The sequence below is a fragment of the Grampus griseus genome (genome assembly GCF_964374135.1).
Source record: "Grampus griseus genome assembly, chromosome: 14".
NCBI classification, from domain to species: Eukaryota; Metazoa; Chordata; class Mammalia; order Artiodactyla; family Delphinidae; genus Grampus; species Grampus griseus.
In genome coordinates, this window is record NC_139008.1 from 23273223 (window position 1) to 23417401 (window position 144179).

Genomic DNA, 144179 nt, shown 5'->3' on the forward strand with positions numbered 1-144179 from the left:
TGCTAGATATTTACACAAAATATTTACACATATGTATATTACACCTTTTGTTTATAACTTCCGCATTAATTTCCTCATTTACTCCCACAAGACAGCCCTGGAGGAAAGGCAGGGCAGAGATTTTATGCCATTTTTACTGATGAAAAGACAGAGGCAGTGGGAGATTTAAAAAGCGGGTAAACTGGTGATGGGCAACTGGAGGTGACTGGCAACTGGAGATGGCTGGGTATTTTAAAAGCAGAACCAGCGAAGGGCAGTGTTCCACTTCATATCCCTCAGTGGAGACCCAGCCTCAGCTCTGTGGCCTTGGGGTGGGAGGACGGGCTTGGGGGAGGCCTCCAGGCCCAGACCGTCCCAGCCACGAGGGCTGGCAGGCTGGCGGTGGACACGCCCGGGGGCGCACGCTCGCTGGCGCGGAGCTTCAAGCGGGCAGAGACGCAGGACGCTGGGCGCGACGCTGGGTGGCGCTGCTGGGCCGTCCCGCGCCAGACCTGTTGCGCCCAGGGCGCAAGTCCGGCAGCTTTAGGGTAAAGGGACGCGCCGATCTCTCCGCGCGCCCCTGCCACCCTGGCCGCGGTATCTCCCTCGGGGAGCCCAAGGCCCCACCTTAACTTGAGGCTCCCATTCATTTGGCCTTTGCGTTCCTCACCGCAACAGTTCTAGGCGCGTCGGGGGGGGGGCGGGAATAAAGTTTTTCCAACCTGGTCTGGGAGACGGCTGGATGGGGAGGACTCTCCCAGCTCCAGACTACAAGGTGGGCTGGACCGTGCCCCTTCGGCTTCACGGCCGCCTCGGAGGCCCCGCTCTTTGTAGGTGCCAGCAACGGTGCCGACCGGATGGGCTGACCCGCGCACCGCCCCCTCCCACCCCGTTCCCCTTCGCGGTCCCCTCCCCCGCCTCTGGCGCGCACTGGCCCCAGCGTCTCCGGCCCCGCCCGCGCCGGGGTCGCTGCAGTCTCCGTGGTTGCCCCGGGCTCCCTCCCCAGGCGTCCCGGCCTTAATGTAGCCTGGGGAGCGCCTCGGGGGAAGCGCGGGACAGCGAGGGAGGCCGAGGCGGAGGCCCTGGGCGCCCGCCCTGGGCGCCCGAGCTCTCCCAACCTGGGAGGCGGCCCCGACTCCGGGAGCCGGAACGCAGGGGAAGGCAAGGACGGGGCGGCCGACGGAGGGGCGGGAGCCGCTCATCAGCCACGCCAGTCACGTCTGGGGCCACCCGGCTGCCTTTTTCTTTCTTTCCCCCTTTGCTTTCTCCCCTCTCTCGGGCTGGCGAGGGCAAAGTGGCCGTGGCGGCGCCATGCCCGGGCCGGAGTGAGTGCGCGCGGGCGAAAATGGCGTACATTCAGGTAGGGCTGAGGCCGGGGGGCCAGGTCCGCGGTGTGGGTGAGGGGTGCCGCGCCCCCTGCGACTGTGAGCGCGCGGGAGGGAGGGCAGACGGCTGCGCTGCCACAAACTTGCCTGGAGAAAAAGGGTGTCTGAGCGCAGGCTACCTGTGCAGCAGTGGGGGGTGCGCCCCAGGAGAAGAGGCTGGGGACCCCCGCACCCCGTGACGAAAGGCCCTAAGCGGACTCTTCACGCGCGCCCTCACCTCCTGGGGAAGGAATGGGGGTGGGGCGGACTTTTCTTCTCCCTTCCCCCACCTCCTCCCTCGTGCACCACTCCCCAGGGGAGGGGCCGCGGGCAGGGCGGCCCGGGGCGCGCCAGCCGCCCTGCCCGCCAGCTGCCGTTGCCTTGGTGACGGCTCCGGCTAATTGGCCGGCGGAGGGAGCCTGTTCCGGCCAGGAGGGACAAGGACGTCGTCTTTCCCGGGCACTGGGTGTTGAGCGGTGGGGGACACACCAGAGGCGCGCTGGTGGTGTTGGGGGGCAGCCGATTACTTTGGGCCATTGCATTGGGGTCTGGGAGTTGTGGATCACCATCATCTTGGGGACACCCCCCAAGAATCCTTAGGCTGAAATAATTTACAAGCACCTTCTTTAGGGGGCGGTGAGGGGGCGCTGCTTGACTGAAAGACCTTTCTTCTCGATACATGGGGGGGAAGTGGCGACGGGTCAGCGCCAAGGTCATGCAGTCAGACCCGCTGAGCTGCTTGCTTCTGGGGTTGGCTCCTCAGCCTGGCAGAGAAGCCTCCAGGCTCCCACAGTCAGGGTGCATCCGGGCTCACGTCTCCCCTCGGCTACAGCTGGGGTTGCTGCTGGTCCCCTCGTGCCCCTTTGGCTCACGCATCCCCTCGTCATGTCTTTAGACTTTTCCACCTGCCAGCAACTCTGCTCTGCCACCTAGGCCATAGCCTTCACATCCCTCTCCTTAGGTTCGCTCCATTGACTTCTCTTTTATGGAATCCCTAGGTCATCTTTTCAAGTTCAATGAAGGTCACATTTACTGTTCACCTACTGTGTGGATGTTGTCGGGCGGGGCGCTGTGCGACAGTTGCTCAGGAGACACTTGGCTAATCACCTACTATGTATGGGCAGTGGGGACACAGCTGAGAAAGCAGCAGGTCCCTGCCCCTCAGAATGCACAGTGCAGTGAGAAAGGAACAACGCTTCTGCGGGTCTTAATGACTGCCTTCAAGCACAAAGTAATTAAGGGACCTGCCCAAGGCCATACAGGTGCTTAGGGGTCGTGGTGAGGCCTAAAAGGGGGGCTGGTGGGGATCGGTGGGGGATTTGTTAAGCATCTGGTATGAGGATGGCCCGGTGATGTTGACTTTCCTCCTAGAACAAGGTGTTAAACTTTTTCTGTAAAGGGCTAGATAGCAAATACTTCTTTTTTCTTGGAGGGCTTCATGGTCTGTGTCACAGCCTCTTGACTCTGGCACTAAACAGCCATAGACAGTAGTAAATTATTGGGCATGGCTGTGTCTAAATAAAAGTCTGTGGACACTGAAACTGAATTTCATATACTTGGTATGAGTCAGGAAGTATTAATCTTTAAATTTCTTTTTCAACCAAATAAAAATATACAAACCATTCTTAGCTGGAGGGCCATGGAAAAACAGGCTGCAGGCCGGATTTGGTCTGCTAGCCATAGCTTGCACCCCCTGTTCTAGAATATCTGGGTTCTCCTCCTTCCTCCTTTTTTTCCTGGCTCGAATCAGTTCTCCTCCATTGGGTCAAACACATGAAACCGAGCCTCAAAGACTTGGCATTCGTGGGAGCCTCAGAGCATCTTCCCTTTCCTCTTTCTTCATTTTCCTTGGTTTCTCTTTGCTGCCCTGACAGTCACCTTGCACCTGGGCCTTGAGAAAGCTGCGTGGTTGTACCTCATTGGGGCCCCTGAGGTGGCCTTGCTTCTGCTCATCATGGTTTTAGAAATGGTTCTCTTTGGATCACTACATACCCAAGGAACACTTCCCTGTGAGCCTGGCTTGTTGTGAAGAAGCATCACTGTATCCTTGCACTTGACCGTAAGCATTTTAAAGCACTTTCTCATGTGAGCCCCACGAGGGCATAGCTTTTTCTGCATTGTTCACCTCACCGCTGTATTGGCCAGGACAGTCCCCGGTGCCTAGCAGGTTCCAACTAGACTTGACAAACTGTCTGGTTCTCATAAGCCACAGAAGGGGTTCAGATATTGTGCAGCTGGGCAGGACAAAGCATTTTCATAGTGTCCTAGCTTAGCCCTTCCACTAAAGAGAAGAGGTTAACTGAGGCTCAGAGTGCGCCCCCCCCCCCGCCACCCCTACTTGCCCAAGTCACATGATTGGCCACTGGTGAGGCCAGGACTAGCGCTTCTTCACTCAGTTTCATACCCTTCTCCTCACCCGCCTCGGTGTGGTTAGTGCCCGAGACTTCGTTTCCCAAGCTGCAGTAAATCGCTTATCACTTCAAGGATTTTGAGTTTTTCATGAGCTGCGAACCACCTGTGCTGTTATTCACTTAATTTTTTTTCTATAAATGGACTTGCACTTTATTTTAACTTTAAAAAATAGTATGAAAAGGAAACTTTATGTCATTACCATAATAGAAAACCAGGGTCACGTGATATAAACAGAAGGCAACAGGAAAAATAAACACCATGAGAATAATGCCACATTCTTGGATTCTAGATGGGTAGGCTGTCTCCAAGGCTCTGAGCTGGGGTCTGCTCTCAGTTTAAAAAGGAAGGCGGGGATGGGATTTGCAACTGTTAGAAAAATGTCACATACAATGGTACCAAATTAAGACTTTCTCCTCCTTGCAAGAGAATTGAAAAAGACAGTTAACTTTCTCCCTCTTGACTCAAAGTTCTGAGTTCTGTGGGAGACTCCTCCTAACCTACCTGGTTTACTTGGCCCGTTTGGAAAGCCATTAAGACTCTCTCCCGGAAGGGGGTGGCGGGAGACTCTGCCTTGGGAACCGGAGAGAAGAAACTGGGGTGGAGGTGGGGCTGAAGAAGGGAGAGGCTCCCTCCCTTCTTCCCGAGGACCAGACTATGGCTTTCTTTTCTTTGGCTCCCTCTGTTTGTGGGTGGTCATGTGAAGCTCCCCACCATTGGAGCAGAATTGGAAGGTAGGGCCTCGGGGAGGGCGGGGGAGCCAAGTCACATCCACGCTGTGCCTGCCTGCATGTTAGCTAATCATGTCCTTTTGGGTTGGCTTCATGGCTATTTCTGTATAGGAAGGTTTGCTCCTCTCCTGAAGTGTGGCTGCATTGGATAGCATGACTATCTATCCACCCGCTCTGATTCATAACAGCATACGGTGCAAATCAAATCGAAATGCTAAAGTTTCCCATTTATTCGGTGTTGGTTAGCCGGGAGGCTACCAGCAACCCTGAAGGTAGCAACACCTTGTTAGGAGGTCAGCTCCCTTCCCAGGATGGTAAGTGGAAAGAAGCAGGGCTTTTTTTTTTTTTTTTTTTGGGTTGCTGGAATATTGCTAAACTGGTCTTGTCTCTCTCTCTCTCTCTGTCACCCCCCTCGCCCTCTGCGCCCCTTGGCTTCACGTGGATCTCTAAAAGGGCAGTTGGAACCTTTAAACGAGGTGAGTTAATTCGGCGATTCGTTTGGTCTGGCTTCTGATCAAGAAATGCTTGCTTGTCATTTTGGAGCCTTGTGTGGGGCTGCGGGGATATTGAATATTAAACAGCAACCGGATGTTGATAACGGCATGGTTTCGATCCCCTTCTACGGAAGGGAGATCCCGGTGAAAAGACACTAGTTGATGAGATAAGTTTTCCTTCCCACCCCCTACTTATTGCCATTTGATTATCTCTGTTTACTCTCATGTCATGAGATGATTTTTTTAAAATATTTTTGCTTTGCTTTCAAGAAGACAAAGTAATATTCATTGTGTTTTGAGAACATATTGCATAGCCCTCACGATGTTGAATAAACCATCCCCATGTCAAGAAAGACGTTCACATAAACTGCAAAAGAAAATAACCTGCAAATATTGTGCTCGCTATTAATGGCTCGAGCGGGTTGGTGTTTGCCACATCTTTGTGCCTGCAGTTGGTAAATAGAAATGGAAAACATTTTGTTCTAAGTGATCAGTGGCGGAGGCAGACCTCCTGAATGTCGTTATTTCTCATCAGGGATCAGCTGCTTGTAATTTTGGGTGTTTTTCCTCTTTTTCCTCCCCACCCTTTCCACCTCCCCTCTACCCCTCTTCACTCCCCACCTCCCCCAATGGCCTCAGGGTTTTCTTTCTAGAATCTCCGATCTGCTGCTCTGCAGATGGACTTGCCGGCACTGCTGTCAGAAGTGCTATGAATCCAGCTGTTGCCAGTCGAGTGAGGATGAAGTTGAAATTCTGGGACCTTTCCCTGCCCAGACTCCTCCCTGGCTGTAAGTAAAACTGCTCCGAACTTCCTGGAAGGCAATCTTAAGACCTTTCTTTCCTCCGTTTCTGCGAGGGGGTTTGGGGCCCGGGAAGGAGGATTTGGGGTGTGAAAGTGGGAAAGGCTGAGTTTCCATCGACCTCTTAGCTGCTGATGGGATGTGCTCTGTGCCTCGCTGCGTTCGGCAGGCTGGCGAGACCAGCTGGGGGTGGGGCTTCAGTGTAGCTGGTTTCCCATCGGGCCTTCTGAGATACGAACTGTGTAACGCTAAGCATGTGGGCACGTTTAATCACGCTGAGTGTCGTTCCAAGCAGAAAAAGAGATCTGTGAGCATCTATATTCTTCAAGGGATGTCCACATTCTAAAGGTTTCAATCCAAGTCAGTACGACAAACTGTCCTAGCACCTGGCCCGTGCCTGGCTCATGCTAGATGCTCAAGGAGTATTTGGTGTGGACAGCATGAACAAACAAGTGCCTCTCTGCTGGTTTGAGCAGGAACTTCAGAAACAGGGGAGCAGAAAAGCACCTCCAGTCGCCATCGTGTCCTCCTTCGCTGTTTATGTTCTCTCTGGCGTCTTTCGTTTTATTTCCAATTCGTTTTCCTCCCGCGCCCGCATACAACATCTCCATCTGCCAGTCGCTCGGATATTTTGGGAACGCAGTTTTGAAGCTTCTCAGCCACGTGTCTGGTCCACCTCTCTGTGGCTGGGAGAGGAATGTGGCCGGAGAGTCTGGGTTGAGTCTAGAGGGCCAGGGCCTGGGAATCACCAGGTGCCACTTCTCATGATACAGAGGGGAGGCTCAGAGAGTTGGGAAGACAGTGTGAGGGCCCACAGCTGCAGCCTCAGTGGGGATCCAGTGCTGTCTCAGCTAAACCCTTGGGCTAAGATTCCAGAAGCCTCTGGCGCCCCATCTTTCCCTCCAAGTTGGGGGTCATGCCTCAGTCCTCTTATTTTCTTAGAAGCAAGTATCAGATATTTCCATAGCCAAATGGCTCTGTGTCAGGCTCTGTGAGTTCAAATCCTGTTTTTCCTACTTTTTTCTAGTTCTGTTCCCTTGGACAAGTTGCTTGATCGCTCTGTGCCTTGATTTCCCATCTGTCAAATGGGGTGATAAAAAGAATAGTATTTATCTTATAGGGTGGTTGTGGTGATTGCATGAATTAGTGTATGCAAAAGTACCTCAGGCTGCTTGATACCTTGTTGGTAATCATAGACGTTAAGTGATTCTTTTTACCCTATTCTGGGTTTCCCCATCTGTAAAGTAGGAAAAGTAATAGAACTTACTTTATAGGGTCGCTGTTAGGCGTCATGAGATATGCACGTAACGTGCTGAGCACAGTAGTAAGTATTCATCTCTGTTATTATTAGGTATAGATCAAGATTCTTTCAACTGATAAAGATAATGTTAAGGAACCTCCCATTACTCACAGGTTGTAGCCTGGATCCTGCAGGTGTGCACAGAGTTGAGATGTTTGGTGAAACCAACTCGTTAATCAAGGGATCATCCCCATTTTCCAGTGACGGAGGTTGGCTCAGCCCATCTGGCGTCTTTAAAGCCATGCTCAGAAGAACTCCAGCTCTGCTGTGCCAGGGCTGTCTTGTTCATTCCAAAAAATGGCTATTGACCAGCTGACTAACCTGCAGGCAGAAAGTGAGTCCTGAAAGTGGCAGTCATGCCCTTGAAAAGTTAATCTCAGTTTCTTCGGTAGTTTTTCTCTTGAGGTTGCCCTACAAGGCTAGATAGAGTCCTGTTCCCATGCTCAGGGGATTTAAACTCTAGTGTAGGAGGTACAGCAGGTATATAAGTTCAGTTTGTGTATTCACACCCTGCACGCCCGTATGACGGTCTTGCATAGAGTTTTGTTATGGAAAAATCCTGGGAGAATGACTGCAGGCATAGCTGGATCCAGGGGCTCAAATGATGTCATGGGCGTGCACGTACGCGCTCTCACTCTCTTTCTTTACGTTTCTTCTGTTTTGGCCTCATCCTTTTTTTTTTTTTTTTTTGCGGTACGCGGGCCTCTCACTGTTGTGGCCTCTCCCGTTGCGGAGCACAGGCTCCGATGCGCAGGCTCAGCGGTCATGGCTGACGGGCCCAGCCGCTATGCGGCATGTGGGATCCTCCCGGACCGGGGCACGAACCCGTGTCCCCTGCATCGGCAGGCGGACTCTCAACCACTGCGCCACCAGGGAAGCCCTGGCCTCATTCTTAAGCTTTGTTTTTTCTCTGCCTCATTTTTAACAGCAACAAATGTATCGGGAAAGGCTCTCATTGCCCTGGCTCGGGTCGTGTGCCAATCACTTGATCCAATCACTTTTGCTTGGAGGAAAAAGTGCTGGGATCATTCCTGGGTTTGCTGACCATGCTGGAACCAGGGAAAGGGTTATTCCACCTGAAACACAAGAAATAATAAGCTAGTCGAACAGGGGTTGGCAAACTTTTCCGGTAAAGGGCTAGATAGTAAATATTTTAGCCTCTTGGGCTTAGTTTCTGTTGCAGCTACTCACTTCTATCCTTGTAGTACAAAAGCAACCATAGACAGTTCATTAGTGAATGGGCATAGCTGTGCTCCAATAACACTTCTACAAAATTAGGCAGTGGATTTGGCCCTGTAGTTTGCAGACCTGGGTAATAAACAATTTGGGTGCTGTGACTGGATCCAGGGTGGACAAACGCCACGAATCGGGGGGATCATAGAAAACGAGCCTGCGAGCTCAGGTCGTGTAGGGTCTCAAATGCCAGATTAAGGAATTTGGATTTTCTTCTGAACCAGAGTAGACCCCTGATAGACATTGAAAATCACAGCCTGGTATCTGTTTGCCCCAGATGCAGAGTGTTCCAGATGCACGGCCACTGAGTTGGAGGATAGTTTTGCTTTGCCCAGGCTGCTGACCCTTTGTACAAGCGGGGGATTTCTTCTGGGGTGGGACCCTCAGGGAAGACACTTGTTTTGGTTATGCCACAAGCAGAGAAGTGGGCTGGAACCTTCCAGCAGAGCCAGCACACCACACAGCTTCAGGAGGTGCCCTTCACGTGGTGGTCATTATGAATGGGACCACCTAGCGTAGTGCAGTGTACAGTCTGAGCAGCTGTACATGACCTTTGTGCTTCCTAAGATGACCCAGGTCTTCCTTGAATCCTGGGCACACTGAGTACATTTTTGACTGTCAAGATCATGCGAAATATCAAGAGAAATCGGTAAAGCGGAGGCCGGTTAAATCCTCCAGAAAGAGAATTTAGTGCTGTGCTTTCCTCAGATTTATTTACCAGGCAGGCAGTTGCATGTTATCAAACAGGCAGAGAGTAGAAATGTCAAGTGTACAGGCCTTGTAGCTGTTGCTACTGTGACATTAGAACCAAGAACCACAGCACATGCCTCTCTGTGGGGTGGCATGTGGCAGATGAGCTGGCCCTTTGTGTGTGTGATTTGGGGGGACACACCATTAATTGTCACATATGCTTCCATCACGTGGGTCCCCCCAGCTTTCTTGGGCTGGGCTGGGCTGGGCTGGTGAGGGTCAGAAAAACGGTACAATCCGACTGGCTCCTTTTGGGGCAGTGCCAGGAAGACCCTCACTGAAGAGTGAATTAGGTTATTTATTTGTCCAACAAGCATGTGTTGAGTACCTACTAAGCGCAGGGCTCTTACAGGCCTCCCAGGGGATACCCAGCTCTGTAGCGTGGGGCATGTGATCCGGAGTCTGGTACTGTTGCATTCCACTGGGGTTCTGCCATTTCACAGTGGTGCAGGTCAATTCTCCACCCCTCCCTCCACCCGATTGGGGCCTCCATTTCCCTGTCTGTAAAGGGGGTGGGGGTGGTTCATAACGACTAACTCCTGCATTGATTCAAGGATGAAATGATGGTTCATACAGAGCATTGAGCACAGTGCCTGGCACACAGTAGGTGCTCAGCACCTGGTACTTTTGATCACAGTAAGTACAGATCCCACCGTTAAGATCTGTACCCTGTTATGGGAGGAGTGACAAGGCGTGTGCTCAGATCAGAGTGACACAAGATAAGTCAGATGAGAACCACTGGAAAGGTGTATTCATTCACCCATTCACTGAAAAAAATAAACCAGAGCGCCCCAGACGTGCCAGGTGCCGTGCTAGGGCAAGGAGGGCAGTGGTGAGTAAGGCAGATACTGCCCCTGCCCGCGTGGAGCTGTGGCTTAGACGCAGAAGATAGGCAGGCAGGCCACACTGAAGAAGAGTTATGTGCTGAAGTGGGAAAAAGAAGGTGCAGGGATAAGGAGTGACGGGGTGGGAGGAGGTGACGGGACAGGGCGGGGCCTCTCTGAGGAGGTGCTGTTGCAGCTGAGATCTGAACAATGAGGAGGAACAAGACAGGTGACGGGGGGCAGGAAGAGCATTCCAGGCGGAAGGAACAGAGGGCACGGAGGCTTGATGGTCGCCAAAGGGACAGGGGTGGGCTGGGCATACACTGCTACCGTGTCTGAGAGGACTCAACCAAAGCTTCAGGAAGCAATGGCATTTAAGCTGATCCTTGAAGACTGATGGGACTTCACAGGTGGAGGCAGCGGCCTCAGTGAGGTATGACAGCCGGTAAACAGGCCATGCAGGCGGAGGGGCCCCAGTGGCCGCGTCGCATTTTGGTCCTGCCTTCCTTGGGAGGTGCTGCTGCTTCATTTACAGGAGAGAGAGAAGGATCTAGTACGATCGCATCTCTGTGCCCTCGCCTGCCCCCTTCCATGCCCCACATTCCATCTGCTCCATTCTCCTTTTTTTTTTTTTTTTTTGCGGTACGCGGGCCTCTCACTGTTGTGGCCTCTCCCGCTGCGGAGCACAGGCTCCGGACGCCCAGGCCCAGCGGCCATGGCTCACAGGCCCAGCCGCTCCACGGCATGTGGGATCTTCCCGGACCGGGGCACGAACCTGCGTCCCCTGCATCGGCAGGCAGACTCCCAACCACTGCGCCACCAGGGAAGCCCCTCCGTTCTCCTTCTACAGACCAGGAGCAGGAGGCAAGCAAGGACTGGGAGTTTCGCCCCGTAACGTGCCCATTCGTCCTGGCTGTGACCCTGGCTTTGGAGGAACATCAGATCAGTCTCGTGTCATGCCCAGGCTGCATCTGCAGACCTTATAGAATTTGAAAATTGCATTTTTCAAGACTAGTTTCGCCTCAGGTTTAAATGTCAAGTTGGGGGATGCAGTCTTGAAGGTATGGCCGAGGGGCTTGCTGTCAGCAGCATCAGTCTCACGGCCACTTTGCAAGCTGTCTCCCCGCCCCTTCCCCTTCCCAGCGTCCTTAGTAGCTGTGTGAGTATTGGGGGATCTTAAAGCCACCTCTGCTATAATAACATCAATTAAAATGTATTGAGCACTTACCTGCAACATACCAACCACTGTTCTAAGCATTTTATATTGTTAACTCTGTGTTCACAGCAACTGGGTAAGGCAGGTACTATTATTAGTCCCATTTTATAGACGGGGAGACGGAGGCACAGAGAGAGGGAGGGACTTGCCTTGAGCTAGCTCTTAATTACTACCTTGTACCGCCGCCCCCCGAAGTGCTTTCTATTTTTTCAGCATTTCTCATCCTTATTGGGAGCACATTGAGTTGTGGCTGCTGCTAATTCGCAGCTGTTTCTACACATCAAAATGTTGCTCTTAAATCATTGATTCTCAGGGCCATTTTGTAGCCATAGCCTTGCCATTCAAAGAAACTTGGAGTGACATTGTTATAGGATATTTTTTAAAGATCTTATAGACACAGTGACTGTTGAAATAGTGAGACACTTCTTACCAAAAGCCACTCGCAGAAGTTCTGATGCATATAAACGGCCACATTCTCCTTTCCAGACTGAAGACTGACAGGTCTTGTCTTGGTTTAGTCAAAGTGGTACCCTCCGTGTGGCAGCATCCTGAGGAAGTTTCCATACCCCTCCCCCCACCCCAGCCTCAGCTCTGAAATTGTGCAAATTCTTGACGGATTGTTCTAAATTGGGAAATACTCATTTATATCATTTCACATTTTGTACAACAAGCAAGATGTTATTGAGAGTTAACAGCTATTGAGAGTTTATTTCAAATTTGCTTTATTCCAAGTTGCATAACCTGGGTCTGAGAGCAGTTTCGTCATGGGTCTGTCTCCCATGGGACAGAGATGCCAATCCCTGGGGATTCTCTGACAACCACTGAGACCTCTTCTCTCCTACAGGTTGGCCAGCCGGAGCAGTGACAAGGACGGGAACTCTGTCCACACAGCCAGTGAAGTCCCGCTGACCCCACGGACCAACTCCCCAGATCGGAGATGCTCGTCCTCGGACACATCTAAGTCTACATACAGCCTGACCCGGAGGATTTCAAGTAAGCGTCTCTGCCGTGACGGTCAGGGGTCCTGGCTCGAGCAAGCCTTGCTGCTCAGCTGCCACTCAGAGTCTGTGAAGTACACCCCCGCTATCTGGGTCCCCAGGACAAATGGGGAAAGCTGGCATTCCCAGACACTCAGGAGCATCCCCGGGAAAGACGTGAAGGACAGGGTCATCTCTGGGGAGGGGGTGGAGTGGTGTGACAGGCCAGGAGACAAGATGACAGAGATCATGGCAGTGTGACAAAGGAGGGCATCGCACCTGATTTCTTCCAAGTTCAGTGAGAAGCGATCATTTTGATTGATTTTTGTAGTATTGATCACAAGTTTCATTGAATTGGCTCAGTTGATGACATTGTCAGCATATTATCGTTTCGGACCCCGAAAGGCAAGTGTTAGTTACCATGTTACGTAGCAGGGCTTGCAAATTCAAGTGACTTCAGGGGCCAAATGGATTGTGTCAGTGACTGAGTGCAGAGGGTTGGAGAGAGATAAATATCACCCTAATGCAGTGACAAATGGCAGCTGACTCTTGGCCTTGTACTAGGGCAGGGTAGGGATTGGGGCCAGTTAGGAAGCTAATGTCTCATTGAACGGGGCCAGCTACTACTCAGCTCTTGCCATGTGGGATTGTATTGCCTGATCTTTGGAAAGGGAAACTGGCAGTCTGGGTTTTTATATGAAACTTCTTTACTTTTAAACTAAAACAGAATGTATCTCTGGGTTGAATGTGGCCCTCAGGCCACTCAGTTTGTCCATGTATAGCCTGTGTGTTTGACCAGATGGCATGATCTGGGTGGGAAGGAGAAAGCCCAGAGACTCCCAACCTCCTGTCACTCCCCAAATGAGTCTCCTCTGTCTCATTCAGCTGATGTCTGAAATTCACTTAACAGGGAAAAAGCTTAAATTCATGAAACTAATCCACTCAGCTGGAAATGACTGATGTCTGATCTTTCCCGGGACTATGGGGGGAAGAAGAAGGAAGTAAAGTTCAAGGGCTTGAAATAGTGAAACGGAGGGGATGTCGGGCTTCTGTAGCCTCAGTCTTTCCATCTGTAGAATGAGAGGGCTGACCTGCCCCCCGCGCTGGTCACAGCGGCCACCACCCATGTGGCTGAGCTGAGATGCCCCGCACCTGTTACATACCCAATGGATTTTGAAGCCAGTGTGAAAAAAGAGAATTTATAGTGTCTCACTAAAATGTTTTTACATTGCGTGCATATTGAAATGATTATATTTTGGATATATCGGATATTAAAATTGATTTCACCTGTTTCTTGGTAGTTTTAAAAACTTGTGGCTACCGGGAAATTTTAAGTTACCTCTGTGGCTTGTACATCTGTATCTGGCTCGCATTTATTTTCTCTTGGATGGCGCTAGTCTAGATGATTCCTAAATCTCGTGCCCAGCTCTATACAGAGATGACTGCATTCAGCACACATTTATCAGAGAGTGCAGCCACGCACCGGCAAAGGCTCGTGATTTTAGCCAGCAAGACAGGTTTTGGGCAATCAACAAGATGCCATGAAAGGACAAATACCAATCCTATTAATACGAGGCATCTCATAATCAAACTCCTAAGCCCAGAGAGTAGAATATGGTTCCCAGGGGGAGCTGGAACCAGGCAGGTGTTGGTTTCACTTATGCCAGATGAGTAAGTTCTAGAGAGTCACTGTCCAGCAGAGTGCATAAAATTAACAGTACTGTATGGAGTACTTAAAAAAGAGGGTAGCTCTTATGTTCTTACCACACACATAAAATTAAATAAAGAAAGAAAGCAAGAGGAAACTTCTGAAGGTGATGGATACGTTTATGGTATAGGTTGTGGTGACGGTTTCATGGGTGCAAACTTATCTCCAAACTCATCAAGTTGTGTATATTAAATATAGACAGGTTTTTGTATGTCAATCATGCCTCAATTAAGTCCTTTAAAAATGAAAAAAGAATGCCATGAGCTCATTGCTAGAATAGAGGGATGAGCAGAGATTGGAATGATGAACTGGGAGCAGTGAACTCTGCTGCTTGCCGGGGAGAGGTACCCTGTAAGTGACGAGGTGTGAGTGTGATCCTTGAAGATGGGCAGTAGCTACCATTTAGTGCCTCTTAACCATGTGCGTGTTCTGTGCTGAGCCCTCTCTGCATTGCTCAGTGAATCTTCACCACAGCCCCTGAGGTGGGTGCTGTGATGGGCTCCATGTTTCAGATGGGAAAACTGAGTGTGTAAAATGTGCCTGGAGTCACACGGCTCATTACTAGAGATTCACACTCACTGGGAAGTAGCCGGGTTGGAATTTGACCCAGGCACTCTGGCCCCAGAGCCTACTCTGTGAAAGTGGAGACAGTATAGGGTAATGGTTAGAGCCAGACTCTGGGGCCAGACAGGTGGGGCTTGACTCCTGGCTCCTCCTCTTACTAGTTGTGTGACCTTTGGTGAGTGACTTAAAGTTTCTGTTTCCTCATCTGTAAAGTGGAGATAACAGTCACTGGCTAATACCTTGTGAAGATTAGATAACTGGATATACGCAGCGCAGTTAGGGCAGTGCCTGGCGCTTAGCTGCCGTGATGATGGCGATGGGGATGGCTGTACCGCCAGGCTGCCTCTCATAGAGTAAATAAGAGGATTCCCGGGAGTGGAGAGCGCCTGGCAAAGAGCATCATGAAGCAGAGCGAACAGGTGTGAGGATCCGGGAAATGTCGTCAGTCTCACAGATCGGCCCAGGTCCGGTCCGGTACTTGGTGTGGTGTTCATTGTTATTTCTGATGGGTGTGTAGGTCTCGATTCCAGACGACCCAGCTCCCCACTCATCGATATTAAACCCATCGAGTTCGGCGTTCTCAGCGCCAAGAAGGAGCCCATCCAGCCCTCGGTGCTCAGACGGACCTATACCCCGGATGACTATTTCAGAAAGTTCGAGCCCCGCCTGTACTCCCTCGGCTCCAACAGCGACGACGTGGACTTTCTGACGGACGCAGAGATCCTGTCCAAGTACCAGCTGGGCATGCTGCACTTCAGCACCCAGTACGACCTGCTGCACAACCACCTGACGGTGCGCGTGATCGAGGCCAGGGACCTGCCACCTCCCATCTCCCACGACGGCGCGCGCCAGGACATGGCGCACTCCAACCCCTACGTCAAGATCTGCCTCCTGCCGGACCAGAAGAACTCCAAGCAGACCGGGGTCAAACGCAAGACCCAGAAGCCCGTGTTCGAGGAGCGTTACACCTTTGAGATCCCCTTCCTGGAGGCGCAGAGGAGGACCCTGCTGCTGACTGTGCTGGACTTTGATAAGTTCTCACGCCACTGTGTCATCGGCAAGGTGGCCGTGCCTTTGTGCGAGGTCGACTTGGTGAAAGGCGGACACTGGTGGAAGGCGCTGATTCCCAGTTCTCAGGTAAGGGATGGGTTGGCAGCGTCTCCTCTTGGGAGCTTTTTAAAAAAATGATTATTTTTATCTCAGTATTTAACTTTTTTTTTTTTATTTGCATTTTTAAAACCTCTGGTTTTTAAAATAATTTTTGACTCCCAAGAAGTTGCAAGAACAGTACAGAGAGTCCTGTGTATTCTTCATCCAGCTTCCCCGATGATAAATCTGATACGATCCGAGTGCATTAGCGATACCAGAAAACTGATGTTGGTAACTAAACTACAGACCCTATGCAATTTTCCCATGTGTGTGGGTTCATGTGGCCACCACTGCCCTGGGAGCTGTTTGTCATTGATGCTGGGTTATTTACTAAGGAGAGTGATAGTCCTGGGTATGAAGCTATCAGTCATTTTGACTTTCAGAAATTGATTTGGGAAAAATAAAATGAAGGCTGAAGAACGGGATGATAGATGGATTTTTTTCAGGCAAATTGTGAGATTAGCTTCCTTCCCTCTTCCAGCCCAGGGACGAGCAATTGGCCGCTTGGGGAGCCACCCGTGGACCAGGCTGTCTCACCAGTGGGCTTTTAGGGTCCCTCCCTTGGGCATTCTGTGGGCTGGAGGACAGCACTGCCCCCACTGTGGGTGCAAAGATATGAGGGGAGTGTATGGGAAGGAAAAAACCCCACCAGTTGGAGGCTGGTCTAGCCCACCCACGCGGGGACAGTGATCCTGTGTAATGCAGGTGGGATTATTTTGCATCGAATACATCAAGCTGCTTCTAAAGCTGAGGTCTACTGGCCAGGGGTTTGATGAGCTAGCATCACATTTGGGGTGCAGGTGTTAAACATGAGAGCTGGAGGGGCTGTTCCACTGTGTGTGTGTGTGTGTGTGTGTGTGTGTGTGTACACATCTTCAAAGCTATCACTCTCTTAGTTTATATTCCCCAAGAAAAAGAAGACCCTGAGGCAGGGGAAGTCACTTAATAGGGAGGTGACACCAGAGGAAGCACCAGGAGGGGGTGGGAAAGTCGCATGAGGGGTGCAGTTATTGAGCCGACCACCACTGTGGGTGACTGGAGCTGAAACCTGCTGGGGGAACTGGGAGCCAGTGTCAGACACACACCTAAGAGCCTTTCCGCCTGAGGGGTGAAGGAGCCGGGGTCTTTGTACAGCACCTCCTATCAGCCACTGAATGAGGGCTGGGGGGATGGGGAGGTTCATTTCCTGGTATTTCTGTCCTGTTACACTGGCAGGTACAGAGACTTTTGTTGTTGTTGTTGTTGTTGTTGTTGTTGTTTTGCGGTACACGGGCCTCTCACCGTTGTGGCCTCTCCTGTTGCGGAGCACAGGCTCCGGACGCGCAGGCTCAGAGGCCATGGCTCACGGGCCCAGCCGCTCCGCGGCATGTGGGACCTTCCCGGAATAGGGCATGAACCCGTGTCCCCTGCATCGGCAGGCGGACTCTCAACCACTGCGCCACCAGGGAAGCCCGGTACAGAGACTTTTGACATCCACAAATGCAAAAAAAAGTACAGGAGCTGGCAGGCTGAAGTGGTCCCGGTCAGGAGAAGTGGGCACGGTGTTGGCAGTGTCTGCTATAATCCCAAATCCTCTTTCCCGTCACACGATCAGGATATATATGGTGCTTTCTGTGTATCCTCCTCGATATTTGCTATCACTCGGTTTTCAACTGTCAAGAAAATTATGTTGAAAGAGGGAGGCCCACCTGACAAAATAAATTCCAGATTTGCCAGCTCCTCCCTTCACGTCAGTGGAAGGCCCCGGAGGTAGAGCGTCCGGACATCCCCATACCTGGCTCTTGTAGGTCTTGGCTGAAAGGTTACCTTGCCTGAAATGGAAAGTCTTCCTGGCCCATCTGCCCTGGTGTGGTTCTCCTGAAAGCTGAGGCCAAGGCAGGGGCCTGGGTGCAGATCGTTAATTTAGGAGGTGATCCCAAGAAGCAGAAGTGAGAGCTGAGGAGGAGATGGGGAAGGAGGGGTCGTCAGAGTCAGTGGTGGTTCTGAAGGTCGCCCTTCTGGCACTGGGACGGGCATGGAGCCCGTCCTAGCACACTGGCCAGGTGGGCTCCCGAAACCTCACTGAAGGGCTAGGGCAGAAAAGAGAAGGAGCCCAAGTGTGCTGGTGTGCACCAGGTGTGCCGCCCTCTGCCTGAGCTGAGACCTCGCCCGACAGGACCATGGGAACATTTGTATCAGACGCCAGAGGCAGCCCCCGCCCCGGGCGCTCCCCGCCCGCTTCTCCTGCTCTAGTTTTCTCTGTGGCACTTGTCATCATCCCGTAGATGTACATTTTATGGTCTGTCTCCCCTGCTAGTATGTGAACCCTGGGAAGGCAGTGGCTTTTGTCTATTCGTTCACCGCTCTCTCACCTGCTCCCAGAACGGTGGCTGGCACGTGGTAGTGCTCAACAATATTTATTGAATGAGTGGAGGATGGAGGGAGGAAGGATCCCCAAAGTAAATTTCCTTCTCCTCTCCCTCCCCCCTTCCTCCTTTCCTTCTTCTTCTTCTTTCTCATGTAAAGAAAGGCTCGTGGAAATTGAGGGAAGAGTGGACTCACATCTGCCGTCTCAAGCTTGCTCTGGAATTTATACTCTTTGAGTGGGAAGGTCGGTGTCTGCGGTTGGGGTCCCGAGGAGCAGAGCTTGAGATAGCATTTCAGTGTGGATTAGTTTCCTTAGGGCTGCTGTGACAAGGCACCACAAATTGGGTGGTTTAAAACTACAGAAATTTGGGGCTTCCCCGGTGGCGCAGTGGTTGAGAGTCCGCCTGCCGATGCAGGGGACACGGGTTCGTGCCCCGGTCCGGGAAGATCCCACATGCCACGGAGCAGCTGGGCCCGTGAGCCATGGTCGCTGAGCCTGCGCATCCGGAGCCTGTGCTCTGCAATGGGAGAGGCCACAACAGTGAGAGACCCGCGTACCGCAAAAAAAAAAAAAAACTATAGAAATTTATAGTCTCAGAGTTTGGAGGCTTTCAGTCAAAGAGCAAGGTGCTGTCAGAGCCGTGCTTCCTCTGAAACCCAGAGGGGATCCTTCCTTGCCTATTTCTAGCTGCTGGTTGTTGGCAGTCTTGGCTTATAGCTGCCTCACTCTCGTCTCTGCCTCCCCCTCACTTAGCCTGCCTTCGCTCTGTGTCTTTTCTTGTAAGAACATCAGTCATGTTGGATTAGGGGCCCACCCTACTCCAGGATGACCTCATCTTCAATAATCCCATCTGGAACGACCCTATTTCCAAATGAGGTCACATTCTGAGGTACTGAGGGCTAACAGGTCAACACACCTTTGGGGGATACAATTCAATCCAAAATGGGACGCAAGAGAAAACCCTGCAGGGGTGGGTGTGAAGTGGTCTAGGTGAAGGGTGACAGCCAAGCAAGGCTGAGCCTCAGCCTGGTGTGTGGTGGGGAGGGGACTCTGGGTCCTGGATCTCATTGCAGCATTTCCTCCTTCAGACAAGGGAGCCAGCCAGCCCACATTGTCAGTCATTGGCGGGGACCGTACTGGGAAATCCGATTTTCAGCCGGGCAGCCCTGGGCCTTCCTGAAGCCTCTATAGTATGGAATAGTGGTTCTGAACAGGGACAGTTCTGGTCCCAGGACATTTGTCAGTGCTGGGAGACGTTTTGGGTTAGGTGGATGGGAGAGTGCTGCTGGCCTCTGGCGGGTAGAGACTAGAGATGCTGCTGAACGTCCCGCAACGCACAGGATAGACCCTACAACACAGAATGATCTGGCCCAAGATGTCCGTAGTGCTGTGGGGTGAAGGGGAGGATGGAGGTTGGGGGGACGGAGCAGGGTCTGCCATGACAGGCAAGACGGGAGCTGGGCTGTTCCCTGTTGGGGAAGGAGGGTTTTCCAGGGAGAGACAGTTGTCAGGGGTCGGGGTCGGGCCAAGGGGAAGATGATGTGAGGGGTAGATCTCCAGGTAGCTGCTTTGGTTTTCATTCCAAATGTGAAAAAGGAGATAGCGGTTTTGAACAAAAATCCACATGAAGCAAAATAGACCTGCATTGGAGACAGAAAACGAAATCCTCACACAGTGCGCCCAGGCGGTTAGGTTGGCCATCACCGCTGACTTCCATTGGAGGCAGGCGTCTGCCTTCACCAGAGTGCTCCGAAGATGCAGCTGCGTGGGCGGGGGGTGGAAGCAGTTTCTCGTTTTCAGCCTGACTTCGCGGTATGTGGGTCAGAGCGACTCTGAGGGTTTATTAGTTCCACGGTCTCTGCCGTGGAGACCCCGTGGGGGCGTATAGATTGCTGGCTTGTAGGGCCAGCATATAGGCATCTTCTGGCTCACGGCAGAATGTCCCAGTTGTTTTGTGCCTTTGAACATTGTGTCTTTGATCTTGACATTCAGGAAATTAGCAGCTAGTGGATCTACTGCAGATTTTTTGGTCACATTGAGAACGCTGGGCCAAAAGATAATGGAAATGAAGACATAGAAATACCGAAGTGTGTGGTGTGATTGATGTGGTATGAAGTTATAGTGGCCTCTGAGAGAAGTTCTCTCATCCAAGTGGATTGAAGTGAATTGATACTTTGGCCATTTAGAGGTGAAATCCGTGTAGTCTCAACTCTTTTTTTAAAAATTATTAATCATTGTGACAAAACACACGTAACATAAAATTAACCATCTTTCAGTGGTGTTGAGTACATACACACACGTCGTCACCCCCCACCCATATCCAGAACTCTTTTCATCTTGCAAGAAATGAAACTCTGTTCCCATTAAACAATAGCTCCCCATACCCCACTGGCCCCAGCCCCTGGCAACCACCACTCTACTTTCTGTTTGACTACTTTGGGTACCTCATATAAGTGGAATGACACAACGTTTGTCTCTTTGGGGCTGGTTTATTTCACTTAGCCTAATGTCCTCAAGGTTCATCCCTGTTGTAGCATGTGGCAGGATTTCCTTTTGAAGGCTGTGTAATATTCCATTGCGTGGATAGACCATGTTTTGTTTGTTTTTCCATGCATCCATTGATGAATGCTGGGTTGCTTCCATGTTTTGGTTATTGTGAATAATGCTGCTATGAACAGTGGCGTGCAGTTATTTCTTCAACCTTTTCTTGAGCCAGAAAAACATTCAGGATGAAGGACGTTCGTTTTCTCTTGAGATCATGTGGTTTGGGGAAGGAAGGGGGAGGGAGGTGGAAAGAGCAGAGGTCCCGTGGGCATGCCAGAACCTCACAGAGCATTAGGAGGAACCAGAGTTCTTGTTCCAGCCCTTTCACTCGTTCCCTTGTGACTGGAGTCACGTAACCCTGTAGGTCTTTGTTTGCTCGTGTCGAGTGGAGACATGGTGCCTGCTGCCCGCTCCCTTGCAGTGCCTCTCTAGGGCTATAAACTCTTCTCAGGAGAAAGTAGCTTCTGGCTGTGAAAGTCCCTCGAGTCGAGGAAAATGATAAATATACTGTACATTATAAATATACAGTCAAAATATTGTACATGTATAAACTATCCGTTTATTTAGTCAATGAATATTTGTTAGGTGATTGTCATGCTCTAGGGGCTGGCGCTACTAATTTCACTCTGAGTTTCCTGAGTGTCTACCATGAGCCAGGCAATGTTCTACATGTGCTCACTTGTCTATCTTCACAAGGGCCCATTTTACAAAGTGGGGAACTGGGCAGAGAGAAGTTAAGTCATCTTTCTGTGCTGAGTGGTAGAACTGAGGTCTTTGGCTTACAAAGTGATGCACCATAACCAAGACATGAGACTGGTTCTCTACAGTGAGCAAAACAGAGCCCCTGCCCTCATGGAGCTTACATTCTAGTGGACATAGATACTCAGTGAACGAATTAACACATCGTGCCTGTTGGCATTGTCTCTGCCAGGAGGAAAAAGAAAGCAGGATAAGGGGCTGGAGAGGGGTGGCTGAGTGGTGAGAGTGGGGAAGCTGTTCTAGGTGGGTGAGGAGATGGCATTTAAGTAGAGAGCTGGAAGGGTTGAGAGAGTGAGCCTGGAGGATGTCCAGGGGAAGAGCATTCCAAACAGTGAGGACAGGAAGTGCAAAGGCCCTGAGGCAGAGTGTATTGAAGGCTGGAGGAGAGTGAGTGAGGGGAGAGCAGCAGGAGTTGAGGTTGAACTGGCTTAAAAGGCCCCATCACATTGATCTTGTAGGCTGAGGTAAAGGCTTGGATTTTATTCCTGTGGGTGACGGGAAGCCTTGGAGTATTTTGAGAAGGAGAGGTGACCCAGCCAGGCTGCCTGGAGAGAACTGTTCCTGGGGGACCCACAAGTACTTATTTCCAACATATATAAAGAACTCCAACTAACATAACATTGTAAAGCAACTATACCCCAATTTAAAAAAAAAGCAAAAGCAAAAAAAACCTCCAATGACTCAAAAATACAAGACAAAATCCAATTCTTAAATGGGCAACAATTTTGAACAGATGTTTCACAGCAGAAGACTCATGCAGATGGTCTAAAGGCACATGGGAAAGTGCTCAACTTCATCATCCATCAGAGAAATGCAGGTTAAAACCTTAGTGAGATACCACTACAACCCACCTACCAGAATGCTTAAAATCACAAAGACTGACAACATCCAATGTTGGTGAAGGTGTGGAGCCACTGGAACTCTCAGGCAGTGCTGTGGGTGTATCACGTGATGTAACCCCTTAGGAAGAAATTCTAGTGGTTTCTTGTAAAACTAAACCGATATCTACCCCGCGATCCAGCAGTGCCACTCCCAAGAGAAATGAAAATGTTATGTCCACACAAAAACTTGTACATGCATATTCAGAGAAGCTCTACATGTAATAGCCCCAGACTAGAAATTGCCCAGGTGTCCATCCACAGGATAAAGGATAACAAACTATGGTATATTCATGTAATGGAACATTATTCAGCAATAAGAAGGAAAAAGGACTGATACAGCGTGGATGACTGTCACAAACATTATGCTGAGGAGGACATCCTGCTGACAATCATTATGAGAAACAGAAGTCAGACCCAAGAGAGCCCATACAGATGATCGCATATATATAAAGTTCAAGAAACGACAGAACTAATCTATGGTGAAAAATCAAAACAGTGGTTGTGACTGGGGAAGGGGATTGACTGGAAAGGGGCCAAAGGGAAGTTTCTAGACTAATAGTGATAGGGCGTTGGATACACAGGTGTATGCATTTGTCAAACTCATCACATAAGGTTTGCACATTTCATTGCATATAAATTTTATCTGAAAAATAAAAGAGCCGTAAACCTCAAATTCTGGTTAATGATATGCCTGCTGAAGTGTTCAGGTCACTAGTGCCTGCAGCTTACTTTAAAATGCTCTCAGAAAAAGATTGATAGATATGCGATAAAGCAAATATAGCATATTTTCAAAATATTAGTTGCAGAATTAATAACTGTTCATTGTACGAGCTCGGTGATATATTTAAAGGGGTTCAGTGTACAGTTATTTCAGCTTCTCTGTATTTGATAATGTTCATAAGAAAATGTTGGGGAACACCAGTTAGGAGTAATACGCTGCGGGCTTCCGGGTGGGAAGGGGAGCGGACAAGTGCCCAGCTTGGGAGACAGTTTGAAGGCAGCGTCTTTGATCCCCAGAGCCAGCCCTTAGCCTTTACACTCCAGCTTCAGGGGTGCTGTAAATGAGGGCTCTCAAACAGAGGGGGGATTCTCAAACAGGGGATGCTGCTGTTGTCTTACTTCCCAAGCACCAGAATCACCCAGGAGCTGTGCCTGTGGGGTTCCCAGACCTCAGCCTCCTGGATTCTGATTTCTTAAGTCTTGGGTGAACCTGCACTTGAGTGAATGTGCTGGGAGAGTCTGACGTAAGTGAACTGCGCACCTCATTCTGGGAGGCACTTGGGTGGCCAGTGGAATGCTGAAGGGGCTGGGCTGTTGCAGCTGGACAGACAGGTCTGAGATGTGGTCTCGCTGGTCGGCTGCTGTGTTGGTTTAGCGAGCTGGCCTGGCTGCCTGCAAGCCCGATCTAGGCTGCCATTAGGATGGTATTTTATGGAGCCGTCTGGGAAAGGGGCAGGCTCCGGGTAGCGTGCTCTTAGATGTTCTTGGGGGATAATTCGGAGTCATGTGGGGTGTAGTATCTCTTATTACAAAGCCACACTGCCTGCTGGGGAACAATGTTTGATTTGAGCCCAGAGAAAGAAAATGTGCTTAGTCAAAAGTGGTATTTGCACATCTGGCTACTGGATATTTATGTTTCTGAAAACTGCTTTAATGTGAGGTTTGCTTTGTCCAAAGGAATGCCTTTTAGACCTTCAGTGCCTATAATTCAGGGCCCCGTGGCTTAGGAAGTGAAGTCTGTGTGTGTTGCCTTTGCAGCATAAGAGTCAGAGGTGGTGGCAATAAGCGTGTTCTGGTTCTCACCACGTACCAGACCCTGGGCTCAGTGTAATACTTAACGATTCCCCACCAGATGGATGGCACTGGCACCTGCATTTTATAGATGGGGACCCTGAGCCTCAGGAAGGTTAAGAAACTTACCCAAAATTGCACAGTTGGAGTAGGGACTTGAACCTGAGATGGACTGCAAGCCCATATCCATAACCGCTATGAAATAATCTATTTAGGAGGAAATCCTGGCTGAGGACTTTGTAAATTGACTTACCCCGTGTAACTTGGATGTGATAAGACTGTATTTCTCATAAGTATACCCAGATTTTTATATCAGTGTGTATCTTGCTTCTTTCCACCTTCGGAGCCATTCAGAGGATTTCTGTGTTTGCTTGGAGCCCCTTAGGAGAGCCTTCAGAGTCTGAGGGGTGAGCTGGTGGCCTTCTTCAGGAGCACCAAACTGATTGGATCTTTGGAAGAGGCCAAAGGACAGTCTGATTTGGTAACCAAGTTGATTGTCAGTGTGGGAACTGCTGTTCTGATTGAGCAATAGAAGAAAAATTGCATGACTCTGAAGTAAGAGATTTACTTTCTTAGGTGGCTCCCAAAATGCTGGTTACAGCCGACAGAACCCATCACAGACTGGCTTTGGTCAAAGAGAAAAGTCTGCGGTTGTGTGGGCTCCAGGCTCCACTGAGTCTGGCGTCCAGGTTGTATCCTGGGAATCTCTCAGCTGGAATGTTCCTCAGCGCCGCCTTCATCCGTTGCCTTTCTTCTCAGGAAGGCCCTTTCCCCAGGGAAGCAAATCCCGGGCTTACCTCCTGCCAGCTGGGCCACACCAGTGGAAAGAGAGATCCCCTGTCCCGAAAGTTCCAGAAGTCCCAGGGAGGATTCTCAGGGGCCTGGCCTCCCTCATCCTGCCCTCCTCATGCACAGTGGAGCGTGGCTTTTCACAGCCTTGAAGTGGGAAGGAGTGCCGTTTCAGAGAAGGAAGCATGACTGTCTCCTTATTTCACTGCCATAGCCACAGTTTTTATTGCTGAAGCTTCTCTGGCTAATATCCCCACGGAAGAACTTGGCAGGCAGGGTTCAAGAGCTGGCCCTGGTGGCAGGCATGTGTCAACTATTTGGAACGTCCTGGTGGTGGGTGGGTGGACTCCTAGCCCTGGGAGTGTCTCCCATGGCCTCTTACTGTTGGGGTCCCTTCAGTGAGGAGCAGCCCGGGAGGGTGGGCCCTAGTCAGATGGTCCAATCCCAGCTCCCTTCTCTGGGGCTCACTGCCCCCTGAGAGAGTCATCTATTGGCCTAGGTCGAGCTCCCCTAGAAATAGACCCTGAGATCAAGATTTGAGTGCAAGTATTTTATTTGGGGGGTGATTCCAAGAAGAACCAGTGTTATCAGGCAAGTCCCCACTGTGGGCACGTGGATCGCGACCCTCCTGGACTCTCGGTGTAGGCTTCCCCAGGGGTGGGGGGCGCTGGGGCATGTGTTCCCCAACTCCCAGCAGGCACAGGTTGAAGGATGTTTCCAGAAGCGCTTAATTCCCCAGGCTCCTCCAGCCTGCCTTATGCATCTGAGGAGAGAGTGTAACCAAACCAAACCAGGGTCGACTCGCCTGCGTACAGTAAAGCCAGCCCGCTGACACTGGGTTGTGGTGAAGGAAAGTACAACATTTATTGCAGGGCACCAAGCAAGGAGAACAGGCAACTCGTGCTCAAAAGACCCAAACTCCCAATGGCTTTCAGAGAAGGGGTTTTAAAGGCAGTGGGAGGGAGGGGGGCTGCAGGGTGTGTGATCAGCTCGTGCTCAATTCTCGGGTTGGTCGGCATCAAGGTGAAGTTTCAAGCATCGTCAGCCTTCTGGTTTCAACCAGCCTAGGGTCTGCGTTCTTGCGATCAGCAGTTTCCATCTGGAGGGGGTCAGCTTCCTATAAAAACAACTTAGGACTGTGTGTCAGGCCTGTATCTGTGTCTTTCAGGGAACTGGGAGTTGGGTGATCCTGCTGGATTTATAGTCTAAATCGGTACCAGTGTCCCGGCCCAATAGCTATTGTTTCTACATCTTCACGTTTCCTAATTATGAAGTCTTGAGCCGGCCTTTAGAGAACCAAAGGGAGGCCTGGGAGACTAAAGCAAAAGCCTTTTACTTCAAAGGGGCTTGTATGTGGTCCCCATCCCCCCTTTTCTTTGGTAGTCCTCAATCTTGAGGGGAACAGGTTCAGGAAAAGAAAGGGAGTAAAGTTTTGGATAGAGAGAGGTAATCATAAACTCAGAAGAGGAACTCAGTTTTAGGGGGACTGGGTTTCAGGAGGACCCTGGTGACCTGAGACTCTGTGGGCAGAGAGTCTGCGGGCTGGTCAGGGCCGGGGGCTGGGGTGCACCCTCAACATCGCCACACTTAACCTTGCCACGTCGAAGGCTCCGAGTGCAGGATCCTCCGCGTTCCCCCTTCCCTCTCCATTCTTCTTTCCTCTGGGCAGGAAGGTGCAAAGCAGATGAGCAAGACCCCTGGCTAAGTGGATGCCATGGAGAAAAAGGCGCCGGTCTCCCCTTGAGGAGGTGCCTGATGTTTGCAAGGGACCCTCTTGGCAGCCGTCTCTCTCAGTTTTGAGTGGGTGGGCAGGGAAAATCCCCAGCTCTCCCCACTCGGCCAGCACCTCCCCTCTGCTTATAGAGGTGGGAAAGGAGGATGGTTTTGAAAACTGCAGGACCAGGTCTCTGCCTCTTAAAAATCCCAGAGGGAGGTGTTGGGCCTGGTTTTTGCCAACCCCTTGCTGCCTCTCCCTAGTCCCCAGCTTTGGGCCCAGGCAGCCAGTTCTGGCCTAACAGGAAAAGTCCCCCTCCACGTTCTGTCCGTGCACAGCTAAAGGCTTCCCAGACCCTCCATAACGTCAGCTTTTGTTATTTATTCTCTGTACCTTTGGCACTTAGAAGGAACTTGATAGGTGTTTTTTGAATTAAATAAATATCATTGTATAAAGAGTGTTAGCTTTTGAGTTAGACTGACCTGGTGAAGGTCCTGGCTTCAACACTTACTGCTGAATGAACTTGGGTTCAACTCCTCACCTTTAAATTAGGAATAATAATGCTTACTGCGTGGAGAGTTGGGGGAACATCGTGAAGATAACAATAGCAACGTCTGACTTACATAGCACTCACCATGTGCCAGGCATGGTGCTAAGGCTTCTATTGTATTCACTACTCTCAGCATCCCATTTTATGGATGGGGAAACTGAGGCATGCATTAAGTAACATGCCTAAGGCCACAAAATTGGGATTTGAACCCAAGCTAGTCCAGCTCCAGGGTTGTGCACTTAGCCACTCTGCTGCACTACATCGCCTCTTGATAACCCAAGGTCTGGCACGCAAAGCGCCTGGCGTATAATATACACTGAATAGTGGTGACCAGGAGCTCAGGTACCAGGAGGTTGGGGAGGGAACTGAGGAAGGAGGAGGGAAAAAACGAGGGAGGAGAGGTTGGGGAGCAATTGAGATTGAGCCATGAGGAACTGGCCTTAGAATCCGATTCGTGTTTCAATATGTGCAACTTTGGTCTTAACCGTGCCCCAGGCAAATGAAGTTAGAAGGAATTGAGGACATTTTTTAATAGCAAAAATGGTGATGATTTGAGGTACCCAGAGGCATGTGCTGATTGGGCCTAGTACCTGGAATCTGCCTGGGGCCGTACACGCCCCAGCCTCTCCTGACTGCATACTGTATTTGGTGATCACTGACCACCTGATACCTAAATAGTCAAGGCCCTTGACAAGGCATATGTCAGTTTTTTAATGAGAAGCCGTCTTTAACTTGTCCTGAGCTGTTGTCAGCCTTGACCCTCTCGGCAGGAACCTGTCCTCTGCATGTGTTAGTTGAAAGGTTTCCTGCCCAGGTTTGGTGAACAGCAGTGTTGGCACCACTGTGCAGCCAGGGCTGGGCGCAGACCAGAACCTTACAAGGCAGCATTAACTAGAAGGTTCTTTCTATGTGGTCCTTCTTGTTTCTTCCTCCTAAAATACAAATGTAGTTTACATTTCAGACCTTAAAGTGAGCTTTTGATTCCTAGTTTATAATGTGAACTGGAAGGGGAACCAGAGATGATTTGAACCAATCCTATTTTATAGATGAGAAAACTGCAGCACAGAGATGTTGAGTGACTTATCCAAGGTCACACAGCTTTCAGTGACAGAAAGGAGACTAGAGGTAGGTCACCTGATCAGCAGGCAGGAGGTCTTACTCCTGGCACATACTGCTTTACCCCACAAGGGAAGGGATCTATAGTGGCTAAGAGCACAGGCCCTAGGGTCATACAGACCTGGGTTCAAGTCCCAGCTTTGCCACCTTCTACAGATGTGGGTCCAGGAAAGTTAACTTTATCATTTCTAAGCCTCAGTTTTCTTTGTCTATAAAATGGGAATCATGTGGTGTGCTGGAACCAGCTTGAGCTGGCCTGTAGAGTCAATTGTTATTTTCAGGAATTTCACAAACCCGCTGACTTCACACTGGCAGATTGAAAATCAGCCACTGTGTATGAAATTGACAGATGCCGTAGCATTTGTAATCAGAGCCTCCACCTTCTGCCCCCCCGCAGAGCAGAGCCTGACACGTGTATACAGTGATGCCATGTCGTGGTCAAGAGCACGACCCAGCAGTCCCCAGATCTTCAGGCCAGAGTCAGTCCAGCCACTTCCAGCGGTGTGACCTTGGGCAGTTACTCAAGGTCACTGGTAATAATGGAAATTGCTGACTCTTCCTGAGTGCTTCCCATAGACCCGGTACTGTTCTGGGGCTTTCCGTGTAAGTCAGAAAACCACCAGGGACTATCATTCTCCCCATTTTACAGTTAAAGAAAGTGAGACAAAATTTGAGTAACTTGCCCAAGGCCATGCAGTCAGTGAAGGAAGGAGGCTCCGTTCAAATCCCAGCATCTGCTCTTGGCCACCACCCTGTCTCGTTGAGGTTCATCTTCCTTCTTTGGAAGATGGCAGGAATAGCAACCCTGACCTCAAAGGCTGTGGTTAGGGTGGGATGTGATAACGCCTGTGCTGTTTACACAGGCCCTGCACGTGGCAGGGCCTCAGCTGACGTGCGCTTACTGCTGGTAAGCACTGAGTAAATGTCACTGTCAATCGTTACCATGATGATTGCACTAAAATCTTCCCAGCCGAGGGACCGCAACTCAGTTTGACCAAGGAGCTTAAAGCAACATTTGCCAGCCGAGCCATTCATCCACTCCAGCTGGGGTTGAGAAGATGAGGCTGTCACTCTGAGTGGCTGGCAGGCTGGGTGGTCCAGGCATCTGGCGGTGCACCCCAGAGAGGATGCCGGGGCTCTCTTCAAAGAGGGAGAGGTTGAAAATTTCCACGGGCTGTCCCGATTGCTTGAGCACACGCAGAGGGCAGGTTCTGGGGCTACCAACATGAGTGAGACCTGATCCCTTCCTTTAAGATTCTCATCGTAATACAGTCGGCCTCCATATTACAGGAGTTCTGAATCCAGATCCAGTTGGTTGAATCCACGGATGCGGAACAGAAGACCAACTGTGCTGCACCCTTTTGTATAAGGGACTTGAGCGTCCGTGGATTCTGGTATCTGAGGGGGTCCTGGAACCAGTCCCTTGCAGATACCAAGGAACGACTGTGTAACAATAGTAAGCATTTGTCAGTGCTCCCTGTTTCCTAACACTGCATGAAGCGTTTTCCATACATGATCACGTTGAATCATACGAGCCTGTGAGGTACCGTGATCATTTTACACGGGAGTAAACTGAGGTTCAAGTCAATGAGTGACTTGCCTTGATGTTCAAGGAATAAATATTGGAGCCGGGATTTGAACTTAGGTGACTCCGGAGCTCAGTCCTTCCTCATTACCTGGAAGTGCCTCTGAGAAACAAGTCAGGGCCATCAGTAACTATGATACAAGGTGAAAATTAGTGGGACCAAAGGAGAACGGTCTGTTCATTTCAAGCAGCAGCAGATCTGACTGTGGCCACCTTAAGGGAAATGATAAATAAAATAATAGATCCACTTACTAAATGCTGGGCTCTAAGCCCTTCCCATATATTAATCCATTTAATTCTCTCATCAATTATATATGACAGGTGCTCTTACTGTCCCTATTGTACAGATGAGAAAACGGACGTCAGGGAGTTAGCGAACCTGCCCAAGGTCACACAGTAAATGACAGAGCCAGGCTTCATACCAGGCTCTCTGGGAGAAAAAGAGGGCAGTATAGAAAGGGTAGTGGAGTCGTTCATAACAGCAAGGGAAGAATTGAGCCCTGCAGGCTCCCAGGCAGCTCTGGGGTCCTTTGGAGCAGAAGTATAACGTGAGCCACTTACGTCATCTGAAATGGCCTAGTGGCCACATTTAAAAAAACTAAAAGGAACCAGATGAAATTTATTCTGTACTATTTTATTTAATCTAATCTAACTAAAATGTTATGTCCATGTGTGATCATCAGAAATTATTAGTGTGAACATTTTTTTTTTTTAGTGTGAGATTTTGCATCTTCTTTCCACACTAGATCGTGGCCTCCATTGTCTATTTCATGCTTACGGCACAGCTCAGGTTGGAGTAGCCATAGTTCAGGAGCTCAGTGGCCACGGGAGGCTGGTGGTGTCTGTTCTGACAGCGCAGCACTAGAGCGAGAAGATGGATTGACTTGGATCCAAGGGCGTGGGGTTGCTTTCTTTCTCTGACTCCATTCCAGTTTCAAATTTCCAGGACACAGGGAATCCAGTGGGCCCGCACCTTGGGCTGGGGGTCTTGGGCAGGTGCTGTCAGTCACCCCGGAAGGCGTGGCCCTGTTTGATCTGGACAGTTACTTCAGTTGGCTTTGGCCTCAGGGTGTGTGTAATCCCAGTGCTGGGGGCAAGGAGAGAGGGAGAGATGAGATGCCCATTCAGTTCCTGAAGTGTTTCTACCCACACTGGTGACTCTGCCAGCTTCCTTGGCTCAGCTGTCCCTCTGAACTGGCACAGGAATTAAACTAGGCAGGCAGGTCGGTGCACGGAGGCGGAAGGTCAGATCAGCTTGCAGACGCATCTGGAAGAAAGGCTGTGCATCCTAGCGGGGGAACCCTCTGGGGAACAGCTGCAACTCCCCACCATCCAGGGCTCTCTCTGTGGCCCCTCACACGTTCTCAAGGCCCATGGCAGAGGTCGCCTTCAGCGCCAGGCCCTACTGAGGCCCCAGCCACCCCTGGATGGTCCAGGTGACTACACTACCTGCACTTCAAGCTTGTGTGATAGAAGAAGTTGGTTTCTGTGTGGCAGCAGGGTAAACAGAGACTGCTTATCTGCAGCACGGAGAGGCCGGCCGCCCCTCATCTTCTGGCGGGAAGGGGGGCTGGGACTTGCCTCCTGTGACATTTGTGAAGTGTGTCGGGACCCTTTGGGCCACCAGGGACACAACCCCAACTCAGGCTTCCTTTATAGGAGATGGGAGGAGAGATGCCGGCTCAGGGAACTAAGAACCCCCGGAGTTTCCCGAGCTTCAGGCACAGCTGGATCCAGAGGCTCGAGCCTTGTTCTCAGGGCCGCCTTTCTCTCTTTCTCCATCCCTCAGATAGACTCTGTCATTAGACAGCCGCCAGCCAGCTCACAACCTGGCACCCTGTATTCACTTTCTATTGCTCCGTAACAATCACAAATTTAGCAGCTTAAAACAACACCCCTTCCTTATCTCACACTTTCCAGGTGCGGCTGAGCTGGGTGCTCAGAGCCCCACCAAGTTAAAATCAAGGTGTTGGCTGGGACTTTGATCTCATCTGAGGCTTGGCGTCCTCGTTCGGACTCCCTGGTTATTGGCAGAATTCGGTTTTGTGTGGTTGTAGACTGAGCCCTCAGCTCCTAGAGGCCTCCTGCAGTTCCTGCCTTGTGGCTTTCTCTGCAGATGACAGTTTCTTCAGGGTCAGCTTGAACCTGAACTGGAGAGTGTCTGCTGGTGCTCCTTATCTCTGACTTTGAAATCCCCTTTTAAATGGCTCGCCTGATGAGGTCAGGCCCACCCAGGATAATCTCCCTTTTGGTGAACTCAGAGTAACTGATGAGGGACTTCATTACATCTGCAGACTCCCTTTACGTTTTCATTAATGTAACCTAATCATGAGAGTGATGTCGGATCCTCTACACAGGTCCCACCCACTCAAGGGAAGGGGATTGATTGTTCAGGGAGGGTAATCTGTGTGTGGGGGGGTGTGCACCAATCTTGGGGACCATCTTAGAATTGGATCTCCCATATCCCCCATGGGGGAGGACTCTGACTGGGTGGTTTGGTCACATGGCCATCTCTGAGCCCGTCACCTGGCCAGCGAGAGGAGGAGTTACTCTAGTGCGGGGGGGGGGGGCGGGTGTCAAATGCCCAGGGTTAGCCCCACCCAAACCACAGCCAAAGAGGTTCTGATAAGTGGGAGGGATGCTAAATAGGCAGAAATAACAGGTGCATCCTATAGGGCCCCCCCAAAGCCTAAGGCTGAGAGAAAGTGTGGATTTTCATAAGTGAGGGCTTTTAAGGGCAGCAGGTGTAAGAAAGGAAATGCCCTTCCTTCCTCCTTCCTTCCTCCTTCCTTCCTTCCTTCCTTCCTCTTTCCTTCCTTTTTTCCTTCCTTCATTCCTTCCTTTCTTTCTTTCCTCCCTCCCTCCCTCCCTTCCTTCCTCTTTCCTTCCTTCCTTCCTCTTTCCTTCCTCCTTCCTTCCTTTCCTTCCTTCCTTCCTCCTTCCTTCCTTTCCTTCCTTCCTCTTTCCTTCCTTCCTTCCTTTTTTTCTTTTTCTTTCTTTTCTTTCTTTCTTTCTTTCTTTCTTTCTTTCTTTCTTTCTTTCTTTCTTTCTTTCTTTCTTTCTTTCTTTCTTTCTTTCTTTCTTTCTTTCTTTCCTTCCTCCCTCCCTCCCTCCCTCCCTCCCTTCCTTCCTTCCATCAATAGATGTATTAGACTTACATCTGACAGACCTGAGTTCTAATCCAGACTTGACCAAGTGTAAGTATGCCTTCATCTATTCAATAAACATTTACTGAGCACTTAGGGCACTAGTGTTGTCATAGGGACCACTTGCTATGTGACCTTGGGAAAGTTAGTTGACTCTTCTGAGCCTTAGTTTTCAGTGGGGGAAATGGGGATAAAAGCCCGAGAGCATAGTTGTCAAGAAGGCGCAGTCTGGAGCCAGCCTCCTTGGGTTCATACGCCGTAAACTGCTTTTACTCATAACACTTCTGACACCAAATGTGTGGGTTTTTTTCTCCACACCAGCAAATTCTCCATTTCTCTAGACACCAACTGGGAGTCCTGCAAGTCTGTTTGATTCTGATACTAACTGCTTGGAGTCAGCTCAGACCCCACAGGTTAAGGGCTCAGTCCCATAAGCCTGCTCCCACTTCAGATGCCCAGTACGAGTCCCAGGTTGTCAGCCATGCTTCTGACCCACCCAGCTATAAATCAGGGGTGCTCACGACCTCTTCCTCAGGTTCCATAATTTGCTAAAATGGCTCACAAAACTCAGGAAGGCCCCTACTATTATCAGTTTATTATAAAGAATACAACTCAGAATGGCCAAATGGAAGAGACGCTTAAGGCAAGGTATTGGGTGGGTTGAGGGGGGAGAGCGTCCATGCCCTCTCCAGGGGTACCACGTTCCCAGTACCTCAGTGTGTTCACCAACTCAGAAGTTCTCTAAACTCTGTAATAAACCCTCTCCCCTTCCCAGACGATGGGGGTTGCGGCTGAGAGTTCCAACCCTCTAATCTTGCCTTGGTCTTTCTGGTGACCAGCCTCCATCTTGAAGCTATTTTGGGACCCCCAGCCTAAGTCAGTTATCTTGTTAGTGTCCAGAAGATACTCATCACTTCAGAGATCCCAAGAGTTTTAGGACATGTATGCCAGGAACTGGGGACAACGACCAAATGTGTATTTCTCATTGTATCACACCCTGGCTCTGCTCCCTGCTCACTATGTAAGGTCGGGCACAAGTCCTAACCTCCCAGTGTCTCAGTTTACTCATATGTGCAATGAGGATAATAATAGTCCCTCTCCCAGAGGGTTGTAGTAAAGATTAAATGGGAAAATAAAGGAAAGGGCTCAGAACTCAGGGCCTGGCACGTGGTGTGTTCTCAGTCGTGTTGGTTTTCATCATCATCATCATCAACATAATCACCATCATCACCATCACCATCATCAACATCAGCATCACCGTCATCATCATCATCAGCATCATTATCATTATCAACGGGTTCTTTCGAGAACTGCATGAGATAACACATGCCACGTGCTCCACCCCACGTGTGGTACAGAAGTATTCAGTCAATATTTTCTGCTGCGGTTGTTCATTTATTTAGCGAACTTGTTTGCAGGGTTTCCCATGTACCAGCTCTAGTGCAGACTCTCAGTCTAGACAGAAGGTCTAGACAGTTAGAACCCAGTGTCCTAAGTTGTGCTCTGCACTGGTACCTCCCTGGGCTGAGGTTCCTGGGGGGACATGTTCACTGCTCTACGCCCAGTGCTGTGCCAGCGCCTGGCTCAGAGCAGAGCTTCTGTTTGTGGAATGAATGACCTGTTGGTAGCATTTCCTCTGAAAGTCTGAGGCCTGTGGGAGGGGCCTCTGTCCCCACTTGGGGGTGGGCTGGGAGCATGGAGGGAGCTTGGGTGGTCTGGGATGTTCTGTTTGCCTGGCACATAGTCAGACCCTACAAGGAATTTCACAGCATTAGATGGAGGGAAACTGAAGCTGGGGAGTGAAGAACCTCATAGATGGCGTTTATCCTGAGGCAGGCATGGGGGCAGGAGCCACTGAAAGATGATAAGTAGCAGAGAAACCTGGCCAGGGTTACATTTTAGGCTAATCCTCTGGGGTGTTTAGACCAGATAGTTTAGAGCTCACTCTCAACACTACTGATCTTGGGCCAGATTATTCTCTTCTAGGCGGAACTGAGTATTATTAACAGCATCTCTGGTCTCTACCCACGAGATGCCAGTAGCACCTCCTACCCACGTTGTGACAACCAAAACTGTCTGCAGGCACTGCGAAATATCCCCTGGGGGCACATAGCCCGCTTGAGAAGCACCCGTTGAGAGAAGTGTGAGAGCAGAGGCGGGTGGCCTGTAACTAGTGGGCGAGGCGTCCTGCTGTGACTGAGGGCAGGGGTGGGCTCGGAGTCGAGGGTGTTTAGTTGTTGGAAGTGACACGAGGGACGAGGGTGAAGGAGGCCTCCAGGATCTTGTTCAGTTTGAGGGGCTTGCTGGCTGGGGGAGCTGGGCAGTGAGGAACAGGCGGGGATGAGTGGGGGTGGTGATGAATACTTCATTTTGGGATGCTGGGGTTGAGGATGACCGTGAAACATCCATGTGGAGATTTCCTGTGGACTGAAGTTAAACTCCCTAAGTGATTGTGTCTGATCCCATCACTTGAAACACCTGTGTTATCAGTTTTTCTGGGGCACTTGTTTAAAATACGAATTCCCAGGCCCCTCCTATGAAGCATCTGATCAAGTAGGTTTGGGGAGGCCCCGTAAATCCCCCAGGGATGCGTCTGATGAGGGAGGCTGTGGAAACATGGAACTTTGTAAGCCTAGGCCTGTCCCCTGCCTGGGTGGATGGCCGACACCTCACTCGTAATACGTTCAAGACTGAACTGCTGATTCCTCCCCAGATTGCTCCTCCACACATGTTGTCCATAGCCATCAGTGGTATCAGCATTTACCCCTAAACCTAGGAGTCTTATCCTTCAACCATCAGCAAACCATGCCAGCCCTACCAACCACTTCCAGTTTCCTCCACTCCGACTGTCTGGTCCAGCCCACCTTCACCTCTCACCTGGGTTATCGTAACTCTCCTGTGGGTCTCCCTGCTTCATCCGTTTGCCTACCTCAATATATTCTCAACACGGCAGCCAGGGAATCTAGTAAAATGAATATCGGCTCAGGTCTTCCTCCTGCTTTCAACTTTCCGGTGGTTTCCCATCTCATTCAAGATAAAATCTAAACAAGATCCAATCCCTTCTCCCTCCAACCTGTTTTTCCCTGTTGGTGGCCTCCCTCACTCTGCTCCAGCCATACCAACTTTGTTGGGTTTCTCAAACACACCAAGCATGGTCCTGCCTCAGGGCCTTTGCACTTGCTATCTCTGCCTGGAATGCTCTCCCTCCAGATACCTGCATGGCTCCCTCCTTTCTTCATTTAGGTCTGCCCTCAGAGAGGCCTTCCTTGACTTCCCTCTTTAAGAGCAGCCCCATCACTTTCTATCCCCTTAGGCAGCTTTATTTTTCTTCACAGTACTTACCACTAGCAGACTTTGCAAACTGATTTCTTTATTATCTCTTCCTTCCACTACAATGTGAAGGTCAAGGGGATGGGGATTTTTTTCTGTCTTGTTCACTGCTGGTCCTCCAGTGCCTGGTACATAATAGATGTTCAATAAAAATATTTATGGAAGAGAAGCAAGTAAGGAAGAAAGGAAAGGAGAAGGAGGAAGGAAAACATATAAGGCTTAGGCAGGACTAGAACTCGAAAGAAATCAGCATGTTTGGGACACACAGAAAATATGATAGTTGAAACCCTAGGCATCAACAGCATTTACTGAGAAACACTGTATAATGTAAGAAGAAAAGGTGACCATGAGTTGAATTCTGGGGAAAACTGCATTTAAGGGCAGGGGAGAAGGATTAGGAACTATGAAGACCAGGAAACAGAAGCTAGAGGGAGAGGGAAGGTAGGTGAGAACCCTGTCATGCATGGTGACAGAACTGCAAGAAGAGCTGGTCTCCACTACAACTTCGTGGGGTGTCTTATTATGCCCCCCGTTTTCCCCAGGAGGAGAGGAAAAGAGGCTCAGAGGGGTTCAGCAGCATGTCCAAGGCCACACAGTGAGTACGTGGTGGAGCTGGCATTGGGTTGTAGGGCTGTGACTCAGTCCTACTTATACCACCACTGTATCAGTTTCCTATGGCTGCTGTAACAAGTGACAACAGATCGGGTGGCTTAAAACGACAGGAAAGTGTTCTCTCCCAGTTCTGGAGACTGGAAGTCCAAAATCAAGGTGTCGGCAGGGTCGGGTTCCTTCTGGAGGCCTTGAGGGAGGTTTGGTTCCATGATCTTTTTGAGGGACACAATTCAACGCATACCAACCACCCTACCTCCAAATACTGGGGTAGGAAAGAGAGGTGAGGGCGAACATAGAAGGTGCAGCCCTGCCCCGGAGAAATGATAGTACATGAAAAGTAAAATAGCCTCATAAAAGAGATTGTTACAAGAGGTGCAGAGAAGTTGAATAATTACAACATGAGTGGAAGAGGGAGTCAGAAGCAGAAACAGCTTCCATCGGAAGAGGGAGGACGTGCAGCCAGAGAGATCTTTTAAAAATGCAAGTTGAATTAGGTGATTCCGTCTAAAACCTTCTGTGGCTCCCTATTCCTCAGGATAAGTCCAAACTCCTTACCTGGCTGCAAGGCATGAGCTGACCTGCTTTTTCCCCCAGCCTCAGCTCTGCACCTTGCCCTACCCCAGCCCTTCCCCCTTTACTTGTCCATATAGGCCTTTTCCGCTGTTCAGTGGACCTGCTCCTTGGCCCTCTAACTCCTTGGCCCTCTAACTCCTTGGCCCTCTAACTCCTGTCCCTACTTCTGCAGGGGAGTCTTAGGAAAGTCGGTTGCCACAGCACCCTGTTATTCTTCATAGCACACACCACAGTGCTAATTAAATCATCTCATTATTAATTAGTTCTGCATAGTAATTCATTAAATAATGTTTACTCTCAGGAACTGCATTACAGTGACCTTGACCGTCTTGCTTACTGCTGTGTCCTTTGTGTCTAGCATGACTGCCCAGTCAACAGATAATTATTGAGCACCTACTGTATGCTAGCCCTGTGCCTGACATGTGGTAGACACTCTATAAATATCTGTGGACTGGATGGTTGGGTAGGGGGTGGTCTAATTAGGTGACTAAGACACAGAGAAGCAGAGGGGGGCTTTCTGTGCAGAAGTGGGATGAGCAGACGAAAGAAAGGTCTGGGGCTGGACCCCGCTGACTCAAAAGCCCTCCCTTGGCTGGCAGAGCTTCTCCCAGCCACTTGCCTGCAAGTGCCCTGGCCCATCCTGGAAGCTGCTGCTGCTGCTGCTTCTCCCTAACTGTCCACTGTTGGCCCTTCATTATGGACACTGGGTAGCTGGAGGCAGGGCTTCATGTCTGCCATTCAGGTTTGGGTTGATAGTGTTGCATATTATGGCAGCATCTCTGCTAGAACAGCTGTCTTTGCTACAAGATGCTCACTGGGGGCCCAATTTAGAATAGAGTCAGTATCTCACTCTTTCAAGATGCTTGAGTGGATCTGAAGTAGGTTGATCTAATTTGGACAGCCAGTGAGCACTAGACATAAACTCTCAGACATGAGAAGATTGAGCCTCTCTCCCATCTTCCCTGTAAGGTTTAGCTTCATACACAGGATATAAACAAACGTTTCTCTTGGCCAACATTCACCCAGGGTCTGTTCTATACCTGGGGAGATGGACGGAGGTAACATAAAATCACTACCCTTAACAGCCTCATGGGCAGAAAGATAGGAGAAAAGAGGGTCACTACCTCAGAAATGAAAACAGAGCCTTACCTCACATCATACACCAAAATCAAGTCCAGTTGGTCCAAGGACTTTTTGAAAAGCCAAACTTTAAGTTTTAGAAGGGAAAAAAGGAGAATATCTTTGTGACCTAAGAATAGCAAAGCATTTCTGAAAAAGTCATAAAGTATGAACCATAGAGGAAAAAGATAAATGCATTCTACCACTTTAAAATTATAAACTTCAGGGCTTCCCTGGTGGCGCAGTGGTTGAGAGTCCGCCTGCCAGTGCAGGGGACACGGGTTCGTGCCCCTGTCCGGGAAGATCCCACATGCCGTGGAGCGGCTGGGCCCATGAGCCATGGCCGCTGAGCTTGCGCGTCCGGAGCCTGTGCTCCGCAACGGGAGAGGCCACAACAGTGAGAGGCCCGCGTACCGCAAAAAAAAAACTATAAACTTCTGCTCATCAGAAAACATGGTAAAAAAAAATGTAAAAACAAGCCACAGACTGGGAAAACTATACACATGTATTAGTTTGTTAGGGCTGTTGTAACAAAATTCCACAACCTGGCTTAAACAACAGCAATTTACTGTTGCACAGTTCTGGACATCCAGATGTTGACAGGGCCATGCTTCCTCTGAAGGTTCTAGGAAGGGTCTATTCCAGGCCTCTCTCCTGGCTTCTGGTAGTTCCTTGGCTTGTGGCAGCCTGACTCCAGTCTTCACATGGCGTTCTCCTTGTGTGCATGTCAGTGTCCAAATTTCTCCCTCTAATTGGATTAAAGCCCTGCCCTACTCCACTATGACCTCATCTTAACTAATTACATCTGCAACAACCCTATTTTCAAATAATGTCACATTCTCAGGCACTCAGAAATGGGACTTAAACGTACGAATTTGGAGAAGGGCACAGTTTAACCCATAACATATAACTGGTGAGTAATTTCATAGCCATAATATTTAAAGGGCTTCTTATAAATCAGTAGATGCCCAATAGAAAAATGGGCCAAAAGGGACTTCCCTGGTGGCCCAGTGGTTAAGACACCACGCTTCCAATGCAGGGGGCCCAGATTCGATCCCTGCTCAGGGAACTAGATTTCACATGCATGCCACAACTGAGAGTTTGCATGCCACAACTAAGGACCCCACCTGTCGCAACTGAGAGACCCGGTGCAACCAAATAACTAACTAAATAACTAACTAAATAAATAAATAAAAGAGAGACACCTAGTTTTCTTTTTTTTTAAAAGAAAAGGCCAAAAGAAATGAACAGGGTTTTCATAGAAGAGAAAAAAATGAATAGCTGTTACTCAGTCCTTTTAGCATTCAGGGAAATACAAACTAAATCCACAGTAAGATATCCAGTGGACAGGAATAATTAGAAAGCCTGACAGTAACAGACACATACAGTCCAGTGCGAAGTGTGTATTGTTGACCACAGCGTGGGCATATATCGAGGAGGGGCATTGAACTCACACAGAAACTCAGTGTTTCCACGTAAAAAAGGAAATGTAATTAAATTGATATATGGCTAGATAGTCAATCAAAGAAATGCAACCACACTGATCCCACCCGCATTTGTCAAAATGTTAATACCCGGTGCTGGTGATGTTGTGGTGATACTCCTGTCCTCTCCCTCTCCTGATGGCTGTGAGGTTAGTTCAGCCCTTTTTTTTTTTTCTTTTTTTTGCGGTACTCGGGCTTCTCACTGTTGTGGCCTCTCCCTCTGCGGAGCACAGGCTCCGGACGCGCAGGCTCAGCGGCCATGGCTCACAGGCCCAGCCGCTCCGTGGCATGTGGGATCTTCCCGGACCGGGGCACGAACCCGTGTCCCCTGCATCGGCAGGCGGACTCCCAACCACTGCGCCACCAGGGAAGCCCTAGTTCAGCCCTTTTAACAAATAGTCTGGCAGTTCATTACTGAATGACAGAAAAATATCTGGATATTTTTGATATGTTTTAATATATTCTTTGACCCAGTGATCTCACCCCTGGGTTTTATTAGAGGGATGTAATCTAAAAGAAGAAAAGTGCCAAAGTGCCCTATTTTAGACCATTAAAAATAACCTAAGTACCTAGTAATAGGAAAATGGTTAAAATAAATTGCAGTATTTCAGCCTAATGGAATATTCTAAGTAGACATTACGAATGATACTTGTGATGTCTGGGTAATAACTTGGAAAATGTGTGTGTCTGTTTATTTAAGTTTTAAAATGGTCAGGGGTGGTATTTCGGAATTCACCTGTGCTGTCAATGCAGCTATGCAAATATTGTTTTGATTATTGACAAGGACTGGAAAAGAGTCTGAAAGCGGGGCAGTGGAGAAAAGAAAGCATTTGATGAAATGTGTAACGTGCTGCGATTGCGGTTGGATTTTGCTTTTTTAAAAAATCCGTTCCTATTTTAATGTTGTTTGTGCAGTAAATTAAGAGACAAAAGGTTTCTGCTGACCCACGGGGACAAAGACAGTGGGCGCACAGCAGCTATGTTTGGCATCGTTCAAAGTACGTGCACACATCCGAAACCCCCTCTGCTAGGGGAGCAGGAGCCAGGGTGCCATTAGAAACACTTCAAAGGAAGTATGTCAGGAGGAGAGCTGGGCAGTTATTTTCCCCAGAACGTGTCTTTTGTCCCACATGGTTTTCTTTGATTTCCTTTTTATTGATTAGAACTTAGCTGTGTTCAGAGGCTGCAGAGAGACCGAAGTTCTCTCTGGGTGGAGAGTGGAGGAGCATTTGCACAAGCCAGCTGCGGGGGGCTGGCAGGGTGGTTCTGGATTCATCTGAGTAACTTATGGGCGGTCTATTTCGGTTCTCCCAAGCCCACCCCATGTGATTCAACCAAATGAAGCTTATCAGGCTCTTAAAAAGGAAACGAGGCCTATTTGTGACGTTGTCTTGAAACGGGAAAAGGTAGAAGTGTCACCAGTCACCGAAGTCCTTCTCCCACCTCAGCTTCAATTCTCTGGAGGTTGGGTAGGACAGGCGACAGACACTGTGCCGATGACCCCTCTCGGACCAGGATGTGGTGCAGGAAGCCTCCACGTTGGGGCCGCATAGCTTGTTCTCGCGGCCCCTGGATTGTAGTTCTTCCACGTGCTCGGAATATAGTGGTGGAGAGACGGACACTGTCTTTGCCTTTATGGAAAACAGGAAAACATCCGACGAGGACGAGTGCCATGAAAGAAAGAAAACAAGGTGATGTGATAGAAAGTGATGGAGGCAGGGGGCTCTTGTCCCCTGGGTGGTCATGGAAAGCCTAGAAGAGGTGACATTTGAGCTGAGATTCCCAGGCTAAGGGAACAGCAAGCCTTGGGGTAGGAGCGGTCTTCTGTTTGCAAGGGATAGAAGGCAGAGGTGGCAGCTGGATGAGGTCTGAGATGTAAGCAGGGTCAGATTATTTAGATCCTGGTAGACAAGTGGTTCTCAACCGGGCGCTTTTGCACTGCGGGGACCTTTGGCAATGTCTAGAGACTTTATTTGTAAGGAGAATCCTCACTAATTTATTTTAGATCCAAATTATTCACCCTCTTTGGCTACTTTATTATGAGTAGCAGGTTACGCGGGACTTTATGTTTTGAAATCAAGAACCTTCAGGATCAGAGCGGCAAAAGGTGCCAGGGCTGCAGTGAAGGGTTCCCTCATTCTGTTCCGTCTGTGTGGAGTGTGCCTCCCCGCAATAGTTGCTGGACAAAATCCTACTTATCTTTCTTTTTTCTAGCTTTATTGAGATCTAATTGATACAGAACATTGTGTACGTTTAAGGGGTACAATGTGATGACGTATATAGCTGTGTACATTTTGAAGTGACTACCGTGATCAGCTTAGTTAACACATCCTGTCTACCTGTTAGGGATTAACTCAAAGGCATCCTGAGCGAAGCCGTCCCTAGTCATGCCCCTCCCAGGAGTGGGTTGTGCTTCCGTCTTGCACTAGGTCTGGTTCATATGGCTCATTAACAGTTAGGACCTATAACATTTTTTTAATTGAAGTGAAATTCACATAACATCAATTTAACCATTTGGAAGTGTACAATTCAGTGGCATTTACTACATTCTCAACGTTGTGTGACCATCACCTCTCTCTACTTCCAGGACATTTCTGTCACTCCAAAGGAGACTCTGTACCCACTAGGCAGTCACTCCCCATTTCCCCCTCCTCCCAGATCCTGGCAACCACTAATCTGCTTTTTGTCTCTGTGGATTTACCGATTCTGCCTATCTCATGAATGGAATTACACAAGATGTGGTTTTGTGTCTGGCTTTCACCTAGCGTCATGTTTTTAAGTTTCATCTACACAACATTGTAGCATGTATCGGTACGTCATTCCTTTTTATGACTGAATAATATTCCATTGTGTGGATAGACCACATTTTGTTCACCCATTCATCCACTGACGGACATGTGGGCTGTTTCCACCTTTTGGCTACTGTGACTAGTGCAGCTGTGAAATTCATGTGCACATATTTCTGTTCTCTTGAGTATATACCTAGGAGTGAAATTGCTGGATCATATGGTATCTGTAGGTTTAGCCTTTCATGGAATGGCCAAACCGTTTAGAGTTTACAGCAGAGCAGCTGTACCATTTTACATGCCCACCAGCAATGTACAGGATTCCAATTTCTCCACATCTGTGCCGACACTTGTTATTTTCTGTTTGTTTTTTTAATAACCATCCTAGTGAGCATGAGGCCCCTGGAATTTTTATTTTTTTATACCTTCCTTAGTCTTCCCCAACAGACTGACGTGTTGATGGCTGGGATTATGCTTTAATTGGCAGCAACATGGTGTGAGAGTTAATATAGGGGCTGAGCTCGCATCCTGTCCTACTTTATGATTTCTTGAGTCACTTGCCTTCTCTGAGCTGGAATCCCTTCGTCTGTAAAATGGAAATTTCTAGGGCTATTGAGGGGAAGAAGTGAGATTGAGCCTTAACTTGCCAGGGTCAGTGCCTGGCCTAGGGTGATTTCTCCATAAAGGTTTGCTGTAATTAACCATGTTCATAACTTTCCAGGCCCAGGCCCCAGTAACTTGAATAAATGTTTGTTAAATGAATCAGCCCTTCGATATTGCTCAATTAGCCTTCTTTTCTGTTTCTACCAACTGTTCCCCAAATTCCAGACAGCTGTCTTGCAAACTGATCACTCCCAAGACAGAGAGAAAGAGTGGCTCGATCAAGGGAACGGCTTCCCTGGAAAAATAGAACATGAAAACCTTGATATGCTTGTGTTGGGGGCGGAGCACCGGGAGGGCACAGGGAGCTTGTGTCCTGCTAAGGGAAGGAAGACTAAAAGAAGCTCTTAGATGACAAACAGCCTTCTTAGAAAGGTGATGACACCAGGAAGCTGCCTCGTTGAGGGTTCAGTCAATGGCCTCAGGGTCGGGAAAGAGCAGCTCTCTAGCTCTCTCCACTCCAGAAAGCACTCTCCACTTAGAGAGGGCTTGAGGGCCTCTTAGGCGCTGAGGGCTCAGGAGCTGGCCTCAGGCCCCTCTCTCTCCATCCATCTCTTGAGCTGGCAGCCGGGGGTGAGCAGGCTCCCACCCGGTCGGCCGCCGGGCAGCTTTCTCTGGCTCTGGGGACGCTTCCAGAATCCACCTCTTCTCACCCTCCAGCCACACTGGCCTTCCCTCTGTTCTTGAACACACCGGCTTGGTTCTTCCCTCTTCTCACTTGCTGTTCTCTCTGCCTGGCGTGTCCCCCGCCTCCAAGCTCACCTCACAGAGAGGCCTCGCCCTCCGACCACCGTGGCTCACATAGGGGTCCCCACGTGTGCCCGATCGGTCACCACTCTCTTGCCTGAGTTTTCTTGCTTTCTTTTTTAATATTTATTTTCTTTTTTAATTTTTATTTCTTTATTTGTGGTACGTGGGCCTCTCACTGTTGTGGCCTCTCCCTTTGCGGAGCACAGGCTCCGGACGCACAGGCTCAGCGGCCATGGCTCACGGGCCCAGCCACTCCGCGGCATGTGGGATCTTCCCGGACCGGGGCACGAACCCGTGTCCCCTGCATCGGCAGGCGGACTCTCAACCACTGCGCCACCAGGGAAGCCCTATTTTGTGTTTTTAAATGACATATTTCTAACGTAAAACAATAAAACAAACAGCCATGTGCCCACCTCCCAGACTTGACAAGGGCTAATGTTCTGCGCTACTTGCCTACTTTAGATCTTTCCTTTTAATCAACTTTATCGAAGTATAATTTACATACAACAAATACATACATTTTAAATATATAGTTTATTGATTTGGGGGCAAATGCACCTGTGTAACCACTACCACAATCAAGATACAGAATATCTCCGTATCCCCAGAAAGGCCCCTCACCTCCCGTACGCTGCAGGAGTTTTCTTCCTGGTACTCAACATTACCTGAAATCACCTCATTCATGACTTTTTTAGTCTGTTTCCTGTCTGTCTTCACCGCCAGAGTGTATGTTCTACAAAGGCAGGGACCGTATCCCATTCCCAGTCCAGGCACATGGTAGGCCCACACGCAGTCTATGGAAGTCATGAAATTGTCTTCATTATCCTTGTGTGTACACATCCCGACACACATGTCTGAGGATATCTGTGGGGTAAGTTGCTGGGAATGGAACTATTGGGTTAAAGAATATTTACTCTTTTCTTGTTATCACAAAAGAGACATCTACCCCCCTTTCTCTTGTCTATCCAGGGTTTCTCAACCTCAGCACTGTTGCCATTTGGGGCTGGATCATTCTTTGGGGTCCAGGACTTACACTAGATTTGGGTATCCTACAAAGGGAAGGGTTCCAGGAGCATCCCTGACCCCAGTTGTGACAACCCAGAATGTCTCCAGACATTGGCAAATGTCCCCAGTTGAGAACCACTGGTCTGTGTACGTGGGCTAATTTCTTGCCATCCTAAATTGTTCCTCAGTTGAGCCCATCCCTAAACAAACTACCCTCGATGACTGGATTGGTTGAATCCATTTTTTGCCCTGTTTATGCAGCTCAGCTGACTGAATTACAAGTCCTGATCGCTGTCTTTACAGCTACATCATCAAAGGAGATGCTGGTTTGTTTTAGAAGCAGGGAAGGCATTACTCTGACTTATAAACCTGGGAGGAGCAAAAAGTCCACAGGACATGAATGGCTTCTCCATGGCCTGGGCACCAGCATAATTCACAGCATTCTTTGCCTGAGGACAAATATGTCTTCAGGGTCATGCTCTGAAGATGCGGCATCTTCCAGGCCTTCAAGAACAAGAATGGAAACCCCTAGCAAATGCGTAAAGGGCTCTGAACTTCTTTGATTACTCAGGACACTGAGTTGGCCGTTTCTTTCTTGAAAAATCTGCAAGCTTATGTGCCCAGAGCTGGACAGCAGGAACCTAAAGGGTGAAGGAGGACAGGTGGGGACCCAGTGACGTGAAGAGGCAGGTCCCATCTAGAGGGCACTGCATTGTGGCCAGATGTTGCCAGGTGGGAACGTGGGCCCAGCCTTGCCAGACCTTCCTGTTTTTCAAGAAAGACAAGAAATCCAGACTTTTTTAGTGTGAAAAATCTTGATTCTTAAATTTTATAATTATCAGCGAGGAATTATCTGTTTAAACATGATGTGAACCAAACAAAACGCATCTACAGGCTGCCAGTCTGCAACCTCTGAGTTAATTTACAAGGTTGTTTCTCGTTTGGGGACTAAGTCGCTCGGTTCAGAAATCTTTTCCTTTGACTCTTCATCTAGTCAGCAAATCTTTATTGAGTATCTACGGAGCATTGTTCTAGAGCTGCCGCTTGGCATTAATTTGCTCAAATGACTGACACCAAAAGGGATAGAGATTATGGGTGTGTGAGTGGGTTGGTGGCTGAAGAATGGATGGATAGATGGATAGGCAGATAGATCAATCTGATCTTTTAGAGATACATGCTAAAATATTGCAGATGAAATAATGTGATGTTTGGGAATTACTTCAGAATAATACAGGGAGTTGAACGAGGGGATAGGTGAATCAGGACTGGCCATGTGATGATAATTGTTGAAGCTGAGTGACGGCGGCTATGAGGAGGTTCCTTATACGCTTCTACCTTCTTTTGAATATGATTGGAAATTTCCCATACTAAAAATATTTGTTTTAATGTCCTTATCAGTTAGAAATGCACTCTGAAAGAGATATAGGTAAAATGACGTCATGTCTGGGACTTGGTTTAAAATATTCAGCTAAAAATTTTCACAAGTCAGGGTATAGATGTGCTATGATCTGAATGTTTGTGTTCCCCTCCCCACCACCTACAAATGTGCATGTTGGAATCCTGACACCCAGTATGATGGTGTTAGAAGGTGGAGCCTTCGGGAGGGTGATTAGGTCATGAAGGTGGAGCCCCCCTTGAATGGGATTAGTGCCCTTACTAAAACTCCAGAGAGCTTCCCAGCCCCCTGCTGAGGATACAGTGAGAAGTCCGCAACCCTGAAGAGGGCCCTCACCCGACCATGTAGGCACCCTGATGTCCCAGCCTCCAGAGCTGTGAAAAATAAATTTCTGTTGTTTATAAGCTACCCTGTCTGTGGTATTTTGTTATTATAGCAGCCTGTATGGACTAAGACAAGATGAAACATCCTTCAGCAAAATGTTGATAATTGGTACAATTGGGTGATGGGTATGTGGAGATTCTTGGAACTGGCGTGTTTAATTTGTATACGGTTGAAATTTTCTACAGTTAAGAAAATGTTTAAAGGGATAGAGAGGTGGGGGCCTCTTGTTTCTAGGTACTTTTGGAAGTATGGAGTCATACACTGGGTGCGTATGTGAATTTCCCGTGAGTGTGGTAGTGTTGACAGCAGAGGAATGGGTACTCTTTAACAAGGGATGTCACAGTCTGAGCTTGCCTTGGTGAGGCAAGAAGCATGGGCTCTATTGTGGACTCAGCCTGCAGCTTGAGAACAGATTTCTCACCTGGATGGTTTTCCTGCAGGGTGGTCTTCCTGTTACCCTGCAGGGAGGCAGAATAGCACAATGGTCAGAGAATCTGGAATCAGCCTCCCTGGCTCCAGGTGCCAGCACTACCACTTTCTAGCTGTGTGTAGCCTTGGACATGTTTCTGAGCCTCTGTTTCCTCTGAGCCTCAGTTTCCTCTCTCATTAAATGTAACACTCATATCTCACAGACTCGTTATGAAGATTGAACTAATAATTACATGTTAAGTACTTAGCACAGAGCTCGACATGTAGCATTTGTTTATTCTCATTATTGATGCTTTTGTTCTTACTACATTGTGGCTGCTCTGAAACATTCTAAGAGCAGAACGAACTTTCTGAAATAGATGGAAGAAAATACGTGGGGACAGAGGCTAAAAGAAGTCAAAGAAAGAGGCACTTACTGTTAGCTGATCCACCCACAGAAGTCCATTTGTGAGCTGCTAGAATCAGTTTCCTGCATGATAGGTACAAAAAGAATACAAAAAAAAGCACCTTCCTGACCATATCCTTCCTCCGCAGAATGAGGTAGAACTGGGGGAGCTGCTTCTGTCACTGAATTATCTCCCGAGTGCTGGGAGACTGAACGTTGATGTCATTCGAGCCAAGCAACTTCTTCAGACAGATGTGAGCCAAGGTTCAGGTACTGTGTGGCCTCTCCTTCCCCCATTTCTTTAACAAGCCATCTATGTTTGTTTGGCACAAGGGACCTGATTTTCGTTTTCTGCATCCTGGATACTATTAATTAACGCGACCCTTTGAGGGTGAAATAGCATCCATATCTAGGCTGTTAGTTCAAGAGGAAGAATGAACGATCGGTTGTTTCTTAGGATGAGGCAGGTAAGTGATACCATTCCAGTTACTCCATTTGAAGCAGGGGTTTGACCGAGACCAGGTGTGATGACTACTGAAATCTAGATCCTCTTTGTACACATGCAGCCCCAAAGAAGTTAACTTGCCTTTCCATATGCTATGCATGTAATGCAGACACCATGCTCCAGGTGGCGGTAGCGTGCACTGACCATGCATTCTAATCTGTGAGAGCAGTGGACACACCCTGAGGTTCTTTTCCCAGCCCTTTTCAAGAGTAGCGTAAGTCTTTATAAATCCCAGCTCTGAAAAGGCTGTTGTATTTAAAGTGCCTATAGCACACCAATTCAAACGTGACTTTTAATGAAATACAACAGATTCCATTCCATTTGTATGTAGCTTTCCCATGACCGCAAAGGATATTATCGTGAAAGCAGCCACGGTTGCTCAGTAGGGGACGTACCGTCTTCTCTAAGTGCCATAGCTAAGATAAATTACTTTTGCTATAAAGTGACAGCTGAATTTAGAAGACAACTTGTAGTCTCAAAAACCACATTATAGGGCTTCCCTGGTGGCGCAGTGGTTGAGAGTCCGCCTGCCGATGCAGGGGACACGGGTTCGTGCCCCGGTCCGGGAGGATCCCACATGCCGCGGAGCGGCTGGGCCCGTGAGCCATGGCCGCTGAGCCTGCGCGTCCGGAGCCTGTGCTCCGCAGCGGGAGAGGCCACAACAGTGAGAGGCCCGCGTACCGAAAAAGAAAAAAAAAAAAAACACGTTATGAAAACAGGTTTTGAAGGGACCAGTAGAGGGAATGGTATTAAGGCTGGAGAGTTTCAGAATCACCACAGTGGGAGAGTCAGTATGATAAAATGATTAAAGGCTCCGGAGTCAAACTGCCTGGAACCAAAGCCTAGTTCTACTGTTTATAAATAATGTGGGCTTGGGGAAGTTATATATACTTCCCCATATATAAGTATATATACTTATAACCTCTATAAGCCTCAATTTCTTCATCTGAAAAATTGAGATAATAACAGTATTCATCTCACTGGGTTGTTTAAACAAATACAAAATTAGATAATGTACATGAATCTCTTTGTAAACCATAAAGTGATCTGAGAATGACAGTTATAATTCTGTTTTTCCCTGTACGGGCTATGGGCTCACTGACATGTTAATGGGTCTCTAAGGGCAGAAAACTAGGACAGGCTCTGGGTCTAGCTCTTCTTCCACTAGCCTGATCTTAAGCAAATCATTTCCTGTCTTGAGTCCTGAGTTTCTTCATCTGTAAAATGAACACAATGCCTGACACACGGGAGGAGCTCAATAAATTTTGGATGGCTAGAGTAAGAGAGAAAGGGGTGAGCAGAAAAGCAGCTGGATGGGAAAAAGGAAGAATATGTAATAGATGGATAGATGGGAAAATGGATGAATGAAAGGAGGAGTGGAAACCTGGAATGGATGGACTGATGAGAAACGAAAGGATGGGTCAGTGGTTGGGCTGTCAAATGGATGGGAAGTTGGATGGATAGGTGGATGGGTGGATGGATGGATAGGTGGATGGATGGATAGGTGGATGGATGGATGGATTAATGGATGGATGGATGGATGGATGGATGGGTGGATGGATGGATGGATGGATAGATGGATGGATAGATGGATGGATGGATGGATGGATAGATGGATGGATGGATGGATGGATGGATGGATGGATAGATGGATGGATGGATGGATTAATGGATGGATGGATGGATGGATGGATGGATGGGTGGATGGATGGATGGATGGATAGATGGATGGATAGATGGATGGATGGATGGATGGATAGATGGATGGATGGATGGATAGCTGGATGGGTGGATGGATGGATAGGTGGATGGGTGGATGGATGGATAGGTGGATGGATGGATGGATGGATAGGTGGATGGATGGCTGGATGGATAGATGGGTGGATGGTTGGATGGATGGATAGGTGGATGGATGGCTGGATGGATAGATGGATGGATGGCTGGATGGATAGATGGATGGATGGATGGATGGATAGGTGGATGGGTGGATGGATGGATAGGTGGATGGGTGGATGGATGGATAGGTGGATGGGTGGATGGATGGATAGATGGATGGATGGATGGATGGATAGGTGGATGGGTGGATGGATGGATAGGTGGATGGGTGGATGGATGGATAGATGGATGGATGGATGCATGGATAGATGGATGGATGGATGGATTGGGTTTCCTGATCTCCAACGCTATGATTCTGCATCCAATTCTCAGATCCCTTTGTGAAAATCCAGCTGGTACATGGACTCAAGCTTGTGAAAACAAAGAAGACATCCTTCTTAAGAGGCACAATTGATCCTTTCTACAATGAATCCTTCAGCTTCAAAGTTCCCCAAGAAGAACTGGAAAATGCTAGCCTAGTGTTTACAGGTAGGTAGTGTTCCAGACATTGATGAACTGCAGGTGAGGCATATTCAGTGTATTGTCCTAGGGATAGAAGGTGATCTAGAGAGGGTGATGTTTAAGAACTTCGCATCTGGTATTCAGCTACCTGGGTTTGAACTCACCATTTGTGGACTTGGAAAAGATTCATAGAACCACAAAGTATAATTGTTACAAATGTAAATTTTGGAGCCAGATTTCCTGGCCCTTCCACATAATTACTAAAGTCTTGGGCAAGTTACTTAGCCCAGGGGCTTCCAACCCCCAGTTTGCGGACTGGTACTGGTCTGCGGCCTGTTAGGAACCAGGCTGCACAGCTGGAGGTGAGCGGCGGGGGAGCAAGCGAAGCGTCATCTGCTGCACCCCGTTACTCACATTACTGCCTGAACCATCGCCCCCATCGCTCGTATTATCGCCTGAACAACCGTTCCACCCCCAACCTCCGTCTGTGGAAAAATTGTCTTCCATGAAACCGGTCCCTGGTGCCAAAAAAGTTGGGGACCGCTGACTTAGCCTCTCTGAGCCTCAGTTTCTTCCATCTATAAAACGTGAGCAATAATAGTACTTGCTTCATAGGTTTGTCGTGAAGATTAAGTAAATTGTGTCTTTGAGATAATAGTAAGTGCTGTGTTAGCTTTGACAATATGATGATTCAAGTGGCTTATGGTCTAATAGGGAAACATGAGAAAATAGGATCACCTAACTCCGAGAGGAGGATTTTGAAAGGCTTCCCAGAGGACATGGTATTTAAGTAGAGGCTTCAGGTGCCACACTCTGGCTGAATCTATTGTTTCCAGCGTGTAATTTAATCTACTGTTTCCAGAGTGTATTAGTTATCACCCCAAACTTTAGTGGCTTAAAATAATCAACACTTATTATCTCATAGTTCCTGTAGGTCAAGAATCCAGTCATAGATTCACTGGGTGCTTCTGGCTGAGGTTCTCTGGCAAGGCTGCAATTAAGGTATTGGTGAGGGCTGCAGTCTCATCTGAAGTCTCAACTGGAGGTAGGGTGGGGATCTGTTTTCAAGATCTCTCACATAGTTGTTGGCAGGAATCGTTCCTTGCAAAATGTTGGCTTGAGACCTCAGTTCCTTCCTGGGTGTTATCCAGTGACCTTGCCCACATGGGCTGCTTCAAAGGGCAGTGCACAACATGGCAGATGGCTTCCATTAGAGTGGGCCAGTGAGGGAGTAAGAGAGGGTAAGCAAGACGGAAGCTCAAGTCTTTATGTAACCCAGTCTTGGAAGTGACGTCCTATCACTTTTGCCATATTCCACTCATTAGAAGCAACTCGCTAGGTCCAGCTCACATTCAAAGGGAGGGGATGATACAAGGGTGTGAGCAACTCGCTAGGTCCAGCTCACATTCAAGGGGAGGGGAGGATACAAGGGTGTGAGCAATACGCTAGGTCCAGCTCACATTCAAGGGGAGGGGAGGATACAAGAGTGTGAGCAACTCGCTAGGTCCAGCTCACATTCAAGGGGAGGGGAGGATACAAGGGTGTGAGCAATTCGCTAGGTCCAGCTCACATTCAAGGGGAGGGGAGGATACAAGGGTGTGGATACTGGAAGGCAGGGATCATTGGAGCCATTTTAGAAGCTGCCCCCCCCACCCGGCACAGGGTAATTAGTAGAAGTAATGGTTATTATTTCCCGTGTCCTTTTCATAGACGTCCCCTGTGTGGTTGCTAATATTCATCGTAGTGCACCCTGTCAAGTCAACATCATCCTCGTCCATTTACAGGGCAGGGGCCTGAGGCCTAAGACATAAGCAGTCCACCCAGGGTCTCAAGCTGGTAAGAGTCAGGCTTCAAGCTCTGGTCTTGCTAGCTCCTAAAATCAAGGGATCTGCATTTCCTCAAACACCCAAGTAGTGCTGGCATTAGGGATCTGACATCATACTTTGAGGAGTCCTGCTCCAGAGTGGAAACCTTCATCTGTTTAGATCCAGTCTAGAATCCTTGGCGCAGGTGTCCCAAGAAAGCAGGCCATGGCTGAAAAATCCTTGCATGCAATCCTTCCGCTGCACAAGCTCATCGCTTCTCATCCCCAAGGTTGCTAATGTTCCGTGCTCCAAGACCCCTCCGAGGCAGACTGGTTCTGGGCTTTCTCAAGACCTGTCACCCAGAGAGTCTGCATCTAATCAGGGCCACCTGCCCTAGCAGATGTAATGATTTCTGATAGAGCCTGTGATGGCTTCTGTCCAGATTGAGTTACCAACAGACAAGGACCCCACTCCCTGGAAGGTTTCAGGTCAAGACAAGACAGTGATTCCACTGACTCCTTAAAAGTAGCCAGCAGGCAGTGGGAACCATATTGAACCAAGACTGGATCCAAGTATGGAATATCGATTCCTACATCCCTCCTGAGAATAAAGGACTTAACGTTGCACCTTTAGATCAGGAAGGGGTTCGGGCAGGGGGCGGGTTGCATTGGGAGAGCCTGCGTGGAAAGTCCTGACACTTTTGTATTTTACTTAAAATTTTATGACAAAAATAGCACATGCTTGTGAGTGATACAACTGAAGGATGTGTATGGACGGAGAATCAGAAGAACAGAGGGGTTCATTGCATAGCCTGGGTGCTGACTTTGTGGCCTTGGGCAAGAGCTGCGTGCTTTGGTTTTCTCATCTGTAAAACAGGGATAACCATACAAGGAGACCTCAAAGGACTGTTATGTAGATTAAATGAGATCCATTCATAATCAATGCTGAGCACTGTGCCAGGCACAAAGCAAGCCCTCAGCTAACTGTTAACTATTCGTAAAAGGAAATTTTACTCTCTTCTTCACCCTCCTTCCAGGCCCTTCTCCCTGAACTCGCCACCTTTAACGTCCCGGTGTGTCTCACTCCACACTTTTCCCCTTGTTCACACAAGCGTCATCCACATATGGAAGAGTCAGTTCTTTGAAAAAGTTATTCATTAATCCAGAACTGTGTATTAAGCAGTCCCTGCTCTTGTGGAGGTTTCTGGACCATTCTGTGAACGGCACTCTGAAACTTGCTTCTGTTTCATTAACAATGAACATGTTCAGTCCCTCCAGGTCAATGCAAGTATGAATGGATCTAACTCTTTGTTTTTAATAACTGCATTATATACCATCACATGGTATACTGTGATAAAACGCCAAGGTTCCTCATTCTGGGGGCAGGGGTAGGAGTGTATGACAGAGCTTCAGAGCATGTGATAGGAACTCTGGAGTACCCTCCCCAGAAAAATACACAATAGGACAGAAAATTTTGCACACAGTTCAGAGGTGTTTTGAACCCCCTGAATCCCATATGTGAGGCCAATATGGCAGAAGCCTCAAACCGGAGTGGCGCTCCCAGCCCCGCCTCCCCAACGTACATCTCTCATTTGACATCCCCCCTCCCCCAACTTTAGGGGGCAGTTGTCAGCTGCCGCCATCAGCAAGGCCTGTGCTCTCCATTTGTGGAAGACCTGCTTCTCTCCTTTAAAGGTTGGCGTTTCAGGCCCCTAGCTCGGGTTTCTCTCCTCAGGTTAAAAGCCCATTGAAAATATTCTTTGTAGAGCAGGAAAGATTGCAGGCCTCTGTGCCCCCTTAAGCAAGGAATTCTCAAGCCTGGCTGTACTTTAGAATCAGCTGGGAGCTTTACACTGCTACCAGTGGCCAGATGCCACCTCAGAGACTCTGATTCAGCCGGGCTAAGCTGGGGTCCTGGGCTCTCTATAAATATCTATATTTTTAAAGCCCCCCAGATATTTCTAATGCTCAGTCAGCCTTCCGAGCCACAGCTTTGAGTGGAAACCCCAGCTGGGGTGGCATTTTACATAAAGGCCACTGGCTGGAATAATAAATGTAGATTAAGCTGGTATCTATCTAGGCAAAGCTGTGATTCTCCTGAATTCCAATGCATCAGGTTCTAACTTGCTTTATTTATCCACTGGGGGAAAGAGCTGCCACCTCTAGGCTAAGCGTCTGAAAGCCAGTCCATTAGCATGTTTCCAAACACCTAACAAAAGGAAGGTTGATCTGCAGTTGAAGCATTTGTGGAGAATCCTGGTAAAAGCCTGTAATTAGCTGCTGGGCTGGGCTTTCTGAACAGTTCCTTTCCTGTGTGGGTTGAGGGTTCTTCTGCACGTTGCAATCAGGTGATTTCTGCAGCTTACGTTTAAAAGAAAAGAGGGGAAAAATGGCTTTTTGACTCCTGAGACAGCAGCCTGAGGTCCAGAGGCCTTCCAGGTAGTCAAGTGGAGTCACTGGGCTTATTGGGCTGTTATTGGAAGTAGGAGGAAAAAAGAAAAGAAAGAAAAAAGGAAACGTAGCTTGATCACAGCTCTTCGAAACATTAAAAATAGAATTGCCATATGATCCAGCAGTTCTACTTCTGGGCATGTGCCCAAAAGAATTGAAAGCAGAACTCAGACATATTTGTACACTCGTGTTCAAAGCAGCCTTACTCACAACAGCTAGAAAGAGTGGGGATGGGAGCAGGCAACCCAAGTGTGCACTGATGGATGCATAAATGGGTAAACGAATGTGGTGTGTCTATACAGTGGCATGTTATTCAGCCTTCAAAGGAAGGAAACTGACGCCTGCTCCTACGTGGATGAACTAGAGGACATTATGCTAAGTAATAAGCCAGATATAAAAGGACAAATAGTGTGTCATTCCCTTTATATGACGTACTTAGAGTAATCAAATTGATAGGGACAGAAAGTAGAATAGAGTTACCAGGGGCAGAGGGCAGGGGAGAATGGGGAGTTAGTATTTAGTGGGTACAGAGTTTTAGTTCGAGAGGATGAAAAGATTCTGGAGATGGATGGTGGTGATGGGTGGCTGCACAATGCGAATTGTCTTAACGCCACCGTATACCTTACAATGGTTAAAATGGTAAATTTTATGTTACATGTATTTTACCACAATTTAAAAAAAGGAGAGAGACAAGAAATGTAGCTTGAGCTCCGCAGAACCCCAGTGGCTCAGCATAGTTCCTGGATGCTGAGGCCAGACCCTTGCAGACTGTCCTCCCTGAGGGGGTAAATGCAGTGGTTAGGGGCCAGACCCTTGAGCCAGATGCCCAAGGTTGAGTCCGTGATCTTGGCACTTTCCTTGGCCTCTCTTTGCCTCAGCTTCCTCATCTGTAAAATGGGGACAGTGGCCCTTACTTCAGTAGATGTTGTCAAGCCCGAAATGAGTTAATATATGTGAAGGCTTAGAATGGTGCTTGGCTCAGAGAAAGTGCTCCTTCAGTATTAGCTACTATTATTGCTACTTGATAGACACCAGATTTATGCAGCCAGATGCCATCTTAAAGCTTCTGAAAGAAGACAGGTAATTATACATAAATAAATAATATGTTCTACCCACTTTGTCAATTTAGAGTCTGAGATTCTGTGGAAAGTCCAAAAAGGAAAGGACTTATTTTACAGACTTACCTGGGTGGGGTATTGTCTCATCTTCCTGTCCCTCTCCTTCTGAGTGTCAGAGGAAGACCCTCTGTCTGCTTGGAGGTGAAGTTTGGGGGAGATCGCTAGGTTAGAAGGAACTAAAGTTTATGTCATGCTCCTCTGGCCCTATGCCTCTGTCTGTTTCCCCTAAGTACCCTGGGCTTCCTGGCCTTCTGAAAAGCATTCAAAGCTCTTACTCATCTGGTGACCTTAGTCAGGAGGCACTTAGCTTAGAAAAGATTCCCAATGCCTGGGGGCAGCAGGAGTGGGGACCCGCTGCCTACAGGCGGCCTCTGACGGCAGAGCTGGGGGCGGGCAGGGTCCAGCTGCCCAAGACAGGAGCTAACCAGGCATCCGTCCCCACCAAATGAATTTTTTTTGAGCACCTACTATGTGCCTGGCACTGTGCTGGTTGCTCCTTATTCAGTAGGACAACCAGACGTTCCTGACACGTGTTCTCATGGAGCTTCCCTCTGGAGGGAGACATCAATCCAATGCCACAGCAAAGCGATGTAATTGTGAGTTGGCCTAGGGGTTATGAAGCAGAGAAGCAGGGCCTATTGTAGAAGTGCCCGAGCCAGTCTGGGGAGTGAGAGGAGGTGACGTGTGAGCTGGGAGCTGAAGGGTGTAGGGAGGGAGAGGAGATCAGGCAGGGCTGGAGGAGACATTTCAGCCTGGTGCTAACGGGCGCTAACCCATGCCCTGCTGCCCTCCCGTCCTGTTAGAATTTCTCAAGGCAGCTGCTGTAGGAATTGGCCTGGGCATAGGCTTCGAAGGGGGCCTGTCAGTGATAACCAGTGCCGGGCGGCTGCAGAACACCGGGGAAGGGAAGCCAGGCAATGAATGACGCTCCTGGCTTTTTGCCAACGCTTAGTGTCTCTAGCCAGGACTAGAGAACTTGGCACCTCAGACTTTCACATGCAAAGGCGTTCCCCAGGGAATTGTTAAAATGCAGATTCTGACTCCGTCTGGGGCGGGGCCTGGGATTCTGCATTTCTAACAGCAGCCAGGTGTGCCGATGCCGCAGGTCTGCAGACCATGCTTTGGGGAGCAGATATGGAGAGACCCAGAAAGTGCTTCAGGGTGAGTGACAGTCTTTCTGCCTGTGTTAGAAAGAATCAGACTCTCCAGCTGTGATCCTCACCTCTGCACATCATTAGATTCTTAACCCCATCTGTACATTCGTTATTACGTGGGGACTTAAAAAGACCCTGATGCCCAGGCCCTGGCCCCGAGCAGCCGAATCGGCCAGGGCATTTGTATCTGGGGTGTGTGTGGATGTGTGTGTGTGTGTTTATCAAAGCTTCCCAGGTGGATCTCTTGCACAGCCTGGGTTGGCAAGCGTTTGCCCGTCCTGTTCTTCCTCCCTCCCGACCCCACTGTCTGCTTGGAGGCTTCCCAGGGCCCCCTGTGAGAGCGAGTTCCAAGGCACCTGGTCTGTTTTCCATAATTGCTTGGCTTTCTGCAGCTGTAGCATCAAATTGGTTAATTGTATCTGCTGGTGAGATGAGACAGGTGGGAGGCGTGGAGGAGAATGAGAGGGGAGGTCTGGAGCACAGCGTGCCGCCCTCTTACCTGGAAAGACCTCAGGGTTGAATGGGCAACAGAGGACATGCTGGAAAAGTGTCGGGGTTTGAGAAGTGGAGCAGTGGGTTTCTAGCCGAGGAGAGAAGGGCAAGCCAGTCTGAGAGGGGCATAGCCATTCTGTGAGAGCCAGAAACGCCGTTGAGATCAAGATGCTGTGGGTTTGTTCTGGGACACAAATGTTCCCCAGCATCTGGCCTCGGCCCACCTATGCCCTGCCCCCTTTCTGCAGCCTCCGCAGGCTCTGACTTCTCCCAGCCCTGCTCACTCGGTACCAGGCCTAGCTCTGCCTCCTGGAGAGATGGTCGCATGGCCACTCAGAGTATGGATGGAAGTGAGATGCAATTTGGTTCAGATGCCACCTTTACCACTCAGCAAGTGTCTGTGACCTTGGGTAATTGGTATCCCTCTTCTGAGCCTCAGTTTCCTCCCCTGTTATAACATTCCAGTCTCAACAATTCATATAAAGAGCTTTAGGGGCTTCCCTGGTGGCGCAGTGGTTGAGAGTCCGCCTGCCGATGCAGGGGACACAGGTTCATGCCCCGGTCCGGGAAGATCCCACATTGCTGTGGAGCAGCTAGGCCCGTGCGCCACAACTACCGAGCCTGCGCTCTAGAGTCTTCAAGCCACAGCTACTGAAGCCCTCGCGCCTAGAGCCCGTGCTCAGCAACAAGAGAAGCCAGCGCAATGGGAGACCCTCGCGCCGCAGCGAAGAGTGACCCCCGCTCGCGGCAGCTAGAGAAAGCCCGTGCACAGCAACAGAAGAACTAATGCAGCCAATCAATAAATCTATAAAAAAAAGAGAGAGATACCAGATTGATGATGATGGTGAGATTAATGGACGCTGCCATAGAGGAGTGGACACTGGAATTACACAGACTTGGGTTTGCATCTTGGCCTCACTGTTAACCAGCTGTGTGACTTCAAGCAAATGACTCCACCTCTCTGAGTCCCAACTTTCTCTTGTGTAAAATCTAGCAAATCATTCCTATTATGGGAATTAAAGGCAGATCATCATGTGGACCTGTCCATCCCAGAAGTGACCCCTTAGAAATCCATACCTACTGTTTTAATAATCGCAGTGTGTGTGAGTTGAAACACTGGCACTTCTGAGGTTACTGGCTCAGCCCAGCTGCCTGTGGTTGTCTCCCTCACCTAATCACCGTCACCCCAGAGCTGCCAGCTGGTACAGCATCCAGGAGCCAGGGATGGACACTGAAGCTGTGTGGACTCAGCCACAGGACCAGGCCGGCTTGTGCTGCCTTTAGTGCCCTGGGTTTGGCAGTGTGTGCGGGGCTGGCAGTAGGCACTTGGCTCCAGACCCAGTCACGGGCAGTGAGCGGCAGAGTGGGAAGACTAAAGCCTCCACTTTCTAGCCAGAGGGCCTTGAAAGTGGGCCCCTGGAAGCCAGAATGAGAAAGATTGCAGAGAGGAGGCGCTCCAGGAGGGATCCCATAAGCTTATGTATAAACTCCTGAGCTCATCCCAAGCTGCGCGTGAATGGAGATGGCCCTACACAGTGTATCAGAGACTTTGAGAACTGAATCACAGGGTAGACCCCTGGGGGACACACGTGAGGCACACATAGGGATAGCACTGCAAAGGCTTTGCAAACTGAACTGGCATCGGAATGACAGCACATGAAGGCAGGTTAGAACTTGCAGTCTGAACCTAATCTTTGATCAGTTGCCTGCTACAGCTAAAAAAATCAACATATTCAGTAGGATTTCGACAAGACCTAGACTCTCATAATACAAGATCGAAATGTCCAGGATACAGATTACCTGGTTTATGAAGAACCAGAAAATCTGGCAAGTTCCTAGAGTAAATATAATCAGCAGACACCAACCACAAGATGACCCAGGTATTGGAATTATCAGACAAAGACATTAAAGCAGCTGTTACAACCATGCTTCGGGAAGTAAGAGTGAACCCTCTTAAAAAGAACGATAAGATAGAAAAGACAGCAGATCAACAGATATAGAAATAGAAGATATAAAAGAAAAAACCCAAATGGAAATTTTAGAACTGAAAAGTACAGTCACTGAAATGAAATATTCACTGGATGGACTCAATAGCAGACTGGAGGAAACAGAGGGAAGAGTTGGTGAACTTGAAGAGAGATCAAGCGAAATTAGGCAATCTGAACAACAGAGAATAAAAAAAATTCTCTGGGGGTGGGGGAAGATGAAAAGAAGGGGAAAAAAGACCTATGGAGAAATATTAAGAAGTCTAATATTTATGTCACATGAATCCCAGAAGGAGAGAAGAGAAACAATGGGGAGCATTGGGATGAGGGTGGATGACCCCAGCTCAGCAGGACCACTACTGTCCTTCCCTTCCCAGAACACATCAGCAAGTCATGAGTAGACAGTATTGCATTGTGGACAAAGTCAGCCAGACCTGGCTTCACACTCTGTGTGATTGTGGGCAAGTTGCTTTACGTCTCTGAGCCTCAGTTTCCTTGTCTGAACAATGGGAACAGTAATACTGATACTTGTAGTTATCGTGAGGCTCCTATGTACTCAGTATCTCATTGAATCTTTCAACAACCATATAAGGTGTGATCTCTTTGATGGCCATCTTTCAGTTGGGGAAACTGAAGCTCAGAGAAGGGAAGTGCAATGAATTAAATTAACTGCAGAGCCTGAGAGAACATCCCCACAAGACTGTCCTCGCTTCAGGCTCAGTGGTCCCCAGCTCAGGGGTCCCCAGGACCACCCTCACTTCATGCCAGTTGGCTACAAGTTCGCAGTCCCTGTGACCACCCTCAGGTTTAATAATTTACCAGAATGACACACAGAACTCAGGAAAGCACTACTTATGACTACAGTTTTATGATAGCGAAAGGGTACAAATTAAAATCAGCCCAGGAAAGAGACGCACGGGGCAGAGTCCAGGGGATCCCGTCATCTTCTCCCTGTGGAGTCATGGGCAGCGAGCGGTACCTCCTCCTGGTCACTAAGGGTGACAGTGTGCACAGAGTATTGCCAACCGAGCCTTTGATGTCCAGCCTTCTGACTGGGGCTTGATCACACGCTGTCTGGTGGCTGACCTTCCGTCTCTAGCGCCTCCCGGAGGTCCAGCTCGTGTCTTAGTCATCACTTTCTCCAGGGGTCTGAACTGAACTGCGAGGCCAAAAGCTCCCATCATAAATCACGTTGTTAGTCCCATGGCCAGAGCCCTGAGACACACAAAGGCACTCAGCAGGACATTCCAGGGGCCTGGAGATCACCTCCCAGGAGCCAAGGGCATTGACCACCCCTCGCTTTGGGTAGGTGAATTCTTCACTGCACAGCAAGTAACTAGTCACTTGTGCCAAGTCACCCAGCTGGTGAGTGGTTGAGCTGAGCTTCCCACTCAATCTGTTTGATTCCAAAGCCTTCCTGACTGTTCATCGTACACTTAGGTGTGTATGAATCACCTGGGGATCTTGTTAAAATGCAGGTTCTGAATCAGTAAGTCTGAGATGGGACCTGAGCATCTGTATTTCTAATAAGCGCTGGATGACCCCAGTGCTGGTGTGAGGCCCACAGTTTGAATAGCAAGAAGACCTTTCCTCTGTTCTCCCGTGTTACCCCAATACATCTAGAGCAAGGAAGCCAATATGAGTTTGGAGAATTAGCAGAGGACAGATCAAGTAGAGCCTGTAGGGCAAGAAGCTTGTAATTGTTTTCTAAGTGCTTCGAGACACATTTGGAGGGGTTTTGACCGGGAACTGATAGGATTTGGATAACGTTTTAAAGTGTCATTCCAGCTGTTGAGCTGGGTTGAAGGAGAGCAGGAGGGGGGAGCGAGGCTGCTCCCCACCATGTGCGAGGCTGTGGTGCTGGTCCAGGGGAGAGGTGATGGTGGCTTGGACCAGGGAGGTGGCAGAAGGGTTTCAGAGAAGTAACGTGGTAGGATGTAACTACACAGGCAGAGTCCACAGAACGTGCTGGTGGATTAGATGTAAAGGACCATCCTCTATCTCAGCAAGTTACTTCAGTCTGAACCACGATTTCCTTACCTGTACATCTCAGTTGCCACCTCACAGAGTGGAGTGTTGCAGGGACAAAAGGAAATCCTGTATGTAACATGCTTAGCACAGTGCTTGGTGAGGGCTCTGCAGATCATGGCTTTGACCTTGGATGTGCGCAGACGCGGAACTCCAGCCAAGTCATCAGGAGAGGGAAGCTGAGACCCGTCACCCTGGGGCTCCCCTGGCAGAGCACGGAGCCCGCAGTGGCACCTGCACTTTAGCCTCTTCTCCAGAGGCTCCTTGAGGCTGCCGGAGTCCACCCAGGTGGTAAAACCTGGCTGGATCTTAAACCTTCATTGTGGGTTCCAGTGGCAGCCTTTGAAGACCAGGCCAGCTGCCAGGGTTCCTGGGGATTTTTATTCCATTTGCATGGTTTTTTTTAATGATTTTGGTGCCTTTTGATGAAGCCTCGTTCCAGGCAAGTCCCCATGGGGGAGACCATCAGCGGGCTGGGAATTTATCCAGCCATATGTGTGCCTGCAGGGCCTGAGCTACATGGAGTGAGAAGGGGGCGCCAGTGGAGGCCAGGTTCAGCCTCACCTGTGCCTCAGTGCTGGCTGCAAGCAGTCAGGCCCAGCAGCCAAGGCCAGCACCCGGGGGCGGTTGAGGTGAAGGCTTGTGCGTGAAGTAAAATCAGAAATCGAAAGTATCCTTTCCAGATCTCCCTTCTGTCCATTGCTTTGCCCTGACTTCACCAACCCAGAGCCGCCAGTCAGCTGGAGAAGGCTTAACCTTTAGAATGCCGGGGCCTGCAGGGAACAAGCTGTGTGTTACCTGTCTCTCTATATTTCGAGGAGAGCTTTCACCGTCATGGAAACAGATGTGGCTTAGAAATCAGAAAACCAGATTCCAGAGCTTCGTTGCTGTATCACGTCGTGAAGGACCTTTTAACATCTTTGAGCCTCCATTCTCCATCCTTCAGATGCACCTAGAATCTACCTTGGGGTGGTTCAGTTTTTTTCCCCTGGTTTCTTATTTTAGATTTCTTTTTTTCCCAGTTTCATTGAGAAATAATTGACCTATATCAGTGTATGTGTTTAAGACATATAGCATGATGGTTTAATTTACATATATTGTGAAATGATCACCACAGTAGGTTTAATTAACATCCATCATCTCATATAGATACAATAAAAAGAAAAGAAAAAACATTTCCCCTTGTGGTGAGAACTCTTAGGGTCTACTCTCTTAACAACTTCCCTGCGTATCGTACTATGTTAACTGTAGTCATCATGTTGTACATTGTATCCCTAGTACTTCTGTATCTTATAATTGGAAGTTTGTACCTTTTGACTTCTTTCTTCCTCTCCCCCCTCCCCTCCCTGACCCTGTTCATTCAGTTTTTAGCAATAATAATAGCAAATAGATATACAGCGTCTCCTACATGCCAGGAACTACTCCAACTGTTTTCATGTGAATTAACTTATTTAATCCTCATAGAAACACTGTGACATGGGCATCGTCATCATTTTAGTGAGGAATGAAGAAACTGAGGCAGCAATAGGATGAACATCTGGTTCAAGATCCTGGAGCCCGGATTCCGACTCGGGTCATGTCGATCCAGAATCTGGGCTCTCAATCGCTGGGTTTTAACAGCCTCAAATATTTATCAAGCCTCTACTATGTTGAGGTGCTGTGCTTCGTTGCTGGAGAGAGAGCAGAAAGACAGAAGTAATCCATCCTTTCACGATGCTGGCATTCTAGTTGGGGTGAGACAAACAAGAAATAAATGAACACCTAAAGATGAGTAAAGTAAGGCAACAGAGAGGGCCTGGAGCATTACTTTAAACTGGGTAACATAAGCTGAGAAAGGAGCAGCCCTGCAAAGATGGGAGAGAGGGACATTCTGGGCAGAGGAAATGGCAAATGCAAAGGCCCTGAGGTAAGAATGAGCTTGTTTTTTTCAAAGAAAAGAAAGATGGTTCAGTGGCGAGAGCCTGGTTAATGAGGGGAGTGACTTATGCAGTGAGGTCAGAGTGATAAGTAGGGGCCATGGTCAGGAGCTTAGGTGATAACCTCCCGTGTGCCTAGGACTGTTTGGCACCGGAGAAACGGAAATGAGGAAGGCAGATGTGGCTCTGCCTTCACGAAGGATGGGTGAGCTGACGTGAGTGCAGGGCCCTTAGCACACAGCAGATGCTCAGTGGGTGTAATTTTCTCTTTCCCCGTTTGTAAGTTGACATGAAAACTGCTTCGCTGGGTGTCTGCCGGACCCCCGCCCCCTGCATTAAATCAGGACAGAATGTAGTTGACCTATGGTAATTATTTCTAGAGATGGCCTTAGGCAAGGGCATAATTTACCAGAAAAAAAAAACGACAGCAAAGCATACAAGTGGGTGAAGAATAAGCGGAGTGGGCGGAAGGGCTCATCCTTCCCTCTGTCTCTTGGAGCTGGTGCCCGGGAAGGGAGGGTCTTTGGGGGCTTAACTCTCAGCCACTCCCCTTAGGATCCTGAGTTACAGCATCCGGAAGGGTATCCCCTGGCTTGGTGCCAAACTTCCCAGATTTTATTCTACTTCATTTCATCGGGGCTGCAGAAGCAGAGGAGAGGCAGCCTGTGGATGGTTCGTGGGTGGGGTCCTCTTCCATCCTTGTGCAGGGTCACGTTGGCTTCTCAGTGGCCTCTTCGGTACGGAGAGGCCAGGATACTTAAGAGATGCCTGGACAACCGCGTGATAAAATGAGGGTCCCCAGCCTCATTACAAGAAGTATCCCTACAATCCCAGTGTGTCCCTAAGGCATTTCAGGACGGCAGCAAATCATTCTTCTCCGGGTTACTGAGTGTGACTTGGAAGAATTCACAGAAGAGATAATGGGAGGGGCAGGAATTCAGTTGTAACTCTTCTCCCCACTAATCATAATAGCCAGCCTTTATCAAGGCTCAGTGTGTTCCAGGCACTGTCCCAAGCACTCTCTCAATTGATCCTCACAACCACCAAGTGAGGAACGTACTAGTGTTATTCCCCTTTTACAGAGGAGGAAACTCAGAGAGCTCAAGTGACCTCAAAAGGCACTGTATTAGTTAAGGTAAGACGAGCAGCTGTAATAGATCAAATGCTGAGGTTTTGTGGCCCTTCTTTCTTTTTTTTTTTTTTTGAATTTTTGAATTTTATTTTAGTTTTTTATACAGCAGGTTCTTATTAGTTATCCATTTTATACATATTAGTGTATACATGTCAATCCCAATCTCCCAATTCATCCCACCACCACCACCATCACCCCGCTTTCCCCCCTTGGTGGCCATACGTTTGTTCTCTACATCTGTGTCTCTATTTCTGCCCTGCAAACCTGTTCATCTATACCATTTTTCTAGGTTCCACATATATGTGTTAATATACGATATTTGTTTTTCTCTTTCTGACTTACTTCACTCTGTATGACAGTCTCTCTGGCCATCCACATCTCTACAAATGACCCAATTTCATTCCTTTTTATGGCTGAGTAATATTCCATTGTATATATGTGCTACATCTTCTTTATCCATTCATCCGATGATGGGCACTTAGGTTGTTTCCATCTCCGGGCTATTGTAAATAGAGCTGCAATGAACATTTTGGTACATGACTCTTTTTGAATTTTGGTTTTCTCAGGGTATATGCCCAGTAGTGGGATTGCTGCGTCATATGGTAATTCTATTTTTAGTTTTTTAAGGAACCTCCATACTGTTCTCCATAGTGGCTGTATCAATTTACATTCTCACCAACAGTGCAAGAGGGTTCCCTTTTCTCCACAACTTCTCCAGCATTTGTTGTTTGTAGATTTTCTGATGATGCCCATTCTAACTGGTGTGAGGTGATACCTCATTGTAGTCTTGATTTGCATTTCTCTAATGATTAGTGATGTTGAACATCATTTCATGTGTTTGTTGGCCATCTGTATGTCTTCTTTGGAGAAATGTCTATTTAGATTTTCTGCCCATTTTTGGATTGGGTTGTTTGTTTTTTTGATATTGAGCTGCATGAGCTACCTGTATATTTTGGAGATTAATCCTTTGTCAGTTGCTTCTTTTGTAAATATTTTCTCCCATTCTGAGGGTTGTCTTTTCATCTTGTTTACGGTTTCCTTTGCTGTGCAAAAGCTTTTAAGTTTCATTAGGTCCCATTTGTTTATTTTTGTTTTTATTTCCATTTCTCTAGGAGGTGGGTCAAAAAGGATCTTGGTGTGATGTATGTCATAGAGTGTTCTGCCTATGTTTTCCTCTAAGAGTTTTATATTGTCTGGCCTTACATTTAGGTCTTTAATCGTTTTGGGTTTATTTTTGTGTATGGTGTTAGGGAGTGTTCTAATTTCATTCTTTTACATGTAGCTGTCCAATTTTCCCAGCACCACTTATTGAAGAGGCTGTCTTTTCTCCATTATATATTCTTGCCTCTTTTATCAAAGATAAGGTGACCATATGTGTGTGGGTTTATCTCTGGGCTTTCTATCCTGTTCCATTGATCTATATTTCTGTTTTTGTGCCAGTACCATATTGTCTTGATTACTGTAGCTTTGTAGTATAGTCTGAACTCAGGGAGTCTGATTCCTCCAGCTCCATTTTTTTCCCTCAAGATTGCTTTGGCTATTTGGGGTCTTTTGTGTCTCCATACAAATTTTAAGATTTTTTGTTCTAGTTCTGTAAAAAATGCCACTGGTAATTTGATAGGGATCACATTGAATCTATAGATTTCTTTGGGTAGTATAGTCATTTTCACAATCTTGATTCTTCCAATCCAAGAACATGGTATATCTCTCCATCTGTTTGTGTCATCTCTGATTTCTTTCATCAGTGTCTTATAGTTTTCTGAGTACAGGTCTTTTACCTCCTTAGGTAGGTTTATCCCTAGGTATTTTATTCTTTTTGTTGCAATGGTGAATGGGATTGTTTCCTTAATTTCTCTTTCTGATCTTTTGTTGTTAGTGTATAGGAATGCCAGAGATTTCTGTGCATTAATTTTGTATCCTGCAACTTTACCAAATTCATTGATTAGTTCTAGTAGTTTTCTGGTGGCATCTTTAGGATTCTCTATGTATGGTATCATGTCATCTGCAAACTGAGAGTTTTACTTCTTCTTTTCCAATTTTCCTTTTATTTCTTTTTCTTCTCTGGTTGCCATGGCTAGGACTTCCAAAACTATGTTGAATAATAGTGATGAGAGTGGACATCTTTGTCTTGTTCCTGATCTTAGAAGAAATGCTTTCAGTTTTTCACCATTGAGAATGATGTTTGCTGTGGGTTTGTCGTATATGGCCTTTATTATGTTGAGGTAGGTTCCCTCTGTGCCCACTTTCTGGAGCGTTTTTATCATAAATGGGTGTTGAATTTTGTCAAAAGCTATTTCTGCATCTATTGAGATGATCATATGGTTTTTCTCCTTCAGTTTGTTAATATGGTATATCACATTGATTGATTTGCATATATTGAAGAATCCTTGCATCCCTGGAATAAATCCCACTTGGTCATGGTGTATGATCCTTTTAATGTGTTGTTGGATTCTGTTTGCTAGTATTTTCTATCTATATTCATCAGTGATATTGGTCTGTAATTTTCTTTTTTTGTAGCATCTTTGTCTGGTTTTGGTATCAGGGTGATGGGGGCCTCATAGAATGTGTTTGGGAGTGTTCCTTTGGCTGCGATTTTTGAAAGAGTTTGAGAAGGATGGGTGTTAGCTCTTCTCTAAACGTTTGATGGAATTCACCTGTGAAGCCATCTGGTCCTGGACTTTTGTTTGTTGGAAGATTTTTAATCACAGTTTCAATTTCATTACTTGTGATACTTGGTCTGTTCATATTTTCTATTTCTTCCTGGTTCAGTCTTGGAAGGTTATACCTTTCTAAGAATTTGTCCGTTTCTTCCAGGTTGTCCATTTTATTGGCATAGAGTTGCTTGTAGTAGGCTCTTATGATGCTTTGTATTTCCACAGTGTCTGTTGTAACTTCTCCTTTTTCATTTCTAACTTTATTGATTTGAGTCCTCTCCCTCTTTTTCTTGGTGAGTCTGGCTAAAGGTTTATCAATTTTGTTTATCTTCTCAAAGGACCACTGTTTAGTTTTATTGATCTTTGCTATTGTTTTCTTTGTTTCTATTTCATTTATTTCTGCTCTGATCTTTATGATTTCTTTCATTCTACTAACTTTGGGTTTTGTTTGTTCTTCTTCCTCTAGTTCCTTTAGGTGTAAGGTTAGATTGTTTATTTGAGATTTTTCTTGTTTCTTGAGGTAGGCTTGTATTGCTATAAACTTCCCTCTTAGAACTGCTTTTGCTGCATCCCATAGGTTTTGGATCATCATGTTCTCATTGTAATTTGTCTCTAGGTATTTTTTGATTTCCTCTTTGATTTCTTCAGTGATCTCTTGGTTATTTAGTAACGTATTGTTTAGCCTCCATGTGTTTGTGTTTTTTACGGTTTTTTTTCCCTGTAATTGATTTCTAATGTCATAGCATCATGGTTGGAAAAGATGCTTCGTATGACTTCAATTTTATTTATTTATTTATTTTTTTAAGGTAGTAATTTTTTTTTTTTTTTCTGACTGTGTTGGGTCTTCGTTGCTGTGCATGGGCCTTCTCCAGTTGTGAAGGGGCTGCTCTTCATTGTGTTGCGCGGGCTTCTCATTGCTGTGGCTTCTCTTGTGGTGCAGCACTAGCTCTAGGCGAGCAGGCTTCAGTAGTTGTGGCATGTGGACTTAGTTGCTCTGTGGCATGTGGGATCTTCCTGAACCAGGGATCAAACCCACGTCCCCTGCATTGGCAGGTGGATTCTTAACCACTGTGCCACCAGGGAAGTCCCTGATTTCAATTTTATTAAATTTACTGAGGCTTGATTTGTGACCCAAGATGTGATCTATCCTGGAGAATGTTCCGTGTGCACTTGAGAAGAAAGTGTAATCTGCAGTTTTTGGATGGAATGTCCTATAAATATCAGTTAAATCTATCTGGTCTACTGTGTCATTTAAAGCTTGTGTTTCCTTGTTAATTTTCTATCTGGATGATCTGTCCATTGGTGTAAGGTGTTAAAGTCCCCCACTATTACTGTGTTACTGTCAATTTCCTCTTTTATAGTTGTTAGCAGTTGCCTTATGTACTGAGGTGCTCCTGTGTTGGGTGCATATATATTTATAATTGTTATATCTTCTTCTTGGATTGATCCCTTGATCATTATGTAGTGTCCTTCCTTGTCTCTTGTAACATTCTTTAAAGTCTATTTTATCTGATATGAATATTGCTACTCCAGCTTTCTTTTGATTTCCATTTGCATGGAATATCTTTTTCCATCCCTTCACTTTCAGTCTGTATGTGTCCTTACGTCTGAAGTGGGTCTCTTGTAGACAGCATATATATGGGTCTTGTTTTTGTATCCATTCAGCGAGCCTGTGTCTTTTGGTTGGAGCATTTAATCCATTCACGTTTAAGGTAATTTTTGATATGTATGTTCCTGTTACCATTTTCTTAATTGTTATGGGTTTGTTTTTGTAGGTCGTTTTCTTCTCTTGTGTTTCCCACTTAGAGAAGTTCCTTTAGCATTTGTTGTAAAACTGGTTTGGTGGTGCTGAATTCTCTTAGCTTTTGCTTGTCTGTAAAGCTTTTGATTTATCCATCGAATCTGAATGAGATATGTGCCAGGTAGAGTAATCTTGGTTGCAGTTTCTTCCCTTTCATCACTTTAAGTATATCATGCCACTTCCTTCTGGCTTGTACAGTTTCTGCTGAGATTCAGCTGTTAACCTTATGGGAGTTCCCTTGTATGTAATTTGTTGTTTTTCCCGTGTTACTTTCAGTAATTTTTCTCTGTCTTTAATATTTGTCAATTTATTTACTATGTGTCTCGTGTTTCTCCTTGGGTTTATCCTGCCTGGGACTCTCTGCACTTCCTGGACTTGGGTGGCTATTTCTTTTCCCATGTTAGGGAAGTTTTTGACTATTATCTCTTCAAATATTTCCTCAGGTCCTTTCTCTCTCTCTTCTCCTTCTGGGACCCCTGTAATGCGAATGTTGTTGTGTTTAATGTTGTCCCAGAGGTCTCGTAGGCAGTCTTCATTTCTTTTCATTCTTTTTTCTTTATTCTGTTCCATGGCAGTGAATTCCACCATTCTGTCTTTCAGATCACTTATCTGTTATTCTGCCTCAGTTATTCTGCTATTGATTCCTTGTGGTGTATTTTTCATTTCAGTTATTGTATTGTTTATCTCTGTGTGTTTGTTCTTTAATTCTTCTAGGTGTTTGTTCTTTAATTCTTCTAGGTCTTTGTTAAACATTTCTTGCATCTTCTCGATCTTTGCCTCCATTCTTTTTCCAAGGTCCTGGATCATCTTCACTATCATTATTCTGAATTCTTTTTCTGGAAGGTTTCCTATCTCCACTTCATTTAGTTGTTTTTCTGGGGTTTTATCTTGTTCCTTCATCTGGTGCAAAGTCCTCTGCCTTTTCATTTTGTCCTTCTGTGAATGTGGTTTTCCTTCCACAGGCTGCAGGATTGTAGTTTTTCTTGCTTCTGCTGTCTGCCCTCTGGTGGATGATGCTATCTAAGAGGCTTGTGCAAGTTTCCTGATGGGAGGGACTGGTGGTGGGTAGAGCTGGGTGTTGCTCTGGTGGGCAGAGCTCAGTAAAACTTTAATCCATTTGTCTGCTGATGGGTGGGGCTGGGTTTCCTCCCTTTTGGTTGTTTGGCCTGAGGCGACCCAGCACTGGAGCCTACCTGGCTCTTTGGTGGGGCTAATAGCGGACTCTGGAAGGGCTCACGCCAAGGAGTACTTTCCAGAACTTATGCTGCCAGTGTCCTTGTCCCCACGGTGAGCGACAGCCACCCCCCGCCTCTGCAGGAGACCCTCCAACACTAGCAGGTAGGTCTGGTTCAGTCTCCTATGGGGTCACTGCTCCTTCCCTCTGGGTCCTGATGTGCACACTACTTTGTGTGTGCCCTCCAAGAGTGGAGTCTCTGTTTCCCTCAGTCCTGTCGAAGTCCTGCAATCAACTCCCACTAGCCTTCAAAGTCTGATTCTCTAGGAATTCTTCCTCCCATTGCTGGACCCCCAGGTTGTGAAGCATGATATGGGGCTTTGAACCTTCACTCTGATGGGTGGACTTCTGTGGTATAAGCGTTCTCCAGTTTGTGAGTCACCCACCCAGCAGTTATGGGTTTTGATTTTATTGTGATTGCGCCCCTCCTACCGTCTCATTGTGGCTTCTGCTTTGTCTTTGGATGTGGGGTATCTCTTTTGCTGAGTTCCAGTGTCTTCCTGTTGATGATTGTTCAGCAGTTAGTTGTGATTCTGGTGCTCTTGCAAGAGGGAGTCGTGGCCCTTATTTCTTGCACACTGATCCTTTGTGGGTCTTCTCACAAGTGGCCTTCCACTCCATGATTCAGTGACCCAGGCCCCTTCCATCTTGTGGCTCTGCCATCTTCTCAGGCCTTGGAGGGTTTCATCTCCAGCTGGTGAATGGGGGAGAGAGAGAGAAAGTTGAGGATTGTGTGTTGCCTGGGAAGTTTTTATGGGGCAGGCCTGGAAGTTATGAATATCACTTCTGCTTCCACTCAGACACTTTTGGCTACAACTCCCTGCAGGGAAGGCAGGGAAATGTAGTCCAGCTGCTTGTCCAGGAAGAAAAGGCTTTGGAGACCACACGATTGTCTCTGCCACAGGCACCCAAGAGGCAAACGAAAGAGCCAGCCTGGACCCTGAACCAGCTTGCTCCACTGCCTCTCTGAGCACCTGTTACCTGAATTCATGATCAGTGTCAATGGGCGATCCCACACCACCAAATTCCAAGCTTGGGGAATTCAGCCTAACAAGAGAAGTCCTTGCAGTATATTCACCAAATACGTTTTGGCTGGCAAGCTCCGGGCACTTACTCAAGTAGAAGAGCTGTTAGATGGGTGGTTCTCAGCTGAGCTGATTTTTGTCACCTAGGGGACATCTGGCAATGTCTGGAGGTATTTTTGGTTGTCACAACTTGGGGGAGGCTATTGGCGTCTCGTGGGTAGAGGCCAGGGATGCTGCTAAACATCCTACACTGCACAAGACAGAGGAGAACGTCAGGGATGCTGAGGTTCGGACCCCCTGAGACGTAGTAGCAGCTCTGCTGGTCTCCCTGGAGTTTGCAGGTGAGGTGGTGGCCTCCGCCAGGAGCTGTGAAGGGCAGGTTGGTGTGGGCTCGGAGCCGGTCTGCTCATGTCATGTGCCTGTTTGGGGCATGTTTCTTCTCTTTATGGCATTTTTTTTTTTTTTTTTTTTTTTTGTGGTACGCGGGCCTCTCACTGCCGTGGCCTCTCCCGCTGTGGAGCACAGGCTCCGGACGCGCAGGCCCAGCGGCCATGGCCCACGGGCCCAGCCGCCCCACAGCATGCAGGATCTTCCCGGACCGGGGCACGAACCCGTGTCCCCTGCATCGGCAGGCGGACTCCCAACCACTGCACCACCAGGGAAGCCCTCTTTATGGCATTTTAACCTCTCATCATTCCCAGCAGTTTCGCTTTAGCTGCCTAAGTGTGAAGAGTTCCGGGGCAGAGCCTGTTGGCTGAATTCGTGCTCATCTGTGCACGGTTTCAAACGGCTTCCCTGTTTCTGCCCATAATCACTGGGCCAGACAGAAACATCTTGCTCTGCAAACAAGCCCCGTGTCCCAGGTAGTGTGGCCTGGGCAGATGCGCTGTGGCCTGGCTCAGCGGGAGACAGGGCTGGGCAGCCCTCCTGGGAAGATGAGCAGAGTATTTTTCAATCAGGTCTCTACTCCACCCCACATTGTGGTTTATGGGTGCATGTCACCTGCATGTGGTGACGTGAAGGGGTTACATGGGACAAGGAGTACTGGAGGCTTTTTTATGTTGTTATTATACGTACATGTAAATGTATATTCATATATGTATGTATAATACATATGTGTGTATGATACAGACATACAGGAGAGAGTAGAATAAAAAGTAAAAATCCCTAAGTCCCCCTACTTAAAGGTAACTACTCTTAACAACTTATTGTAGCCTTCTTTCCAGGAATGTACACACCTGTGTGTGTGTGTGTGTGTGTGTGTGTGTGTGACATGTGTGCACATGTGTGTATGCATAGATCTCCAGCCTCTGTTGTTAACATCCAAAATATATAAATATACTTTCATGCAACTTACCCTTTTCACATAATATATCTTGGATATTTTTCCATATTAATGTATATATTCATTCAACTCAAATATTCGTTGAGTACCTCTTGTGAGCCAGGCTCTGTACATACATCAGCGAAAGAATCAGACAAAAATCCCAGTTTCATCGGGTGAGTGCTTGAATGTTGTAAACAGAACAGGCAGTAAACAAAACAGCTGAGTTATGTCGAGTAGAAATGATGTTAAGTACTAGGGAGAAAACTTTGTATACTTAAAAATGGATGGATTTTATCCTATGTAGGTAATTTTTTTTAATGAAACCACTGGATGTGATTTTAATTTGCGTTTCCCCAATGACCCGTGGTGTAGATCATGTGGAAGGAGGAAGGCATTGAAGGCAGGGGTTTGCTCTGTGGTCAGTGGTCCACAGTCAACCTGAACCTTCAGTTTGGTGTTGTGAGTAGACAAGTCATCAGGGTGTGAGACCCCCCGGTTCAGACGCAGGAGAGTGTTTCTGGCCATGTGTGGTCTGGTTATTGTGGTCATTGGGATAAGCTGGCAGGACCCACTGGGAGGTCTGCACCGTCTCCCCAGAGAGTCTTGTCCTGCTCGCTCCTGTGTCCCTGATGATTCCCCAAGTTGCCTACCTACTGCAGGATCCAGCACCCCTGTGACCAGCCTGTGAACTGAATGGGCGCACAGACCTGGAAATTGATATTTCTGTGGTATAAAGAAGCAAGCGAAAGCTATAAAATATACAAGTAGGACAATTAAGCTGTTTGTGTGTTTGGGTTTTTTTTAATCCCAACATTTTATTGAGAAACTTTAAAAATTTTTGAAAGAATGGTTCTGTCAACATCCGTATTCCCACCACTTAGATTCTGCAGTGAACATTTCCCGCTTGCTTTATCACACGTCTCTCCATCTCTCTATTTATCTCTTGATTCATTTTTTTTCCTATGCATTTCAAGTCAGTTGTAGACATTAGTCGCATTCGTTTGTTTTTTAAAGTTGACTTTTTGTTGCAGTGTAATATACATATAGAAAAGTGCATCAGTCTTAAAGATACAATTCATGAATTTTTATAAAACGAACACACCCATGTGACTGGCACTCAGATCAAGAACAAGAGCGTTCCCAGAAACTTCCTTGTGCCCTTTTCAATTACTGCTCCCTCCCCCAGGGAACACTGTGCTGACTTTTCTTATCATACATTCATTTTGTCTCTTTTTGACCTTTGTGTAAGTGGAATCATACCACTTCCTTCACTCAACATCATCCTTATGAAATTTATTCATATAATTATGTGTCCTTGTGGTTTTTCATCACGTTTTTTTAAAAGTCTTTATTGAATTTGTTACAGTATTGCTTCTGTTTTTTATGTTTTGGTTTTTTGGCCGCGAGACATGTGGGATCTTAGCTCCCCGACCAGGGATCAGACCCCCACCCCCTGCATTGGAAGGCAAAGTCTTTACCACAGGACCACCAGGGAAGTCCCCTTTCATCACATTTTTAATACAGTATTTCAGTGTGTAACTGTACAACAATTTATGTATCTCTTCTGAAAGTAGGGTAATATTTAAACATACTAGAATGTGCCCATCCAAATGAACATCATCTCTTTCAAAGCATGATTTAGAATACTGCAAATGCCAAGAGAGGTTAAGAGTAGGGACCCAGGAGGTCATCAGGACCTGAGTTCAACCCCAGCTCTACCACTGTCACTCTGGCTAGATCCCAGCTGGGCCTCCATCCATCACTAGGATTTGACACCTCGTCTTGAGCTAGGATTCAAGACAATTGCTGCACTGACCCACATTGATGGTTAAGAAAGAGACTGTGTTGGGGAATAAGGGAAAATTATATAGGACAAGTAGATCTCCAGTAGATTCAGTAGCTCCCTGATGGCGCCTGAGAACTTGCATTCCTAACAGGCTCTAGGTGATGCTGGAGCTGGTGTTCTGGGGTCTATACTTTGAAGATCGCTGCCCTAGATAGATCAGGGATTGGCAGATCACAGCCCATGGGCTAAATCTGGCCCACTCCCTGTTTTTATAAATAACGTTTTATTGGAACACAGTGAAAAGAAAAAACTGTTTTTCTCTACTCAACATTTCTGACACCAAACGTGTGGGGTTTTTCCCCAGCCAAGCCACCAGTCCAGTGGGTATTTTGATCTGCTTCTAATACAGTGTGTCTAACCTGACCACACGTGAGACTCACCTGGGGAACTGTTGAAAAACACGGACATCCAGTCCCCCACCCCTAAACCAATCAGCAGGATCTCTTGGGGTGAGACCCCGGCACTGATACTTTTAAAAGTCTTCCAAGTGATTCTCACGTTCGTGGTCTCTCTCCTTTATTTTCTCAGTTATTTTAGAAGACGAGGAGCATCTTCTAAAGCTCCAGTGGGTGTCGTATAACTAGCTCGGAAGACAGTTTGCAGTGAACATTCTCTCCCAAAGCAATGCCAGCATCTCTTAAACAAATATTACAAAGATGCTCCTCATTCAGACGTGTGAGTTTCAGTTGTTCTTGTAAAAGCAAGCACGTTGCATTACAGTCACACTTCTAAATGCTTCCTCCTAGACAGTGTGATCCACACACAGATCTGAACATGATGCTTCAACCCATATGTCATCCCTGTAAACGCAGGCTCCACGTGGCTCAGTTTCCACACAGACACAAAGTAGTCCGGCCGTAGTCCGAAGGAATTTTAAAACATTGCAATCTTGAGTTCTTTCTCTTGGGCAAGGAGGAAGATCTGATTCGTAAGCCACAGCGACATTCTCAGCAGGCCCTGCCCCCACTCCCAGGTTTCCTCTCGCCCTGAATTTGCTCGGAAATTTCTTCTCTGTTGAGCTCCCAAACCCTCTTTATCTCAGACAGGTGACTTCTCTCCCTCCCTCTCCCCTCCCAGCTCTTTTTCCCTGCAGATCTTTGTAGCCACTTGGGTCACAGGGACTTCCCTTTGGTGACAATGGATTGGGTGTTAATGAAGGGAAACCCCCAAACGCATGCCTTTCCCTTAAGGCAGGATTTTTAACCTTAGCACTTGTGGACATTTGGGGTCAGATAATTCTTTGTCGTGGCGCTGTCCTGTGCAGTGTAAGATGGTTAGGAACATCCCTGGCCTCTACTCACTAGATGCCAGTAGTAACCCCCCATCCCCAGTGTGACAATCCAGATGTCTCCTGACATTGCCAAGTTTGAGGGCAGAATTGGCCCCAGCTGAGAACCACTGGATTAAAGGAACCCAACGCTTTAAGCCATCATTGCCTGCAGACCTGGGCAAGAGGGGCCTCTACCCTGGGCCTTGTCCTTTAATTTTTTATTTTATTTATTTATTTTTCATCTCTTCATGTCTTCTATTACTTAAAGAGGTCTTTTTTGTTAATTAATTATCTATTTTATACATATTAGTGTATATATGTCAGCCCCAATCTCCCAATTCATCCCACCCCCACCACCCCCTTTCCCCGCTTGGTGTCCATACGTTTGTTCTCTACATCTTTGTCTCTATTTCTGACCTGCAAACCAGTTCATCTGTACCATTCTTCTAGGTTCCACATATATGCATTAATATACGATATTTCTTTTTCTCTTTCTGACTTATTTCACTCTGTATGACAGTCTCTACGTCCATCCATGTCTCTACAAATGACCCAATTTCATTCCTTTTTATGGCTGAGTAATATCCCATTGTAATATCCCATTGTATATATGCGCCACATCTTCTTTATGAGTTCATCTGTCCGTGGGCATTTAGGTTGCTTCCATGACCTGGCTATTGTAAAGAGTGCTGCAATGGATGTTGGGGTGCATGTGTCTTTTTGAATTATGATTTTCCAAAGTCCATGGAACAGGGTTGGCACATGATAAGCTCTATATAAATGTTAGCTGCTATTATTATACTTTTCATATCAATAGTCCCTAAACATAAGACAACCTCCTTGTCTGCTGCACCCCTGAAGAAGCAGCCATCCATTCAGATGTTGGAGGTTAACCTGACCTTGCTGGACCCCAGAGAGATGGTGTGAAGGTCTCCAACCCGGCACTGTCGTGAGGGGGTTTTAGGGCCATTCTCCTTGACATGCTGACTTGAGGACCTGTTGTGTATATTTCTGTTCCTAATCTTGTCTTTGTCTTGTGTCAGGGTCAGTGGAAGGGGGGAATGGGTGAGAAGTCTCTTCTTTCTGAGACAGAAGGAGGAGAAATGATGCTGAGCTTTGAATTTCAATTCCGTCTATGCCCATGCTGGCTGTGTGACCTTGGACACTCAACCTCCTAAGCCCTCTGAGCCTCTAATTCCCCATCTGCAAAATGGGTGTATAGATAGCACCTTCCCTATAGGATGGTGGTGTTGATTAAGTCAAAAATGTATATAAAGTACTTTGCTCAGTGCCTAGTAAAAAGATGTCAGGATTCGGCATTGCTGATTTTAAATTATTGTAATACTGCTATCTAAATTGTCACGATGACTATTAGAAGGAAAGACATGGAGAAACAATTCCGTCCATGCAGCTGCTGTGAATCACAGAATGAGCCAAGAAAGCATGAAAAACGTCACCCTTAAATCATGGATGAAACTGGAACTGAAGAAATTTCAGAGCTGAAAGGGACCTTAAATCCTACATAAACCCACTCATTGTGTAAATGGGGAAACCGAGGCCCAGGGAAGTGATATGATCTCCCTGGTTTTAAAGAAAAACCTGAAACAGCTTCTAGGTTCCAGAGAGAAGAAAACAGAGGTACTTGCGGGCAGTTGGTTCCAGACCCGCCTTGGATCCCAGACTCCGTGGACGCTCACGTCCCTTATATGAAATGGCCTCCGTGTCTGCGGATGCAGGGGACCAACTGTAATTTGAGGAAGTTTTGCAAAAGTTGAAAAGAGAATGGGTGCATTTGTGGAGTGGCCTGTGGGGAGGGGGAGGGGAGGAAGCAGGGGCGTGTAGGCTGCTTTGGGCTCCTCCAAGGGCTGAGATCACTCCCGAACAGCCTGCTGAAGTGCGGGGATCCCTCCAGAGTGACGAGTTCAAGAGGACTGGGAAACAGCTAGGATGGGTTTTGGTAGCTTAGTGCAGCTTTTTCAGAAGTGTGGGAGCATGCTCAATCCAGCACCCAAGAGGCGGACTGCAGGGGACAGCGATGAGGTGGGGTTCCATGAGGCGGGGGTCTCTGGGCTGGTGGGGGCATCACCCTGTGAACCGAACCTGCAAACTGGGCAGCTGCCAAGTCTGCTCCCGCTGGTAACGATCAAGATTTTCTTCCCTTTTCATTTGCAGTGTTTATCACACCCACACTCTAAGTCGTCCAGCTTCCCTTCCAGAACCGTCTGCCTTGGCAAACTAAATTAGCAACCAAAGGAGTTTAGCTCTTGTGGGAAAGAACAGAATCATTTTTCCAGCACATATCAACACGTGAAAGCCTCAACTTGCCCCTGACTCACTCAGGGCACGTGGATGTTGACTGGAGCAGGGATCTCCCTGCACCTCTGGGCCTCGGGCTCTCCAGCTGTAAAATGGGCCAGTGACAGCAACTGCCTTAGAGCAGTGGTTCTCAGTGGAAGGGGAGGGGGTGGATTATGTCTGGCAATGTCTGGAGATACTTTGGGTTGTCACAGCTGGGGAGAGGACTGCTAATGGCATCCCGTGGGCAGAGGCCAGGGGTGCTGCTGGACACCCTGCAGTGCTCAAATCAGCCCCCATAACACGGAACAGTCTGGCCCCAAATGTCAGCAGTGCTGAGGATGAGAAACCCCATGCTAGTGGGTTGATATGAAGATTAAGTGAGTTAATCCATGTGATATGCCTAGCCCTGGGCCATACACATGGTAGGTGCTTCATAAAGCAGCGGTGCTCTCCGTGTTCCTTCAAAGCCTTGAGCCCATCGGCGCCTCTCATCATGCTTTTGTTTTGCCAGTTGTGTTTCCCTAACCTGAATTGCCATGGCAATCGTCACCACAGAAGCAGACAGATATTGATGTCAAAATATGGGCTCTTTTTACACGGATGCTGAAATAAGATATGGAGACAGAGTTTTGGAGGAGAAAGAGCTTTATTCTTTGCTGGACAGAAAGGGAACACAGCAGGCTAGCGCCTCAAGAACTGTGCCCCCCTCTTCAGGGAATTAGGAGAGGTCTTTTTTCTTTCCCCTCCTTGGGATGTATATCGAAGTGTGCATTTCTCTTTGACATTTTATTTGTTTGGTTGCTCTGGGTCTTAGTTGCGGCAGGCAGGCTCCTTAGTTGTGGCATGGGAACTCTCAGTGTGGCATGCATGTGGGATCTAGTTCCCTGACGAGGGATCGAACCCTGGGCCCCCTGCATTGGGAGCACGGAATCTTAACCACTGTGCCACCAGTGGAGTCCCAGGAGAGGTCTTATAGTCTGAGGTCTGGGATAGATGATAAGGATCAAAGCAGTGACAGCCTTATATTCTTTTTTTTTTTTTTTGCAAAAAGTTAAAACAGTCACAGCTGGCATCAGGCAGCCCAGTAATTAGGTCTGTTCATCTGTGGGTTATAGCTGGTGACCTTTCTGAAATGAAGAATGCTACAAGGGGTAAATTGTTACAAGGGAGTGTAGGGGATGTAAAGACTAGGTGCAGGATGTAATTCACATGAGTCAGAGAGTGTTTAAGGAGTTAGCTTTGTGAAGGACAAGTAACAGTTAAAGTAAAACTAGGATTGCTTAACTCTTTCAGGCCAGTTTGTGTTGTTTCCCTAGCCTACCCATTGTTCCTTTATTTTCCTTGTTTGTCAGAAAAGAAAAAAACCTCATTTCTATTTTTGCTGCAACGTGACAAGGAGGCAGGGGCTCGTACATGGTTTCAATATGTTGGTGATGCTTTAGAGATAAATTTCAGAAAGTAGAATATGCCAGGTGTGTCCACGCCCTGTCTGAGGATAGAGCTGGACTTCAGTGACTCACTGGCCCACACGGAGGGTGATCTTTGGAGACTGTAGCCATCAGGGTGCATGGAGTTTGTCGAGGTTAGAGAGAGAACAGTGTGACAGGGCACAGAGCACGTTCCTGGCACGCCTGGTGCTGTACTCTGATCACTGGGGGAGGGGCACTAAAGGGATTTTGTGTGAGTAAATTTTCTACTCGCCAAGCGCGTTCCCCTTAAACTTTAAAAAAGGCTTTAGGGACTTCCCTGATGACGCAGTGGTTAAGAATCCACCTGCCAATGCAGGGGACGCAGATTTGAGCCCTGGTCCAGGAAGATCCCACATGCTGCGGAGCAACTAAGTCCGTGCGCCACAACTACTGAACCTGCGCTCTAGAGCCCGTGTGCCACAACTACTGAAGCCTGTGTACCTAGAGCCTGTGCTCCGCAACAGGAGAAGCCACGACAATAAGAAGCTCACGCACCGCAACGAAGAGCAGCCCCCGCTCGTCACAACTAGAGAAAGCCAGCGGGCAGCAACGAAGACCCAACGCAGCCAAAAATAAATAAATAAATTTATTATTTTTTTAAAAAGGCTTTAAAGTTTTAACTGTTTGATAGAAAACTGTTTGTACTTCCTTTGACCCATTAACCAGGACGTTGAGCTTTCTTACCGATTCAGAATCTTAATTATAAAAATAAATGATCACACAGTGAATTTCCCCGGGCTCTATGAAGGAGAAAAGGGTTGTTTGCCGCTTCACCAAATAGCCCTGGTTCTGTTGTACTTTTTTAAGTTCTGGTATCTGTCTGGTAGTCACAGTCTACCAGATTAATTTAAATTACTCCAGATGGGGAAACCACATGACCAAGCTTATTTGAATTATGTCTAAAGCCCTGCAGAGTAAGTAGGATCTAAGAGGAAATACGAGGCGCCCTCTTCACAGGTTTTGTGCCTGGACTTTGTGACATCTATGCCTTTTTTTTTAAATTGAAGTATAGTTAATTTACAATGTTGTATTAGTTTCAAGTGTACAGCCAAGTGATTCAGTTATACACACACACACACACACACACACACACACACACACACACACACACACACACACACACACACACACACACACACACACACACACACATGCTTTTTCAGATGCTTTTCCATTATGGGTTATTACAAGATATTGAGCACAGTTCCCTGTGCTATACCGTAGGTCCTTGCTGACATCTATGGCTTTTCGTCACTCTCTGGTTTGTAAAGGTTGTTTTGAAGTTCCCTCCAGATGATGAGGGTAAATTAGAGCCTGTACATTTTGCAGGTGTATACTGTTGACTGCAGTAAGACGAGTCCCCCATAACAGCCAGTGGGGATATTTGGGGTGCCTCACAACAAAATTCCTAGACGTTATTGTTTCTAAAGAGGAGAAATGTAGGGATCTAGTTATGAGGAATTTGCTTCCTTTACAGGTTTTTTCCTGCAAATACTGCGAGTGTCTCACCGGCTTACTCAGTGACTTGGCTTCCCTCTCTACAAAGTGGAGTGGTCAGGGGTATCTGGTCTCCTGTCTCTGAGCCCCTTTCTGGATTCAATAAATATCCAGTCTTAATTCCCTATTCTCACACTCCCTAGCATTTACAGTGATGGCAAATCTTGATACTCTCCCAGGCAAATTTTATGATAGAAGTCATTAATTTTATTCAGCTTGTTATAATTTGCATTTTAAATGTATGTTTTTTAAAAGACTGTTAAGATTGCCATAACTTTACCCAGTGATTTGCAAGTCCCAAAGCCTGCCAATTAGGTCAGATGGCCATAGCAGCAACTGCTTCCCATCAGAAGGGCTGAATCACTGAGGAGCGACCACCTTTCAAGTGCTGAGTGATTTACCAAGCCAAGTTACTTTGCACCTTGGGATAAGGAACGTAGGCTATCAGATTTCCATTCATCCTTCTGCCCCTTCTGGTAATTTCGATGTTGATTCTCTAATATGAACTTATTTTTTCCTTTGTTTTCTTTCCAAAATAGTATATTCTAGTAAGAAGTTCAAACTGTACATACTTATATAATAATTAGAAAAAGTGTCAAGTTCTCTGTTTCCTCTCTCTAGAGAGAGCTACTCTTAACAATTTTGTGAATATTCTTCCAGATACTATTTTCTATTCTATATGTTAACATTTTCTTAAGCAAAAAGAGATTGTGTTTACATATACTGTTTTGCAACTTGATTTTGTCTCCTAGCAATATGTCTTGGAGATGTTTCCATCTTGTATATATAGGTCTGTCTCATTTTTTACCATGGTTCTGGTTTCCATGGTGTTGTCACATCAGAAATTATTTAATTAGTCCTCTTGGGCTTCCCTGGTGGCACAGTGGTTGAGAGTCCGCCTGCCGATGCAGGCGACACGGGTTCGTGCCCCGGTCCGGGAGGATCCCACATGCCGCAGAGCGGCTGGGCCTGTGAGCCATGGCCGCTGAGCCTGCGTGTCCGGAGCCTGTGCTCCGCAACGGGAGAGGCCACAACAGTGAGAGGCCCGCGTACCGCAATAGAAGAAAACTCATAATTAGTCCTCTCCAGTCTTAGTTTGGGTGCTCCCAAATCTGACCCTAAGACAAGGACATGGGTGCAAGCAGGCCACTAGGAAGGTGATCCCAGGAAACACCAACAAGAGGCTGGGGAAGTGAGACCAGGAAGGGAGGCAGGCCAATCAAGGACGATTTTTTTCTTAATTTATTTAATTAATTAATTGATTGATTTACTTATTTATTTATTTTTGGCTGTGTTGGGTCTTTGTTGATGTGCACGGGCTTTCTCTAGCTGTGGCGAGCAGGGGCTACTCTTCATTGTGGTGTGTGGGCGTCTCATTGTTGTGACTTCTCTTGTTGCAGAGCACAGGCTCTAGGCTCGCGGGCTTCAGGAGTGAGTTGTGGCACACAGGCTCAGTAGTTGTGGCTCGCAGGCTCTAGAGCGCAGGCTCAGTAGTTGTGGCGCACGGGCTTAGTTACTCCGCGGCACGTGGGATCTTCCCAGACCAGGGCTTGAACCCGTGTCCCCTGCATTGGCAGGCGGATTCTTAATCACTGCGCCACCAGGGAAGCCCCCAGTCAAGGACGATTGATGTGTGGGTAACTGCAGCTCGGGAGGACCCCAGGACCACCGTCAGGTTCAGTGATTCTCTAGAAGGGCTCACAGAACTCAGAAAAGCTGTTATACTCCTGGTTATGGTTTATTGAAGTGAAAGGATACAGACCCAAATCAGCAGAAGGCAGAGTCCAGGAGAGACTGGCCGTGAGTGTCCAGTTGTGTATGGACAGCACTTAATTCTCCCAGTAATGATGTGTGGCAGCGTGCTCGGAGGATCACCAACCAGGGAAGAGCACTGAAGCCTCGGTGTCTAGGATTTGGATTGACCCTAGTCCCCAGCCTTTTCAGAGGTCAAGTTTCTATTGAGTGGTCCAAGGCCCCTACCGAAAGTCACATTGTCAGCATACACTGGCACGTCCCATGCAGAGAGCACCGGGCGCTCATGGTAGGATGCCAGCAACAGAAGCTATGGGTAGCCTCTGGGGTGGGCTGAGGGGGCAGGCAGGGTACCAGCAAGCCTCAGCCACATCATGAAGTGTTTTTATTTCCGTTTTTCATTCTCACAGATGATGTTCTAGAGCCGGGGTTGGTGAACTTCTTTGTAAAGGGCCAGCTAGCAAATATTTTCAGCTTTGCGGACCACACAGTCTCTGCTGCAGCTACTCAACTCTGCTGCTGTAGCACAAAAGCAGCTGCGGGCATTATGTAAATAAATGGGTTTGACTGGGTTCCAGTAAAACTTTATTTACAAAAAAGCGGTACAGACCAGATTTAGCTTGAGGGCTCTAATTTGCCAACCCCTGCTACAGTGGATAATTCTTGGGTGTTTATCTTTGTCCATTTGTGCAGATAATTCTATGGGACAGATCCCTAGAAGTAGAATTGCTGGATCTGGAGTAATGACATTCTTATTCTGAGCAGATACTGTGAACCTCCCCCAAAAGTTGAACGTGCTTCCTCTTTCACCAGCAGTGCCTGAGAACCTTTGAGATTTCCTTTCTTAGGACCACTTGCCAAGGAAGCAAAACCTACACCTGTTGACTAGGATGTTTGTGCATTTTCATTCTTGAGCTTCGGAGAGGCAGAGGAAGACGGAACATTTTGCCCCCAGGAAAGAAAACCAAATGGGGCCTGAAATGGTCTCCTAATGTCTTACTTTAGATTTGAGGCCCACGGGGAAGGGGACTCTGGTGACTTGTTTTCATTTGGTGAAAATTAAACCTTACATTGCCCACTAGGTGTAGTTCAAGAATCCTGAATGTTACCTATTCAAAAAAGATTTTTTTTTTTTTTAAGATGCATCAGAGAGCTTCTCAGCAATTTCCTTTATTAAGCAAAGATTCTTTTCCTAATTTTTCTCTTCCATAAGGAATTTTCATATAAATAAGGTCTACCTATGCATAGTGAACACTTTACCAAATGTACAAAAAATATACATGGTCCAATTTTTGTTCGTGGAGCTGACAGGTACGGGACACTCTTGATGGAGATGGCACAGCGTTTCACTTAGCCTGGTTCACTCTAGGTCTTTTTTGGGTTTAAAGACAATGGATGGGATTTTTGGTTTTGTTTTTCCCCTTTTCTCTTTTTCCCCATATTTTAATGTTTGGAATTCTTTTTTTTTTTTTTTTTCCTCCCGTTGCGGAGCACAGGCTCCGGACACACAAGCTCAGTGGCCATGGCTCACAGGCCCGGCCGCTCTGCGGCATGTAGGATCTTCCCGGACCGGGGCACAAACCCACGTCCCCTGCATCGGCAGGCGGACTATCAACCACTGCGCCACCAGGGAAGCCCCCGTTTGGAATTCTTGATGTGAGCCCCACAGGGGGAAACAGAGATTTGTTAGCATTCAAGCTCTGTTTTGGGCTGCATATTTTAGCTGGTTTGTTTGATAATGGGCAGCCCTCCTGGGATCCAGCCTGCCTGTGCTCTGCTCACGCTGGGTGAATTTGTGATGGTCCCCTTTCTGTAGTCTTTCATTTGTAACACAGACACAGCCTGCTTCCCCGTTAGTGAGATGGCATGCCTGGACTACCCACATGCAGATAAGGAATTAGGCAGAACTCGGCTGGAAAGATAAATCAAGCTAACTATCTCATTAGGCTTGAAAGACACAAATTAAGCTTGCATGGGAATTAACAGCCTTCCAAAGAGACATGCAGTGCAACAAGGGGAGGAGAAATTGCTGGAGCCCTTTCTCTCAGGAAACTTGCCTCTGTTGCCTAAGTCCCTTTTGTAAAAGGTCAAGAGGTAGAAATTGAGGATCGAAAGAGCAGTGTAGTGTTTATTGAGCACTTACTGAGTGCCAGGCACAGTGTGCATTATCTCACTGAAAGCTCTCAAAGTACTGTTAAGACTCCTGTGTAACCGAGGAGGAAACTGAGTGCCAGAGGGGCTCCTTTGCTTGTCTCAGGGTCTCGGAGCTGTTGAATGACAGAGCCAGGATTCACCTAGGATGTCTGGCCCCATGGCCCAGTGGTTCTTATCTGGGATGAATTGACCCCCTGGGGATACCAGGCCATGTTTGGAGACTCAGGGGTTGTGACAGCTGGGGGCGGTGGGTGCTACTGGGATCTGGTGGGTAGAAGCCTGAGGTGCTGCTGGACATCCTACAGTGCACAGGATGCCCCACAAAGAATTATCCAGGCCCCAGTGTCAACAGTGCCGGGCTTGAGAAGCCTGGTTTAAGTTCTCAGCTGGACTCCAGTGGTGGCTGGCAGTTCCACCAGGACTGTCCGGCTGTAGTGCCCTGAGGACAGTGTGGTGAGTCTATGAGTCAGAAGCTTAAATTTGCAGCCAAGGGACTCGTGGGAGGATGATGAGGGAATCCGGGAATTCTCATGGTTAAAAGTGTCCTGAGAACAAGGACCTCGCACCTGCAGTTGAGGAGTATGGAGACTAACGCCTCTGTCTTGCTCCTGCCTCCTGTCCTGCCCCCTCCTCCTCTCGCCCCTCTGGCTAGTGTTCGGCCACAACATGAAGAGCAGCAACGACTTCATCGGGAGGATCGTCATCGGCCAGTACTCTTCGGGCCCCTCAGAATCCAACCACTGGCGGCGGATGCTCAGTGCCCACCGCACGGCCGTGGAGCAGTGGCACAGCCTGCGGTCCCGGGCCGAGTGTGACCGTGTGTCCCCTGCCTCGCTGGAGGTGACCTGAGGGCTGCGGGGAAGGCAGCTTTCATTTGTGAAAAAAGGAAGAAAACTTAGGACAAAAAATATGCCATATATGTATACTATTACGTCCACATCTGCACACACCCTCCTCACCACACGCACAGCTCCTCTCAGAACCGAAAGGAAGCTGACTCTTGATCACAAACTGGCCGCCCTCAAGGAGCGAGGCCTGCGAACTTTCCAGAATTCCCCTGCATAGGTCATGAGCTGAGTGGGCTCCGCTCTGAGACTTACGGGCAGTGCTTGCTCTCGTGGATCCCCCTGCCCCAAAATGCACTTTCAACCTCAGGCCAGAGAAAGGGCCTCCCCAAAGGTGCCAACCTCCATTGAGACAGAATTTTCCAAGAGTTTGGCCAGTGTTGGGAGGCCTGACCCCCATATGCCCAACATGCACACCCACTGGGTAACTTCTGAATGGGCTGCTGTTCCTAGGGGTTCTTCAAACCTGGTACCTTTCCCCAAAAGTGTTAAGTACTCTGTCTTCTCTTTAGTAGATGTGATAAATAGATTAGACTATTTGGAGAAACCAAACGGCAACAAAAAATATTCCAGTGTAAGAAGGCGCTCCTGGCTTCATTGAACTCGTCCTCGTGGTAGCTTTTCTTCTGGGGACTCCCTGTGGGTATGTATGTGGACGTTCTGGTGTGTGTGCCCTCAGGTGAGCACGTGTGTGTGCCTGTGTGTCCCCTTAGTGAGCAAGGTGCTGGGCCGGGACCTCAGTCCTGAGTACTCCCTTCTCTCTGCCTCGCCCGTCAGTGAAGTTTCACCCAGCGCCCTCCTGTCTGTGAAGACCCCACCTTCAGTAACAGTAGCGTGTGTGTAAGTCAAGTAAACAAAATACGATAGAGCAGAAGTAATGTTTTTTGACCGAATCATGGCGACTGCGACTCACAGAAGACCGGCAAAGGACAGTTACAGGGAATAAGATGGCCACCACGGCTGCTGCATCGCCCCCATCCAAGACGATACCCCTCCTCGTCACACCCTGAGGATCGCTCTGTGTTTGTGTGTGAACCAAAGTCATCTCTCTCGTGCTAAGAAATTAGTGTAGTTAGAATAGATCTCTCTCTCTGTTGATGCTTCTGTATCTTTTCCCACAGCCTATTGTCTGGTATAATGGGGAGCTATTTATTGACATTAAAGATTATCTATTTGTGCCATGCATTTGAGTTATCTTTTTCTTCGTGAACGTGGGCATGGAGGGTAGGAGGGTGTTTCAGTTCCTACCACTGTGTAACACGTCATCCCAACGGCTCAGAGCGCTGGTATTTATTATGCTTACAGATTCTGTGGCCCCAGAATTGAGAGCAGACACGGGGATGGCTTGTCTCTGTCCCATGAGACCTACGGCCTCAGCTGGAAGACTCGAGGGCCACAGCGGGTATAACCAGACAACCGGTCGCGCTGGACATTGTTGGTAAGATGAGTGTGTGGTCTGGGAAGGAAGAACGGTCGAAACGTTAAGATGTATTCATCTGACGACTGACAGGAGAACCCGTGCAAAGAGAAGACGAGGATTTATGTTAGGTCCCTCCCATTGCAAGCAACAGGAAATTAACACAAAATAGTTTAAGCAACGAAGGAAGTCCTGGCTTCAGGCATAGCTGGATCCAGGGCCTCAGATGAAGCGATCAGGGCTTTGTTGATCGTGCTGTCTCCTGGACAGGCTCTCCCCATTCGGTGAGCGTCATGGATACCAGCAGCTTAAGTTCCAACTCATACTTATCATCAAGACCCAGCTTAAACTACCACTTCCTGATTTTCCAAGACAGAAATGACGGCTGCTTCCTGTCCTCCCCACAAGAAGCTTATATTTCTATTTAACTCTTGGGGCCTTACTGTATGCTAAGCCCAATACCTGCACAGTCTTGTTTAGTTCTCACAACAACCTTTTGACAAAGAAGCTATTATTATCCCCATTTTCCAGGGGAGGAAAGTAATGCTTTATTCTATAAAACTATTTGCTTGTTCAGGGCAAGAGCCATGGCTACTTAGCTTTCTATTGGCCATGCCCAATAAAAGGGGCTTGACCTAGGTAACCCCCTGTGGGCTGAGATGGCGTCACCCCTTCTGGCCACATTGGGCATTGCAGGGTCCCCTCGTGGGTCCCTCTGGTGTCTCTCACTCTGGAGTGGAGATGGCATGAAGGTCAAGGGGGAAAGGCTGGGAGGTTGAGTTAGGTTATGTTTGTTAGGAGACAAAAGGAGAAACTTTTCCCTCTCTATAAAATGGCTTCCTTCCTGTGGTTGTACAGAAGAGGATAAAAGTATGAGAGAACAAACAGAATGAGGAAAGACAGAAACAGGACAGGCATTCAGGACCAGAGATGAGGTTATACGGTGATTGGGCCCGTGGGCTTTGGAGCCAGAGAGGCCATGGTTCAAACCCCAGGCCCAGCACACCCTACCTGTGCCCTCACACAAGCCGCGGAGCTGCTCTGGGCCTCAGTTTCCTCATTACCTTACATTGGGCACTTCAGAAGCCGACGTTGAGGCAAGGACTCGGCTGCCAGTGGGAGGTGAGCCCAGGACGCGTAAATGGAAGGATAAGTCAGGGGAAGGAGAAAGGCAAAGGCTGCTTTAACTGGCATTGTGGGCAGCTGGGGCTCAGTCGTGCTGGGGGCCCACATAGAATACGCTTGAGAATGATCGTTATGGGGAAGCTGGACTATTTAACTACTGCCCCTCGTCTCTCAGAGCCTGAGGGTACAGCCCCGGAGGCGTTCAGTGATTGGCAATTTAGGACTGTCCTGTGTGGGCTGAGCCAGCTTGGGTAGCCCCGAGAACTCCCCGGGCAGAGAATGAGGGGCATGTGCCTGAGCAAGTGAGCTGTCCCTCCGCATGGCCCAGCCCACCTCAGCATCGGGGGAACTCAGGTGGCCGAGGGCTGGGAGTGGGGCATCCCCAGCATCTGCTCCCCTGATTTACAATAACCACAGGGCTGACTAGGCACCGTGCCAAGTGCTAAGCATCTCATTTAGTCCTCATGCAGCACCCCACGTGAGAGGTGTTCTTATTCCTCTTTTATAAATGAGGAAGCCGAGGTTTCCTGGGATTGAGTGGCAAGCGAGCATTAGAGCTAGAATGCCAGCCCAGGCCCAGCTGACTCTAGAGCCTGATATGGGCTAAACTGTATCTCCCCCCAAACTCACATACTTCATGAAGCCTTAATCCCCAGTACCTCAGCGTGTGACTGTATTGGGAGGTAGGCTCCTTAAAGGCAATTAAGATTAAATGAGGTCATCAGGGTGGGCCCTAATTCAATACGACTGGTGTCCTTATATTAAGGGGAAATTAGGACGCAGAGACAGACACACAGAGGGAAGACGGCATCTACAAGCAAGGAGGGAGGCCTGGAGACCCAGGCCAAGGAGAGCTCCTTCCTTCCCAGCCTCAGAAGGAAGCAACTCTGCCAACACCTGGACTTCAGACTTCCGGCTTCCAGAACTATGAGGCTATGAAGCTCTGTTATTTAAGCCACCCAGTTTGTGGTCCTTTGTTACGGCAGCCCTAACAAACTCATATAGAGCTGGTGTGGCTGACCGCTCTGCTGGGCTGTTTCATCTGAAAATAGGATGACCGTTCTTACCCCATAGGGTTGTATGTGACGTGAGGGTTAGCCGGGATAAATGCCTGCAAAGGCTTAACACACAGCACTTGATGGCTATTCCTACTGGGCACACATCAGGCAATGTTTGCTGAGTGACTGGAGAGAACAGCAGAAGCACAGATGTCAGAGCCATCCACGTCTCCAAGGATAGTTTGTCAGGTGATGAGGGAAATGTGTTGAAAGGTGAAGAAATGACTTGGTTTCTATAGAAACCTGGACCCCAGGTGCCTTATTGTGGGCCACCTGCCCGGTTTAATTAGCATCCTCCTTCTCCTCGGCCAGGAGGTGAGAAAGGAGGTGGATGGGCCACCTACACACCCTCTGGGGTGCGGGGACCTGAGTTCAAAGGAAGGAGGTAGAGGAGAAGCGGTGGTGTCAAGTTTTAAATCTGCATCTATTTTCCCAGGGCTCATCTTGAGCTGTCTCATCTCTGGGGACTCCAGATCCCCTCAGGACTCCAGTCTACCCCTGGGACTTGACAGAAGCTATGACCCTGCCCAGCCCTGCCCAGATGTGCTGGTTCCCAGGGCACCAGGAAGAGCTGTTTTGGGTACTGATACTTGACTCCCAGAAAGCTGGGAATCACTGCAGGGAAAGAGGAAGAGTTCCTTTCCTTTCTGGGTGGCCTGTCTTCCACCGCCAGTGGGATACCTTTTCTTTTTTCATGGTCAAAAATACCATTTAAAAGAATCCAGGAATGAGCACCACTAAGTAAAAATTTAAAACTTATGTCTAGAAAAGAGACTGGAAGACATTGCCCTGAAGGTTGCAGGGGTTAACTTTTGGGAAGTGGTTTTGCTTCTCAATTTTATACCTTCCTATTCAGTTTTTTTGAAGGTTCCATAGTGATGTAATGGTAGTTAACATATATTGAGCATTTATGGGTCAGGCATTGTTCTAAGCACTTGTATGAGGAAAAGTATTGATTTGTCCCCATTTTTCGGATGAGGAAACTGAAGCTAAGATGGATTAAATAATCAGTGTGTGGTCACACAGAAGCAGGTCTGGAATTTGAACATAGATACAGATGTGCCTGGATTGAAAGGCATGAAATAAACTAGCCTCTATTGTCCCTTTTATGATGGTGGTGAGGGGAAGGGAACTTTGTTTTAATTACTGGTAAATAAATGACAATCTTAAAAAGCTAAGAAACTAAAGGAGACAGATAGATAGGCAGACAGATGATAAGAAGAAAGAAATAGATCTTCACCAAACCCCCAGGCCACCATGAGCACAGTGTGTGTATGCACGTGTGTACGCATGGGCCCGGGTGGGGGTGGGGGAGAGTAATGTCTTTAAGAACCCAGAAAATACATACTGTGTTACAGAGAGACCTCTACAACCTCCAAATGGCAGCAAAGATCCTGTTTGTTAAGTGAATAAATTGTCTATTTCCTAGCCAGTAAACTTGAGGTCTAGAGCAAGGGGTGGCAAGCTATGGCCTGTGGGCCAAATCCAGCCCACTGCTCGTTTATGTAAATAAAGTTTTATTGGAACCTGGCCAGACCCATTCCTAAAGCCTTTCACAGAGTTGTGACAGAGACCATGTGCGCTGCAAAGCCACTACTATCTGGCTCTTTACAGAAAAAATTTAAAGTTGCTGCTATGTAGGATGAATAAGTCTGGAGATGTGAGGTACAGCATAATGATTGTAGTTCATCACACTGTACTGAACACTGGAAATTTCCTAAGGAGTAGATTTCAGGGGCACTCACCACACACAAAAGGTAACCCTGTGAGGAGATAATATGTTAATTAGTTTGACTGTGGTATCATTTCACTATATATATGTATATCACATCATCATGTTGTACGCCTTAAATACAAACTATTTTTTTTAAAAAATAGAATTTTTTAGAAACTTTGCCTACCCCCGTCTAGAGCAATGCTTCATAACATTAATGTACATAGGACTCCCTGGGGATCTAGTCAAAATGCAGATTCCGATTCAGCAGGCCTGGGGTGGGGCCTGAGGTTCTGCATTTTTAACGAGCTCCGAGGAGATTCCGATGCTGCTGGTCCGTGGACCACACTTGGGAATGAGCGTGTCACAAATACTTTACATGTTTCCATCCAGAGAGGGGGCATGAACCAGCTTACCCAAACCTCCAGCCGTCACATACTGTATTATCAGCACAGGTCATTTAGGAGGTTTATTTGCCAAATCAAAGGCTCCTCCACTTTTCAAAAGTATTTCCAGCGGCCTGTGTCTGACGACCCTCCTTTTCCCCCTGGTTCATTCACGCAGAGGGTGTTTGATTTCCATGACAGCAGGGGCCTCTAAGTGCAGTCAGCACACCCGATGATGGGGAGTGGGGAGAAAGCCTTCCAACTTTCTTCCATTTTTATAGTTTGTATCAACTTTTTAAAAAAGTCAGTTTGGGGGAGGACTGTTTTATAACAGACACGATGCACATCACTTATATAATAAACATATGTCATTTATAAATAAATAAGTGTGCATGCTCTGGGGTGCCTCATCGCAAAGCTTTGAGACAACGGGTAGACGGGAGTTACGCCATGGCTGAAACTGGGCCTGGGCTGTGCTCATAGCCTGAGTCAGGCCTTGGCAGGCTTTCAGCCCCATGTGGGCCGGCAAAACACGCTGCATGGGCACGAGTTTTATTCCTCACAGGCACAGCGGCAGGTGTTCCAGAGAGAAAGTGAGCGACTGGGACACGCTTGAGCCCTTGTGAATGCCAGCCACACGAAGTGTCAGGGCACCTGGCTGAGCACTTCGGGAGAGAAAGGAGGGAGTGTGCAGGGAAAGCCAGGAAAAGACCTGCACTGGATCAATGACAATCATAGCAAAATTTGCTGTCAGGTAGTCAACACCTACTACTAGCCAGCTTCTATGCTAAGTATTACAAATTATTACATTTAATCTTTGTGAGGTAGGTACGGTTATTATCCCCTATTTTATAAAGGAGGAAAGTGAGGCTCAGAGAGGCAGAGGATACACAAAGACTGAGTTTTAGAGGTATCAATTCATAAATGCAGTGAGATTCCAATGAAACACCAGCGGATCTATTTTAAGTTTGAACACGCTAGAACTGTACACTAATGATAACGTTTGCCTATTTTTGGTGAACACTTCCTCTGTGTCGAGAACCTTCTACCGGCACATCCTTTAACCTCCAAGAGACCCTGCAGGAGATGACGGGCCTGCCCTTCCTCCTCGCTGCGGGGAATCCAGTGCCCTGGAGCTGGGCCGACACGTTGGGGCCCCGCTGAGCCAAAGCACTGAGGCCCCCCGCCCGCAGGGGGAGCCCTTTCTCAGCTCCGCGTAATTGTTCCCGTGTGCAAAGGAGGCCTAATTCTTGTCAGATCTTCAGATTCGTAGCAGAGGCAGAAATCTCGACTTATACTTAAAATCTCCTGATCTTACACCCTGACAACGAATTTTTAGAAATTTTAAAACACAGCATGGACCCAACACATCACATCCACGGGTGAGCTCGCTTGGGCCCAGGAGGCCTCTGCCCTAGATGCTGACTTGTATTTTTACCTTCTGGTACTATTTCCTCCCAGGGCTCCATGATGCTTTATCTGCTGTGCCAGGCGGGGACGTGCGCGCCGCTATTGTCCCATCTTACAGAGTCTCAAGGGAGGCAAGCACGTTCCCAAGGCCACTCGGTGGCTCGGAAGCAGGGCTGCGCTTCCTCTGAGTTCTCCGAAGGGGGCCGGCCAGGGGCGGCTTTCAGGCTGTCACTCTGAGCTGGCCGCGGCCGTGCAGGGAGGAAACGGGAGTCAGGGGAGGGGCGGGGGAGGAGACTGGGGTCTACCCAGTGCTCCTGAGCTCTGGGCAGGAGAGCCGTCCGGACTCGAGCTCCCACGGCAGGGCCTCTCTCCTCTGCTCAGGCCGTGAGGTGGCTTTCTCGGGGCCCAGGATGCAGAGGTGGGGACTGTGGGCCGCGGCCGTCCTGACCCTCCTCTCCGCACAGGCCTTTCCGCAAACGGACATCAATATCAGCCCAGGTGAGCACGGGGCCAGGGCCGGGAGGAGAGAAGGACACCCCGCAAATGCTTGAGCTGTCAGTGAGGCCTCGCTGCCTGGGCTGCAGGCCTGCCTGACCCAAGGAATGCTGGGGGGCCAAGCTGAGCCTCCTGACAGCCCCTCCAGCTGCTCTCCCTCCAGCTCATGCGCACTGTGCTAGGGCCAGACGCAAAGAGACCTGGTGATAAATCCCAGCTTTGCATCTTAAAAGCTGTATGACCTGGCACAAGTTTCTTAACCTCTCTGAGCCTCAGTTTCCTTCAGAAAACGGTGGTCACAGTGACACCCTCTGGGGCTACCGTGCAAGGGAGATGAGATCATCTGGGGAAAGTGCCTGGTACCACAGGAAGATCTGAAGATGGTATTTTTGTTAGGGGTTTGGCATCTGGGCTCCGCGGTCCCACCTTGGCTGTGACAGCTGTTCCCAGGGAGCTGGGCACGCAGGAGGACATAGTTGTCCCTCTAGTGACCTCCCTGGTGGCCTGGCCCAGTGACACCCAGCTCTGCGGATATTCAGTGTCCCCAGGGATTGGGCTCCATCAGCCTCGGGCATGTGGCCTCCCAGTGTCCCACCTGGAGGACGCGGGGCTTCAAATGAGCTCAATTTCTTCACCCTTGCAATAGGGAGGCTAGGGTGCTGACTCTGGGGTAGGAAGAATCCTGAGTCCTTCAGTCCCGTCCAGGTGGAAGATCTTGCCTGTCACCTCTACCAGGAGGGTTCTTTCCAAACATGGTTTAAAAGCTATAATAATAATAATACCAATAACAACAAGTGGTACTTCTGTAGCCCTCACTATATGCCAGGCACTGTTTTAAGCACTCTTTACATATGGATTTATTTAATCCTCACAATAACTCTATGGCAGAGATACTGTTTCTATCCCCGTTAAAATAAAACTAACACTGTAATAAAACATCTGTACGATCCCCATAAAGCCATGTTATTGGGCAGTTACAGTGTTGAGGGGAATTTAAATAGTGGGGTGATAAGATTGAAAGATAAAATACCTGATGTCCAGGTAAATTTGAATTTCAGATAAACAAATCATTTTTTACTGTAAGTGTCTCGAATATTTCATGGGACATACCTTATGCTAAAAATTATTTCTTGTTTATCTGAAATTCAAATTTAACTGGGAATTCTTTTTTTTTTTTTAATCTGGTAACCCTAGTGATGGGAGATAAAGGGTGGTCAGTTCATTTGGGCAAGCATCAGGGGCTCTGGTCTGCCATAAACTCTCTGAGTGTCTGTATTAGTCAGCTCGGGCTGCCATAACAAAATACCGTAGACTGGGTGGCTTCAACAACAGGAAGAGTTCTGGAGGCTACAAGTCCAAGATCAAGATGCCACCTGATCCGTTACCTGGTGAGAGCCCTCTTCCCGGCTTGCAAGTAGCCACATGGTGGAGAGAGAGAGTGCTCTTGTCTCTCTTCCTCTTCTTACAAGGGCACTAATCCCATCATGGGGGCCCCATGACTCCATCTAACCCTAATCACCTCCCAAAGACCCCATGAAAACACCATCACATTGGGTGTTGGGGCTTCAACGCGGGAATCTGGGGGGCACACAAACATTTAGTCCATAACAGTGTCTTTGCCTGCTTGCTCTTGTGCCTCAATATCCTCATCCATGCAATGGGTGAGCAGGAGAGAAGTTGGACAAAATATCCTTGAAAGATACTTGTGTGTTCCAAGATCTTGCCTTTCTGCCCAGCACAAGAGGAGAGTCCTGAGGCTGAGTTTGAGGGTGGGAGCGACGGGGAGTCCTCTCTCGCGCTAGCTTGTGACCATGGGGCCTTTCTCTGAGCTTCAGGTTCCCTCCTGTGGAAAGTGAGGATGATAATGGTGTCCATCAAACATTTCGGGGAATCTTCAATGAGATCATGCAAGTGAAACACTTAACACGTAGAAAGCACTTGAAAAATGGCTTATTACCTTACTACTTCTGCCACTGTGGTTGTTGATGTTATGATAGAATTGACCAGGAGACACAGTTTTCTGCTGTGACAAAATGCCTTCAAAAAGGAACTTCCGGACATCTAGCCCCATGCCTCAGTCCCCTCTACAGATGTGGAGACTGAGATCCCTTCCAACCCAGCAACTTTGGAGACCTCAGAGTTGGAGTTGGAAGGAAGGGTCCCGGAAATCCACTTGGCCCAATCCTTCCACAATACAGCTGTGGAAACTGAGGCCTACAGAGGCCCAATAATCTGGCCAAGGTCATCATCCATCCAGTCCAGCAGAAAGCCCAGTTCAAGCCTGAGTGGATAAATCTGCTAGAGGAAAGTGATTTCAATGCAGAAGAGAACGTGTGAGTTAAGTGTGTGTACGTGTGTCAAGTGGGTGTGTGTGTGCGTGTGAGTGTGCGTGTTGATGTGTGCCTAGGGAAGCCTTATCTGGGGTCTTGGTGAGCCGTTGGCAGACCATGAAGGTGGGCGCACAACCACAGCCCTCCTTAGTGACAGTGGGCCTGGTTCTTCTTCCTCTCCTGCATCCCGAGCCTTTAGGTACAAAACAGAACAGGGTCATTCCATCCTTCATCCCACTGCTCTGGACCTTTCATGAACATGCAAATATACGCAAATAGTGCAACCCAGCCATACCCTTAGATCTGCTTTGGAAACAAACCTTTAGACACTTCTGAAAGACTGAGAAGGATTTAGCCAGACTAGATCCTTTTCCTAAAACCCTTCTCTGAACCTGGCTTTGATCACTTTGGTTACACGGATTAACAAATATTCAGTGATTAAAAGAGGGCCTGGCACCTGGTAAAACTACATAAATATTTGCTGTTATGATTCGTCAACCATAACCATAAAAAGTTTCCTTTCCGTGGCTCCTGAGCCCAAGAACTTTCCACAGCAAAGGAAATTCTAGCAAAACGTTTTGATGCTCAGGGTCTGCTTCTGCAGGGCTTCAGGGGTGGGAAGGGAGAATCAGTCAAGTTCCATAGCCTCTTCCTCTCCCCTCCAAGAAGCTGGCATTGTGCACTCAGCACCAGGATTATTCCAGGGCCCAGGCTGTTTCTGTTGTGATATCTCATGTTTACTAGAACACCTACTATAAGCCAGGCACAGGCTTCCCTGTGAAGTAGGCACTATCATCATGCCCATTTTACAGATGAGGAAACTGAGGCACAAAGAGGTGAGTTTCTAACTGGAGTCATCTAACTCCAGAGTCTAAGCTCTGAGGCAGGAGCACAGAGGCTTGGGCAACTGGGTGTCCCTACTTCCTAGAGTACACCCTTCCCCACCCACCAGTCTGTATCATAGGGTCAGATCCTAGAGTACCCCCGCCTGGACACTCTGACCCATTCCCTACCCCTCCTCTATGGTCACAGAGCCCTCTGCCTATTTCTAGAATGTCCCTTAGTATATGAGGACTCATTGCCATGTGTGCTATGCATTCCTCCCTCCAGACTGTGAGCAACTTGAGGGCACAGACCTCAAACCAAATAAGCACCCAGGAGACATTGAATTATTACTTAATTATGTTGGTCTTAGTTAGCTCAGGCTGCTATCACAAAATACCATAGACTGGGAGGCTTAAACCCCAGGAATTTATTTCTCACAGTTCTAAAACCTGGGAACTCCGGAATTAAGGTGTTGACCAATTCAGTTCCTGGTGAGAGCTCTTTTCCTGGCTTGCACATGGCCACAGAAAGGAGAGCTCTGGTCTCTCCTCTTCTCCTAATGGCACTAACCCCATCATGGGGGTCCACCCTTATGACATCATATAACCCTAATTTCCTGAAGGCCCCAGCTCCAAATACCATCACACTGGGGGGTAGGGCTTCAACATATGAACTGGAGGGGGACACACAAACATTCAGTCCATAATGCTGTTAAATTGGGTGTTTAATATATTTGTCTTGCCAAATGAGAAAACCAAGACCAGAAAAAGATGTTTTCTGGAGGCACTGTAGTGCTTAGGAATTTTCAAGTCCATCAGACCTTAATCTCATCCTGACGCTGCCACTTGCTAGCTGTGGGAGTGAGTGACTTAACATCTTTGAGCCTCGGTTTCTGCACCTATAAAATGGGGATGATACAGATACACCTCCCAGTTTGGTCTCGATGGTTATATTAACCACGCAATGAATGGCCACTGTTATGAGCAATATAGAAAATCACCCAGTGCTGTCTCCTCTGTATCACGTGACCACAAAAGCAGCCTGGAAGGAGGGAAAGCAAAGCTGAGGCATGAGAGGCCTGGGACCAGCAGTTCTGCACCCCAGAGCCAGGGCTCACAGGGAAGGGCCCACTGAAGGTGGGATGTGTGGACCAGGGAGACAGCAGGCAATGAAGGTGACTGAGACCTCCCAGTGGCCACCTTCCCAGACACTGGGAGACACTTCCGACCCCCTGGGACATCTGGGGCCCAGTAGTGACGGGGGGGTGGGGAGGCCGCCAATGTGGCCCCCAGAGCCTCCCACTCCACTCCCAGCTGGCTCTCAAGGCTGATCTGGGCAGGAGGAGGCAGTGTAGTGTGTTTGTGGGCAGCTGGACTGGGGCCAGGAGAGCGAGCAGCCAGATCGTGTGGGAAGGTGACAATTTATTCTTTTAAAAAGAGAGAGATTAAAAAAACAAGTCCTGAACTCCGGTGGCATGTCCTCTTTCCTTAACAAGCTCAGAGCTTCCAAAGGCTTTGACTCCCACCCCAGCTGGGAGACCTTGGGGGCCTTTGGTGCTGCTAATTGAAGTGAAATACCATGTAGTTTGGCCTCTTGGTTTCCAGAGCAACAAGCTTCTTTGTGCATCCCTCCCCCCCCTCCCCCGCTTCCACCCCTCCCCTCCGTCACCTCCAGCCTCAACCCTCCCTCAAATTCCCAGCCAGGCTGAACCTTTTGCAATTCTCCAAATGCTCCCTTCTCTCTCATGCCTCTGGGCCTTTGCACGTGCTGTGCCCTCCACTTGGAACCCTCTTCCTCTGACTCTTCCTCATCCTTCAGTTCTCAGTGGGGGGTCTCACATCACCCCCTCCAGGAAGCCTCCTGGATCTCCAAATCCGGGTTATGTGCCACTTTTGGGTGCTTCTGTGGCAACACCTTTATTTTCCCCATCCGGAAGGGGACTCACTCTGGTGTCCTGTCTTAGTCACCAGTGGACACCCTGAAGGCAGGGTTGGGGTGGCCACCAGTTCAACTAGGGAGAAAAAAGGGGCAAACAAATGACCAGTTTCCAAAATAATTTGAGCGCTGCTCCCTCAAGTTTTTGCCTGCATGACAGAAATCCATATTAATTGCATATTAATGACATTTTATTTCTGTGCTTATTTTTCTTAATGTCAGCCTCCAGAGAGTGTAAGATCCATGAGGGCAGAGGTCACCTCTGTGTAGTGTGCCACAGTAGCTCCAGCACATAGCCAACTACCTGAGACCAAGTAGGTGCTCAAATAAGACTTGTTGAATGAATAAGGGGATGAATGAAGAACCAGACCATCAAGATTGAGACAAAAGGAAATGGGCTTAAATGCAGCAGGAATCTCTAAGTTAGGTCTGGAGGCACACAGCCTGGCTTCCAAACCCAGCTCTGCCACTTAGTAGCTGTGTGACCTCAGGCAAGTTACTCAACCTTTCTGTGCTTTGGTTTCTTCATCTATAAAGGGGGATGATCATGGTACCTACCTTGTAGGATGTATGAAGACCAAATGAACTGATATGTACAAAGCACCTGACACAACGCCTGGCTCAGACGGAAGTTCAGTAGGGCTGGCCCTGGTTGTAATGTCACCATCACTACCTGAGTGTCAAGCTATAAAGCTATAGAGATCTCTTCACCAGAGAGACACAAATTAGCAAAGGCTACTCTGGGTTCCAGGTTGATGAAAGTCCTTTAAGGGACTTCCCTGGTGGTCCAGCAATTAAGATTCCACGCTCCCAATGCAGGGGGGTTCGGGTTCGATCTCTGGTTAGGGAACCTAGATCCTGTGTGCGGCAACTAAGAGCCTGCATGCTGCAACTAAGACCTAGCACAGACAAATAAATAAATAAATATTTTTTAAAAAAAAAAAGAAAGAAAAAAGAAAAAAGTCCTAAGTCTAATCCTTGTTTCTAAAATCCCAGAGGTAAAGGAGGTAGGGGGTTGCCAGGCAGGGTGGAGTTCATTAACATCCCAGTGCAAGCCAGTGGCTCCTTTTTGCCTCCCAGATCCTCCCAATTAAAAGCCTTTGCCTGCCCAGGTGGAAAGGGGAGTAATTGAGCAGTGACCTGTCACAGCCCCATTTTCTGGTATGTTTCACCCCAGGCATCCATAACCACCACTTGCTCAGTGGAGAAAATCAAAGGGACCAGGGGTGGGGAGAAGGGCGGGAAGGTGGGGGCTGAGATTCTCCATTGCTAACGAGCTCCCTGGTGATGCTGGTATTGCTCCAAACAGCAGTCATTGTGCTAAGTAATCTGGAAAACCAGGGTCAGTCAACTGCCTTCAGTGCTGAGTTAGAAAAGTCCAGGCACGCCATCCTAGAGTCAAGATACACCAGGTTGGAGGCATCAGGGCACATGGGCGGTGCCCACACCCTTCTCACCACTGTCCCCCAAAAGGGGCAGTTGACCCCAAGAAGCAGCATTTGATTTCCTAGCATGCACTTAGTCATTCAAAACTAGTTATTGCACACCGACTATGTGCCAGGCACTGGGGAGAGAGATGATCACGGCAGACCTTGTGCAGGGGGAGGCCAGACTGAACAAGAATTCACGGGGATGTGTGAAAGGAGGGATGAGGGGCTCTAGGAGCTCTTAGAGAGGCTCCTACCTCGTCTTCCCTAAAGAAGCCACCACGTGGCTGAGACTCAAAGAAGAAACTCGAATTGGCCGAAGACAGGCCAAGGGAAGTATCTGCAAAGATCTGGACACCCTTTGAGAAATGGCAAGAGCTGAAGCAAATCTGGAGCATGTTGTGAGCGACAGGGGATAAGCTGCAGGGGCAGGTGGGAACCCTGTTCCCGAGGGTGATGGGCACTCCTGGAGGGCTTCGGTGAGATGAGATCAGGGTGTTGGAAGGATCCCTCTGGATTTGGAAGGTGAGATAAGGCAGGAAGAACAGCCAATTGAGGAGGTCTCTGTGAGAGACGACAGGGGGAGGAAGAATGTGGAAGGGAAAGAGACAGAGACAGAAGTCGGGGAGGGAGAGGGAGGGAGGGAGGAAGAAAGGAAGGAAGGGAGGAGGGAAGAAAAGGAAGAAAGAAAGGAATTGGAAAGGTGCTGGGAGATGGAATAAACAAGACTTAAAAATTGATTCGATGTGCATAGAGGGAAAGAGAGGAGGTAAAGATGATTTGGGGCAAATATCCAACAATGCTAGACAATTCTGGTCAGTTCCAGCCAATTCTTGTCAGTTTTGTCTAATCAAAACTGTGTGTGTATGGGACTTCCCGGGTGGTCCAGTGGTTGAGACTCCACGCTTCCACTGCAGGGACACGGGTTCGATCCCTGGTCTGGAATTAAGATCCCGTATGCCGTGTGTGTGTGTGTGTGTGTGTGTGTGTGTGTGTGTCTGTGTGTCTGTGTGTGTCTGTGTGTGTGTGTACACTGTGCATTTTTCTGGGGAAAGAAAGGAGCAGTAGCTTTAATCAAGACAGCTATACTATAATATTTGATATCAAATAAATCACAAAGGTAGAGCAAATGTAATGGGGTATCCTAGGTTGGATCTTGGGAACAGAAAAAGAAAAAACTGGTGAAATCTGAATAAAGCCTGTAGTTTACTGAAGAGTATGTACCCATATTAATTTCTTAGTTATGACAAATGTACTGTGGGAAGTTTACATCAGGGGAAACTGGATGAAGGTTATTCAGGGACTCTGTATGGTATTTTTGCAACTTTTCTGTAAATCTAAATTTATTCGAAAATAAAAAGTTTATTTTTTTTTTTAAGTGAAGGAAAAGAAAAAGAGATAGAGGACAACGAGGGTGGAAACTTCCAGATCAGACCTTATGGTAAATTAGAGAACAGAAAACGTCTCCACTATAGACATCCAGAAATACAGATAAACTTTACAAACATCCTTTGAAAATTAAGCTGGGCTTCCAAGAAAGTGGGGAGGGCGACCAGGGGCGGGAAACAAAGTTAGAGATGGAAACCAAAGCAGTGGGCACATGCGCGGCAGAGCACTGGGTGCGGTGTCAGCCTCCCTAATACAGAAGCTCGGGCTTCACATCCACACCGGGGAGGGAGTGATGAGACTCAGACCCTCTCACAGAGAGGAGACCCGTGAAGAGTCCCACCTTACAGGAAAGGATGCGCCGAGTGGGGAGGGGGCAGTCCTCCCTCTGTCAGAGAGATGATGAAGAAGTTTGTCAGCTTCATCCCAAACTCAGGGAGGAAATGCAAGACTTCCCCTCTGCAGCATCCTTTGGTGAAGTCTGTACCATTAAATTTAAACACAGGGTTCTAGCAATGCCCCGGGGCTTTTAAGCCATGGGTTTATAACAGTTATATATTTTAACTCCAAAATTAGAAAAATAACACAAACTCTACTTCTAATCAGTTGTGTGGCTTAATTTTTGTTAAAGAAACTACAGATAGGCTGAGAAATGTGGACGTTTGCTGTGATGTTTTGTGGTGCTGCCCTGTGGGGTTATTTTACATTTTGGAGTTCTGCCTTCCATCTAGGGCGAGGAGTCTATTGACATTTGGAGTTAGAAAACCCTTTGCTGTGGGGCTGTCCTGGTCATTGTAGGACGTTTAGCAGCATTTCTGGCTTCTACCCGTTGGATGCTAATAGCACCACCACTTCTATTTTTGACAACCAAGAATGTCTCTAGGCATTGTTTAATGTCCCCTGAGAATCAAAATCACCCCTGGTTGAGAACCAGTGCTCCAGGGTGATCGACTTAGGGGGGCCTGGGATGTGGCATTTTCAGATTTAGAACTGGGACAGTCCTGGGCAAACTGGGGTGGTTGCATCCCCTACTTCCATCTCTAATATGAATAGTTAGGGCGCAAAATAATTATAGGATGGGTGAGAGTGGGGAAAGTGGTTTAGCACCAGCAAGTATCATACTCTTGGGCTAACTATTCCAGCCAACACCTGACAGACGTGGCCACGTTCTCACCAATGAGTGTCCTGGGTTACAAGTGATGGGTGGAAAGCAGATGGAAATGATTTGCTGCTTCTCATCCATGCAAAGGGGCAACTGCTCCAAAAGCAGACCCCTGGGAATGATTCAGCCGAATCTCTTTGTGTGGAAGGAATGGGCAAAAGTCCCCACAGGGAGCTCAGCAATGCCCAGCATCACAAGGGGTCCTTCAGCCCTCTCAGCATCGAGGCGATATCCTCCTAGACCAATGCTCTCAACTGAGAAAGGAGGAGACCGAAGTCCGGGGAGGGGCAGGGAACAGGGAAGGGCCGAGGTCCTGAGCCCCCTAACTCCATAAGCAAGAGTTCTCTCGCTTTGCCATGTAAGGGAGGGTTAAGAGAGCCAATTCTGAACCAGCTGGCTCCAGTTTGGATACTGGCACACACTGAAAGACGGTTGGCCGGGACTGGTGGGGAGAGGTGGGACAAAGCAGGACTGACCAGCGCAGCTGCCTAGGATGGGGGAAGGGCTGGTTCTGATCAAACAGGAAAGCCCAATGGCTCTCATCAGGGACAGGTAGCCCAGATGGAAGCTGCCTGCTTAGCATAGCTCTATTTTTTTTTTAAAGCTTTACTTATTTATTTAAAGTAAATTCTATCTATTTATTTATTTGGCTGCCTCAGGTCTTAGTTGCGGTACGCGGGATCTTCATTGCGGCACGCGGGATCTTTCGTTGTGGCACGCGGGCTTAGTTGCCCCGTGGCATGTGGGATCTTAGTTCCCCAACCAGGGATCAAACCCTCATCCCCTGCATTGGAAGGCGGATTCTCAACCACTGGACCACCAGGGAAGTCCCAGCATAGCTCTAGTGACTAAAGCAACTGTCCCGTTCCTACCCCAGAAAAATTCATATTGATGCGTGTGTGTGCACATACATGCATACAAACTTTTGATTTTGCATTTAATTTCGAGGGATTCACTGGACCCCTGAAGCCCATTAACCTCAGTGATGAAACCCTGAGCTAATCGTTAATAATCATACTATCATGGAGCATGCGTACATGCCAAGTGCTCGGTGACTTTATTTGACCCAGTTAGTTGGCCTAGCAACCTGATGAAGTAGGGGCTAACACATGATTAACCATGCTCAGCCCTATTGGTTTCCCATGATGAAGTATCATGTGCATTTTAAAATCAAAGACTTTGGTGTCAGGAGGCCTGGGTTCAAATCCCTACTCTGCCTACTACCAGCAGGATGATCTTGGGCAAGTCACTTAACCTGTCTAAGTCTCAGTTTCCCTCTACGTGCTTGACACATCATAAGTGCTCAGTAAAGGTGGTCCACTACTTCCTTATTCATGAGCCCAGCCAGCTATTACAGTGGCTTTGAAGGCAAAATTTCACACCCTTGGGCATCACAAAAGGGACCCCAAAGATCTTCTAGTCGGACAGCTGAGAAGGGAAGGAATGTACCAGCATCATATGGCATGTCAGGCGCAGAGCTGGAGCTGGGACCCGGGCTTCTGGATCCCAGTCTAACAAGTTCACCACTGCCCGGTGCCTGCTCTCACAGATGAGCCACCCAGCTGAGTTCCAGGCAGGTTCTCAGCATGCCTTTCTCCCCCAGTCAGTCATCTTCAATCGTGGTTTCCAAAAAAAGTATATGCTAAGAGGTCTCCAGAGGGGCTGAGACTTTGGAGAACTTTAGTGTCTCAAACATGGGGTTTTTGTTTGTCCCTTTTCAGAATTAAGAACACATCCTGAACCCCAGTAGTTCCACGGGCTAAAGATATAAGTAGTCTTGACTACAGTAGGGAAATATACACCTTGGCCAGACAGCCCAGAAGTGCAGATTGAAATAAGATGCCATTTTTTTGCTTATAAAATTTGCAAAGATTGCCATTAAAGTGGTAACACTCAGCGCAGGCAAGGGCGCTGTGCGATGGGCACTCTCAGACATCACCGTGGGAGTATAAATTGCTTTCAGGAGGTAATTTAGCAAATTGTATCAAAGCCTTAAAAATCTATCCCCAGAAAATCATCAGAAATGCTGCAAAAGCTTTATGCGCAAGGCTTTTCATCTCAGGATTATTTCTAATTGTTTTTTAAAAAGAGAAAACAATCTAATTATCCCAAAATTGGGGAATGATTAAATAACCTCTAGGGGGACCACTAGGGAATATTAAAGAGCTATTTGAAACAATGTTTACAAAAATTTATAATGACATGAGGGGAAATGCTTATACTCTTAATTTTTAGAAATCAGAATACTGACAGGGGTGTATGGTCAATAAAATCACAATTGCATTTTTAAAAAAATCTTTGCATTCAACATGACAAGAAGAAAAACACTCTAATGTAGTAACATTTTCCAAGGATTCTATAATGAGCACATATTACTTTTATTATTTTGTAAACTTTAGGTATGCGTTAATCATAAGGCGACACTTTTTACTTTCATTCTTAAAAAGATGTCATAAGCTATAGCATCAACGTTTGCACGGCCAAGCTTCTTCCCAACCCGTATTCTCTCTGCCCCCAGCCATGCCAGAGCTGCCCCGGGCTTCCCTGTGCCCACTGTTCTGGATGGAGTTCAAAGGCCACTGCTATAGATTTTTCCCTCTCAATAAGACCTGGGCTGAGGCTGACTTCTACTGCTCTGAGTTCTCCATCGGCAGGAAGTCCGCCAAACTGGCCTCCATCCACAGGTGAGTGGACTCCTCTGTCCTCTGTAGCCCAACCAAACACCCGCTCTGGAAAGGGGTGTGGGGAATGGTGTGTCCCACTGGTGTTCCTCTTTGGTAATTGCAGCTTTTATTCAGCCCAATTTCTCACTGAAACTGGCCTTGGCAGTAGAGGACAAAGCATAGCAAGGGTAGCAAACAGCAGGCTGGAAGGTCCATTTTTATAAGTGCCGATCTTGTGCTGTGCCCTGTTCTGTATCACAGGGGGTTTGACCCTATGATATAACTCACATAATATGTATGTAAAGAACATAACATAGGACATAATAACTGATATTTATTTGCTAAGAGTTTGTAAGCATCAAGTTCCCTCAAACCATATTAGGTAAGTATCCTCATTTCACAGATACGGAGCCTGAGGCTCAAAGAAGGTAACTCGCTATAAAGTGGTGGAGCTGGGATTTGAACCTGAGCAGTTGGGTTCCATAGCCCAGCCACCAAGGCCTCCTTCAGTGTTCCTCCATGCCTCCTAAGCCCCAACCATGCTCACCATCTCGAAGTTCTCCAAAGTGGTCCAGCCCATTTACGCCTGCATACTTTGCACATTCTGTTCCCTCCACTGGGAATTCCCATCCCTATCTTCTCCTCCAGGGAGACACTTCCTTAACCTTCCAGACTCAGTTCTGCCATCTTTCCACCGAAGTCGCCCCTGACTCAATGGCACCTGACTGCACTCACCACCCACCTCTCAGGAGCACTTTCTTCATCACTTTAGTGACTTCTTTTCACATCTGTCTTCCTTGCTGATTCGTGGGTTCTTTGAAGCCAGCGGTGATGTGTTCCATTGCCACTAAACTACAAATTTACAATCTTACCTCATTTTTCAAGAATCTCAGAGACTTGAAGTTACAATGATGGTTGGTTCTTTATGCTTTCCAGTCACAGAGTTTTGTTAAGAGTGGGGGAGGGGTCCTCAATCTTAGTTTCCAAAGAAGTCTTGAATCCTTGCATCAACTCATCCAGCAGATTTATTGAGCACCTACTGCATCCTTGGTGGTGCTGAAGAATATAGTGAGGTAGTCAGGGTCTGACCAGGAAAACAGGAAGCACTACAAACATTTAACACAGAGAGAATTTCGTACATACACAAGTGATGGACTCTGAGAACTTAAAGAAGCAGTAGTGTATCTAGAGATTAACACTAGCAGGAAGCCAACTCCACCCCTAACTGGAGGGCGGGCCAGTCCTATGGGAGCTAGAGCCACAGAAGGCAGGCAGCCCCTGCCAGCACCTCCCCAGGCAGAGAGGGAAAGATACACCCTGGCTTCTCTCTCCCTCCCATCCTTCCCATCAGTGCCTCCCGTCACATGGAGGGCAGCTGACATGGAAGCCTGGGAAAGGCGATCTTCGGGGGTCAAATCCCCTGTGATACAGAGCACAGCACGTGACTGGCATTTATAGAGATGGATAAAATAAGTTCTCAAAAATAACCAACCTATAGAGGAAAATGAAATATATGTAATAAACAGTAAATTTAAAAGTGATTCCAAATGAAGATTTCCCTTTGGCCAGTCCGCAGGAAGGACGGCTCAGCCTGCCTCATGGTGCTTGTAATCTATCCCTTGGTTTAATAGGCATTAGAAAGGATTCCAGGCAAATTCAGGGGTTTTCCAACAGCCCCTGACCCAGATCCTGTTCCTTTCTTCCTAAACTTACCTCCTTCATCTCTTCTCAAGTTCTGACATCCCTCTTTTTCTGTCTTATACTAACGTTTCCCAAATGTTATACCAGCATTTCCTCTCTTATACAGGTAGTTTTCCACTTTGGTATATAATATAATACTTTCCCAAAAACATGTAGAAAAGTTGAATTTGCACAACGCATTCATCTGTTATAAGTTCAGTTCCCATAAAGCCAGATAATATTATAAAATCTCTAATTACATCTTGTCTTTGAGACACAATCCAATTTTCTAATTCTGGCATTTTTTCATGCTTTGTAATTTTGTTCTTTTCCTTCATAATTAAGCACGCTATCAACTTATGTTCATCGAGCAACTGATTAAAGCGTAAGGTTTTCATACTTTCAGCTTACCTAATAATTTCCATCTTTGCTTCAAGTGACGGTTGAATTGAATTAAGTTTATTTGATCTCTGCTTACTACTTGCAGTAGCACCTTGGGCCTTTCTATGTCCCAGTTATTTTGAACAGATATGGGGAAAATGCAATAAACTATTGAAATAGTTTCCTGAGCAGGTGCCGCTGAACAAAGATGGCACTAGTGCTAAAATGGCTGGGCAGCCACTCCCCCAGATGACCGCTCACCATGCATGTTCAGCAGTTGCTGTAGGACACCCCAAATTGCACATGAGAGGGGCACTTGGGGATGCCAGTGCCTCACTGGGTAGGACCAATGGCAAAGACCCATTGGACTGGAGAGCACTTTGTCCCCAGAAATCTACCACTCTGATATTAGACAGAACACACTGTCTTGGAACATCGGCACTGAGTAGAGCCTGGTGATGGTGTGAGATAAGATGTCAAATAGAAAAAAGGCGTCGTGTGGGTCCGTGTTGGTCTCTCTCTTTGGGGAGACCAGCCCATCAGAAATAGAAAACTAAACCAACCAGCCTGCCCTGGGGAGCATGGAAACTTTGTGCTACAGGTGGGCAAGAATTGGATAGAGGGTGCTCATGGAAGGTTTCCTGGAAGAACTAGTCCTGGATCAAGATCTTGAAGGCTTGGGAAGCTTAGGGAATGGGGGCAGCAGATGTTCTAAAGGAAGAAACCTGTGCAATGTTATGTGCATTGATTGAGGGCATTAGAGTCAGTCAGCCCTAAGCTAGTCCCCACTCCACCACTTCCCACCTGGGCGACCTCGCCCAAGTCCCATAAACTCTCTGAGCCAGAGTCCTCAGCTGGGAAATAGAAGTAGTTACACTGACTTTAAGGTTGAGGGGCTTTAGAGGAGATAAAAATGGATCTGAAGTTCTTACACAAGTGCTTGGGTAACTCAATGCTCCGTGGTGGGAGCTGTTATTATTTTTATTAATTATAATTACGAGTGTCTCAAGAGGTCAGTGCTTACTTAGCGTGCGCACGTCAGATCATCTTTCGGAGGGCAAGTAAGCCTTGATTCACCCGCCCTGTTTCCTTTCCATTGCCTCTAATAATATCTGTCTTCGTCCGTTTAGGCTGCTATAACAAAAATATCACAGACTGGGCAGCTGATAAACAATAGGAATCCATTTCTCACCGTTCTAGAGGCTGGAGTCCAAGATCAGGGCTCCGTCACCGTCAGGTTCTGGTGAGGGCTCACTCCCTGGCTTACAGATGGTCATCTTCGTGCTGAGTCCTCACATGGCAGAAGCGGCAAGGGATCTCTCTGGGGCCTCTTTTATAAGGGCGTTAGTCCCATTCACAGGGCTCCACTTTCATGAACTAATCACCCCCAAGGGCCCCACCTCCTAACACCATCACATTAGGGGTTAGGATTTCAACATATGAATTGTGGGGGCAGGGGACTGACATTCAGTTCATAACAATATGTGTTTAGCAATGCCCAGCATGTGACTGCCTAGAGCACTGCGTTGAGAGGGATTCTGAGAGCCAGAATTCTGGGTGCTTCTGGGATGGATTAAGAATGTCTTCCACAAACACAAAATTAAGGAGAGTAGCTCTGTGTGCTTTGACTTGCCACCAGCGTCTCAAGCAAAAGGAAATCTATTGGTGGGTGTTCTAGACAAGGTGGCAGCCTGTAGAGAGCGGTCATTTAGAACAGTGTCTCCAACCTTTTTGGCACCAGGGACCAGTTTCATGGAAGATGATTTTTCCGCGGACCAGGGCGGGGGTTGCAGGGGTGATGGTTCGGGCGGTAATGCGGGCGATGGGAAGCGGCAGATGAAGCTTTGCTCGCTGGCCCGCCGCTCACCTCCTGCTGTGCAGCCCGGTTCCTAACAGGCAGCGGACTGCTACTGGTCCACGGCCCGGGGGTTGGAGACCCCAGATTTAGAAGACGCCAATGGGAGCAGATATACACCGTTGTAACGTAAAGGGTACCTCAACATAGTCCTGTGTTTTGTTTTGTTTTGTTTTGTTTTGTTTTGCGGTACGCGGGCCTCTCACTGTTGTGGCCTCTCCCGTTGCGGAGCACAGGCTCCGGACGCGCAGGCTCAGCAGCCATGGCTCACGGGCCCAGCCGCTCCGCAGTATGTGGGATCTTCCCGGACCAGGGCACGAACCCGTGTCCCCTGCATCGGCAGGCGGACTCTCAACCACTGCGCCACCAGGGAAGCCCCATAGTCCTGTTTTGAAGTGAGTTATTGGTTAGGTGTTTGTTAGGTCTGGGGCTAATTATTATTACTACGTAATGACTTCTTCAACACACCAATGTTCACCTTTTAGTGTCATGTGGAAGCCAAAAATGTGGAATCCCTTGTCCAGTGGGATCTGTCCCTCTGGGTCTGTGAGCTGCTTGAGTGAACTGTGCCTGTTAGTTGTCCGTTTTCTGTCACATCCCTTGCCCACCCTTCTCATCTCTGCAAATGACACTCCCCAGGTTCATGGATATTGGGGCACTAGGTGAGTGGTTACCTTGGCCCCCCCTCCAGGGCCTCCAATGCAGCAGCTCCAAGTATCATGTCCACACACAGCTACAACCCCAGGAAGGGAGGCAGTGGTGGAAACTGGGACCTTTTCCACACACCACTCTCCATTTATAGGGGAGGAGAATGTTTCCAAGACGTCCTCTACCAATTCCCCCATACATCTAACTGGCTGAACTTGGTCCGATGGCCAATGTTAGCTGCAAAGGAGGCTGAGAAAGTGAAATCTGGCCTTCCTAAATTTGGTTGTAGGCAACGGGCAAAAGGATTAGGAATGACTGTGAGGCAGGTAACCTGTAGCATCTGCTGCTGTGCCTGCTTGATGTGAGGATGAAATGAGTTCATGTATATAAAACATCCGGCATAGTACCTGGCATGAAATCAGTGCTCAAGAAACATTTTAATGACCTGAAGAAAAAAATCGCTGTGTTCCTATCTATCTATCTATCTATCCATTCATCCATCCCTATTTCTCTGTTGTTTTTGGCAGCAGACTGCCTCCAGGGTCCTCCATCAATTTCTTTTGTTGGGTGAATTACTTTATAAGCTCTTTAAAATAGGAGGTGAGAATCCCCCAAGAAGACACCAATGCCTTCTGCTATGGTTTGAATGTTTGTGTGCCCCCCAAGATTCATATGTTGAAATCCTAATGCCCAATGTGATGGTATTAGGAGATGGGGCCTTGGGGAAATGCTTAAGTTCTGAGGGTGAAGCCCTGATGAATAAGGTTAGTGCCCTTATAAAAGAGGCCCCACAGAGCTCCCCTGCCCCCTTCTGCGATATGGGGGCATAGCAAGAAGTCTGCACCCAGAAGGGGCCCTCACCTGACCATGCTGGCACCCTGATTTTTCACTTCCCAGCCTCCAGAACTGTGAGAAATAAATTCCTGTAGTTCATAAGCTACCCAGTATGTGGTATTTTGTTGTAGCAGCCTGAATGGCCTAAGATACCTGCTGAAGAGGGTGGACTGATAATTGCAGGATTTGGTTTTGCTGAGTCGTCTATGCAGGTTCAGGCCTCGAGCTGAATTTTCCAGCAAAACAAAAGATTTTGAAGATGTTCTGTGAGAAAGGATTAGGAGAGAGGAAGCTATGTAAGGACTGGCGCCGTAAGGAGGGCTTTTGAGAAAGACCAAAAACATCCAGTGGAGATTTTCGTTATTTGATGTGTACAATGCAAAGTCAGCTCCTTTCTTTGTGTCTTCAATGTAATCCACCTTGTTTGCTAGTGTTTTTACATTTCTAGGATGAGTAACAGTGTGTGCTGAGTCCTGCTTTGGACCAAATCCAGAGATGCCCCTGAGAGGACAGCCCACATGCGTGCCTTAGTTTAAAAAGGAAAAAGAGAAAGCAGGACCGCATCACATCCTCTATTTACTTTGGTCTGGGAGGGCTAACAAAGACTTCTGTCCATTTTCAACTCAATCCTATGGCAAGAGGCGATGAGTAACAGGCTACCGGGTTTCTTACCTTCGCAGCTGGGAGGAGAATGTCTTTGTGTATGACCTCGTGAACAGCTGTGTTCCTGGGATCCCAGCTGACATCTGGACAGGGCTTCACGATCACAGGCAGGTGAGGAAGTGCTGACCGTCAAGCCCTTTTGGAAGTTCCAGCCAAGATTCCATTTTGATTTAACCAGCCTTTCACATGGAACCTGTGTGCCAAGTCACTGCTATGTGCCCAGCACACAGAAAGATCAGACACGAGGATGCCCCAGTTAGAATATGATAATTGTTGTGAAAGAGGGTATTATGGGAACATACTGGATGGCCAGGGACGGCCTCTGTTTAGGTTTGGGTTCTCCAAAAAGCAGACACAAAAACATGATTGGATGGGTAAGAGGCTTTTGAGGGAAAACATTGGCGAAGGAAAAAAGACGGGAGGGTTGAAGAGGCAGGGAAGACCTTCAGGCCATGATGTGGGTCTGAGCCCTGTGAAAGAACAGGGGGAGGGAACGGCTGAGTGGGGAGAGCCTTAGATCGCAGCTCACCCTAGAAAGTCTTAGCTAAGCCAGTGGGGTGTCCCCAGGCAAAGGATGCCCATTCCAGGAGTCCCACCTTGGGCAGGAGGAAGCCAGCACTAATACCCCTGACATGCTAAGTCACTAACTGGGAGCAGCATGGAGGAAGCACAGTCTCACTGTGAATACAGTGCTGGGTCCAAGGGGCTTTCAGTCAGCCATGCTCCCTCAGCTGGTCCTCCTGAAGGAGCTCTGAGCAGTGCACGTCTACAGCTGCCACAGCCTCCCTGGGTCAGAGATATTTAAGCTAACTTCTAGTGGATAAATAGGAACCAGCCAGAGGAAGAGCATTCCAGGTAGAGGGCGCAGCATGGGCAAAGGTCCTGAGGTGGGAGAGATCACGGCACACTCAAGGACATTAAAGACTAGTGTGCCTGGGATGCAGAGTGGCGCAGGGGTGAGTGGAATAACGGTGGAGAATAAGGCCAAAGAGGCTGGCTTGGGCCAGATCTCATACCTGGCAATATCACGGCACACTCCACCTGGAGATTTGGTCTCCACACTTTCCATGGACAAGTTGTATCCTGAGCGTCTCTCCTGCATGTATGCCTCCAGCCCTGCCTCAGATAGGGTTCCAGTTCCAGCTCCTGTTCTGCCACGTACTGGATGGTAGGTGACTGGGACTTTTTTTTTTTTTGCGTCTCTGAGCTTCAGTTTCCTCAGCTGTAAAATGGGATGACAATAATAGTGCCTGGTTGTAAAAAGTAAATGGGCCAAGGTATGTAAAGGGCTTAGCCTGTGCTCAGCACACTGTGAGAGCTCATTAAGGGTGGTTGAAGTTGCTGTCAAAGTAGCAGAAGTGGGACTTCCCTGGTGGTCCATTGGCTAAGACTCCGCGCTCCCAATGCAGGGGGCCTGGGTTTCGATCCCTGGTCAGGGAACTAGATCCCGCATGTATGCTGCAACTAAAAGCCTGCATGCCACAGCTAAAAGATTCTGCATGCCACAACTAAAGATCCTGCATGCCGCAATGAAGATCCCGCGTGCCACAACTAAGACCTGGTGCAGCCAAATAAACAAATATTAAAAAAAAAAAAAGTAGCAGAAGTATCAATAGTGGCCAGACTCAGTATAGATATTTTTAAAAATCAATAGAATTCATCTGGCAAAAACTTGTATAGAAGTTGTAACATTAAAAAACCAAAATGTCCCATTATAATAGTAACTTTAAAATTGGCTTATGAGTTCCTTAACTTAGAGTTAAGGAACTTGTATAACAAGACCTAAGAATAATAATAACAAATGAAACTGTAAAAGGACTTGTTTTTTTTGTTTGTTTTCTTTTTTGCGGTACGCGGGCCTCTCACTGCTGTGGCCTCCCCCGCCGCGGAGCACAGGCTCCAGACGCGCAGGCTCAACGGCCATGGCCCACGGGCCCAGCCGCTCCGCGGCATGTGGGGTCTTCCCGGACCAGGGCACGAACCCGCGTCCCCTGCATCGGCAGGCGGACTCTCAACCACTGCGCCACCAGGGAAGCCCAGGACTTCTTTTTATAGTTTTCAAGCCTAGGCACCGCATGCCAGGCACTAGCTAAGTCTCTTAATGCTTTTAATTCATTCACTTCTCTCAATAATTCTCTGAGGGAAATATTAGCTCTATTTTATAGTTGTGGAAACTGAGGCTCAGAGAAGTTAAGTAACTTGTCCAGATTGCAGAGCTAGGAAGTAGACGGAGCTGGAATCCCAGGCTCTAGTCTCTCCCAGAAGGAGCATGCAGTGTCCATTACATGACATGGCCTCCAAAATCATCAGTGCTTTGGGAGACACTTCTCTAAAAACTTGAATAAATGGAGAAATGACTTTTGTTCCAGGACATTGCAAAGAAGTAGTTCTTTCCATAGTTAATTTGCACATTTATTGCAACACCTGTCAAATTCCCAGCAAGACTTTTCTTGTAATTGGACAGACTAGTTCCACAGCAGGCAAGAAAAATACACACTATTTGGACAGAAAGAAAAGAGATGAAGGGTGACTCGCACCCACTGGTAAACAACATTTTCTTTTTAATATGGTAGTTAGGGTCTTGAGTGCTGGAGTCAGATAGACCCGGGTTTGAATCCTAGCACTAATGCTTTATTAACTGTGTGAATTTGGGTAGACTAATCTGAGCCTCAGTTTTCTCGTCTGTAAAATGGAGATGACAACGCCTGCTTTGCAGGATGGTGAGGATAAAATGAGTAAAGCACACCTGGCATGGTACATAAGAAGCCCTCAACAAACGGCGGCTTGTAATGTTACCAGCCGGAGCCAGAACCACACTCCAGGTTGGCTGCTCAGTGCTCAAAAGACAATGTTCGAGAGACAGGGTTGGTAGAACAAGAAAGATGCTTTATTCCAGAAGCCGGCAACCTGGGGAGATGACGGACTCGCATCCCCCAAACCATCTCCCGGTTGCTGGTTAGGAGACAAAGGTTTTAAAGGGGAGTTTCAGGGGTGCACAGGCAGGGGGCTACAAGCAGAACAGCACAGCCAGCTCCGACAGTCACCTCGAAACTGGTCATGCGGTGGTTGGATCAGCATCATCTTGATGGTTTTAAGCATAATCTTCAACTCCAGGGTCAGTTTGTTCTCACTTCCTTGAGGCCAGTTCTTGGCACTGAGCTAGCCATAGATTCAGTGCTGCTCAAGACGGAGCAGCTTATGTCATGGCTACAGTCTGGTCATCAGGCAGTTAGCTTTTTCCCTCTGGCGGCAGTCATAATAGTCATAATAGTCAGGAAGGAACTAAAGATTCTGTGACTCTAGTGTCCTAATCATTAGCTGTTTGAGCCTGCTTTTTTTGTGACTCAGGGAAGGTCTGGGAGACTATAGCTTTTCTGCAAACAAGAGGCAGGGGACATGGAGGGGCTTTTGTACCTGGGAGGGCCCTGGAGGGTCCTGCTCAGTTTCAGTAATGGTGGTTAATAATAGTATATCAGATAAAAGTGAGGGCTTCTGCACTGTTAGATATGGAGGTATTAGAATGTTACCCCAAGCTGGAGCTGGCTCAAATGCCTGACCTTTCTCTCCTTGGCTTGCTTCCTTTCCTCTGGGTGCAACCCCCCAGGAAGGGCAGTTTGAATGGACAGATGGCTCATCTTATGACTATAGCTACTGGGATGGGAGCCAGCCGGACGATGGCATCCACGCGGACCCAGAAGAGGAGGATTGCGTGCAAATATGGTACCGACCCACCAGCGGTGGGTGCCCTCGAGACCAGGGCTCTTGCAGGGGTGCTGGGGAGGTGCCAGGGGTAGCCAGGAAACTGTGAATTATTCAACACCTTGGAGAGTGACCAGAGGTCACTGGGGGGTGGGGGTGGGGTGTTTGGGGCGTGGCAGTTCCCTATGGTGGATGCATTTTTTGTTTGTTTTTTTTTCTTGTTTTTCTCTCTCTTTTTTAGCTTTTTTTTTTACATCTTTATTAGAGTATAATTGTTTTACAATGGTGTGTTAGTTTCTGCTTTATAACAAAGTGAATCAGTTATACATATACATATGTTCCCATATCTCTTCCCTCTTGCGTCTCCCTCCCTCCCACCCTCCCTATCCCACCCCTCCAGGCGGTCTCAAAGCACCAAGCTGATCTCCCTGTGCTATGCGGCTGCTTCCCACTAGCTATCTACCTTACGTTTGGTAGTGTATATATGTCCATGCCTCTCTCTCGCTTTGTCACAGTTTACCCTTCCCCCTCCCCATAGCCTCAAGTCCATTCTCTAGTAAGTGTGTGTCTTTATTCCTGTCTTACCCCTAGGTTCTTCATGACATTTTTTTTCTTAAATTCCATGTATATGTGTTAGCATACGGTATTTGTCTTTCTCTTTCTGACTTACTTCACTCTGTATGACAGACTCTAGGTCTATCCACCTCATTACAAATAGCTCAATTTCGTTTCTTTTTATGGCTGAGTAATATTCCATTGTATATATGTGCCACATCTTCTTTATCCATTCATCCGATGATGGACACTTAGGTTGTTTCCATCTCCGGGCTATTGTAAATAGAGCTGCAATGAACATTTTGGTACATGACTCTTTTTGAATTATGGTTTTCTCAGGGTATATGCCCAGTTTAAACAATGTTTAATGGTGCATTGTTGACATGCAAACTGTGATTTGGATGAAAAGACATTAGAGATAGAAGCATGAAAAAAAGAAACTTGTATAGAGACCAAAGGATGGTGCTTTTATGTCATCTCACCAATGCACCAGAGGTGGCTCGTGCTCCTGCACATTAGAACGAAGGGATGCCTGGAGGAGCGCCTAGGTGTAGTAGTGAAAAGAGCACCCAGATGGGTACAAGTACTGGCCCTGTTGCTTTCTAGTTCTGTGCCCTTGCAGGCAATTACTTATTCTCTCTGAGATTCCCTTTTCTCTTCTGTAAAATGGGTTTAATAATCGTTGCTACCCACAGGGCTGTTCTGAGCATTGAAGGAGATATAGTTGACACAGCACAGTGGTAAGAGCATGGACTCTGGAGCTGAATGTCCTTGTCTGAACCCCAGCTCAACCACTTATGAACTGTGTAGCCCAAAGTAAGTGCCTTAACCTCTTGGTGCCTCAGATTCTTCATCTGCAAAATGGGGCTAATGACACAACTCACAGGGTTGATGTGAAGGAAAAAGAAGATAAGAGACATAAAGTGACTGCAATGGTTTGCATGTGGTATCAGCAATCACCACCATCATCGTGAACAACAACGTCACTGCTCACACCAACCTTAAGAAGTAAAAACTATTAATATTTCCATTTTGCAGATGAAGAAATCAAGACTCAGAGAAGTTAAGTGATGTATTCAAGTTTGTCCAGCAAGCAGATATGGAGCTGGGTTTCAAACCTATATCTACTCCAGATGCAAGTGCTGAACTGCTGCCATTCCTACTTTGCTCCTTTTTCTTTTTCTGATTACGGGAGGGAGGCATGGAACAGCGACTTGCTATCCTGGGAGCCAGAGCTGGGCCAAGCCTCTGGGTGAGGCTTGTCCTGTTCCTCCACAGTGACAAGTCAACACTAGCCTTATGAGAGAGTAAGGCTGGACAGCAGCCTCATTAAGCATCTGCAAGAAAGGAATGCCAGTGGAGACACCAGGCCTACGGGAGAGGACTTTTACTCTGGTGGGATGGCGGGGTGACTTTTACTGTGATGGATGGACCTTCACACAGAGTCTCTGCTTTTTCCCGTCACAGCTCTGAGGTCATGGAATGATAACACCTGCAGCCGAAAGTTCCCCTTTGTCTGCAAGATCGCAGCTCTGACCATTCACTGATCCAGTCTCGCCCTCTCGGAGCAAGCCCAACTCCAGCATCGACTTGTAGATGTACCTAATGTAAAGTCGGCACTCAATAAATGTAAAACACACAGAGGAGACAAATCTCCCAGACAGATTTTATACAAGCAAATCTTAAGATACAGAGTGATCACTTGGTGACGAGTGACGGGAAAACCAACTCAGCTGGCTTTATAAATAAAGGATGGTGGATTTATTGGTCCAAGTAATAACAGTCCAGGGCTTGTTCTAGATGGAGTTGAATCTCACTGGCCTGGCTCAGGGCACATGCCCATTCTTGAAGCAATCTCTTTGGCATGTGCTGGTCGGCTAGACCCTGCTTAGATGCACATGGCTGGGCAGGAGTGGTGGGGTCAACATCACCTGAACCACATGGGCCCAAGGAGGAAGGTGGTTCCCCAAGGAAAAGGAAAATACCACCAAACTCATACATTGCCGGTGGGAATGTCAAATGGTAAAGCCATTCTGGAAACCAGTTTGGTACTTGCTCAAAAAGTGAAACACAGAAATACCATATGGTCCCAGCAATTCCAATTCTGGGTATACACCCAAGAGAACTGAAAACAGGTATTCAGATATGAATGGTCATAGTAGCATTACTCACAATGGCCCCCAAAGTGGAAACATCTTTGGGGGCACCACCCAGATGACCCCATCCCATTGTCAGGATCCCAACCAGGGCCTTGACGGTAGCATAACACGCTGCCTTGGTTGAGAGCTCAACTCCCTTTGAAGTTCGGACACTCTGAGTCCCAGGCTTGATCTGCCCTCCTGCCACAAGAGATGAGAACTTCTTTGTCTGCAACCAAAGAGACTCTTTGGCTTTCACTCTTGGAGCAAGAACCTGTTACTTGTCCTCGGCTGTTTATTTTATTATTATTATCATATATATACATATTTCGGGGGGGGCTGTGTTGGGTCTTCGTTGCTGCCCACTGGCTTTCTCTAGCTGCGGTGAGCGGGGGCTACCCTTCGTTGCGGTGTGCGGGCTTCTCAATGCAGTGGCTTCTCGTTGTGGAGCACGGGCTCTAGGCGCACAGGCTTCAGTAGTTGTGGCTCGCGGGCTCAGTAGTTGTGGCGCACGGACTTTAGTTGCTCCACGGCACGTGGGATCTTCCTGGACCAGGGATTGAACCCATGTCCCCTGCATTAGCAGGCGGATTCTTAACCACTGTGCCACCAGGGAAGCCCCTCGGCTGTTTATTGTCTTTCTGTAGAACATCAAAGTCTTAGCAACAGCCACAGTCTAGTTATGCTTATAGGTGCTCTTCTCTGCTCATCAACTACCTGCTACCTCACTCCTCCTAGTGCATCCCCTTCCCGTAAACCCTCCCAGTTCACTCCATGGAAGTCTGAACAGTTGAAGACCACCCCGTGCCAGGGGCTGTCTGTTCCACACACCACCACTGATCGCCAGTTGGAAGGTAAGCGATCCAGCTTCTAAGCCCCATCTTGTCACTTGCTCCCTCGACTGCTCCCGACTGGGTTCTCTGGAAGCAGTTGCTGAGACAGGGTTTGTAAAAGATGTTTATTAGGGATAAGTACCTGTGAAGGGAAGGCAGAGGAAGAAGCGGAATTGAGATGCAGCCTGACAAATTATCGGTCCACCTGGCAGGGAGATCTGGGGCAAATAGAGGCGATCAGAGTGGACCACATAGGACTGAAATGGCCAGGCCTTTAGCCGCATACTCCACTCAGTCACTGATGTGGGCTCCCCTGGAAAGGAGTTGACTTTTCTTTCTTTTTTGGCTGTGTTGGGTCTTCATTGCTGCATGGGCTTTCTCTAGTTGTGGTGAGCAGGGTCTATTTGTTGCCGTGCATGGGCTTCTCATTGCAGCGGCTTCTCTTGTTGCAGAGCACGGGCTCTAGGCACGCAGGCTCGGTAGTTGTGGCACTCGGGCCCTAGAGTGCACGGGCTTCAGTAGTTGCGGCTCATGGGCTCAGTAGTTGAGCTGGCTTCAGTAGTTGCAGCATGCAGGCTCAGTAGTTCTGGCTCGCGGGCTCTAGAGCGTAGGCTCAGTAGTTGTAGCTCACAGGCTCTAGAGCACAGGCTCAGTAGTTGTGGCTCGCGGGCTCTAGAGCACAGGCTCAGTAGTTGTGGCTCGCGGGCTTAGTTGCTTTGCAGCATGTGGGAATCTTCCCGGACCGGCGCTCGAACCCGTATCCCCTGCATTGGCAGGCAGATTCTTAACCACTGCGCCACCAGGGAAGTCCCAAGGAGTTGACTTTGATTAAGGCAGCTCTCTGCAGCTGAGGCTGACCCTGTAGGAGCTGACAGCTGGAAGCCACTCTGCCCCCTTCCTTGAAGGTGGGGATCTGGGTGGTACATCTCAGTGTTACCACATCTGGAATCAGAAAGACAAGGGGTTCAGACTTCCCTGGTGGCTTATTTGCCACAACTACTGAGCTCGCACGCCTCAACTAGAGAGGCTGCGTGCTGCAAACTACAGAGCCCACACGCTCTAGAGCCTGCGCACCACAACTAGAGAAGAGAAAAACCCGCAGGCCACAACTAGAGAGCAGCCCACGCGCCACAACAAAAGATCCCACATGCCTCAATGAAGATCCTGGGTGCACAACTAAGACCCGACACAGCCAAAAATAAGTTAAATAGATAACAAATAAATCTTAAAAAAAAAAAAAGACATTGGTTCAAATCTCACCATTGCCACTTACCATGTGATCTCACGGAAGTGGTTTAACCTCTCTTGAGTTTCAGTTTTCTCCTTTGTAAAATGGAGACACAGTCCCTTCCAGCTCTAACTGATTTATCAGGCAGCTTTGGGAAATGAAGAGCTCTGCATAGGTGACGTTTCCAGAAAACTAAAATTCACTCCTCAAGCATCACAACTATCTCTACTTTTTCCACTTTGGATAGAAATCTTTCTAAACCATGTTATACATTCTCCTGCTTCCTTAAACAGAAGATACTCAAGGGGATTAGTCTTTTCGTGATGACTCAGGGTCATGTGGGCTGCATCAACTTCAGATATTTTTGTCTCCTCTTATCATATCTGGGTGTCACTGTGCCAGTCTCTAACAGCCCACAGAATCCCCCATCTTTTCTAGGTTGTTGCTGCTGAGATGCTGTGGGCTGGGAAGCCAGGCAACCAGGCCTGAGAATAATTTGAGGGAGAAGAGAGAGAGAGAGAGAGAGAACTCGCCTTAGACTGCAGGACAGTCTAGGACGCCTCCACGTTCTCTGCTTCACTGGGAGTCAGACTTGCATCCAAGTCTGACGACTTTACCAGCCTTCCCTGGCTCCCTTCCTGTTTTCTTTCACACAGGCATTTCCTCTAATAAAATCTTTGCATATACTTAATTTATCTTGGCACCTGCTTCTCTAAGGACCCAGATTAATACATACAGTATATTCAGATGGCCCTCCCAAAAGTCTGCCCTAATTTACACTCCACCTGCAGGGTAGGAGAGCCCCTCTTCACCTGCACTTTTGCCAACACATTGGTTCCACCTTCAAATTGAACCTCCAATGAGCAGGTGGACACTCCTTCCACTCCCTTGGCAACCCTCAGGGGCATTCTGTCGGCAAATGCATCACTGAGACTGATTTAATTGCTGGTGACAGAAAACCCAACCCCAACTGCCTTAAACACAAAAGGGCTTTTATTTACTCATAGACTTGGAAAGTCCAGAGGTATCTACCTTCAGGCTCAGCTTGATCCAGGAATGTAAGTGATATCGCCAAAGGCATTTGTGTCCATGCTCTGCCTCCATGCTGTTGGCTCGATCCTGAAGCTGCAGTCTCTCCCCTTAGGGAAGCAAAAATGGCCAGGGTAATTCTAAATCTTACACCCTTCAAGAGAATGAGGGGCCTTTCTTTCCCAGAAGCCCTTGCAGTCACCTCCTCTTGCCTCACTGGCTGTACCAGGTTACTCGGCCAACTTTTAACCAATCACTCTGGCCGGAAGACAAGCCTGATTGCTTTAGCCAATCAGGCTCTGTGCAATCGAGGCTGAGAGCTGGCTTCCCCAAAGGAATTGGAGGTGCTGTTTTACCAAAAGAGAGCTAATGTTGAAAGTCATGTTGAAAACAAAACAAAATATCTCTGTTACAAGAAGGCAAGGAGGAGCCAACTTTAAATTTCAAACTCGGGGGGAGGGTTGAAAACATGGAAGAGTAACTGCAGCCTCAGGAGAGTCTTCTTAGAGAAGGGCAGGACCGCATCTTGCCCCATCAAGAGTCCTTGCGGGCTTCCCTGGTGGCGCAGTGGTTGAGAGTCCGCCTGCCGATGCAGGGGACACGGTTTGTGCCCCGGTCCGGGAAGATCCCACATGCCTCAGAGCGGCTGGGCCCGTGAGCCATGGCCGCTGAGACTGCGCGTCCGGAGCCTGTTGCTCCGCAACGGGAGAGGCCACAACAGTGAGAGGCCCGCGTACCGCAAAAAAAAAAAAAATATTTTTTGGCTGCGTTGGGTCTTCGTTGCTGCGCGCGGGCTTTCTCTAGTTGCGGCAAGCGGGGGCTACTCTTCGTTGTGATGCACGGGCTTCTCATTGCGGTGGCTTCTCTTGTTGCGGAGCACAGGCTCTAGACGTGTGGGCTTCAGCAGTTGTGGCACGTGGGCTCAGTAGTTGTGGCTTGCGGGCTCTAGAGCGCAGGCTCAGTAGTTGTGACGCACAGGCTTAGTTGCTCCGCGGCATGTGAGATCTTCCCGGACTAGGGCTTGAACCCGTGTCCCCTGCATTGGCAGGCGGATTCTTAACCACTGCGCCACCAGGGAAGTCCTGAAAAGGTTTGAAAATGTCACTAACTCCGCCCCCTGTCTCATGATTACCATCCAGTGCAGGGAGCAAGCTATGAGCCACAGGCCAAGTCTGGCCTAGCACCTGTTTTTGTAAATAAAGTTGTATTGGCACATGGCCATGCCCATTGGTTTACATGTTGTGTTCCCACTACTCAACTACATCAGAGTTGAGTAATTGTGGCAGGGACCACCTGCCCCACAAAGCCTAAAATAGCATCTTATCTGGATTTTGACAGAGAAAGTGGGCTGACTCCTGCTCTAGTGTAACCCCCCAAAAAGTTATTGCTCCCTCTAAATCTCGAGAGAAGCCTGCCCAGACTTCCAGTGCCAGCCGTGTGGTGGAACTCACACAGGCAGCTAGTTTAATGCTTTGTGCCTCAGGATCCCCATCTGAAAAATGGGTGTAAGTGTCTTTCTATAGAAGCCTGCCCTGGAGCTTCAAGATTGTACTCTTGCATGTAAAGCACCTGAGGAAGGAGTTGGCGCTCAGCAGAGACCTGCTGGTTGGGGAAGCAGAGCCTGAGGCTGTGCCGATTTGAACGGGACTCAGTCCCAGTTCGTTTCGCTGGATTCTCATGGCCTCTCAGTTTGTGTAGAAGCCACCCTGGGGTCTGACCTTGGGGAAGTAAATTCCTGTTTCTTTTTTTTTTTTTTGCGGTACGCGGGCCTCTCACTGTTGTGGCCTCTCCCGCTGCGGAGCACAGGCTCCGGACACGCAGGCTCAGCGGCCATGGCTCACCGGCCCAGCCGCTCCGCAGCATGTGGGATCTTCCCAGACTGGGGCACGAACCCGTGTCCCCTGCATCGGCAGGCGGACTCTCAACCACTGCGCCCCCAGGGAAGCCCAAATTCCTGTTTGTTAACCAAGCCATTCCCAAATTGCCCTGGATTGGGTCTGAGGGGCTCACACACCATGTCTAGTCTCCTAGATGGGTGGCCAGATGCTGCCCCCACTGCTGCACCCCTCCCAGGGGCCTCCTCCCTCTGAGTGAGACAGCCCTTAGCCCATCCACAAGCAGACTTCCCTCAGTGATCCTCTCAGCCACCACATCTAAGGCCAGCTGAACTGACCTAGAAGGTTCTGAGGTCATAAGACTCCAGGCCTCACCTCAGACTTACCACGTGTACACATGGAAATCTTGGCAAATGGAGATGGACTAGGGTTTGGAGTTAGAGTTTGGGGCCAACAATCGCTACCTTAAACAAAGAAGCAAAAATTTATGGAAAGTATACAGAATATCTCACGGGAAGGAATGAAAAATGGGAGAGACAAGACTTGAAAAGGACAGGCACAGTCTCAGTGTGGTAGGTAGAATTCTAAGAATGACCCCCACATTCTCCTCCCCTTGAATGTGGGTGGAATCTGTGAATTTGCTAAGATAGCACATTGATGATTATGTTATGTTATATAGCAAAGTTGATTTTGCAGATGTAATTAAGGTTTCTAATAAGTTGACTCTGGGTTCCTAAAAAGGGAGATTATCCAGGTGGGGCTAATCTAATCACATGAGCTCTTTAAAAGCAGAGTTTTCTCTGGCTCATAGTGGAAGAAGAACTCAGAGAGACTCCCAGTGTAAGAAATATTTGATGCACCGTTACTGGTTTTGGAGAAGGAGGGGACGCTCAGAGGTGAGAGTGGCCCCGGCTGATGGCCAGCAGGAGGCTGGGATCAGTCATATAACTACAGGGAAGTGAATTACCCAACCCACCTGAATGAGCTTCACCAGGGCCTCCAGAAAAAACCTCAGCCCGGCCGGCATCTTGATTTCAACTTTGTGAGACTCTAAGCAGTAAATCCAGCCAAGCCTGCCCGACTTCTCTAACCTGCAGAAACGTGAGATAATAAATGATTCTTGTTTTGGTTTTTGTTTTAGTTCATAGATAATGACTTTCATGCTATCTTTGTTACAATTTAAATTTTATATTATTATTACATATTTATTACAGTATTTTTAAGCACAATTTGAAAAAACCGAGTAACAATTTTCTATGCTGCACGACAAATTACCACGAATGTAGGGGCTTAAGCCAAAACAAATTTGTTATCTCACAGCTTCTGTGGTTCAAAAGTCCACATGTGGCTCTGGGTCTCATCTGGCTGAAATCAAGGTGTCAGCTGGGCTGTGGTCTCATTTGAGGCTCGGGTCCTCTTCCCACCTTTACTGGTTGTTGACAGAGCTCCTTGTAGCTGTAGGTGTGAGGCCCTCAGCTCCTGGAGGCTGCCCACTGCTCTCTGCCACATGGCACTCTCCACACATGGCAGTTGGCTTCTTCAAGGTCATCTGGAGAACATCAGCGAGGCTTGAATTTCTTGCCTTCCTCTGACTCTGACCTCTAGAACCAGATTCTAAGGGTTCCTGTGGTTAATTCAGACCCACTCAGGATAATCTCCCTTTTGATTAACTGAAAGTCAACAGATTTAGGGACCCCAATTATATTTGCGAAATCCTTTCACCTTTGCCATATAATGTAACTTAATCCATGAGGTCCCAAGTATTCACAGGACCCACCCACACTCAAGGGGGAGGGGACTGTACCGGGAGTGTACACCAGGGGGCGCCAGTCTCGGGAGCCATCTTAGAATTCCACCTGCCAAATTTATTGAGCATTTACCAGTCTCTCTACCAACTGCTTTATTGTATTCATTTAACCTACACATCAATCCCATGAAGGAGGAACTATTGCTTTTCCCATTGCGCACGTGAGCAAGGCCAGGCACCAAGAGGTCAAGAGACTGGTCACACAGTTAGTGAGCGGCAGAGCCAGAGTTCAGACCCTGCTGTCTGCCTCTCCTATTTCTCTCTCTGTCTCTGTGTTTGTACCTCTCTATGCTCATGTGCACGTCTCTGTGTGTGCACGTCTGTCTGTCCCTCTCCTTTTTTCTTTGTGTGTGTCTCTCCCCCCTCTCTGTCTGTCTCTCTTTCTTACACTTACACACACACGCATACACACACACACTCACAACACCTCCCCTCAATCCTTTCCTTCCCCCACCTTTTGGTGAATGTTTGCTTTCAGAGAGTTGTTTGGAAGGGCTTGAAGGGATGAGGATGTTTAACAAAAGGAATGGTTAGGGAGCTCGTAAGTCTGATCTTATTAATTGCTCACAATTACTGAGCACTTACTGTGTTCCAGGTGCTGTGCTAAGCTAAGCACGTTACATCCATCATCTCACTCATCCTCACAACAACCCCAGTCGCTATGATATCCCTTTGACCGACAAGGAAATGGGGGCTCAGAGAAGTTAAGCTACTTGCCCAAGGTCACACAGTAAGTGACCAGGTCAGGATGCCCACCTCACATTAGTCCAACCAGCTGCTGGCTTTCCCCTACTCCCTACCGCCTCTCCATCACAGTGAGCAGCTGAGGCCGTCCTGCTGCCTGAAACCTCAGCTCACGTGGAAGGGGAGCAAGAGACACACAGAAGTCCCTGCCTCTCCCTCCCTCTCCCTGCCTCCCAACCCCACAGTTCTCTCGCCCTGCTTTGCATTCACGACAACATCAATCTTGTTCCAACCCCAGAGCTTGGGAGCCCCGCTGGGCAGGCAGTCTCTGAGTCACTGCACACTGGCAGACGATGCTAAACTAATTTCCCAGCATCTTTGGGAAGGATTTGGTTTCTGTCTCCCCAGCTAAGAGCCACACAGACGGCGGCGGCAGGCTGGCAGGACCCAGGGGCTCCCTGCCTGGTCTGGGAGAGCCCAGTCTGAGATGTGATAAGATCCTGATTAGCAAAGTGGCTGGGCTTGGAAAGGATCCAGGCTGCAGCCTGAACTGGATTAAGGGATGGGACATTTGGTGCCAAACCACAGGGATGGCGCTAAAACATCCCTAGAAATCTAACCAGATAGAGAAAATTGTCATTATTTTTTACAGTGACTTACAGGACTCCTACTACATGGAGAGATGATTTAATCTTCATTACAACTCTACAAGGTAGGCATCATTTATTATTGCCTTTTTACACATGGAGAAAGTGAGGCACGGTGTTCCAATCACTTGCTCAAAGCCACAAACCTGGTAGGTGATGGAGCCAGAGTTTTAATCCTGACCACCTGACTCAATAGGACACCAAATCATTAGCCTGACCGGGTGTCCACACATCTTGGTCCAACCCTGATGATAGCACCCATAGAAGGAAAAACAGTAAGTCGGGGGAAAAAAGCCATCCTGGTATTTCCCAAAGTCTTTAAGAGACTTCCTGTTTCAGACTGTGACTAGGGTTAAGGAGATTCAGAAGCACAGCACAGTTTCCTAAATAGAGATGACAGCTAAAATGTTTCTCTTTGGTGAGTCAAGAGGAACCGAGCAACGGCCTGAAGAACAAATCCATTCCTGGCAGCTCTTTTCTTCTCCGTTTGCTTTCATTCTCTCTGCATCACAAATTTGACACAGCTTTCAGGGGCAAGTTCTCTAGGATTAAATGATTAAAATGGAAAGGTTTCCCAAACAAGAAATCCCTGTATTAAAGATCACTTTTTTCCTAAGAAAAATAAATGAATAAATCACTCCAAAAAACAAAAAACAGTAAGTCGGTCAACATCTTTCTCTCTCTGGAATTGGTTTTGAATTGGTCCCCAAGTGAGTAGTGATGCTGGGTTTCAAAGCAGGCCTAGCCATCTTCCTGACCTGCATCTTCCTGCTTCTCCTGCAGGGCTCAGGGTGCTACTTTCCATTAGTTAATTCCATCAACAGAGGCAGTGTGGGCTGAGGAGCCAGAGCAGAGCAGCCAAGTTCAAGTTCCAGCTTTGCTGCTGCCTATGGCCTTGAGCACTTAACTCCCTGAACTTCAGTTTCCTTGCCTGAAAAAAAGGCATCGATGATGCCTACCTTGCTGACTGTTCAGAACTGGCCTAGAGAGGTGTATATATATGTTCCCTCGTGTGGATAAAGGCATATGGTCAGCCCTCAATCAATGACAGTGGCAGAAGTGACACAGCAGTAATTGTTGCAGTAATCCTATTGGTTAAGTACACAGACTTTAGAGCCCATCTGGGTTCAAAGCTATATAGTCCTCTATACAGTCATCTGTAAAGTGGGGATACCATTAATACCCACACTTTATTTTTTTTTTAAGATTTATTATTATTTAATTTATCGTTTTTGGCTGTGTCGGGTCTTCGTTGAGACATGAGGGGTCTTTTCGTTGTGGCGCGCGGACTCTTCATTGTGGCGCTCGGGCTTCTCTCTAGTTGTGGCACGCAGGCTCTCTCGTTGAGGCACGCAAGCTCAGTACTTGTGCCGTGCGGGCTTAATTGCCCCGCGTCATGTGGGATCTTAGTTCCCTGACCAGGGATCGAACCCATGTCCCCTGCATTGTAAGGAGGATTCTTTACCACTGGACCACCAGGGAAGTCCTGCCCACACTTTAATTAGTTAAAATATATAAAAGTTTAGGACACCACTGCAAACTAAATACTCATAACGTTACTTAAAATCATGATAGCAAAAAGAAAATCATGATAGCAGAAACACTACATGTCCATTTCAACCTTGACCTTGGCTTTGGCAGATGGATATTAAGATTCTGCCAAATGGACTCATTTTAACCAAAGTCTTATTACAGCAAGGCAATCAGTAATGGAGTGGATATTGTGTACAATTCAGTGGTATTTAGTATAAAATGGTAAATTTTATGTTATATGTATTTTACCACAAGTTTTAAAAGTATTCTACCCATTCATTTGTTCATCCTAGCAACGTCACAAAGTCTGGACTATTTAGGACAGATGTTGAGTGATCTTTGGGTTATAGTATTATTTTATTCAAAGGATATTGCTGGCCATACAGTGATATTTGAACAAGTGGAACTGTTCCCTCTGCTATGAGAGAAGTTTTCCCAGCCTGCGGTCTGGTGAATGTGCCGTACTGACTGACAGTGGGATCGTAAGTAAACGCAGCCCAGGAGAGCTCGGCTCTGTTCGGATCCAGGGCCAGCCGCAAAAGGCGTAACTGTTCACAGCCCCCTCCAAGCATCATTGCAAGCGTGTTTCACGGCCATGGGAATAGCCCTTTAGAATCCGTTTTCTTAATGATTCTCTGTGGTTCACAATCTACCATAAATTTATGAAGTTAAACACGCCTCTGCCAGAACATCAGGCTGGAAAGGATATGACAGGCACCAGTTGAAACCCAGTTTATTTAAAACTCAGTTACCCAGGGGCTTCCCTGGTGGCGCAGTGGTTGAGAGTCCGCCTGCCAATGCAGGGGACGCGGGTTCGTGCCCTGGTCTGGGAAGATCCCACATGTCGCGGAGCGGCTGGGCCCGTGAGCCATGGCCACTGAGCCTGCGCGTCCGGAGCCTGTGCTCCGCGACGGGAGAGGCCACAACAGTGAGAGGCCCGCGTACCGCAAAAAAAAAAAACAACCCAGTTATCTGAAACAACAACTTTGGAAGAATGCAACTTATCTCATGGACCTTCTCTCCTGGTTAAGAGCTACCCCATGGCTTTTGGAACTGAGGACCCCAAACCTCAGGTGTCTGAAAGTTGGCCATTACAGGCAAAATGCCCTCTGTTCATCTTACTTGGCATCATTACAGTTTGGCAAGGTTTCTTCTCAGAGAAACACTAGTGGTCCACGAGCCTGGAGCATTCATGTGGTAGCAGGTAGGAATCAAACATGCCCAGCAGCACCACCTGACATTCCCAAAGCCCCACTGGAGCACATATGGGTAGCAGGTGCTTTGAATGTGATGGTGGGTTTCAGTGTGAAAGCTGGACTCTGAGGTCCACACAGGAAAATCCTAGCACTGTTTAAATTTTTTTAAAACTCTTATAGATAGCAAAGAACTGTGTCTGTGATTGCCCGAGATGTTTAGTTTTTATTTTCAGAGCTAATCACAGGTTTTATTCCTTCCACTTGGAGAAGGCAAATCCCAGCTGAGTCCTCTTGATCCTTTTCTTGCTTCTGGACTGCATCCTCTTTGGATAATTGGCATCAGTGAGCTCAACAAATTCCAGCCTTTTTCCTGAGAGACTGGGGAGCCTGAGTAATACATGGTAGTAAAAATACTTTCTTGATTCTGTAGGGGATGTAGCCAGGCTCCTGGTTCTCTGGGAGATATAAATCTTAGGCCTCATCAGGCCACCTCCCTTCAATCTCTAGCTCTCAGTATCTCTGGGAACATCAGGGGCCTCCCAGGAGCAAAGAAGCTGTAATTCTCACATGGAACCCAACATATCTGCAACTAGAAGTAACTTGGGATGTTAATATTTTAACTGTATCACTGATAACTCTAACCTGTATATAACCAAGTCTTCTTGGATCAGTCTTTTCTTTAATCATAGTGTCAGCTACAGTGCTTTCATCTGGAAGCATTAAAGCTTGCAGAAAACCCATTTCAACTGACTTAAAACAATGATAAACATATAATCTCATATAACAATATGAAATCATGGGACTTCCCTGGTGGTGCAATGGTTAAGACTCCATGCCCCAATGCAGGGGGCCTGGGTTCGATCCCTGGTCAGGGAACTAGAACCCACATGCATGCCACAACTAAGAGTTCGCATGCCACAACTAAGGAGGCTGCCTGCCGCAACTGAGACCCGACACAACCAAATAAATAAATATAAACAATACGAAATCATAAATAAGGCAAGAATGCTTATTCTCACTACTTCTATTCAACATTGTACTGGCAGTTCTAGCCATTGCACCAACACAAGAAAAAGAAATAAAAGCATAAAAATTATAAACAAAGTAGTAAAACTGTCTCTATTTGCAGATGACATGATTATTTACATAGAAAAGCCTAAAGAATCTACAAAACAACTGCTAGAACTAATAAGTGAGTTTAACAAGGTTGCAGAATCCAAGGTCAATATACAAAATAACATAACAAGATGCCTCACGAGGGGAGGGGTCCCAGTGGCTCAATAGTACCATCAAAGACCTAAGTTCCTTCTAGCTTTCCACATTGCCAAATATAGCATTGACCTTCATGGTTGCGAGGTAACTGACACAGCTCCAAACATCACATCCCCACAAAACAATATCCAAATGTGTACACTTATGAGATGAGAAAATTTTCACAGAGCCCCACCCTCCAGGCTTTCCTTCATTAGCCAGAACGATATCACATGCCCATTTACGAACCAGTTGCCGGCAAAGGTAGCAGAATTACCATGATTGTCTCGAAATATTCAGTATTCACCCTCCCTATTCAGTGGGGCTGGGGAGAGGCACTGTATTCCTTAAAGCTCATGGCCACAAGATATCCGACAAAACCAGAATTTGACTGATGAATAAAAAAGTAAAAATAGTTACCAGGTAAGGAACCAATAGTATCTACCATAATATCCCCCACAATTTCCAGAAATGAAGCCACTGGGTGGCTCGAAGCTGGTCATTTATGAGATTTTTATCTTCTGTGGGCACTGATGTCTATTTCCTGGGGGTGGCATACAGATCCTTTCTGAGTTTCATCTCAACCAGAAAAACCCTTCAGCTATTTATATATTCCTGAATGATAAAAAAAAAAAATTCTTCCATTCACAAGTATGTTTTTATGAATTGGGGGCTCAGATGTCTACCTGAACTTACGTCTTTGATGATATTGTTGAGCCACTGGGACCCCTCCCCTCGTGAGGCATCTTGTTACGTTATTTTGTATATTGACCTTGGATTCTGCTACCTTGTTAAACTCACTTATTAGTTCTAGAAGTTGTTTTGTAGATTCTTTAGGCTTTTCTATGTAAATAATCATGTCATCTGCAAATAGAGACAATTTTACTTCTTTGTTTATAATTTTTATGCTTTTATTTTATACCTGAGCCCCCAATCCCATCTTCTCTAACCTCTAAATTAGATTTCTTTTTTCTTTTTTTTTAATCATCTGGTCCCAAATGCCTATGCTCAGCTTGACTTTTTTAGAGATTAACTCGTCCAATAATCCCCTTGAAGTTTCTGCCCATGTCATCACAAATAAGAATAGTCTTGGAAGGCAGAAACAATGGAATAGGGAGGAGGGAGGCTTTCCTTCATTTCTTTAATCTGCCAAGCCCTCTTCCCCAGCTCCCACCCCACCATCACCCCACAACCTGCAACTCATCCACAGGCCTCCAGCAACCACACATCCTACGTGATCTTGGTCCTGTACTATTTGCCTCAACTTGCCTTTCACTCACAGGTGATAAATTCTGGACTTTCCTGACTTCCAACTCTGAGACTGCCAATTTTTCTTCTTGCCAGCTGCATGTCACTCTTTGATCCCAATTCTTTTTTTTTTTTTGAAGTATAGTTGATTTAAAATGTTGTGTTAATTTCTGCTGTATAGCAAAGTGATTCAGTTATACATTCTTTTTTTAATGTTCTTTTCCATTATGGTTTATCATAGGATATTGAATATAGTTCCCTGTGCTATACAGTAGGTCCTTGTTGTTTATCTGTTTTATACATAGTAGTTTGTATCTGCTAATCCCAAACTCCTGATTTATCCCTTTCCCGACCTTTCCCCTTTGGTAGCCATAAGTTTGTTTCTTCTGTGTCTATGAGTCTGTTTCTGTTTTGTAAATAAGTTCATTTGAGTCATATGTTAGATTCCACATATAAGTGATATCATATGGTATTTGTCTTTCTCTTTCTGACTTACTTCACTTAGTATGATAATCTCTGGGTCCATCCATGTTGCTACAAATGGCATTATTCCATTGTCTTTTATGGCTGAGTAGTATTCCATTGTGTATATGTACCACATCTTTATCCATTCATCTATCGATGCACAGTTAGGTTTTCTCCATGTCTTGGCTATTATGAATAGTGCTGCTATGAGCACAGGGGTGCATGTATCTTTTCAAATTAGACTTTTGTCTAAAAATATGCCCAGGGGAGGGATTGCTGGATCGTATGGCAATTCTACTTTTAGTTTTCTGAGGACCCTCCGTACTGTTTTCCATCGTGGCTGCACCAACTTACATTCCCATCAACAGTGTAGGAGGGTTCCCTTTTCTCCACACCTTCTCCAGCATTTGTTATTTGTAGACTTTTTTTTTTTTTTAGATGTTGGGGGTAGGAGTTTATTAATTAATTAATATTTTTGTGTGTGTTGGGTCTTCGTTTCTGTGCGAGGGCTTTCTCTAGTTGTGGCAAGCGGGGGCCACTCTTCATCGCGGTGCGCGGGCCTCTCACTATCGCGGCCTCTCGTTGCGGAGCATCGGCTCCAGACGCGCAGGCTCAGTAGTTGTGGCTCACGGGCCTAGTTGCTCTGCGGCATGTGGGATCCTCCCAGACCAGGGCTCAAACCCGTGTCCCCTGCATTAGCAGGCAGATTCTCAACGACTGCGCCACCAGGGAAACCCCTGTTATTTGTAGACTTTTTAATGATGGCCATTCTGACCAGTGTGAGGTAGCACCTCGTTGTACTTTTGATTTGCATTTCTCTAATAATCAGTGATGTTGAGCAACTTTTCATGTGCCTATTGGCCATCTGTATTTCTTCTTTGGAGAAATGTCTATGTAGGCCTTCTGCTTACTTTTCGATTGGGTTGTTTGTTTTTTGTTGTTGAATTGTATGAGCTGTTCGTATATTTTGGGAATTAAGCCCTTGTCGTGCACCCAGTTCTTGATGCACTTTTTCTGCTCGGCGCTCTGGGAACCTGGTTGTGGTACCGACCCCTCTGTAGGCAAAAAGGCTGCTCAGGTCTGCCACACCTCTGAGACCACACTTCTGATAAGATCTCCTCCCTGTCAGAGTGGAGGAACCAGCTGTATTCTATCCCATTCTTTCATATTCCATGCTTAAATATTTAGCTCAGAAGCTCTCACGGATCTATGAAAGCAATGGCAGGAGGGGGAGCAGTTTTAGGTGAGCAAAGGGCTGCACATGGTCAAAATATCTCTTCTTCTCCCCGTTTGAAAACTCACTGCCAGCCCCCTCACTCCTTCCTAACTTCTCGCCCATCTCTGACTCTCCCGTTAGCCGGTCACACATAGCTTTTCCCACACCCCCAAACAGACCAGAGGCCAGGCCCCTGTTGCACCCACTTTTTAAAGAACACTTTCTATCTTCAATTTCATTAAAAAGGATAATATAAAAATATTACTCCACGTGTCCTGCCTCCTATCTCTCCAGCACAATTTGAATTTAATTTTGCTGGGAGAAAAGGAAGAACTCTCAATATCCCTCTTTTATCCTCTGATTTCATTATAAATTGTGAGAATTAAAGCAGTATAATTGTATCATTCAGGGATGTTTTCAGGAAATTGACATTAAAAGGGAATTAAAGGAAAAAAATGTCCATTTTTTATCTAGTTAGTGAAAATTTGGAGAGAATAATATTCTTTAACCAGACTTGCCTGTTATCTCCGACAGATTCTTTCCAACACCATTTAGAGAGTAAATGACATCAACATGAAAAGTGGAAATGTATACTGTACAAATATTCTCACTATTCTAATCAAAAGGAAGATAGTTCAGCCAGAAGTTTAAAGCAGTTAAGGCAATTTGGTGCCTTTCAGGCTGGATTTGGTTCTTAGACACAGTTTGTTTGTTTTGTATAGTGGGAACTTTTTTTTTGGGCTGCCCTGCACAGTTTGTGGGATCTTAGTTCACCCCACTAGGGATCAAACCCGGGTCCACGGCAGTGAAATCACCGAGTCCTAACCACTGGACCACCAGGGAATTCCACTGGAAACTTTTTAAATAATTAGTTGCTATGGTTTGTTACCCTGATGACTTCCCAACTCCCTTCTCGCTGACCATATCCACTACAGAGACTGGAAAAAGCCAGATACTTGTGTTTATGTGTCATTTCCTGATTTTGATTATTCTACTGTGGTTTTATATAAGAATAAACTTGTACTTGGGAAACACCCTGTGAAATATGTAGAGGTAAAGCGCACGCTGTTTGCAACTTATTTTTAAATAATTCAAAAAAATAGAGAATAGTAAAGCAAATGTGGCAAAAAGTTAATTGGAGAATGTGGGTGAAGGATAGATATATGGTTGTTCTTTATATTATTCTTGCAACTTTGCTGTGTTTGAAATTATTTCAAAATAAAGTTACCAAAAGTGAGAAAAAAAATTTTTAAGAAAAAGAAAAGGAAAAAAGTGAGATACCCACTGTCCTAGCCCACCCTGAAGCTAAATGTGGTCATGTGACCAAAGTTTGGCCCGTGAACTATAAGTCAAGACCTGCTGGGCTTTTTTTGACCCTCATGAGGAACACTTAAGGATGCTATCCCATCTTCTTCTGCATTCCACAGCTGGAATGCAGATGTGATGTTTGAGCTCTGATAACCATATTATGATCATGAGACAACAAGACTAAGTGTAAAAAAAGCCAGTATTTGAAGGATGTGTGTGTAAAGAGAAAGAGCCTGGTCCTTGATTACACTGAGGAATTACTGAGTCAGATCTGTGACTCCCAGTCTCTGGTTTCTTGTGTCCTTGGCTTTTAAGCTGTTCATAGTAACTTGCAGCCAAAAGCATTCCTAATACAGTTGCTGTGCTCAACTCTTCTTATTTAAACTCCACAGATAAATCCTTACCCCTTTTCAAAGAATGAAAAAGGGCAGATATTCCCTCTCTCAGTTCCCTGAAATCCAGGGTGCTGGGACATGCAAACCAGGTGCTGCCAGTTGAAGATCACACCCAGTATTCTGAACACGGGGGGCAGTTGGAAGATGCCAAAGGCAATGGGATTGATGGTCTAGGGGGGTGTTGCTCAATGTCCCATGGCAGGGGTGCCAATGTTAGCTTTCTCCCAGCCTGCTCCCCTCACGTGACCTGGCTGAGTTCCCAGCTGCTGGACCTCTCGTGGATGTTGCCCATCTCCTGAGTCCAGTTCCCCACCTTGCAGTTAATTTTCTGAGCCACCTAATATACCTTTCCCATAAACCCTTTTCCTGCTAAGCCATCTTGAGAAGATTCTGTTAGCGGTTGGTATCCCTGATGGTATAATTGCACACATCTAAAAATCAGAAAATTCACATCAAAATCCACATTTCTGACTTGTCTTGAAAAATGAGATTATGCCATAGTGGGGCTGAATGGCAGCAACAACCTCCCTTTAAGTGGTGTATTGTAGTTACCTAAGCGGCACTTGGGCTTGTGTCTTCCAGTCCTAGCTGTCCGTATTAAATGTTTCCTTTAAAACTTTTCTTCATTTATATCTTATCAGAAATACTCAGCACTTTAACATCCAGTTAACCCATTTTAACTCTGTCAAAATTTTTTTGAGATAAGTCAGATTTGGTAACTGCATGTAGTAGGTGCCGATAAAAACATACAAAGTGGATGAATAAATTAATATAAAGAACGATTGTAGCATCTGGAGGTGTTTCACCTGGAGAAAAGAACATGAAGTCTGTAAATAACCAAAGGGATATTAGATGAAAGAAGAGTATGTGTGCTTTGGATTGACCCAAAAGTCAGAACTAGAGCTGTCGTGTGGAATTTATACAAAAGCAAGTTTCCCTTTAGACTAAGAAAAACCGCAAATAATTTGAGCTGCTCATCATGGAAGGGGCTGGCTGCTGAAGCACAGAATAAGACCCTGTGACTGAAGGTATTCACACCAAGACTAGATGGGTATTGGGCAGGGATGTAGGAATTTCTGCGCTCTGTGAATGTTGCGGAGGAATCACTTGAGAATCTTGTTACTGTATAGACGGATTCAGTTAGTTTGGGGGTGGGGCCTGAGGTTCTGCACTTTTTTTTTCTTTTTTAATTTTTTGCTGCATTGGGTCTTTGTTGCTGCGCGCTGGCTTTCTCTAGTTGCGGCGAGCGGGGACTACTCTTCATTGCAGTGCACGGGCTTCTCATTGTGGTGGCTTCTCTTGTTGCGGAGAACAGACTCTAGGCACGTGGGCTTCAGTAGTTGTGGCACATGGGTTCAGTAGTTGTGGCTCATGGGCTCTAGAGCGCAGGCTCAGTAGTTGTGGCACACGGGCTTAGTTGCTCCATGGCATGTGGGATCTTCCCGGACCAGGGCTCAAACCTGTGTCTCCTCGATTGGCGGGCTGATTCTAAACCACTGTGCCACCAGGGAATTCCCGAGGTTCTGCATTTTTAACAGGTTCTCAGGGGGAGGCTGATGATCCTGGTGCACAGACCACACTTCGAGTATCTAGAAATTAGATTAGCTCAGAGCCGCCTTAGGACTCTGACATTCTATGAATCTACTGTGGATGTCTCTAAGCTCTATAGGATCATATATATGATCCTATAGGATTCATATCTGCCCTATCTTTTGTTTTGTCCCAAATACCTAGCTCAGTGCCTGGTACATAGTAGGGTGCTCAACATACAATGTTATTGAAGAACACTATTCGGTAATAAAAAACTGAGCGACAGAGGCCAGTCTCCAAAGATCATCTATAGAAGATGACATCTACATGAGATTCTTGAGAAGATAAACCTGTAGTGACACAGAACATATCAGTGCTTGTCAGGAGTTAGGGCTGGGGGAGAATGTAATTACAAAAGAAAAGCACAACGGGGTTTCTGGGGGTGATGAAATGGTTCTGTATTCTGTTTGTGATGGTGGTTATAGAAATCTATACATGTGTTAAAATTCATAGATCTGTACACCAAAAAGTCAATTTTAATGTATGATAATTTTTTAATAAAATAAGTATTTAAAAAATAATTATTGGGCTTCCCTGGTGGCGCAGTGGTTGAGAGTCTGCTTGCCGATGCAGGGGACACGGGTTCATGCCCCGGTCTGGGAAGATCCCACATGCCGTGGAGCGGCTGGACCCGTGAGCCATGGCCACTAAGCCTGCGTGACCAGAGCCTGTGCTCCGCAACGGGAGAGACCACAGCAGTGAGAGGCCCGCGTACAGCAAAAAAGAAATAATAAAAATAAATAATAATAATTATTATTATTATTGAAAACATATGTTTTCTGAATCACATTAATTGAATACCTACCCTGGGCCAACCCAGAGCCAGGTACTGAGGATTTAAAGACAAATGAGACAAACCCCTCACTCCCAACCTGTTTCCTCCATGTTGTTAAAACTGCTCTGTGAAAATAATTATCCAAGAGTCGTAAGGGACAAATGGTGGTGCAGACACCATCTAAGTCTTCATCAGTTTGTAATCACCGTTGTTTACACTGGGAATTAAGATGAGTACTAATTACATTCTGTGTTTTTGATGGGCTTGGAAGAAGTTCCAGGAAACCTGCTCAAATTGCCTTATTTATTAACCTGTCCCCACTTAACAAGTCCACGTGTTTGCCTCCAGACTTAACCTTGGAGATTGTCAAATCCATCCAAGAGGAAAGCCAGTTTGCATAATCCAGTCTAGATGCCAAATGACAGATGAAACAGATCCAGCCCAGAGCAGAGGGAATCTTGACTCAGAACTTGTAAAAATTCAAACAATGCAGAAATCTAAAATGTGTGGATAGCTGCTGCTGACAGTTTGGTATATATTCCTCCAGTGTTTTTTCCTATGCACATACTAACATATGTCTATAAATTATTATTATTTTTATTTTATTTATTTATTTATTTTTGGTACGCGGGCCTCTCACTGCTGTGGCCTCTCCCGTTGTGGAGCACAGGCTCCGGATGCGCAGGCCCAGTGGCCATGACCCACGGGCCCAGCCACTCCGCGGCATGTGGGATCTTCCCGGACTGGGGCACGAACCCGTGTCCCCTGCATCGGCAGGTGGACTCTCAACCACTGCGCCACCAGGGAAGCCCTTATAAATTATTTCTTTTACAACAATGTGATCATACTGAATAAACTGCTCCACGACGTTTTTTTTTTACTTAACAATATAGACTTTTTCCATCTCAGTAATAAAGACAGAACTTTTTTTTTTTTTGGCAAGGGCTGCACTAATAGACTATTGTTGAAAAACACCGTAATTTATTAGCTTAGTCCCCTAGTGCTAGATATTTGCATTACTTCCAGTTTTCAGTGCTACAAACTCAGTCAGGATGCTAGGTTAGGCTGCTATAATGAATATTTCAAGTCTTAGTATCTGAGAAAGGTTTATCTCCTGCTCATGACACATTTCCATACTTGGTCAGCTGGGGCTCTGCCCTAGGTCATCCTCGCTCCAGAAACCAGGCTGATGGAGATGCCATTATCTGAAATTAGCACGACAGTGTGGCATAAGGAAAGAGAGTGTGACGACGCACAAAGGCTTAAAGCTTCTGCCAGATAGTGACACATGTGACCTGTTCACATTTTGTTTTGGCCCAGACAAGTCACCTGGTCTTGCCTGAGTTCAAATGACAGAGAAGTATAATCCTCCCATGGAAAGGGGAGCCAAATTTTGGCAGAGTCAGTCTACCCATGAACTTCCTCTCAGGTGCACCTTTATATTCTTGGGGGAATTTCTCAATAGGATAAATGTCTACGGTTAGAATCCCTGCTCAAAACAAAGGCACACACTGCTATGTGTTTACTTGAATTGAACAGCTAAGTAGATGGATGGCAATGGTGAGAACCAAAGCTCTCATTGTTGGAGTGGGAGAGTGTAGATCAGCAAGTAGAGAGGGCTGGAATGATCCATGTGGTGTTGCATTAAAGTTGGAGACCTCAGTCTGCACTCATATTTAGCTTAACATACATCCAGATGGTTCCATACAGAAACATTTACTGTTATGTGTATATGTACAGATCAGTATACAGATACTTTTCTTTGCACTGTCTGCTGAGAAGGCTGAGAAGCAAGGACACCTCAGTAGAAATAAGCACTTTGAGCTCTCAGATCTAGGTGTTTAATACCATTCTCCAATACAAGGAAATAGGGCTCCTTGGAGAGATGGCTGATTCTAGGACAGGGACAAGAAATATACAAGATGACCCTAGAGCATCTTGTAATAAAGAAAGTAAGGAAGCGCTCAAACGAAAAACCACGATGAAGGGGGATGTCAAAGGGACACGGGAGCCCAGTGGCCAAAGCTGGAATGATTTGAACACCAAAATAAATAAAGTAGTATTGGATTATAACCCAAAGTAAAAAAAAAGTAAAAAATAAACTCATGAGTCCATACTGATATAAATAAATGATTAAATACATAGCATAGACAAAAGATTCTCTCAGGCAAGAGAATTGTGACTAATTTACACAGATACTCTGCCCTCGAGGAGACAGAGCGTAAGGCTGCACTTTTCTAGTGTGAGCTGCACGCAGTGACTTCCGAAGAGCACAGCACGGAAGGGGGGTGGGAAAGCGAGCACCCTTACAGCGGAGAAACCTAACACGTACTGCCCAGCCAGGTGATAAAGGCCAGCATCACAGTGAGAATCATGATGGTATTACACACCCATGGTGTGATGCGAGGAGAACGACACCACCTGCGTGGTCTTCCTCCCAAAACCCATGACCACAGTATAATTATAAGAAAGACATAAGACAAACTCAAATTCAGTGGCCTTCTACAAAACACCTGTCCAGTACTCCTCAAAGCTGTTAAGGTCATCAAAAACAAGGAAAGTCTGAGAAACAGTCACCGCCAGGAGAAGCCTAAATGTAACATGGCATTTCTGGATGGGATCCTGGAACAGAAATAGGACTTGAGGTTGAAAACTAAGGATGTTTGAATAAAGTATGAACTCTAGTTAATAATAATATATCAATTCATTAATTGTGACAAACGTACAGTATTAATGTAAGACGTGAATAATAGGGGGACTTGGGTGTGGGATATACGAGAACTCTGTACTATCTTTGCAATTTGTCTATAAATCTCAAGCTATTCTATAAAAAGCGTTTATTAAATTTTTAAAAGAAAGAAAATGGAAAGAGGTGGTACTAAGGGCCCCAGACAAGTTAAGTTGGAGTTCAGAGCAAATACCCAGTTTTAAATGGAGACAGGACAATGGGTAAGGTAATCAGGAAGACAATTGAGCAAAGATGAATCCAAGTCTTAAAGACAGTGCCAACACCAGGGCTAGCGGATTCTGCGGCTCAGTGGGAAACGAGCTGCCCAGGTGTGTTTCTTCTGTGTTCCAGGATCGTAGTCTGATTGGTTGCCTGGTTGTGTTGCCAGATTAAGCAAGTAACATTCCAAGACATCCAGTTAAGTTTGAATTTCAAATACACAATGAATAGTTCTGTAGTATATTCCATGCACGGTTTGGGACGTTGTGCTAGAAGATTGTTGTTTCTCTGAAATTTGGGTTGAACAGGCATCCTGTATTTTATCTGGCAACCCTATGCCTGGGCTTCATTTAAAAACCCACTGGAAAGTAGTATTTCCATGTAGGAATTCCTTCTGAGTATTTCTTGGTACATTTTTCTGAATCACTAGAAAAATTAGTCAAGAAATTGGGGAAGTGGGAGAAAGCATTGTAATTTTCCTGTGAGAATTAAAGCTTAACAAGCAATCTGGTGACATAAGTAGTTTGAAGGCATTCTCTGATGTCAAAATTTGTATGATCATGATTCACTAAGCTAGTCATTTGTGTGTGGTTTTCAGTATGTTTCATTACAATAAACATTTACAACAAAATGTTAAAAGAGAAAGAAGGGAGAGGGATTTAAGAGGCATAATCGTCAAATGCAGTGTGTAGACCTTGTTTAGATCTGGATTTGAACAAACCAACTGTAAAATATAACAACCATTGAATTATTCAGTCTAAATGAGTGAACTTCATGGTATATCGATATCTTTTTTAATACAATTTTAGAGGTTACACTCCATTTACAGTTATTACAAAATATTGGCTATTTTCCCCATGTTGTACACTACATCCTTTAACCTATCTTACACCCAATAGTTTGTACGTCCCGCTTCCCCACCCCCATACTGCCCCCCCATATATCTTCTTTTTTTTTTTTTTTTTTTTTGCGGTACACGGGCCTCTCACTGTAGCGGCCTCTCCCGTTGTGGAGCACAGGCTCCGGACGCGCAGGCTCAGCGGCCATGGCTCACAGGCCCAGCCGCTCCGCGGCATGTGGGATCTTCCCGGACCGGGGCACGAACCCATGTCCCCTGCATCGGCAGGCGGACTCTCAACCACTGCGCCACCAGGGAAGCCCCCCCCCCATATATCTTGATACAGCTGTTTTTAGAAATCCAAAGTAAAAGAAATAATCAATGTTCTATGAATTAATCTAATTATTTTGAAATTTACTCTTATTATCTGAAAAAATAGATGTTTATTTAAATAAGTAATGCATGTGTGAGGGAAAAATACCTAGCAGTACAGAAGAGGAAACAGATTATCTCCCACCAAACTGCCCAGGTCCTGCTGCTTTTCTCATGGGAAATATCTCATCACTCCTTTTGCTTCCCTATTTCTTGTCGGACCAATACCATGGGCATGGCTTTGGTTTAAACAATCCTTAATTCCCAAGAAAAGAAATACAAGAAACTGATGAATGGTTGCCTCTGGGGAACTATAGGACTACTTCCTTTTAAATATCTCTCTATTTAACCTAGAAAAAGTTGGTTTTGTTTTGTTGTTGTTTGTTTTTAATTAACCACCACATCTAAATCCCCAGATCAAGGTTTTCTCAGCAGCTGCCAGTTCCTGTCTGCCAATTAGCTTATGAGAAGGAAGTCTTAAATGCTAGCTCTGCCAAGTTATTAAGTGCATTGTGCCTCAGTTTTCTTATCTGTAAAATGGGGGTGTTAAGAAGAGCACTACCACACACATATTTTCTGTGACTTAATAGGGTAGAGCTGAGAACCATGTCTGGCACAGGGTAAGCCATTCTCATCACTGTCTTTTACTAAATGGACCACTTCCTGCATTTGGAACAGGTGAGGCAGCTTCCCTGGGGCAAAAAATAAAAATAAAAAGAGTGTTGTACAGCTCAGATATTTACTAGCTTTGTGACCCTGAGCAAACATTTCATTTCTCTGAACCTAAAAATGTATGTGCAGTGCTGGGCGCGAAGTGGATATGCAACAAATGTGTAACTAGAAACCTCCCGGAGCACTGCACGGTGAGAATAAGAGATCTAAGCTATTGGTCTTGAGACAAACTATAACCAATGGGATAAACAGAGACTGAAATTAGCATGTGTGAGCCAGTCGGGATGCTCCATCTGCAAGTACGAGGAAACCCAGGTGCCAGTGGTTTAAACGGAGGAATTAGGGCAGCAGAGAGCATCCAGGGCCAGTTAGTTCAGTGCTCAACAAAGTCATCAAGGGACATCCCTGGTGGTGCAGTGGTTAAGAATCTGCCTGCCAATGCAGGGGACACGGGCTCAAGCCCTGGTCCAGGAAGATCCCACATGCCACGGAGCAACTAAGCCCATGAGCCTGAGCTCCAGAGCCACAACTACTGAGCCTGTGCGCCACAACTACTGAAGCCTGTGCACCACAACTACTGAAGCCTGCACACCTACAGCCCGTGCTCGGCAACATGAGAAGCCACTGCAATGAGAAGCCTGCGCACTGCAACGAAGAGTAGCCCCCTCTCGCCGCAACTAGAGAAAGCCCGCATGCAGCAACAGAGACCCAACACAGCCAAAAATAAATAAATTAATTAATTAATTTAAAAAAAGAAAAAGTCATCAAGTCCTTCCATCTTCCGGCTCTGCCATCCCCACGTCCCCTCTTCTGGTTGACCTCAGTTTCAAGTCTCGTGGGCAAGCAGGACAATGCCCAGAGCAGGAGGAATAGGACCTTTTCTCCTTACACATCTCTTTTTTTTTTTTTTTTTTTTTTTGGCAGTACGCTGGCCTCTCGCTGCTGTGGCCTGTCCCGCCGCGGAGCACAGGCTCCGGACGCACAGGCTCAGCGGCCATGGCTTGCATGTGGGATCCTCCCGGACCGGGGCACGAGCCCACGTCCCCTGTATTGGCAGGCGGACTCTCAACCACTGCGCCACCAGGGAAGCCCTCCTCCTTTTTTAAGGCTGAATAATATTCCATTGTGTTGAGACCACATTTTGTTTATCCATTTATCAGTTTATGCACATTCAAGTTGCTTCCACCACTTGGCTGTTGTGAATAATGCTGCAATTAATATGGGTGTGCAAATACCTCTTCAAGATCCTGTTTTCAATTATTTTAAATATATACCCAGAAATGGGATTGCTGGATCATATGATAATTCTATATATAATTTTTTAAGGAACCTACATACTGTTTTCCATAGCTACTGCACCATAAATTTGTGTTGCGTTTAATTTGTTAAGGCAGTGATAGGAAACTCATAGCGGACCTTTATTGGTTTTGCTTTTTTTTTTTTTAACTTTTTTGAAGTATAACATACACACATAAAAGTACACCTATTTTGACTCACAGACAGAAAACAAACTTATGGTTACCAAAGGGGAGAAGGAGGGGGAGGGATAAATTAGGAGTTTGGGATTAACAGATACACGCTACTATATATAAACCAGATAAACAACAAGGACCTACTGTATAGCACAGGGTACCACATTCAATATCTTGCAATAACCTATAATGAAAAAGAATACGAAAAAGAATAGATATATTATAAAAGTGTAACATTATAAGCATACATCTTTATACACTTTCACAATTTGAGCACACCTGTATAACAAGCCCCCAGTTCAAGAAACAAATTTTTAAGCGCCCCTAGCCCACCCAAGATCCCCGCATATGCCTAGAAAGGGACTTTGGAAACCATCTTTTCTCCTCCATTTTACAGAAGGAAGGACAGAGGCCAAGGACAGTGTAGGCAGTACCACCATATTTTTATTTTTTAAATATACCGAGTACTTTTCGAAAATACTTAGAGGAGATTGTCAGAGGACAGAAATTCATTCCTCTTCTAGGGATATTCATTTAACATTTCCATTTTTAACTGAATTTTAAAAGGATCCCCGAGAGGATTTTAATGTGCTGTGAACAGAAATTATTCCATAAATTTGTGGAATTGTTCGTAAAAACAATTTTTTAAAATGGAAACCCACCCGCGACCTAAATGAATGGGAACACGGGTTTGTAATTCTCAACCGTGGCCTAGCCTCTTGCGCCACCTGCTGGTTGACTGAGAGAGCTTCACCACCACACCCTGTTCAGGAGGCCAGTTCATTTTTTCCACAAACACACAGTATTAAACATGCAGTGTGTGCTGGACACAGTCTTATGTCCATAAGGCTCAAGATCTTGCAGAGGAGACAGACATTCATCCACATATAATTCATGTAAAATTACAAGTGTAATAAATTCAGTAGTGACAACCTAGCTATTCATTAAATCCCCTGTGAAAATCTTGTTAGAATAACCTTTACAAAAACTCACTCCCAGAGATCTGAGTCCATAGGCCTCGGGTGGGACCCAGAGAACATCTGTATTTTCTACTAACATCCAACAAGATTTTTAATGCACAGATAAATATGGACACCTTAGATTACTTTTGGAAGGGTTAGGTGTAAAGGGAACTTTGAAAACTGAATTTGATTTTAAACATGCCAAGAGTAAAAATCTGAGTTAAGCAAAGATGTCAGGTGGAAATCACCAGGGTAGGAGGGCAGTTATAATTAGAGAAAGTTGTAGAGTATTTTGGAGAGACAAAGATAGAGTCAGAGAAGTAAAACAGAGCACAAAGTACAAATCAGAGAATGGAGTTTTAT

General features: G+C 47.2%; 2 protein-coding genes across 3 annotated transcripts; both read left to right on the forward strand.

The window, feature by feature from the left end:
- Positions 1 to 1269: 1269 nt before the first annotated feature.
- SYT17 (synaptotagmin 17) lies at positions 1270 to 86724 on the forward strand (the record flags this gene model as incomplete). Of its 2 annotated transcripts, none has more annotated exons than XM_082671185.1 (8): positions 1270 to 1339; positions 4942 to 4959; positions 5617 to 5765; positions 11945 to 12093; positions 14867 to 15486; positions 47783 to 47903; positions 50347 to 50502; positions 85535 to 86724. In XM_082671185.1, 8 exons carry the CDS (start codon positions 1325 to 1327, stop codon positions 85729 to 85731), a joined length of 1425 nt encoding a protein of 474 aa, XP_082527311.1. In that variant the 3' UTR covers positions 85732 to 86724. The 2 variants fall into 2 exon arrangements, with proteins under 2 accessions (XP_082527311.1, XP_082527310.1); XM_082671184.1 differs by lacking the exon at positions 1270 to 1339 and adding an exon at positions 4695 to 4797 and having other exon boundaries at positions 4937 to 4959.
- A 6523-nt stretch (positions 86725 to 93247) lies between these two features.
- On the forward strand, positions 93248 to 117013 carry CLEC19A (C-type lectin domain containing 19A; the record flags this gene model as incomplete). The annotated part of the gene is made up of 5 exons (XM_082671433.1): positions 93248 to 93335; positions 104916 to 105081; positions 111139 to 111232; positions 114726 to 114858; positions 116843 to 117013. The coding sequence occupies 5 exons, from the start codon at positions 93248 to 93250 to the stop codon at positions 116920 to 116922; spliced, it is 561 nt and encodes a 186-aa protein (XP_082527559.1). The 3' UTR covers positions 116923 to 117013.
- Positions 117014 to 144179: the final 27166 nt, after the last annotated feature.